Below are 121,896 nucleotides of genomic sequence, written 5' to 3'. Positions count from 1 at the left end.
ATGTTTCACTACATCAGTACTGATGTAGGCTACCAGCGAGTCTTGCAGTTTCTGGTATAAAACCCGAGAGTTAAGCAGTAATGCTGGAGGTTAACCAGCCCTTTATGTCGCGTAGATGCAATAAAATGAACCTATCATTATGTTGTAATTGCGGGGCTTGCGATGTATCATTCCTTGACACGTAGATTCCTCTTCAATTATTTAAGGCCATTCTACTGTGTCCTAGCGGTTTGTTGATTCATTCATTGAATGTACACATGTTAGGCGACTGACAGAAAGATAGTCCTGCTACAAAAGACAATGCCCGCACAATATAAGTATAGGCTATTCACTGGTAAATTTAGCCATGGCGAAGTCTGTACAGAAAAACCGAGATAATGTATACGTTTATTGCATAGTAGTAGACCTAATAGCTGCATTCATAGCATACTGTAAAATATATCCCTATGTGTCTTGACTCCTGAAGAAAAAGAACTAGGCTATAATTTGTGGGAATGTGCTCGGTGGAGAGTGGGCAACGGATGCAATTATGAGAACTATGATTTGAATAATAAAATAGGCGACATTTTGCACAAAAATTGAAAGAAAGAACAAAGAAAACGATTACTGGAGCTCAGAACGTGTTTTGACGGAGGGGAAAACTCAAGAAAGGAAACCAAAGTAGGCAAGCACGTGGCAAGTCGGGGTACACATCTTGAGGCATTGCATTTGAACTACATTACCTTACTGTAGAGTTTCTCACAGATAACGACGTGGTGATCTGCATTCTTAAAACGAGATTAAAATATTCGCCCGCAAAAAGCGATTTTACACGTAGACTAATGTTGTGTTACAAAACGAATTGTCAAAAACAGCCTAGTTATGCGATAGTTTTGTTTAGGATGAAAATAGTACAGTTGGAAATAGCTAACTGTAAGCAACATGGTAAGCAAATAATAGCGTAGATCATTACAGAACATTCCACTAAAAATATAATAATTTAAAGAAAATGCTCATGGTTATTTTACATCAGGCATCTTGGAATTTTTGATTGCAAAAGCCGTCTTTGAGCTGCGGTGGCAGTAGAGAGTCCTTTGAGTGATCCCAGCCCATAGTTTCCAGACACCGATTCGTCACATACAGACCCGCTATAGTTGGGCGGAGGAAGCCTCCTGGCGCACTGCTAAGATCTTTCCACAGACACCAAGCAAACGGGGTCGCAAGAAAGGAGGCGGAATTAAAACGAGAACGAAAGAAGATAAAACAGGAATATTAACCAAGAATAAGTGTATATTGTTTCTCAGTAACTTCGGTTTTTTTTTCGCTGTCTTGGGTAAAACACACCCAAACTGTAAGCCCTAGCCTTATTCGTTAGGGTTTGAGCAGTTTGAGCGTAACTTATGTAGGCTATATTTTTTTTCTTGTTTAATTGTATGTGTAAAACCGGAATGAATGACAAAGACAAAGGTTGATGTGAATTCGCCTACTCATTTTGTCTCGCCTAAGGAAAGGAGACACGGGCACAAAATGGAAAGCGGGAATGGGAGCAGCAATATTGGGCAGACGCAGCCCCAAGAACAACACCAGTTTCAGCAACAGCCGAGTGTCCAGCCACACCAAGTGAACGAGAAGAAGAAAATAAACCGAGCACCCTCGCCCGCACGACCCAAAGACGTCCCTGGTTGGTCCCTAACAAAGATCAGGGGAGGAATTGGCACGCCAACCTTAAGTGTTAAACCTGGAGCCATACACCTGGGGAGCCGGGTGTCTAGGCGCAGCCCGGGCAGTGGGAAAGAAATTAAATCTGAAAAGGGAAAAGTCTCTGGAAAATCCCTGCTATCCGTGGCTGGTTCTCAAAAGAGCAGCGGCAAATCTGCAAAATCCTGTCGGAGAAAGATATCAGATGCCAGCAACGCCTCCGACGACCTGAGCAAAGACTCGGGTTGCGCCCCGGGCAAGCTGTCGCCAACAGACAGTAGCTCAGAGCTCTCCGATTGCGCTTCCGAAGAAAATAAACTTTCCACGGACGCCCTAAGCAGTGACACTGAATCCAGCAGCCGAGGCGGGGGAGCAGAGGGGGAGAGTGCAACCAGGGATCATGGAAATGGGCGATCAGACAGGGGTAGTCGAGGTGATCAGCATGCAAAGACCCCCGTGGATAGGGACAGGATCTCCCTTGGAGTGGACACCGTGGAAGGAAGCGTTTCGCCCGGCGATGAACGGTCTCTTGCCTCCTTTGACAGTCGGATGCCTGTTAGCACATCCCTGGCGTTTTCTGACCTGACGGAGGAGTTCATGGATGGGATGCATGAAGAATTTGTCAGGGAAATTGAAGAACTGAGATCAGAAAACGATTACTTAAAAGTAAGAGCTAAATTGTTCATTTTTAACTAGGTTATAGTTGTGTGGACGTAAATGTTAAAGACATTTTCGTTTCACTTCCTAAGCCTGATCGGCAGCGATAACTATTGTGCTCTCGTCTGCACAAATGGCGCTCGTGTCGGTGATACATATTATCAAGAGTGGCTCCTATTGGCGGGTGGAATTTTAATTGTCTGTTTGTTTAGTTATAATTCTTAACAATAACATAGGCCTAGCCTATTCAGCCTATCTAACAACATTTTATTTATTTATTTATTTATTTATTTATTTATTTATTTATTTATTTCTCTGTAAGGGAGAAGTATTGCAGTTGCCAAGGCAGTAGCCTATCTGATGTGTGAATCTAATTTTCAACACCAGTCCTCCAGGCTGGTCTACTGCTGTTTAAAGTCTGGTTTTGTTGAATATCAAATATTTAGTATTATATTTATTATATTATTATATTATTTAATAGTTACATAGAAGCCTCGCTCAGTGTAGCCTAACTTTTGGTTACACACACTTTGATTTAGGCCTGTTAGGACAGTTTGTTTCCACCTTGAGATTCCCTTGTCGCAGCAACGAACTGCTCGTGTGTGCTGCCGATTACAAGCGCAAGAAAGAGCATTCCTATTTTTACATGGTATTTTTTTAGGGATTACTGAATTTGGAACGCATGTTGCGTGTTGTTAGAAATTGAACTATGGCCCTCGCAAACGGCTTGACTCATTGCACACCAGGCTGTTCTGTATACTAATATACCAATTGTATTGTTCCATAAAGCATTATCACTGATATACCGTATGCCTGAATTATCGCATAATTTAAAATAGGCTGGAGCAGTTGTGTCTCAATTTTATCAAAATATATTTTTTACGTTAATTCTCATACAGGTGAATTAATTTTCAATTGGGGATGCAATTATTTTCAACCGTTTGTGACTGGGCTAAGCTTAATATTTCAAACAAAAACTGAGTTAACATGTACTATTAATAATATATGTATACATGGCTCATGCCATTTTGGTTGTTCAGCAATTTTTTGACCTTCACCACACCTAGCCTATAGCTTTCTAAAATGTGCATAGGCCTACAGTAATTGTTGCCAACTGTAGGGAATCTCGTTTTCATCGTTCAGTAGAGCAAAAAACGACGAATTGTTACGATGAAATGTCATATATATTTAATTCCACTTTAGCGGCAAGAGTTGCCTGAATTGTGCAGCTGTGCATCGTGGCCCCCAGTCCTTTCCAGATGCTGCAGTCGAACGCGCCCACTTTACTCTACACACCATTGTTTATACCAGGCGCACCACGTGATCCGCTCTGCAGTGGATGACCTACATTCTCTCTAGGCTTGTGTGACAGTGCGCGGCAGCTTTCTGAATATTAGTCTGAGATAAAATGGTTATATTTACTCCACACATTCTCACGTCCTTATAAATACTTTATCTAGCTTATTACTACAGCTCCGTAGCAGGGTTTTATAGGGATTTGCAGCAATGCTTAATAAACCCTACTGTTATTACGTAAATGGGAGCGCATGAATGCGGCGGTTGGAGATCGTTTTAATTCACATTATTTTAACATAGGTTTGGATATCGATTGAGTGTGATATGAAAAGACTTTGCCATTTAAATTAATGAAATTATGTTGAAACGCCTGCATACTAAAATAGGCCAAAACGGAAATGACTGTGTCAGCAACATTCAGTTAGATAACATTGTCAATTCAAATGAAATCAACCACTATGAATAAGCCTATTCCACAATCCATCTATTCCACAATCTGTTGTTCTACCGAACAAGCATCCAAACAGTATGACTTTAACATGCAATATTTGTGATCTAGCAAGGCCTTCATAGGTTCAGCAGAAATCTGAATGTATTAATACATTAAGCATTTAATTTTAGAGGCTCATTATCACTTAAGGTAATGAGGTGAGGTAATGAGAGGTTCTTTGATAGATATATTTTAATGTATCTACGCATAAATACAGGTATTTACAGTACTAGGTCTGTCTAATACTTCACTCTACAACATTAGAGCAAGTTACTCATGTCAGGATGGTTGTGCAGCCATCAGTGTACTGTACAGTAAAATGTGATAATGATGACAAGATTGCGATGATGATGACGCAGTAACAGTTGGTGATAGTAATGTGATGATAGTAATAATTTTGTATATAATTCAGATAGTAGACCTAGCGATTTGGTATTGATGATTATGATGATGATGCTGTAATGATTGTGATTATGATTCAGATAGCAAAGATTTTGATGATACATGGTCACAATGATCAGACAGTAATTGTGCTATGGATAGCATAATTCGGGATGCACGATGCGGTTATTCGTGACCAGTTATTTGATAAGGATGTGGTAAAGTTTGACGATGGATGATGATGGATTACTAGCTGCGCCAGCTGACTGCGCTCTGCTCTCGCAGGATGAGATGGAGGAGCTGCGCTCGGAGATGCTGGAGATGCGTGACATGTACCTGGAGGAGGACGTGTACCAGCTGCAGGAGCTGCGGCAGCAGCTGGACCAGGCCAACAAGACGTGCCGCATCCTGCAGTACCGCCTGCGCAAGGCTGAGCGCCGCAGCCTGCGAGTGGCCCAGACCGGCCAGGTGGACGGAGAGCTCATCCGCACACTGGAGCAGGATGTCAAGGTGTGTGTGCGCGTGTGTGTGTGTGTGTGTGTGTGTGTGTGCATACATGGGTGTGTGTGTGTGTGCGTGTGTGTGTGTGACTAAGTGACTTTGAGAGTGGAATGATTGTTGATGCCAGACAGGGTGATTTGAATGTCACTGCTGATCTGCTGGGATTTTCACGCTGAGAAGTCTTTAGAGTTAGCAGAGTGCGAAAAACAAAAAACATCCAGTGAGCAGCAGTTCTACAGGTAAAAACGCATTGTTAATGAGAGGTCAGTGGACACAGGGTAGACTGGTCAAAGCTGACAGTAAGACAAATAAGCATACATTACAACAGTGGCATGCAGAAGAGCATCTCTGAACACACAACGTGTCAAACCTCTTAAGTGGATAGGCTACAGCAGCAGAAGAAGTTCAAAAATAAGTAATAAATACCTAATAAAGTGCTCATTGAGTGTATATACAGCTGTGATTGTCTTGTCTTGTGTGTTTATGTGTTTCTATCACAGTGCACACATATGTAGATGGAGGGGGGTGGGATATTACTTGTTTATAAACTTATGACTCCGCCATTGTGTATGCATATGTTTGTAATGGAGCACACACAGGCTGACTCCTTTGCAATGGTTTCCTCTGGTCAGGAGACAGACTCTGTGTACTGTTTTGCCTGTCTCATGAGTTAAATTAGTGGTTTGCATTTGCTCATTTGCTTTAAATTTAGCTGTAAATAATGTTTACTGGGGCTACTTTGAATGTTTTGAAAGAAGGAAACAGTTTGTGGTTTCAAATTTGAATCTAACTGTCACGGTGAGTGTTACGGTGCCATTTTCCCCCAATTTGCATCACCAAAGGCAGGTCAGTTAAAAGGCAAAGCATGTAATGTGCTAAACCGAGACTCGGATATCTTGCCAGATTCTTCGTAAGTAAGGGGCATTATATCACAGCTGTTTTTTTTATCCATGACCACATAGTGAATGGCAGGAGATCCGTGTGTAAGGCCTTGTTAGCGGGGACATTTTAGCAGTTTTGTTGTGTACAGCATTCCACAGCTCCGGTTACAGGTCATGAATTAGCAAAGTTCTGTCAACTTTTGTGCAGACGGGCACACAATGCAGCCTTTCTCAGGCGTCCATGCACGAGGGGGAGGGTGGGGGGTGATGTCATCTCCCTCAGGCTTGTCCTGCTGTCGCTGCCCCTCAGTTAAATGGCGCAGTTGTAGGGGGAAAGGGAGAAGAAGAAGCTCCTTCTTCAGCAAAGCTAACATTGTGCCTCTTTGTGCGGTGGAGCTGACTCTTTGCAAACCAACTGCATAACTTGAGTTAAAACTCGAGTTTCAGGTCAGACGGTGAGTACAGTAGGCAGTCCTGTGGAAGGTGTAAAAGGGCCTTAAAGTAACGCAGTTAAGCAGCCTGTTACTGCTTGGTAAAATGTCTCCAACACTGGTTAGACTGTTTTGACTCTCCACCCACAGACCCGAGTCAAATTTATACAGGGAGGTTTTTTCTGTTATGGTCAAATACCCCCATGAAGACAAAGGAGAATACACTCACTGAAAAAAAAAAAGTAAAATAAAAAAACTATGAAGCAAAGCCTCAACCAAAATGTTGCAGGATGAAAAACAAGGCAATACTACTTTTTAAACATTTTTAAAGATAGTTTTGTTCATGGTGTGGTATTATTATTTGTTTAACATGCTTTTGTGCTTCATGTATTAGCACTACTTGAAGACTGAGGAACCCTCCTCAGTCTTTGATAGTGTGATTCCCATGACTGCTCTTTGAATCACTCTGTTTATTAGTTCCCATGTCCTGTTCCGTTCTGCTGACCATTTCTCCATTTTTAGGGGTGGGGGAGGGAGAGGGAAGTTTGGATGTTAGTGTGATTTTTTTTTTTCTCTTGGTTCACTTCCTGTGTTTGCTGCTCTGGAGTCTTGAATATGTTCCTCTAAAAACAACAGAATCATATAGTTTTCTTCTCAGATTCAGTTTAGACCAGTCTGCGTTCCCTGACAAACCAAGGAATTGTTTTTCCAAGTTAGTCCAATTGGAGTTTGCCATATATAATTTTGAAGAATGCTTTACAAAAAGGGAATAAATTGGTCCAAGCCATTTTCCATTATGTGTGTGTGTGTGTGTGTGTGTATGTGTGTGGGTGTGAGGTGCAGAGGGCTGCTTATTTTTACCCTTAAGTTTGTTTGCTTGTGGCCATCTCCAGACCATCTGTACTGTTTGTTGGTTTTGATCAGAGAGATTCCACATCCTGTTGAATGTGGGTTTAACCCCTTGCCTGCCTGCGTAGCAGCAGCTGAGTAACCGGATGGTGAGACATCGGGGAAGAGGTATCCCAGCACGGCTCTTTCAATGACAGCTGGGCAGCAGGATCCCGAAATGTGGAGGGGTGGTCTCCAGGTGCCGTGCAGCACACTGGAGTAGTCAGCATACATCTTACTGAGTTACCAGCTGTTCCAAAACATAGCTTGATGGTCAAACCATGTTAAGTATGGAGCTGGTTGATCTTGAGCTGTTTTTTTCAGCAGGGTTCACAACAATAAATTATGATCTGATGACATACCTAGATCATTTGAGGACAAATTATGTTTAAAACAGAATATTTGAGCATTGTACTCAAGCTGAATATCCATACTAGTCCTAATGGTGTATCCACTGTGTGCCATATTTAGCAAATTCAGAAGAGAAATAATCTCATTGATTTACATGCTGAGGTGGTTGCACCTGGTCAGGTTCTATTTGTGTACACAGTAAATTAGAGGTGCTTTCCTCTCCCACGGTTGAGAAGCCGACTGTAATATGCAAATCGGTGGTGATAAAATCTGCAGTTGGGCTGTTAAAACGGCCAGCGGGGAACATGAGGCTGTGAAAACATGGCTGATCAGGAGAGCAGAGAGAGCTGCATCTCACAGTCACAACACACGCACGCACACACAAGCACTGACTCACACTCACGCGTATGTTGTTTGTCAAATGGCACACAGGGTGCTGTCTAAAGGGGGGCAGGTTGAGGGGGGCAGGAACTAGACAAATGTGAAGTTTATTGTACTAGTGACAGCCCCCTTTCACACAGTCTTCAAGCACAGCAACAGCATTCAGATCACTCCCCACTGTTTTCCAGCTCAGAGCTGAGCCCTGCTCACACCTAGAAATGTTGCTCATTTGAAGTAAAAAGCGACACCTTTGGCCCAAAACAAAATGAAACTGAATAGCTTTGGTAAAGGCCAGGGGTGGGGGTGGGGGATGAGAGCGGCCATTCCGCCTGTCAGCCTCTCTGACTACTCACCAACTCTTATTCATTAATAGAGGCTTTTGTTTATTGTAAAGAGCTGCAATTACTATAACACAGTGCTATGCTTTAAGAACATACTCTGGACAACTTCCAAGCCATTAATGGAAGAGGAATATTGATTTTGCAGTGTGGGCTGTCTGCCTGTCTCACACCACGTACAGGGGAGAGAGGGAGGGCTGGCGGTTGGTCCTTTCGACCCCTTTTTGAATCAGAGCAGGGAGAACAGGGATGCGTCTGTGATGCTTTCCCTGGGCCGTTGCACAGAGGGGCATTGTGGGTGGCAGCTGCAGGCTGGCTCTGGTTCAGAGCGAGAATCCCTAGTTTAACGGACGCATAACTGAGCCCTCTGTGCTATCGCTCGACTTCACTTTGAATAGGATCAGCGGTCTCTCTGCTCCGCCCAGCTCCGCACTAAAGATGGCCTCCCACTCGGCTTTGTTTATAATGGAGAGGTGAGGGGGGTGAGAATCAGCAATACAAAGCAGCAATATCTTAATAACAAACCGTAAATCTGATATACAGTATATACTGTATGTGAAGGCTATTATCTGTCCGGCTTTTGCTCTTTGCTGCAAAAAATGCTTTTAAAACACATATTAGATCATGCACAAAGTCAATTGCCATTTCTAAATAATCATTTATTGAAGAGAATGACATTATCAAAGCTGTGCATGATCTTTTTGCTCAAAAATCACAACAAACTCACAAAGGCACATTCTTAACCGTGTAAAAAGCCGGGTTAGCCATTGTACCCGCTCATATCTATGCGTGTCTGCATATGCATCCGGGCTCAAAAAGACCTCATTCCCCTTCTCCTGTCTGTCTGTCCCAGGTGGCGAAAGATGTCTCCATCCGCTTGCACAATGAGCTGGAGTCCGTGGAGAAGAAGAGGTCCCGTCTGGAGCAGGAGAACGAGGACTTACGCCAGAGGCTGCAGGACCTGGAGGTGGCCAAGCAGGTCCTGCAAGCAGAGATGGAAAAGGCCAGAGAGGTATGGCGGGGCAGTGTCATGGCAGGGCCAGGCTGAGGCTCTGTGCTGTGATTGGGCTGTTTGGACTTGGCTTGGCTTCACTGGGTTTAATGCTTGCCTTCACTTGCTTCTGGCTCTGCAGAATATCAACTGGTTTGGCTCAGTGGCAGAAGTGGGCTTGGAAAACTTATTATATGGGATTATATGTCTGGTCTGGTGGGGAAAGGTACAATTTTCGGCACACATCTAGAATTTGCGTGCAGCCAGCGTGGTGCCATACAGGATATGCAGTAAGCCTGTTTAGTGTGTTAAGAATGATCCGCTTTTGAAGTATTTTCATCTTTTAATGGTATTAGACTTTAATAGTGTTGGCACAAATTCGTATTAGAGACACATTACAAGTGAGCATTATAGAACTTCACATTGACTGCCCTGCTACTGCAGGGAAGCCTGTTCTCAGAAAATGAACAGGGTACCCCCTTTCGCACTGGCCCCTTCCATGGTGATGGGCCCGGGATGTACAAAAGAAGCGCTCTATCCTGCTGCCACACTGTGAGCCGCGAGGGCAGATAACAGTGACATTGGCGCGGGGTTTCGCGTGGGGGACGGGCTGGGTGGAGCAGAGCTGGCAGCATGTTGAGAGAGGATTTTTGGCATAGCTGTTGTCTCGTGGTCCAGCAGCCTTCTGTTCTCTCCCTGTGGGCAGCAGAGGAGGAGCCTTCTGCTAGTCAGGAATTTCCCAACTTCATCGTCCGTGTGGAGCACAGTCAAAAATAGAGGCACAATAGAGGGAGAGAGAGAGAGGGAATGAGTGCGTTGTTCTATTTCTGTTATTAGTGTATGCTTTACCAATACGAATGGTATGGTATGGTATGGTATGGTATGGTATGGTATGGTATGAATTTGTGTGGAGAATGCTGGACAGACATACCCGTGGACTAATGATTATGGTGCTGATTATTTGGGCTAGCTCTGCACAGCTGGCAGGGGGATGGTAATGGGCACAGCACAGCTCGGGCGCTTGCTGTGGGCCGATAGCTCAGGAGGTCATCCAGAGCTCAGCAGGGGGTGTTCCTGGCCCCCTGGGGCGCGACCCTGCCTGTCTCACTCCGCTGGGTGCTGACCCTGCCAGCCCTCGCTCTGCGCGTGGCCCTGAGCACACAGGAGGTGTCAGAACTCAACCCGTTGTCTGTTACACCCAGTCATCCCTGCGCGCTAACGCCTCACAAAGAGCAGGGCACGCTGTCCAGTGATCGATGCAGTGTCAATAACCTTGTAGTTCACATGCTTAATGCAATAACACTTTGGTAAAACTGGTAAATTATGTCAATAAAGTGCTGGTACTGTATAACCATGTTTATAAAATCTCTTTATTGTATCAGGGTACAGGTGCAGTCTGACTTTACCATTTTGATTAGATGACCTCTTTGAGCTGTTTTTCATCACCAAATTGCAGTGATTGTTAAACTGCTTAAGAGGGTGAGGGTTAACACTGAACCAGTACAAGCAGCAGGAGATTTCTTTAAGCCTTTCTCCAAACTAGCATACCATGGAAATGGAAACAAAAGGCTGTGGATAATGGAATCTCCCCACCCCAGCCCAGCCCTCTTCCCCGTGTGTCTTGATCAGTATTCCAGCTGTTCCACACCTCTGAAGATAATTAGGCTGACCAGAGTGGTCTGCGGCAACATGTGAAATGGAGACGGATAAGACCGAGCTGGGTCTGCATGGGGGAGGCAGAGGTGAAGGTTGTTTTGGGAGTTGGGGGAGGGGTGGGGACAGGCTGGCTCTAGCTGTCATATGGCTGACCAGGGGAAAGAAGTACAGGGATGGCTCTTTGTTAGAGAAAGTGGAAGGCAGTAACGGCTTGTCTCCAGGGAGATGGGGAGTGTATGTTTGCATGCATGTGCGTGTGTGTGTGTATGTTTATTAGCTGTGATTTACAGGGACACAGGTTCCCTTTTATTCAGTCCTCCTCCTCCACGTGTCAGTCTGTGTAGTGTAGTGCCTCTTTTTAGACTCATAGCTCTTTCATTTCCATATAAGGGGATTGCCATTATTACTTTAAAGTGTCTTGGTATTCATGACTGACAGGAAGTGCTATTTTATTGTTTTTATGGGCAACCTGTCCTTGAGCTGAGAGAGAGAGAAACAGAGGAAGTGTTAGAGAGAAGGAGACAGAGAGAGAGCCTGGAGGTTGTGTTGTTGCTACCACAGTTGTTACCACATAGCAATTATCCTGTTTCATTTACATATTCTAACACATTTCCATATTCCTGTGTGTACGCTTTGGCAATATTAACAAATGTACTTCATGCCAATAAAGCATTTCGAATTTGAATTTGAGAAAGAGAGGGGGGTCTCTCCCATGGCCTGTGGTCTTTTATCAGGTTCTGTCTGCCTGCTGGCTTTTTATGTCTCCAATTACAACAGATGAACCGGAGCTCTGCAGAACTATTTGAGGAAAAAACCTGAGTGGCAGATATAAACAGAAGAGTGGCAGCACCACTGTAATTATCACACCCAGATGGGCAGGTCTATTTATACAGTACTTGCAGTGAATATACAATGAATCTGCACTAATTTGGCCATCGTGTGGTTTTCTTGGAGATTGAACCGATCATAAATGAGTTTGCCTGCATTGTCTCCACACTCCTGTTGTTATGCATTAATCCCGTTAGCCTGATCCCTGATTGGTGTGTCGGAAGCATGCGGTTGCAGTCTCAGTCGGTGTCCTGGAGCTTTGTCTCTACAGTAAAATGTAATCTGGGATTCTGTGCTTAGTAGGACTTGTGGCTAATTGAGTGGCCAGATGGAATTGCCCGCCCAAAATAGGTGCTGTCACCAGAGGGGAGAAACGTCCATGTCCAGAATATCAATCCTTACTGGCAGACTGAGTCCACTTTGACGTCAACCCAGTCCGCCTCCCAATCCCTCTATTAAGTGGCTTGTGTAATGTCTGCCCCAAGGCTCTCATTTGAAAAGTGTCATACACTTTGATTGTCACAAGGTGTACAGACAGCTGTTTGACTCCCCACTGTCCTTTTCATCTTGATATTTTGCCTGCAACACACATGAAATATATGTGTGCTATGGGAAGCTTGGCTTCAAAGCAAATAAATAATCTTTCATTCCTGGCACCCTGCTATCAACAGGTCATAGAAATGCCCACATCAGGCAGTCAGTGTACAGTGCAAACAGTGACACTCTATAGAGGGCACAGGCAGGAATGAAAGCAGAAAAGACAAAGGATCCTGGGCTGGTACATTTGTAGGTCGATACATGCTGCACAAAGAGAGAGGTCCTATGGGAGGCTGGGAGGCTTCTGCAGTACCGCTGTGGGCAGGCAGGCTAGCACGCTAACAGAGAGCGGAGACTCACCGCACTCTCAGCCAGAGAGATGACATACTCTAAAGCTTCTCAACATCAGAGCCATGCTGGAGATTAGTCTTCTATGGGCTACTGATTTACAGAGAAAAATATGTTAATTTGGATAATTATACGACACAACCTAAATTGGTAGTAGAGATGTTGTGAAGTGAAGCGTGGCTTCCTTGGATGCACATAAAAAAACGCCTTTTTGTGATTATAATTATGATTGGGTGATTTGATTATGAAGTTATTGTTCATTTCCTGCTCCAATTATGTGTAGCTATAATAAATGAAAGTATTGAGGCCAATTGTGGAGTTTTTCAAGGTGCCCTTGAAGAGCCCCAGTCCTGGCAGACAATGCAATGAGACAATGCAAGACAAGTGCAACCATGTTATTAACTGATTCTGTCAGGGTAGAATCACACATCTAAAATAATTGTTATAAGACTCCGCATTCCGGCCATCATATTCCTGATCAATTCTCCCATTATGGTTTATTATAGAGCATTAGGGCTAAGCTTTTATGATTGAAACTTTGATTTCTTTATTGTTTGAAAATGATTACTTTGAGGTTCATAAATTCCAGCTTTATGAGTGATGGCAGACGGTAGGACCCCGGGAATGCTTGTAATGCTCCAGGGGGATATTCCCTGGAAGTGGACGCCTGCTGGGAAGGGTTCCCAGAGAGCGGAATATCAAAGCACAGAGGAGGGAAAGAGACAGAGGCAGGACAGACACTGCTTTGTTGTCTGCACCTCATGGTTCCTCTGTGTATCCTATTCTGGTGGTGTACACGTGTGTGTATTTGTGTGCACATAAAAAGCTGAAATCTTATGTGAATATGTGTATGCGTGAGTGTGTGTGTGTGTGTGTGTGTGCGAATGCGTGTGTGCATATGTGTGCATATGTGTGCGTATGTGTGCATGCATGTGTGCGTATGTGTGTGTGTGTGTATGTGTACATGCATGTGTGCATATGTGTGCGTATGTGTGTGCGTGCGTATGTGTGCATGCATGTGTGCGTATGTGTGTGTGTGCGTATGTATACATACATGTGTGCGTATGTGTGCATGTGTGTCTGCATATGTGTGCATGCACGTGTGCGTATATGTGTGTGCATGTGTTTGCAGCAATAGTGAGCCTAGCCTGCATGTTTAAATGTACAGTGCTGTGCAGATCAAGGTGAAGCTGGGACCATTGGTGGAGACAGTATTCTTATTAAAAAGTCAGAACTGATTCAACGTTGGGTTATGACTTATTCTGAGCATATAAAACCTTACCATGATTAATGAATTTCTCTGAGATTATTTATTTTCCTAGAACAGAATACATAAGAGCATTAGTGATAATGGTCCCTTATAGCAATGCTCCAGTCCTGGCGGTTCGAATGCATCGGAAAGGCTCTCTGAGAAATGTCTGCCGTTGTATTTATAATTCATAAGTATCCTCCTGGGGATGGAGCGCCGGCCTGGTCTCCCTCTGCCCAGCCCCTGACACGGGCAGTGACTGTACCGGCCCTTTGCTACGACCCATGACCTGCCTGTGCACTGCTGCAGTGCTGCTACGCTACAGGGGATCAGGTCGGCAGCTTTCCCTGCCGCTGGTTCTCTGGGCTGCTCTGCTGTCTGGCACACATCTTCCCCAGCTTCTGCACCTGTTTGTGGTGTGAAACCTTGTGAACAACATTTGACGCAGCTGGAAGAGAGAGAGAGAGAGAGAGAGAGAGGGATGCACTAGGATGAGTGGAACACCAGACATTGCTGTATATTTTACAGGGAATCGCATCGAATTTCATGCCAGGTTAGTAAATAGTCTTCCTGCCAAAAAGCAATGTATTTGTATTCTTTCAATGGCTTAAACAAATAGCAACGGTGGCTTGTACATGTTTCATGTTGCAAATACCCCGTAGTCCTTCTTAGTCTACAATCAGAAGCCTTAAATTATTTTGTTTTGTTACTTGCGGATGGTCTTGCAGATCTTTTTGCAATTCGCTCATTTTATCAAAGGATTAGTGGACCAGAGGACAGCAAGCAAATGGAAGCTCCATTGGTCTGGAGCCAGTGATACAGACAGAATCATAGGAATGCCTCGTTCAGCTCACCCCATGACCCGCAGATCACTCCATCCCATGCCTCTCATTACGTCCTGTGAGAACCTTCCTCGTATCCCATCATTTACCCACAGCCTCCGACTGGCCACTTCCCTAAGACTAATCCGATTCTTATCTAATAAGAAGGCTTTATGTCTGCATAAAAGACCCCTCTTAGTATAAGATATGTCACCGTGCATCGGGGAGGGAGAGTTTTTTCTTTAACATGATAGTGTTTGCAGTTTTATACTGCTCTGCTGAAACAGACACAAGCCAAGGGTTTGCTGTCTTCGTGATGGATGCATTTTCAGAAGTGTGAAGTGCACTCATGGATAAAGAACACATCTGTACAGTGTTGGGAATTTTTATGTGACTGTATGTGTGTGGAGGGTGGCAGCAGTGTGGGTGCATGTATTAAATCCCAAGGAATTGCAGCATGTTTGTGTGTGTGTGTACGTGTGAGAGAGCGAGAGAGACAGAGAGAGATGGATTCGTGCATTCTCACGTTTTGCGCCTGTGGGTGGTCAATTATCCATTACCATCAGCATACGATTCACACGTTAAAAGAACCTTCACCTCATTTCCTCAACAAAGAGCCCCAAGGTTACATAAGCCCAGTCACACAGCCAGCAGCCATCCATCTCCGCCTTGATGTGACCTAAAGTGAACGGCTGCAGCCATCCTTACGAGCTGGAGAACAAAGGCACTCATGAACAGACATCCGACTTCCTCTATACTCTGTCATAAAGAATAAAGCAGGTCTTTATCAATCTACTGCCTGGAATAGAATCAATTAACCTGGTGAATTACTACTGAGAGTGGCATTACGAGGAGAGTGGGGCTTATTTGATCCATAAACGGATGGTGCTGTCACATGTTGTCAATGACTCATTGATATGAACCAATTACAGCATTTTGCTGGGGAGTAATGCTTTGATCGATTTAACCTAGTCAGTGAAAGACAGCGCGATGTCTTCACACGTTATTGGGACGATGTCCCCTCACTGCACGTTTACCACTTTCCAAAGCCGAAGGAGGACGGCCTAATGAAGGGAACACTTCTTATGTGTGATTCTGTGGCTCGCCTTCAATATTAACTAATCAATATTGACTTCAATATTAACGCTCACATCGTACTAGCATGGTGTACAGTCACATAGCCACTGTCATTTATTTATAAAAAAAAGGTTCCTCTCTGGCATTTGTAGCCTTTTCTTTTCACTGTAACAGCCACTGGCGTGGAAAACGCAGGAGTGTGTGCTATCGATGTGATGTGGAATGACCCACACCGCAGCTGATGAGCAGGGTCACAGTTTAAAATGCACAAGTGAACATGGTGTAACTGGAGCGGGTGAGATGAGACACAGCCACGCGCACTTCCCCATAGCGCTGTAGCTGCGGGTTTGTGCTCAATGCCACTATCCATGTGGAAGAGCTGCAGATGTGCTCCAATCACAGCTGACACGCTTTATGGGGTTAGACGCCTGTCAGCCAGCGACCGGTGCCCCATATAATTCCTATTAGAATGCACGCACCTCTGACCATCCCTCCTCCAAAACACTACAGTTGATTGAAGGGTCTCATTTTCTTCACAGTCACAGTATGTATCTTCACAGTATTCATTTTAATACTTAAATAATGCACATTCTTATAAAAGACAATTGCTGCCTCTAAGAATCACCCACTCCCACTGACTGGACTGGAATTGGCAAGAGTTTCACATCGTTGCCATGAGTTTAGCAGCAGAACTTTGAAACGGATCATTATTCTCTCTGTGCAACCAAGCAGTCTTATTTTAGCAGTTAACTGTAGATAGTATAATGTGACAGTGATGTGCCAAAACAGAGTACAACCAAACAGCAAAATTGACCTGTGGTTATATTCTGGCAATAGCAGACTACGCTAAATATGTATTTCATCAGATGAAAGAATGGGTCAATAATACATTCCCTGCCACCCACATGTGAAAACAGAATTCATTTAAAATATATAAACTAGACAGCTGAAGCACATGCAAAAAGTAGTCCACAGCCGAGCTTTGTAGTAGTGACCTGTGCTCGTATTGATTGTGGTGTTAAACTATCGGCCTACACAAGGGTTTTGTGGGTACTGAACTCACAGTTGCATGCGTATTTGATGAAAAGCTAATACATACTGTACATGATGTATTGAGTCTGGCACAACTCGAAGTATCATAAGCACACCCAGAATTCTCTCCCGTACTAGCCCGTGTAGTACAGCCAATTAAGCTCCCCCATGACTTGTGACCAAGTCATGCAGGACCATTTACATCAAATTGGATGTTACAGATTTTTCTGGAAATACTAGATATTTGTCTCTTTCAGTCATGTGGGATTATGAATGTCCAGTAATTATATGCATGTGTGTGTTTACACATGTCTGTGTGTCTGTGTGCGTTGGTGCTTGACTGCATGTGTGTGCCTGTGTGTGCCTGTGTGCACTTAAAGAGCCCCTCTTTGATATGGTAGGAGCAGTGTAGCATTCAGCTCTGGCCTTTTACTGGCCATTTGGGGGCTCATAAAAGCTCTCTGGGGATAGAGAGCTCTCCAAACTCATTTGAGGCAAAAGAAAGGGGAAATTCGCAGACAGCTGGCACTGAGTGAGTTAGTTTGTAAGCCAATGAATGACTGCATATAAACTCAGTGAGCACTTTATTAGGTAGTTATTAGGCATATTTTTTTAGATGTATTCGTCTTCTGCTGCTGTAGCCTATCCACTTAGAGGTTTGCCATGTTGTGTGTTTAGAGATGCTCTTGTGCATCTGTTGTAATGAGTGGTTATTTGCATTACTGTCACCTTCCTGTCAGCTTCGACCAGTCTGACCTTGCTCATTATCAACGTATTTTTGCCTACAGAACTGCTGCTCACTGGATTTTTTTTTGTTTTCTGCACACTCTAGTGCATGAGATCAGCAGTTTCTGAGATACTCAAAGCACCCTGTCTGGCACCAGTAATTCCACGGTCAAAATCACATAGATCACAGTTCTTCCCCATTCTGACATTTGGACTGAACAACAGCTGAACCTCTTGACTACTTCTGCATGCTTGTATGCATTTATTTGCTGTCACATGATTGGCTGATTCAATATTTGCCTTACTTAGGTCTACCTAATAAATTGCTCAGTGAGTATATGTCTGAATGTGGATGAGTGCATATGTTACTTACTATAGGCAGGCATGTTTTTTTGTGTATGTGAGAGAGAGAGAGAGAGAGAGAGAGAGAGGGAGGAAGGGAGATAAATAGAGACAGAGAGGAAAATAGAACAGCTGAGCTCATGACATTGCAAACTTCCAGCTCATATGTGAAATTTACTTCCACAAAATATAACCCACAACTGCTTTTTTTTTTTTACATCTCAGGGAACACACAGCTTCATGGCCATATTCTGAGATTGAGCCGGTTGCTCTTTTTTGAGCATTTCAGGGTCGTTTCCCTGCTAATGAAGAGGTGAAGCGTGTGGTGTGGGAATGAGAATGTGGTAAGCGTTGGGCACTGGCCTTTGGCGGAACGTCTGTCTGCTTTAACAGCGAGCAGGGCAGACAGCTTAACGAGCATCAAGTGATCGAGATTCTCTAATGAGACCAGGGCATGTGGTCTCTGACTGAGTTTTGCTGAAAGGAAAACCAGGAGAAAGCCCATTGGTTGTTTGCATGTCGGCCTCTCAGATGTTCCCGTTAGTTCATATGCACTCCCTCTGAAGCCTCTTAATCATGACAGGAGCATGGTCCGGGTTTACAAATAGAACGTGGTTCATTAAAACTGAGTCCATTTCCCTCCTCAGGGAGTGCCCCATGCAGAGGCGCCATACACTGCCTCACAAATTGTTGATATGGATTCTGTGGTAGATTGTCTATGTTCTGCTGCAAAATTGGCCTGTGTTATAGGTCTGAGGTCTGATGTACAGCACACACTCAAGAAATATGTTAATAATGAAAATGTATGCATAGCAATACCATCCTGAGATAATAAATCATCATTTAAGAAAGAGGGAAAGATATTTTGGAAAGCAGGCAAATGAAAACCATGTAATTGCTTTGTTTTTGTTGATTGTTTTTGCATTCTGCAAATGTATCCTGTTCCCTTCAGACATCGATTTTGAGACGTGGGTCGGATAACATTTTTTTTGGACTGGCGCTAAAGCAAATTGGAGAGAAACAATGAGCCTCGGGTCAATGAAGAACAAACACGATTTCAGCACATCACAGGAGACAGCAAACAATGAGGCACCACCGCCCTGCGTTTGATCCGTGGCATTGTGCGCAGTGTAAACAGCGACTTCTCCTCGGTGCCCTGCGAAAAACCAGCTCCGTTTGTGTGTGTTAACATGCAGTCGTCCGCTGGAACAGCAGTGTAAAGAGCAACTTTGCCCCCCGTGCCCTGAGAAACCAGCTCCGTTTGTGTGCCGGTAACATGCAGGCATTTGCCGTAACAGCAGTGTAAACAGCGACTTCGCCTCCGTGCCCTGAGAAACCAGCTCCGTTTGTCTGCCGGTAACATGGAGGCGTCTGGTGGAACAGCAGGGTGGGGTGGGGGCGGGCACAGAGCACCTGCATCTTTTCATTGGGCTCTCCCAGCCAAACGCCTTCCTTATCTGGCTCTGTCTCAGCGAATGGGAGCAGTGTTCAGTGCGGAGATGAGCTCTGCCTGTACTAAATAACCTTTGTGGTTTGTATCCTGCACGTCCCTCTCAGAGGTCCCCTGTGGAAACTCCCTGTTCGACGCCGTTATCACATGAATTCACATCAAACTTAACTGTGTGTCTTGGTGTACTTAAGGTAGTAGTACCTCCCCTCCCTTCCTGTGCTCCCACAAAGGCCCAGAGCTTTGTGCTTAATTAAAAAGCATTTCACCGCTCTAATTAATGCCTAAAGCCAGTAATCCAGCAAACCTCCAGTTCACTCCCAAAACCTTGTCCAAAGACATATGTTCTTATTATTAGTGGGCGGGTCCTTTAATTTGGATTTTAATGACCTTGATCTTTTTATAGAAACTGGGACCCTAATGATATCAGGTCTATTCTCAGCCCCTGGAGAGTCCGTGTGAGAGACGCCACAGGCTATGCTGAGAAAGGCAGATGGTCATCACTCAGAGCCAGGCTATAGCAGGAGGCTTGAGGGATCTGTTCAGGCCATGCCGTTGTGTGTGTGCCTGTGTGTGTGTGTGTGCATGTGCATGTATGCAGTTATAAACACATGGAGGCTGCCCATGGCAACAGTTGCCATCGGCTCAGGTGTACTTCAGTGGGGGAGGGGCGTGGAGGGGGAGCGTGTAGGGTTCAGATGTTAGCAAATCAGCAGCCTCCATGGTGGGGACCATGGAAACATGAGATTCCAGTGATGAGTCGATGGTCAGTGAAACCTTCCTCCGTTCCAGCATCGGTTTTTGTCTTTTTTTTTGGTTCTTTGGTTCTGTTCTGTAGATTTTAGCTTGGCTGCTTGGCTTTGGCATGTTTTTGATTCAGAAACACACACACGCACATACACAAGCACACACAAGCCATAGTTTATAATGTAGTGCTGTCACATGTGACATGGCTCATCTACTTCAGAACCATACCTTTTCCGGATGGATATGCAAATAGTCCCATTTTCTAATCACGCTGCTATGCGAACACGAGAGTGGAGTAATTTCTTCCGTCATTTTATCCACTTGGTTTGAAGAGAGGAACTGCCGCACTTCCAGTGAATCTCAAGTGTTCTATTTCCTGTTTTTTTTTTTCCCTTTTTTCCTATTCACCGATTTGTTCCATTTGCTTCCACCGTTCGCAGCCCAGTAACTTAGGACAGAAGTGGTTACCATGGTAACCTATTATGGTCTGCAGTAGCGGCTGTCAGATAATGGGCGACACAGCCTTGCCTGCATCCGAGTCAGACGGCATCTTGAGAATCAATCCATCCTGCTTAAACACCGCTCTCTCTCCGCACTCAACCCCCGCAAGAGTCGCCCCTTTGTCACCACGTCGTCGCTTCTCCTGGCGGTTTTGGCTTCACTGCACCCTGAATGGATAATGATTGTTATTTTATCAGAATCCTTTTACAGTGTCACTCAGTGTTCCCCATGCAGTAATTAGTTAATATCCCAGCATCATTGGACTTGCATTTGGATTAGAAACTGAATATCTTACTGTATGATGTGTTATGCAGAGTGCCTGTTTATCCTGCCGTGGTGGCTGACTGCTGATGGTGAAAATGGAGGGGGTCTCAGAGCCGATCAACCCCTCCCCCCACACACACACACACACACACACACACACATACAGATACACACAATCCCCAAGCTCACTGTTGCACGCACACACACCCAGTGGAGAGCCCCACAGACTGAATTGCCTGTCAGACCAGGCAAGGAACAGTGTGAATCCTCCTGATAACTGATGAGTCCAAACTTCAGCAATTTCTTTTTCTATTAGTTTTCATATAAAGCAGGTTGATAAATGGAGAATATCCCTGTAATGTGCTGTATTTGATAATGAAATAGTTTGAAGTAAACCTGTTTTTCATATTTTACATTCATTATAGGCAAATTTCTCATTTATATCACATTTCTATCCAATTTTGACTTTCTAAGATTCCAGAGTCGTGTCTGTTGTCTTAGTCTATGACAGATTCATTAATAAAAGCGCTAGACTAATTTCTGGGGGTTGTGACCCCATCGGTAGCGCTAGAGACCCACTGCACCATTAATCCCCCATCCAGCGTAGTCAGCACATCTTGCTGCTAGCCTTCCCTCCTCCTCCCTCACATGTGCTGTCTACCTCCCTCCTTCCCCCTTTCTCTCCCATTATAAACTGCAGGGTTTTGTAGAACTAGCATAAAGAGAGTAATAAAACAAAATACAATGATAAACAAAGGCATGCAGAGCTCACATTCACGACACTAATGAACAAAATCAGTTCAATTTGTTTTTCTAATAATCCTGCAACAATACATCCGGGTGGGCGTTTGTGCCTCTGTGAGAGTCTCTCCGTCTCTCGGTCATTCTCTTCTCCCTCCTGTCCAAGCCTCCGGTCCCAACCAGATCCTCTTGAGTCAGGGTGATTATGTCATGCTTTGTGTTTTTAAAAGGCCACCCTGCAAGTTAATGATGTTGCTACACTTAAAAGTACATGGTCTCTCACACACACACACACACACACACACGCACACACCCATGCAAAAAGCAGTTCTCAGGTTGAGTACTTGGCTAATATACTCAGACCCTGCTTCTATGCCTGTCTATAGAATCATACAGGCATTTATACTACCCTGTTTGATGCAGTTTGCATATCTTATTTTACGTAAGCTTGGAAAACGTTATTTAATGGAACAGGGAACTCAAGACATGTGCTTCCAGTGATTAGATATCATTCATATCCTCTGCCCATCATAGTCACCAGATCTCAACCCACTAGAGTGTTGCAGTGATGGTATCTTTTTGTTGGCCAACCCAACAGTTTCTACCACCATGGGTTCCCTCGGCAGACTTCCTATGCTTTTTCCCATAGAGCCAAAAATAAAATCTGTGGTTAACATAAGCTAAAGGGAGTTAGCAACTTACTTTTTAGAAGCGCATAACACCTTCAAAATTCATTGTTGCGATATTAACAGATCTTCTCATAGAACAAAACATGAAACTCTCTTGAGCCTACGTTAACCAGAACTTCTATTTGGGTTTTAGGACTACAAACTGTAGCACTCTATTGAATACCTATGGGAGATTTTGGACTGAGATGTTGGACAGCACTGGCCATCACTCCTCCATAATGAAAACACCAAATGAGGGAATATCTTTTCCATCCCTCCAGTAGAGTTCCAGAGACTTGTAAACTTGTGGAATATGTGCAGCTTGTGGTGGCACAACTCCTTACTGCGACGCTTAATGTTGGTTTTCATTGAATCTGTATTTCTGACATAATGTGGTTTAAGTTTTAATAATCCCTCTAAACATAAAAATTAAAATTAAGAAAAATGAATTGCTTGTTAAAATTCTGGAATGGCAATTATGGTTGCAACAAAAACCAGCTGAGACAGTGGTACCCCAGGACCGAGTTTTAGAACGACAGGCCTATACTTTGGGACACGATTGCTACATTAACTTTGTCGTGAGTTGCATATTCATGTAAGGACATGTTCCTGACGTTGAAACAAGAATAGCAGGATTACTCGTCATCCATAGCCAATTTTGCAATGTCCTAATTTCCTGTTTATAGCTGTATTTTGTAAGCCAAGTCTAGCCGGCAGGCCTGTACTTCTTTGACATGCCTTTCACACAAGAGAACAATCCAAAGTTTATCCAGTGACTGATTTCTTTTTCTATAGCTGAGGCTGATCAAGTATAAAGGTAACACCCTAGAGCTGTAGCTTCAAAGGTATGCTAGGGAATGGGGGAAGGGTAAGGCAACTACAATGGATGGTTAAAAACCGAATTAATCATGCGCTGGAGAATATGACTGCTGAAGGCCTTGATGTAGTTACCTGCATGTGAAGCTTTTCTTGGTTTGACACATCTCAATGTTTAGTCCTTGAAATAGATTCATCTATCTACCAGTGGCCTCACTAAGGACTACGTTCAGTACACTGTTTGAAGTTTAATCGGCAAGTGTGTGCCCGTCCATGTGGCTGAACAGAAGTACATAGCAGCCGGGCAGAGATTGCATCAGCCTGGCTCTGAGACAGAGCTCTGTGGGATAAGCAGGCTGGCAATTTGGGAGAGAGACAATGAATACGTGAGGGGAGGGAACTTGGGAAACAACCTCTGTGTGTCTATGCATGTGTAGATAGTGTATCTGTGTATTTAAGAGTGGTGTCAATTGTGGAAATGGAGAAGTCCTGAAGTCCTCATTTCCTAAAACGAAACAAAAAGGTGTTAGAAAACGAGTCATTTTAAAATCAATACCTCCATTATCAAATCGTACAGTTTCCTTGATTACAGTTGGAAGATAGGACCCAAACAGAAATAGGATGGGAATTGTATTGTACACAGCCTTGTGTACTGTAACGGCATGGCTTTACTCTCAATCTAGTTCTCAATCAGTTGTTTTTCCTGCCAAGTCCACAGAAAATTGCCTCTGGTTGGAAACCATATTCTGCTCTGACCATGTCAGCAGAGGAGGCTCTGGTCTGTTGTTATACTCAATGAACTGTATGTACTGTATCTTTTTCACCCATTTAGACTAGTTGCCATGGAAATGGCTCTGAGAGCTAGGTTATAGTGCGGACTGTCCCATTTTGCAGTATTTGTGTGCTCCCTAATATCCCTAAAGAGGGAGAATCATAAATCACAAGAATATAATGAAATGAAAGCACTCTGGCGGGGGAGGGGGTTTGCTCAGTGTTATAGCACATCTTTCCCTCCATTGTTTGCCTACAGTTGATAGTGTTCTTCCTTTATCTTTGCATTTCAGGGTGGAGGCAATTGCATGTTATGTAACCTTATCGATATTTCTAGAAATATCTGCTCATCCTTGGTGCCAGGTTTGTTGACCTACTGTGGTTATTGCCTTTTCAAATACTACTTCCTCTTTTTTTGATAGAATTCTCTGAAGAAGAGGGGAGCCCGACAGAGTAAACCAGACAAGAAGCTCTCTCCTCAGGTAATATACCCTGGAAGGTTTATTATCGCACTGAAGAACAATGCTGCTGAGCCCCAGTGAATCAATGAAAGAATTGCTTAGGCACTTGTGTGCTCCTCAGCTGTTTCCTGGGATGCTCTGGTATTGATTCAATTTCAACATTGAAGTTTCAACATCCAATTGATTTATTTTATTGCAATAACATGGCAGTGCCAAATGTGTGGTCTGAACCCTCTGGGCTTTTTGGTGAGTAGTTCTTCGAATGAACCACTGCCAACAGACCATATTGGCATCATATTTCATTAGGATTTATGATTAGGAGTCTTTTAAAATTGCATATATTAGAAAATAACCCAAGTGTAGTTTCCCAAGTGAAAACTCTCTTGCTTATTTGCACTGAGAGACAAACAAGCAGCAATTTCAGCAGGTAGCAGATGCCCACTTTACAGATCCACTTTGAAAATCCCCTGTGAAAATCAGTGGAGCACTTAAAATAGTGTGCTGTGATTCCTTCCCCATGCTTCTCACAGCACTGCTGTCATTTCTTCAAAAAAACATTTATTTTCTAGGACTAGACCCAGAACTCTTTATGGTCCCTGCTAAAGAGTTTGGTACAAATTGGCATTGCAGCATAAAAAGTTCAACTTTTCTTTTTTCTTTTTTTTTGCATAGGAACTTTTAATTTTGAGTTAAATTCAGGGCCCGTTCTTCTCATTAGAGAATTGAGAGTCAGGCAGCACGTTCCATATCTGGCCTCTACCTTCCTCTTTCCCCACTCTGCTGCTTTATGTGTTTTTTGGTGTGGTCTGGTTCATCCTCTTGGCTGAATTCCCATCAAAGCCCTAATAACTTCCTCTCTTGCTCATTCCTGCGGCAAAGAAATAATTGCCCAACACTATTAATGTTTTCGTATTAAATGCATTGTTATGCAGAGTTTTATTGCGATTGTGGGATACTGGCCACTGGCAATAGAAATGCCAAAGAAGACCTGGTTTCACAGCAATAGCTCATTCAAGCCCAGAGGATATACTGTTATGATGACATATCATTTAAAACCAGACATCTGGTACTCTGGTATCGAGGCTTCAGTTTTGCTCTCACTTTCACCTGCTTCATAATTATTACAATTCATTATTAAACTGGGCTATGTTAATGCTTTGGCACTGTAAGAACAGTAGGTCTGAAATACATTAATTACAGATGTAAACCAGAGGTTACAAAGCACTCTGCTCAGTATCCAAGCCCTTTAATTAGTATTAGTGTCATTGCTGTAACTCGTATGTCTCTAGACTAGGGTCAGTAATGGCATGTTGATCTCTCTCAGGAGGACAATTCAGACCTGAAATGCCAGCTCCACTTTGCCAAAGAGGAGTCAGCCCTCATGTGCAAGAAGCTGACCAAGATGGCCAAGGACAGCGAGAGCATGCGAGAGGAGCTGGCTAAGTACCGCTCGCTGTACGGAGAAGTGGATGCCTCCCTGTCCGTGGAGGAGGTGGCTGACTCCCCGCACACTCGCGAGGCGGAGGTGAAAGTCCACCTGAAGCTGGTGGAAGAGGAGGCCAACCTGCTGAGCCGGCGGATTGTGGAGCTGGAGGTGGAGAACCGGGGGCTCCGGGCGGAGATGGACGAGATGAAGTGCCAGGAGCTGCCGGGAGGTGCGGGGCCCCTGATGCTGGCCGGGGCGGAGAACATGACGGAGCTCCAGAGGCACCTGCAGTTTGTGGAGGAGGAGGCCGACCTGCTGCGGCGCTCCCTGTTGGAGATGGAGGAGCAGAACAAGCTGCTGATGAATGAGCTGAACCGCTACAAGTCGGAGCAGGACCCCGAGCTGGACTCGGCCGCCCTGTCGGAGGACAGCTGCTCGGTGCTGAGCGAGGCGTCGCAGGAGGAGCTGCTCAACGCCCGGCTGCAGATCAGCGAGCTCAGCGGGAAGGTGAAGAAGCTCCAGTACGAGAACCGCGTGCTGCTCTCCAACCTGCAGCGCTGCGACCTGGCCTCCTACCAGCACTCCCGCCTCGCCATGGAGACGGACGCCGAGGCCGGCGACTCCGCCGAGTGCGTGCCCAGCCAGATCCGCCGCGAGGGGCCCGTGGGGGGCGAGAACGACCTCCTCCACGAGCAGGAGAAGAAGTCTGCAGCCAATGAGGTTAAAGGCGGCCACGCCCACCCGGACTGCACTGCCCAATGCCTGAGGCTGAAGGACTACGAGGCCCTCCTGGCCTTGCGGGATCAAGCGCAGATCATCAACACGGCCATCCAACTGATTACGGCTTCTGACTCCAACTGCCTCTCGTCCTCCCCCTACCGCAAGATCTCTCCCACCTCCTCATCGGCCAACGCTGCAGCAGAGCAAGGCGACCCAGACAAGGGCCCGGACCCTCCCACTGACCTCCCCCTGGTGGAGGCTCTGAACAGCGGGCTGAGTGCCCTGCAGACCCAGCTCCTCTCCTTTGTGGAGAGGGTGGAGGACCTGGGAGGCTCTGGGAGGGAGCAGGTGGAGGGGGCCTCTCCCTTGCCTCTGCTCTCTGAGTCTGGGAACTTTGGGAGCCCCGAGACCTCAGAGCCACAGTCTTGCACTCTAGACCAACAGGACAAAGAATCCACAGCTGACCAGAAGGTATGACCACCCTTAGCTTCTGCATTTGCTTTTTTATTTCCCTTGCAAGCACTTCTCCTTTGCTTTATATACCATTCTAAGGCTGACTAATACTCCCCTCTGCACATAGAAACCTTCCCAAAGAATGAAAGCAGGTAGTTTGCATGCTAATTAAACACAATGGAAGTCGAGTCTCTAATGGAGTGTTCATTTTAACTGTAAAATTCAAGCATTATGTGTTATAGGCAGAACCGTAATACTGCTTAACAGAAATTCCAAAGTATTATTTATCAATTTGTCCAAATTTACATATTGATAAAATGCTAATATGATCAATCATGCTGTTTTTGTTGTATGTTTAATGCAACCTATGAAAATACACTTGTGCAGCAGGACATGTGTAAGCAGTTATGCTATGGGCTACATCAGTAGTATCCGTATCACAGCATTGCAGCAATGGCTACATACACATAGTTTCAAAGGGGGACTCCAGGTGTTTACCAGGAGAGAATACGCCTTCCCAAATTTGGTCCTGGAAACTCCTTCCACCTCCCAACACCCTGCGGAAGCCTGTTCTCATTCTATAATTTAAAATGTATTGTATTTTCACAGATTTTACAGAGCATAGAATTTTCGTAATTGAAATCATAATGCATTTTCCAGAGGGATTGCCAGACAGCACAGTGCATCAGAGATTAGTCCTAAGTTATCTGATAACTCTAATGCTGTGAGCTTATCCAAGTCCTTACAAATGCTTCATATGGGGTCTTTGTGGTGCAGATATCTATTTCTAACTGATGATGTGGCTTTATAGGTCAGGTCAGTGAAAATGGCTGCGTTAGAGATCAATTTACAGCTTATTCCACTCGCTGAATTGCAATTTCATCTGTAATGAAAACCAGCTTACGTAGGTCAATGAAGCAGTGTCTGTGTGCTCATAGGGTTAAGATTATCATTGAAGTTTGGTGTGTGGATGTCATCCAACTGCCCTCTGCCAACAAACCAGCTTGTTAAAAGAGCTGGAATTCTTTGCCACTATATAAGTATTAAAAGCAGTGACAGAATGTGGCTGCCAAGTGACACGCATTGCTGACGCATGTGTTCTTAGTGCAGTGACAGGCTCAGTGGTCTGGATTGCCTTTGCTATGCCAGTGCTCACTATAGTGTGATACGGGAAGGCGCATGATTGGTTATAGTCTCGCTCAGGGAGGCAGGGTTCCAGAAAGCAGGGCTTCCTTTGCCTAATTACTCAGGAGGGACTTTCTCTGGTTGATGAGGTGCCTGCAATCTTATTGCACCATGTATTATGTCCTCTGGTGTAGTAATCACATTGCTCATCTGGTGGATTGCCTTGGACAACATGGGGTACAAACAGCAATGCAAACAATCAAACAAACAGCAGTTGGCTGTTTGTATTTCAGAGGACATGCTAGGGTGCGTGCTTCCAAATTGACAGAGGACATAGGAGCTATGAGGCAAGTGAACAGCTGTAACTGGACTTCAAAATGGAGGGAGGACAGAGGAATGTTCAGTTTTTTTCTTTAAAAAAAAAACAGAGACAGAATGGCACATTGATAGGATCAAGTCAGATTACAAGTGTGGCTATGGTTATCAAAAGTCAGGTATGTGTGGCCTGTGTCCATTCAATGTGTATTTGATAAGGTTTCTGTTTGGGAATCAAAAAACATTTAGACCAGACCAGTGCTTGTGTATCTATTGGTTAGAACACGACTCCATTAGAGGCCCTGCCCCCCACTGCTCACACCCCTCCCTCTCTCTCTCACTGCATGGGCACCATGACCGGTGATTTCTGCACATGTTTCTTCCTCTTCTTTTTCTTCTTCTTCTTCTTCTGTTCTCGTCCTTTTTGATTCTTCTCTCCCCCTCTCCCCCTCTCCCCTCCCCCCTCTCCTCTCCAGCCGGTGCTCTTGCTCTTCATTGTTGTTTTGGTTCTGTTCTCCACACTGTCTCATGCCACTGTGATGAAGCTGTTTTTACTTTACATACTTTTCTTTGTCTTGTGAGTTCTTTCAATGCTTTTACAAAAAACATTTGATTTTTGTGTTTTTGTCTTCTTTTATTTTGGAATCTTTCCCTCCCTTTTTCTTTTCCTGTATCCTTTGTGCTCCCCTCCTCTTCAATCCTCAACCTTCGACCCTTATAACAACCCCCTACAACCACTCCTCTCTTCTTCCTCTTCTCCTGTCTGCTTCCTTCTCTGTCTGTCTGTCTCTTTATCCTTTGTTTTGTTTTCATTAACTTGCCCATGCATGCATGCAGCAGCCCGAATTTAGGGACCAATCAGAGCAGCAGGGCAAAGGTCAAGAAGCATACCTAAACAAGGCAGAGGAGGGCGACAAGGACAGCAACAAGGCCCTGGAAATAAACGGACAGGATGGGAAGGAGACAGACACGGCCGAGGTACAGTGTAGCCTACTTCATACCTCACCCCCTCTCGTTGGGGATAAAATTCTCAAACAAGTCTGAACTGTGATCTGAGATCTGGAACATATTCCTTCCTATCATACCCATTTCAACCGCCGTACATTATGCTCACAAGTGAAAACATGATGACATCACCAGCTGGAGCTAAGGAAGTGTCGTCTGTTTTGTTTGTTCAGCATTTCATTTTTGAGTCTCTGTGACAACGCCGGCTCTAATAGGAAGCCTGCAAAAGCAATGAGGCTCGCATGCAAGGAACACAATAGCACTGCCTCCTGTCACCGGATGTTCCTCTGTTGTTTTTTAATACAAATAATTTAAGGAAAAACTTTGTGGAGCCATGAATTTTAATACTACTCTTATTAATGTTATTAATGTTCTGAACATCAACTCTCTGACAACTCTTGAGTACTGTAATATACTGAAATATCTGGACTTTTTTCATATTTTACTGAAACTGCAACAGTTTGAAAGACTTGTGAAGCCATTGAAAGACAATTCACATTACAGATGCATTTTAAGAGTTTTCACATTACACTGTCTTTAAGGCGGGTAATTTAAAGCTTCTGTGGGTATTGTTGTACAGTACAGCATGTCCCTGAGAGGCACTGTGAATCTACTTTGTGCTCCCCAAATCCAGACATGGCTGGAATCACACTGGACACTTGAAAGATTATTGTGGGTTTCTTTGGTTCTTTGTTTCCGGTGTTCTCCGTCAGTTGGTGACCAGCGATGCTGCCCTGCTGTGGGAGAGAGGCACTCAAGCTGGGTAGTTGCCAGGCAACAGTGTCACATGCTGACTGTGATGCATTAACATTCTCGTCCCCATGCTCTCAGAACTCCAAGCCTGTTGTGTGTGAGCCTGATCAGGAAGCAGATGTTTTGCAACAGCTTTCCAAATAGTTCCATTATGAAGCAAGGAAGGCTGCCATTAGGAAATGGGGAATCCTTTTCAAAGCTTTTTTGGAACATTCCCACACCCAGTCCTATTTCCCAATGCCACTTCTCACAAGAGAAATTCAGTTCAGGAACCGTTCAGAAGGGAAGCACTGGTGGTATTGGCTCTCCATATGGAGCAGAGCTGACAGTACCATGTTAGGTAGCTTATTGTAAACTGAACCTAGCCATCAGTAGTAAGCAGCTTATAAAATCAGCTTATTTTCCTACATGTGTTTACTAGCCATGATTCAATTGCAAGCTCTGTTTATTTTACCCATTGCTACATAAACCCAAGTAGACACAAGTTGGCTATGTTCTTCTTTCTGAAGTTTTTCATTCAGGGAAATCTGAAGAAACACCAACGCAATTCCATCACTGAGCACTGGAAAGCTTAACCTTCATATTACAGTATTCCTCAAAGTGGCATTAAAACTCCAAAACTGCTAGAAGCACTATTCAGCAGATTTTAAAGTTAAATAGCAGCTCTAATTTGATCCCCCCCATGGACTTTTACATTTTGAAACCCTGGGAGTCCTTCATATGCAGATTCTGTCCACCTCCCCAATTTCTTGGGTGCTCATTAGTTGAATCTAAAATGACATTTTCACATTAAAGGGGTTCTTCAAAAGAAATGGGGAAAGAAAAGAAGTGGGAGGTTATTTTTGTTCTACCTCAGTATTAACCTTGCCATGAGAGTCAGATCCAGTGACAGCGGTGCTTGTCTGTCAGTGCAAGGATGGGGATGATAAGAGCATAAGAACAGGGATGATAAGTAGAGCTGGCTGATGGGCGGTGTGTGTAACCCTCTCCACCTCCTCTGTCCAGCTGCCTGAGGAGATCGTGGAGCTGCAGGCCCTCCTGTCTGAGGCCAGGGAGAAGGCACGAGGGGCTCAGGAGCAGCTGTCTCAGGAGAGACAGGCCCATAGAGAGGACTGCCAGAGCTCTTCCCAAAAGCTGATGCAGGTACTACTGCCGTACACTTACTGTACATGCTGGACAGAGGAGGGGAATAGCTCTGCTTTGGTTTAAGTGGACATTGAATAACAAGATAAAGGCAAGGATTTGTGTCATTGGCATAACAAGTACACGCAATAGTTGCATAAGCATATGCAATTACTAACTATTTTGAGATAACTGCACTGCATACATTCCCTCCTGTCTCCCAAGAGGAATGCTAACCTGTCTACATGTGAGAGGCTGTCAAATTCAGAGCCCGTTTTCTCTACTTTGAGGGCTCTTGCTCTCTCTCACTCACCCTCCCCCATCCTCTCTCAGCTGCAGGAGGAGCACCAGAAGGCCCTGGTGAGGAGGGACTTCCAGCTGCAGAGCCTGAGTCTGCAGACCCGGCTGCAGCAGAAGTTCTGGAGCCAGGAGAGGAACCTGATGGTGCAGGAGTCCCAGCAGCTGAAGCAGAGCCTGCTGCTGCTCAGCTTGAAGCTACGCTGGTTCCTGAAGCAGTGGAGGCTGGGCAAGAAGCTGGATGGAGAGGGCAAGGACATCCTGGAGGTACGCTGGGAAAACAGGCCAGGGCAGTACAGATGTACTCACGATGGTTCAGAGATGATTAGTCATTTACTCATTATCTTTACAGCATGACTTTATTCACAGGAATTAGGTACAGGAAATAAGGCTTGTAGTTGAGGAGCTGTTCCATGATAGTCAAGTATGACCTTTGTAATAATGTGCTGAGGATTGAACACCCCCTGTCTTGGTAGTACTCAAATGTCAGCACACGATGTTCACTAGCCCTTAATGCAGACAAATGTCTGGCCTTTATTTCCTCACCCAGTGCAGGTACAGTTTCACACTTTTCCAGAATCCAGTTACCCCTCAGCCACGGATTTACAGTACTTAGTTGGTTTCGAGGAAGAAGATGCTCATGAATGCAGCTAAAATAGTATTTTTGTAAATATGTAAATTTGTAAAAACAGGTCATTTTAATAGACTTTAAATGCAAATTAGCTGGCTGTTCGTCCGTGGCTTATTCATATATAGCAGCATTGATTTTTAAGCTAGAGCATTTTGTCCTTTGAGAGATGGTGGGAGCATAGCTTCTGTCTTTTCTCTGAAAATGCTGGTGACCTCCTTTTCTGCATTTGACTGATGTCATGTGGGTGGTTTCTTGAAAGTTAATAATGTGTGCATGCATCTATATACCTGTCCCATGTGCCTGCTAATTAAATATTTAAACTAATGAATTGTTAAGTAGCCCCTATATCACATGTCCTGAGGTACTTTTCTCAGTGCTCTCTCTCTCTTTTAAACTGGCTATCAGACTTTTTTTTTCAATTATGACTGTGGGGAAATAAATGTAGATTGCATTATTTCCACTCCTGTAGTAAAAAGGAGGCTTGTTAAGACATGCTGTATTATATCAGCCAACATTGTGGCCATGATGCTGGTAAAGTATACGCACCATTTGGGTGAAGCGAAATGTGTATACATTACACAAACCAGAAAACAACAGAATGAAACTGACATGGCTCAGGCAGTGAGAGCAGTCGTCTGGCAGTCGGAGGGTTGCCGGTTCGATCCCCCGCCGGGCTGTGTCGAAGTGTCCCTGAGCAAGACACCTAACCCCCGAATGCTCCTGACGAGCTGGTCGGCGCCTTGCATGGCAGCCAATCGCCGTCGGTGTGTGAGTGTGTGTATGAATGGGTGAATGAGAAGCATCAATTGTACAGCGCTTTGGATAAAGGCGCTATATAAATTCCAACCATTTACCATTTACCATTTACCACAATGGTCTTTCATGACGGGGTCCCCCTCTACTCTACCACACAGGTGACCAGTGTAAAGGACCTCTACCTTCTGCTGGAGGAGGAGGGGCTTGCCACCCACCAAGGGGACAATAAGACTGCCAGTGCAGAAGAACAGTCTCAGAGTCCCATAGCCAAAGAATACTGCTTCCTGGAGAAGACCTACAAGCAGGTACACACAGCAGGCCAATTAATAGCCATTTCTCAAAGTGGTATTTGGGGTCCACTGAAGGTGAAGATCAATGTCTGTAGTTGAGAAGTAAGTGTCTGTGTAAGTGTTTTGTGTGAAAGCTGTGGTTTGTGTAAGCATTCTGACTCATTCACACTATTACAGGGATTCCTCACATTCCATTCCTTCCTTTTTCAGCTTTGGCATTGTTGGTGGCTAAATGATCACAACCAAAAGGCATTCTTTGTGAAGCTGCTCCCCATGTCTCCAGGGTCAAATGGTCAAACTGAAACTTCTCAAACATGTCCATAGGGAATGGCTAAAGCTAACATAACCCCTCCCCCCGTTTCCTGTGTAGAACGATTAAAGCTAACATAACCCCTCCCCCTGTTTCCTATGTAGAACGATTAAAGCAAACTTAACCCCTCCCCCTGTTTCCTGTGTAGAACGATTAAAGCAAACATAACCCCTCCCCCTGTCTCCGCCATTAATCCCACAGACGAGCGGAGTGAGCAGCACCCTGGCGGACCTGAAGGGGGCGCTGCAGGACCTGAGCGCTGAGCTGCGGGACGAGCGGCAGGGCTCGCAGGAGCTCACCCAGCAGTTCGCCCGTGCCAAGGCCTCCTGGGAAGTTGAAAGGACCGAACTCCAAAGTCACATCACACAGGTGGGCTTGCTCTCCCTTTATGTGGTTGCAAGTTTAAACCGTTCCCATTTTCCAAAGTGAAAAGTCCCACCGCTACCATTTGTTCACTACTTCATGAAAGCATGATTTTGTTGATTGCATTGATAGAGTTGTCCATTTTTATTTACAATGCCCATTAAGGCACTAATATTTACAGCGTACAATGCATTGGATACTGCCCTGGCAACTGTGAATGCTCTTTGTGCTTGTCCATTTGTAAATAAATAACATGAATTAAGGTGCTAAAGCTGTGATTCTGTCTTACGAGCTGCCCCATTACATATACAGACCTTAACTCATATGACTATAGACCAGGCGTGCACAACTGCAGTCCTGGAAGTCCGATCTGCGTGCAACCAATATGGCTTCCGACCTTAGTTTTAGTTTTCTGACAATTCTATAAACTATGCTGGGTCACTCTTGTACTTGACCACAGTACAATCTTTACCATACAGTTGCAGTCTGCGGCTGTAGCTGGTGCTCATACAAATGTCAGATCAAGATATGATTTAACTAATTAAGTCATTAAGAGCAGAAGTTGGCACAGAATCCTGAAACGGATCGGCCCTTGTTGTGCACCTCTGCTAAAGACCTTTGCATGCATTCCATGCATGCCTGAGTAATAGCATATAACAGTAAAATCATTAGCATCACCCTAACGCGGCTCATTTTACTCTTGCACTCCCTGCCAGATATTTATCTCAAACAGATATTTAAATTTTTTTATTGTGATTAAAACATGCACTGTTTCACTATCAATAACATATTTTCAGAGAGTTGGATTCACAATATTAATTTCAGTTAAATCAAACATATAATATGCATTAGTGAAAATTAAATGCACATTAAATACTTTTAATCATGACTTTATTCAATTCATATACTTTAATATCACAAAATGGTAGTGTTGATAGCTAACATTCAGTATCCATTTTCACATCTACCATCTATTTCATCCTCTGCCTTCTGCTTGCCAATAAGCTTTCAGTGGACTTCCCAGAATTGCACTTTGACATTGAGGGATGGCTTTAATATCTGCTCCCCTTAGCCACTTTTATAAGTTAGGTAGCAGTAATGGGTTTAATTAGGGGTGGGGTGACAGACTGAATGGAGCTGTTCTCTGTTCAAAGCCAGATAACAGGGCGCAGGAGGTGGGGGCTGGGGGCGGTGTTTTATTTGAACTGTCAGATAGCTCTCTCAAAGGCCAGCGTTAAATGCCCGCCGGTGAGCGGTGCATCAGCAGGGCGCCGCCACAACACAGGGGAAATTTACAGCACCAGACTGGACCGTGCGTCAAACCTTTTCCCTCCTTCCTGACACCCACCTCCCAGCCTTGGTTTTTGTTTCTAAGGCAGGCTTTGTTGTGCCAAGAGAAATAGAGGAGAGAGAGACGGAAAGAGAGAGGAGGGGAAGGGGGTGTTACTCTACTTGCCATTTGATGCTGTTTAGATGTCACTGTTTTGCCCCTATGTCATTTACCTTTTTATTGAAAATCAAGTGTCTGCGAACCTGAGCTTCATTTTGTTCATTGCTGAAATGCACTGACAGCGTATTTGAAAGGGACCTGCAATGAGAGTTACACTGGGGTTATGCACACCTAAATGAGATTAATTTGTCACTGTATAATTCATTGTGGAATCTGTGCCAAAAAGGGGAATTACAATATAGATATGATATACAGAGCTGTCCGGAATATATTCAGTCTGTTGAATACAGGTGGATAACTTCCAGCAAAATATACCAACTTGCTTCATATCACAGCATTTTTAAGCCATTTAACATCTCACATAAGACCTCAGCATAATTTAATATTTTCTACTTTCTGAGATTACGTCTGTCCTTTGTAAAACTTGCCAGTAGAATCTAGCCAGGTCAATGGCGTGTGGGTATATGAGCATATATCCAAAGCACATGGCAGACATGGAAGCAATATCTCTTGACTGTTGGCAGCATCATCTACTTCAATGTGGCATACTGAGAATTGTGCCCCTGTTTTGCAGGATTCAGTGACCAAATGCCATAACACAAATGAGAGTTAGAGTTATGCCTTTTCTGCAGCTACATGAACCCATTTAATGGCTGTAAATTCTGATTAAGTCATTATCTCATTCTACAGAATGCCGTAGTAGGTCATTTGAATGCACTGAAGATGAAAGGCTCAATTGATGTGTTCGCCATTTCGTTTTTACATTGAGCCGCTGAGGACCGAACCCTGCTGTTTAGATACAGTTCTGATGGGCCAACGTGAAGGCAGTCTGTAATAAGAGTGAGCAATCACCCTACTTTGATAAATGCTAATGACCTGATTGCCAGCCAGGGGAGTGGCAGGCGCCGGGGGGGCGGGGGGGGGGGGGGGGGGGGCGCTGAACCATTTACAAGCGTTCCTTGTGTGCCACAGAAACCAGGGAATATTAGTCATCTACAGGCCTCCACTGTGCCAGGCACACCATTTTTTAGTTAGTTTGTTAGTATCAAGCTATTTTCTCTATGTGAAAGTGCCCCTCAGAGTGCATTAGTCTAAAAATCCATTCTAAGTGGGAGTATTAAACACCTGTTTAGAAATTGAAATGGTGTAACTTTGCTGTAACTTCAGGCAAAGATGCCATACAATAGTTAGCAGCAGCTGAAACTGTTACCCTCTGTATCAAAATTAAACTGGTTTCAGAAGTTTTCTTCGTTGTTGCAATGTGCTATTTTCCGATTTCTCAAAACAGATTTAAAAGTGACTGCAAAGGTAATACTTACGGTCTGTAAACAGAATCACACAAAGCCATACAAACATGTCTACACTTCTTAATTGCTATGCCTGACCGCATAATATATAGGCTGTACATGTGAGTCATCTGTCCAGGACACTGGCACTGGGTATGATGTGCCTGCTGTGCTATGTGTTATGCAAACTTCCTATCTGAGTAAGACTCTAGTCTGTGGACTTCAGCTGTTTCCCTGCAACACAAGCTGAATCATACCTCTGACACGGCTGTTTTGTGTGAAGGCCAGAGATAAGCTCTAGCTGAACTGGAGAGAAAATGCAGAAAAGGCAGAAAAATAGCCATAAAACCATGCAGTCCAATGTTACATTATCCATGTATCCGTGGGCGGATGCATGACTGAGATAGTGGCGTGATACATTATATGAACATGTACGTGCCCTTAACCATGCTTTATGACTGGTCCTCTCCTCACCCCAGCTGGAGTACAAGACTGGGAAGGCGGGCACTGGGGTGGCTGGGGAGAAGGAGGCTCTGGACCTGAAGGCGTCGCTGAAGAGGGAGCGCGAGGAGCACCAGCACCTCCTGGCGGAGTCCTACGCCGCCGTCATGGACCTGACCAAACAGCTGCAGATCGGCGAGCGCAACTGGAGCCGTGAAAGGCTGGAACTGCTGGAGCACTTCAACCAGGAGCGCGGGCAGTGGGAGCAGAGGCTGCTGGATGCCCAGAGCAAGGTGAGCCAGGCCAGGGGTCAGGGGTCAGGGGTCAAGGGCTGAGACACTTCTCCATCTGGTCCCCTCCCTCTTCTCTCTTGTGTAATTACTCTTAATACCATTAGCTTTCCCCAGCTGTCCACCTGTCCTGTTCTTCCTCTACCACATGGCTACTTATTCTTCTCACGGTTCAGGCTGGGTTTGTGCCTCTAACTTATCTTAGTTTTGGAAAGGGAATTGTATCTTCCAACAGCATAGCAGGGGACTTGTCACCAGGACAGACTCTGTGGTATCATGACTCTGTAATGTGTGGCTGGTGGTGTAGTCTTCCCTGCAGACTTGGTGACTTCCGGAGTCGGAGCAGGAGGCGACGCTGTGGTGACAGCTGTATTTAGGCTGATCTCTAAGTTGTTGCTGTGGGGGTTTTTCAGCCGGCAGGAAGAGTGCATATCTCCAGAGCATAGCTCTGAATGAGTATGAGCTGGGCTCTCTCTCCAATGAGGCCAGAAATGAGTCAGCGAGTATGTGTCATCTCTACCGGGTCAGAGAGGACAGGAATGTGCATGTTTCCTAAGTTCCCTGTACATATGGCGCACATCTGCCAGCTTGAAATAGCAATATTTTTTGAAATTCACAAAACAGTCCATTTGTCAGGCACATGGTGCTTGAAGATCTCTGAAGCACCCAATGTTTCTCTTTCTTTCAGCTATCTCAACATATACAGTATATGCCTCAAGCTATTGAGGTCTTATCTGCCTTTCATATGAACACATTGGAAAGGTCAGCCAGGCCTTGGCCTGATTTCAGACTCAGCAGACTCCTCACTTCCTGTTGCTCTATGTCACAATCAGCTGTAATCAGGCCTGTTTTCCTGTGCTGGTCCTTGCAAATGGCCTTTCCCAATTTGGCTGGCCTGCTTCTATGCTTGGCCTCAGTTCAATCCCCTTCAAACTGACGCCTGTTCCTGAAAAACAGGAAAGTTTGGGTTCTCTGGCAGTCCTGCCTCTTTCTGGCCTTTAGGTCAGACCCCTGTGCCCCCCCAAACAAACACAAAGATATGCAGTTTACTCCGCTCCAAAAAACCTCAAACAAAATAAAGAGGCCAGGCACAAGAGACACTTCTCAGCCAGAGGTCAACAAGATGGAGGAGATGGACTAGGCTGAGATTGAGCTGGAATGCTTCTTTAGTGCACTGTGAGCATCAGTTATAGTCCAGCCTGTGTTTGCCTCGAAGTGCAGGGAAAACAAAGCTGGTGTTGTCCTGTTCATTACATGGAAACAGCAGCAATTTATGATTCACGTGGTGGGAAAATAAGTTCACCAGTCAGGAACATTGTTTCTGTGTGGCGTCATGCAGGCCTGAAGGCTATGAGCTCAAATGTAAACAGAATTATTATGCAAATGAACCCTTTAGACTCACGTTAAGATCTTTTACAGTCTGTGCACGAGAAATCTCCTGAGAAAGAGAGTCCCTCCAGCGCCGATGCAAACAGAATAAACTTACAGGGGTAAGATACCAGTCCCTAAAAAAGCTCCAAAAAATCTACACTTATTATGAATGTTTAAAATAGAGAATACATTTCTGAATTTCTCATTTGTTTTTTTTCCAGGACCAAATCCATTCCATCCATGGCCGAGATTGACGGTCCTCTGGATGCTTGCCCCTTGTTTCCGGGGCAGGAAGTCGACAGGACCAACGACAAGGCCGCCCAGGGCACGCTCCTCGCGCGCACCGACCTGGGCGAACTCAGCAAGAAGAACTGGAAGTACCTCACCAACGAGATGGCCCTGCTGGAGAAGGGTGACCCCTTCAAGACCTGGGACTGCCCGACCATGAGCAGCAGCTTCCCAGGCCTGGACCTGAGCCAGGAGTGCGCCCAGAGGAGCTACACGGCCCCCGACAAGACCGGCATCCGCATCTACTACAGCCCACCCACCGTGCGGCGCATGGAGAGGCGGCAGCAGAAGGAGCCGGGGTACGCCGCGTGCGTGGAGGCCGGGGGTATGGAGGACCCCCACTCCAGCACCTACGACCGCTGGCTGTGCAAGTTCTCGCAGCAGCACCGGGACCTCCTGGAGAATGGGGCCACCGCGGCCGCCTCGGCCAGCCTGCCCCCGCCCTTCCACGGCCTGGAGATGTCCGGAAACCTCAGCGACGACATGAAGGAGATGACCAACTGCGTGCGGCAGGCCATTCGCTCCAGCTCTCTGGAGAGGAAGTGCAAAGACACGGCCAGCCAGACGGTGGGCGTGTGCAACACCGGCACTCAGACGCCGCAGTTTGTCAGTGTTGGGCTGCAGACGGAAGGGCCCCGAGGAGCCGGCCTGCACGCCAAAGGCTGGGCCCCCCGCGTGTCCTCGCTGACCTCGGCCCGCACCCGGCAGATCTCCACCTCCCTGGAGAAAGTGCACAGCCGCATCGAGAGGCCCTGCTGCTCGCCCAAGTACGGCTCCCCCAAGCTGCAGCGCAGGGTGTCCACCTCGTCCTCCAAGCTGGACGGCTCCAAGGGGAGCAGCCTGTGGAACCTGCACCACCGCGGGCAGAACGGCTCGGCCTGGGCGCGCTCCACCACCACGCGCGACAGCCCGGTGCTCAGCGGCCTGAACGACGGCCTGTCCAGCCTGTTCAGCGTGGTGGAGCACGGGGGCAGCGTGGAGTCGCTCTGGAAGCCCGAAGCCAACGGCAGCCCGTGCGCCGCCAAGCCTGCCGGCAAGCCCAGCGCCGAGCCGGGGACGCACAAGTACGGCATCGTCCAGGAGTTCTTCCGCAATGTCTGCAGCCGGGCGCAGGGCCCGGGGCTGGCCGGCCTGGGGGAGAGGACGCACAAGGACATCGTCAGGGAGGTGGATGAGGTCAAGCCAGAGTGCCCCACCGCTGCCACTGACAATGTCACCAAGATCGTCAACAAGAGGTTCATGAAGCAGAGCAAGGAGGAGCAGGGCCAGACCAGCAAGGACCTCAACACCAGAGACGCGAGCATGAGCACCAGTCCACTGGAGGTGAGTCCCCACCCTCAGCTTCTGACTGCTCTTCCTGCAACACCTTAGTGTTCAGTTCTCAGTGCTTCAGTTTTCAAGACACCTGATTGCAGCAGCAGACACATGACATTAAAACAGAACAAGTTTAAAAAGTACGAAAAACATACCATTCACAAAACTTAGTAGGGCAGTACAGCCGAGAGCTTGATTATATATACATGAAGATATCCCTCTATTCTGCTGATGTAATTAGACTTTAGAGTTGTTTTCTGTCAGAGCACAGTGAACATGTGAATGAACATGTTCCTGCAGGACGCTGCGTGTGACTGCACCGCCCAGTCTCTGACCTCCTGCTTCGCCCGGCCCTCGCGTGCTGCCACCCGCCACTCCCTGGGTCAGTGCCGGCTGCGCCCTCAGGAGCCCCCCTCCGCCACGGAGGAGAAGGGGGAGCCCGTCTACGAGTGACCTCTCTCACTGCCACACTCACAGCTACGGAAACCCCAACTGACCAACAGCACATCCCATGCCAAGGAAGTACAGGACCCCCTGGGATTCCTCCGGGACCACCGCTGGCTACCAGCGGAATGCAACAAACCCCCACTTTCATACAGAACAAAGGAAAACACATTGCAGGGAACGCCTCTTTGTACTGTAAAGTTACTGTATTTGCAGTATCCTAACATTCTAACATGTTGTATACACCTCCTTGTTTCTATAGATTTGCACAGAAAACACCCTTGTCCTTTGTTATTCTGGATCTATAGTATTGTATACGCTATCAGTGTGATGACACTAGAAAACTAGAAGATACTCTTTTATTTGGTGATTAGTTGGTCTCTGTACCACTCTGTGTTGGCTGTCTCTGTCTTCATAAGGATTGGGAGCTGCTCTTGATGAATGAATCATGGCAGTTCAGAGGAGGGCAGCCCAGTTGTGACAGAAGCAGTTCACCGCACAAATCAGAGGATTCATTCTGCTCCCATTCACATCCATTATGCTTTCCTGGAGCTGGTTGAGGGGCAACGTTTTCAAAAGCCGAGCTGTTAACTAGGCCAGCTCGGATTTTCACCCTGCCTACATGTATAGTTTGCCTCTCCAACCGTTACGTTGAACAACTTGCTAATATTGAATTCTTGTCACACGTCAAATGCAACTTATGTTTTACAATTGAAAACTGCCTAAACAAACATTTAATTGTTTTTTTGATAAATGACTTGAGTTGAAACTGTTGTATTTGCAAAGATTGTATGTCTGCATCAGTTTTAGCAGGTGGAAGTCATTCACGTGTCAAAACTGTTTTGAATCCCCTTGAGTTTCAGTTGAGTAGCATACCATACTGATAACATGATCATGTTCCATTTGCTCATGTAGAAGATCCCGCAACAGAAACAATTCCCTGCCAGGATCTAAAACTCACTCTTTATTAAAGCACCAACCAAATTCATTAATAATAATAACAGCAATGGACATTTTCTACTTACCGTGGATTTTTAAACACTTGGCTGGTCCCCATTTGTGTGTGTGCGTATGCGTGCATACAGCCTTTTCTCAGCATTCCAGAATGCACTTGCAGTGTTGTCTGTAAAGGTCATTCCTCCCACCCGCTGTTTCATAACCACATCTTTGGCTGTGCCCTCTTTCCATGCCCTGTTTCTCCCATGGGAACAGCATTCCATGGGGGAGGGAAATATTTTTCCTCAAATAAGAATTCTACCTGGAACCACGTAGCTAATACTGAAAAATATCATCACACATTGTAGCATGAAGTGAAAATAGGTCAGATAGGTAGGACCCCCCCCCCATTTTGGTAAACCTCTGTGTCTTGCAATTCAGACCAGCAGATCTCAAGGGTATTGGTTTCTTTATCATGCCTGTAAGGTCAGGACGGCACACACCAACCTCACATAACTTGAAGACCAAGGCTTTTTCGCTACAAGCAAAGAGGATAAAATACTTTAATACTTTACATCATTACGGACATGTGGTATGACTACATTTATTGACTACTTTTTATTTCTAAATTTTCAAAATGACTGAAACGCTCAAATGTTCTGTTCTTTTGATAACAAGGATTTATTTTTATTTAAATTATTGGTATTTTTTTAAAGATGTATATATCTGTATCTTCAGTCTTGATGGTGCTGGACAAACAGTATACGTTTCATGTTGTAAGTGCTTTTAAATGGCTCAGAAACAGCTTTTCAAAAATGTCAGCTGTTTCAACAATGGCACACAAAAACTTGAGAAACATGGATTGTGGGTCTGGAGTATTTCTTTGCAGATGCCTTAAACATGAGCATATTACAGATGTCAGATGTTCTGTATGTAGGAAGTCTCAATAACTTACACATATTTTCATTTCCTCATGCTAAAGAGATGTCTGATTCAGTTTTTACACCGTAATGACTTATGAGAAAGAAGGGCCAGTGTGAATGAATGGGATGAACAGGGTGCACCTGCCCTACAGCTGCTGTCACTCCCTATGGCTACCTCTCCGATCCTGCACCTTGACAAGTGTACACAGCCTATTGGCTTTTTATTAAGAGGGTCATGTGAGTGCCTTTGTCAAAATTTGTGTTATAGGTTGGAAGTTCCTAATGCAGCCACGCTGGCTGATAGGCTCTGACCGTACTCAAATAGAACAGGACCTGACTCTGAACAGCACAGAATTGACTGCAGGTAGCGTGATCGGAACACTGGGTGTGACACTCATTGAATGTTTTCCCACATATTCCCTGGCATGGTAAAGCGCAGCGAACAAAAGCATGTCTTCAAATGCGTGTAACAGCTTGAAAAGTGTCACATTAATCTTCACACAGTGTAGCAGTTTGTCCTCAAGAAGCAGAAAATTAGCAGGGAACTGCACCTAAAAAGGAATAACTATATGGAAATTTTTATTATTGTTAATATGTATTATTATTATTATTATTATTATTATTATTATACTGGTATTTTAACCAATTTCCACACTTCAGGTAATCATTTTACGTTTTGTTGACTAGGGGACGTTCCACTGGGGCAGCTACTTGTTGGTCAGGTATGGAGTCCCTCCACCATTTTCAGGAACTGCTGCACACCTATCCAATGCCACGCCCAAATCTGCACAACTATACGCTGCAGAGCAACCATCATCACTCATGAAATCCGTCAAAATATTCACTAAACTAAAATATTCAGCTAATGGACACAGTTGAAAAACATACCCTCAATGCAATGCTAATATGGGTGAGCCAGGTTAGGCACAGTGACTTCTGCCTCAGCATGCTATTCACAGTGCTCACTGTTTCACATCAAGGTCAATCTCGGTCGCATACTAGAAGCCATTTGCAGCCGGTCGTTCCATCTCCTGAATCTCAGATAAAGGTCAAGATTTCTGAATCTCACCTGTCAATTAGTTCTTTGGTTCGGTCATACAATTTGATCGTACATTTCTGAGTCTTAGATTTCAGTGAATTTGATCTCTCCGTCTCTTTCTATCCGCTGTGCCTCGCTGCATAATGGGCCCTGAATGAGACTCCTGATGTGGAATGATCTCCCTGGCCCTCCCCCTCACACCCCTCTCACTCTCCAGTGCGGTTTATCTGACCAAGGGCCCCTCACTCCCTCACATCCCATAATCACACCCCCCACATTCCCCCTGCAAAGCATCACAACATGCAGCAATATGTAAATCAACTCTTCTTAGTTCCAACTGTTAATATTTGCTAAATTATTATTATTATTATTGCAAAATTGCCTGTGCATTTGTTTTCTTTTTAATACGTTGAATCTAAACAAGAGAGAAAGAAAAATAGAAAAAAAAAACTCCATAATATTGTAACTTGAAAGAAAAACATTGCATATTATTTATACTCTTTCTATCCTTGCGTAGAAAAAAAGAGGATTTTCAAGCCTTTTTCATTGTTGAAGAGGTAAATGTTCCTTTCCCTAGTTAGACATGAACATTTGTGTAAATAGGAGAGTTTGAGAAGTTAATGAAAGGGAAAATGCAATAGAATTTTGTTTGGATTTTTGTGCTGGGGGAGAGGTCTTTGTGACCATGAGATTTGTCAGCTCAAATATCATTGCTTACTGTTTGTCCTTGTTCAAAAATAAATGTTTGTTGTAAGCAAAGCAGACCTTATGATCTTCTTATGTTTTATTCTGTTAAAGTGTAAGGAAAAAGAACCACAGTGGAGACTCAACAAATTGAATTCCATTCATCACGTCCTTTTATACAACCTACCCTCAAAAACAGCTTTCAAAGGAAAAAAATCCATAAATTTAGCTTTGATTTCCATGTAAAATATTAGGTAGAAATGTGATAATATGACATACCCTGTGCAATAATAGGTGGATCATTTCATGTTTTCAAACATATTATATTTTCTATACTTCCATAAATAAACCAACAATTCTTGCATTAATGGAAAATGGATTTTGAAAGATTCTATGTTCGAAAGAATATCTCAGTAATCCTAGCAGTCACAGATTGCAGAACCATATACCTCTATAAAACAATGATAAATTATGAAATGTAGACAATGTAGTAGCAATTGAAATAAAGTATTATTATTATAATACTAATAATATTGTACCTGAGGCTATTATGACCCTTTTCAAAATAATTCACACTAACAGGGTTTTTATTTTAAGGCTATATAGTAAGTGAAATATAGGTTATTTTGGATGGAAATAAATGAACTATTCATATCCACTTATAATTATTCATAACCATTTTACATTGCAGAGACAAAACTAAATGCATAGCTTAAAACTTTGCATAATTTTCCTTGTGGCTGTTCTGTATTTCTAAAAGCCGAGAAGCAATTAATAACCGCGTCCGTGGGACTTTTTAAAAGAAGGAAATCAGCCTCCCCAAACCCCCCCCCTCTCTCTCCCGCTCTGTCTCTCTTTCTCCCACTCTCTCCCGCTCTGTCTCTCTCTCTCTCTCTCCTGCTCTCTCTTTCTCCCGCTCTCTCTCCCGCTCTGTCTCTCGCTCTCTGTCTCTCTCCTGCTCTCTTTCCTGCTGTCTCTCTCTCCCTCTCTCCCTCTCTCGCTCTCACTCTCTCCAGTCCAGCTGTCTTTTGCTCACACTCCACAGTTGCACTGAGAAATGAAGACATGATGAAACATCAGGGAAAGCATTTGGACAGAGCTGGGGCAGGAAGGAGGGAGGATTAGAGGAGTGAGAGAAGGGAAGAGGGTGTGTATCAGCGTATGGACATCGGATGTTTCCTTCTCAGGGCGTGGGGGTCACAGCAAACGATGATGTCAGAGGGGTAGAGGAGGGGGCGCTGAGGGGGAAGGCTGTCCTTTTGGCTTCACACACTGGGAACATCTGGGATTCTCACTGTGCTGGCTTTTTTCCCTCTTTTTTTGAACCAAAATAAGTTTTTGTTTGAATCCACTACCGGCTGCTGGACAGGAAATGATCTCATCATGGCAACTTTCAAAAAGGGAGAGAACAGAAAACACATCCTGCATAGAGAAATTAGACATTTATTTAAAGTGACAGAAAGCTCATCTGATGTATTATACACACATTCTCTTTCACTTATTTCTACCCTTGTACTGAAGTGTATAGTGCCATTCAGTGAGGAGTCAGAGTGCCAGTATAGACTGCCAATTCTATCTCAGCTGCTGTGTCCTTTTACATAAATGTCCCATGAGACTCCTGGGAATGCTTTTACATACAACAGTAAATTGGTCTAATTGTATATAAATGAGTCTTACATTGTAGCAGATTGACCTCGTAATAGTAGTAATTTGTCCAGTGGGAGATTTTTGATCTTCCAGATGCATGGGAAGAGACAGTGATACATTCCTGGGGAGAGAGAGAGAAAGAGAGGGGAGGGGATTCAGCTCTGGGGTCAGATAAGACAGCGTTTACCTGCCTGGCAACGGTCTGGTAATATGATTCATTATACACCTGAGCCTTCTCTCTGTCCCAGCCAGCTCCTCTTGCATTGCATTGCCACTTTATCAAAGGAGTCTCAGTGCACCCATACCATCAGCCTGTACCTCACACAGTCTGTACCTCACACACCATCAGCCTGTACCTCACACAGTCTGCACCTCACACACCATCAGCCTGCACCTCACACAGCCTGTACCTCACACACCATCAGCCTGTACCTCACACACCCTGCACCTCACACAGTCTATACCTCACACACCATCAGCCTGCACCTCACACAGCCTGTACCTCACACACCATCAGCCTGTACCTCACACACCATCAGCCTGCACCTCACACAGTCTGTACCTCACACACCATCAGCCTGTACCTCACACAGTCTGCACCTCACACACCATCAGCCTGCACCTCACACAGTCTATACCTCACACACCATCAGCCTGCACCTCACACAGCCTGTACCTCACACACCATCAGCCTGTACCTCACACACCATCAGCCTGCACCTCACACACCATCAGCCTGCACCTCACACACCATCAGCCTGCACCTCACAGTCTGTACCTCACACACCATCAGCCTGCACCTCACACACCATCAGCCTGTACCTCACACAGTCTGTACCTCACACACCATCAGCCTGTACCTCACACAGTCTGTACCTCACACACCATCAGCCTGTACCTCACACAGTCTGTACCTTCCACACCATCAGCCTGTACCTCACACAGTCTATACCTCACACACCATCAGCCTGTACCTCACACAGTCTGTACCTCACACACCATCAGCCTGTACCTCACACAGTCTGTACCTCACACACCATCAGCCTGCACCTCACACAGTCTGTACCTCACACACCATCAGCCTGTACCTCACACAGTCTGTACCTCACACACCATCAGCCTGCACCTCACACAGTCTGTACCTCACACACATCAGCCTGCACCTCACACAGCCTGTACCTCACACACCATCAGCCTGTACCTCACACAGTCTGTACCTCACACACATCAGCCTGCACCTCACACAGCCTGTACCTCACACACCATCAGCCTGTACCTCACACAGTCTGTACCTCACACACCATCAGCCTGTACCTCACACAGTCTGTACCTCACACACATCAGCCTGCACCTCACACAGCCTGTACCTTCCACACCATCAGCCTGTACCTCACACACCCTGCACCTCACACAGCCTGTACCTTCCACACCATCAGCCTGTACCTCACACACCCTGCACCTCACACAGTCTATACCTCACACACCATCAGCCTGTACCTCACACAGCCTGTACCTCACACACCATCAGCCTGTACCTCACACAGCCTGTACCTTCCACACCATCAGCCTGAACCTCACACACCCTGTACCTCACACAGCCTGTACCTCACACACCATCAGCCTGTACCTCACACATCCGGCTTCACTCCTCTCATCACGGCTCATCACACTCCCCTGCGTTTATGTTTGGACCAGGCAGCCCAAGGTGAGACTACAGTATGTGCCATACAGTATATGTATGGATTGGTGTCAAAGAGGAATACATTTTGAAAACTAGCAAGTTACATTTCACTGTGAATTAGCATAATCAATTAATTCACAGCAGCACATGCACTGAATCTTTAACTGACAGGCCTGTCCCTGCACACTGACCCGTGACCAGTCCGTCTGTGGTTAACTCCACCCTCAGACAAAAACCACTGTCACTCCCTCATACATCCAGTCATTTGGTTTCTTTTGTTTGGTTTTGTTTTTCCCTCTTTGTTGGGAACACTGCATACAGCCAAACAGTACAGTGAGCTTGTTAAAAACTCCACTGTGAGTTTCACTTACACTATGATGTCCTGACAGTTATGCAGACAGCAATATTTAGCTTATTCACATGGAATTGCCCACAAATCCTATCATGGTGATAACATTACAACTACTACACTACTACTTCAATAACACTAAATTAAATATGTACAATTCTGTATATATAATTCTGAAAATAAGTGTACAGAAGCATATATGTGCATGCATGTGTTATACTTAAATGTAGTACCTACACTCAGTGAGCAATTTATTAGGTTGACCTATATGCCAGCTTGTTAATGAAAATATTTAATCAGCCAATCATATGGCAGCAACTAAATGCATAAAAGCATGCAGATGTGTTTTTCAGACCAAATGACAGAATGGGGAAGAAATGTAATCTAAGTGACTTTGACCATGGAATAATTGTCGGTGCCAGACAGGGTGGTTTGAGTATCTCAGAAACTCTTGATCTACTATTTTCATGCACAACAGTTTGTGGTACCATACATAAATATAAATAGACTACAAAGTACATGCTAGGTAACTGAGGACCTCACATATTTTCACATGAACACTCAAATCTCATTTCCTTCCCAAACTGCTGTGACAGCTGCCTTGTGCAGGAAAATACTCCCTTGCACATTAATTTTGTTCATGTTCCCTGTGCAGAGAGACAGCCTTTTATTTCTTCTGCTTTCATTTTAATATGAAAATTCTACAATATGAAAAACATCAATTACATTCAAATCCCAAAGGAGCATCTATCACCCTGCTCCAAGGCAGCATTCAATCAAGATCACAACCAGGTCTACGTACCCACCCAGAGCCCCACAACACACAAGAGTTTGCATCAGTATTTACTGCTAATTCCCTTTCCTTTATGAAAATACTCAATGCACAAAGTCCCTCAAGCTCTGTGCTTTAAAGCCAGGCAAGGCCCATATGGGTCTACTGTATGTCCATCATATGTGTCCATGCGAGGCTAATCTGAAAACCTCTGGGAATCACTGTCCTGGTCAACCTGCACCATGGGAAAACATCAGTAAATTTTGAATTATTACCTGTCAGAATATATCCACAGGCTCTATCTATCTATGTATCCATCTTATATACTGTACATCTATCTACAGTGTATGTATTGCTGTCCAACTATCAATCCATCAATCTACCAATCCATCAGTTTTTTGTTGGGATTGGTGATTTAACATTGTTCTGTCTTGATTTACTGACTGAAGATAATAGAGCTGAAACTACTACTGCTGAACGGATGCTGTTTGTGTCCCGGTCCAGTCAACCCAATCACTCCAGACTGTATCAGTCTGGCATCAGGAGGGCAGTGCTGCTTTTACACAAAAACAGGATGCAGCCAGTAGGCTCCTTAACTAAAAGTGAAATTAAGTCAACACAGAAATCAAGCTCCATTCTTTTCAAGCTGCACTGAGGTGATCCAGAGATGTTTACTGATGACATTTTAACTGTGCAATCTAAACAAGGAAGGGCAGGTACTTCCCACAGATCCTGCAGTCATGGCAAAGGAACAACCCAGAAATAAAGCAGTGCAGTGTAGCACTCTGTGGGTCTGCTGACCAATCAGAAACCGGTTTTTACCACTTCTCCTTGATTTAAAAGGTCAAATAATATTTGCCCTGGAGTTCTGCATGAACAATTGAAAAGAGTGACTTCAACACCCAAGAATAATAGGTTTTTAAAAACACTTGGAGTTGGCAAAATAAGGCATACATCAATCATCAAAATAAAAGATCTTGGAACCTCAACAAGAGGAAAAAAGGCACAATTCTTAAACACTTAAAAAATACACTTAAATCATTTTTCTGTTGCACGCTGTGCTCAAATACAGAGACAATGTTAACATAGCACTGACGTCAGAGAGAAGAATAACACAGATCTACAGCCTCACTGGCGTTTGACCAAGCATGAGCTTTTCAGGTAGCCGTGGCGATTGAAGCCATCCCATTGGTGTGTAATGATGCACTGTCACTGCCAGAGAGGGCCAGCGCTGCTCAGAGATGAGGAACGCGTACAGGAGGAAGAGGGGCGGACATGGGGGCTCGGTGGGGTGGGGGGGCAGCTGGTCATCATCATTAACAGCACTGACACGCACCCAAGCTGAGTACCAGCAGAACGCTGCAGCAGCAGGGATTATCACAGCACCAGGAATGGGTTTCTCAGATAGAGCAATGGATCCTAATAAAGAGCTGTAAAAAAGCAATTGAAGTGCACTCTTCTTCTAGAAACCCATGCTAGCCTATGCCTTTTCACCTGTACACCAGTAGAGCTAGAGATATAAGAGTCATACACACTCATCACAAAGGAGCCATTGGCCATTGGAATAAACTGAAGTCATTGTCATTGTTTGCAAAAGGTAGACTGTGTCCAGAAAGGGATACATGATCAGCAACAGTGCTTAGGTATGCAATGGCATTCAAGTGATGCTCAGTTGGTATTAATGGGCCTAATGTGTGACAAGAAAACATTCCCCACATTATAATACCACCACCAGCCTGTCTGGTTGTCACAAGGTAGGATGGATATGTTGATTTATGCTAAATTCTGACTCTACCACCTACAAATCAAGATACATCAGACCAGACATATTTTCAATCGTCCAGTTTTGGTATTCATATGGCAAGTGAATTCCTGTTATTAGCTGATAGGAGCAGAACCTGGTGTGGTTCCCTACAATACACATTCAGAGATAATTGGTGCTAGAGCTGGGGTCTTCAGCTGTGGTCCTAGAGGGCAGTAGCTATTCTGGATTTTGTGTTCACCTCAAAATGAATACAGTGCCACAGTGACATGGTGGTGAATGGAAAGCACTGTCACCTCACAGCAAGGTCCTGGGTTTAAATCCCGGGCAGGGCCTTTCTCTGTTGAGTTTGCATGTTCTGCCTGTTTCTCCCAGGTATGCTGGTTTCCTCCCACAGAATATGCTTTGTTTTGGGGATTTGGGGCAGAGCTTTAAAAGTTAGTAATAAAATAATAATATCAACCAGTTTAGACCAAGATGAGGTTAGTTTGTGTAATCATTTACTTAGTTGAAATATTAAGTGGTAAGGTCTATAGCTCTCAGTGACGCTACAGAATGGGAAATAATAGGATCTGAATCATAGCAAGTTCATACAGAAATAGTAGGCAAACACACCTTCAAATCATCAATTATAAACAAAGTAAGCAAAACATATTCAAATTTACCTTTCATCATCTATGCCATGTACAACTCACACACACCATTCCCCAGACAACAATTTAAATTGAGAAAATGAAAATAATGTCATCTTTATGAACTAGATCTAGTGACATTTTGAGCATGTTGCTACTTTATGTGTAATTAATAACCAGTTGAGCTTCACAGTGCGACTGGCAGCTATCCCACAGCTGTGATTTAACGTTAGAGCCCTCTCTGAGGGTCATAAAATGAATAGCATTCGTAAAAGTTTAAAGTACAGGTAATGAAAAAATCCCTGAGAAAGGTGCACTCTCATATGATGACTGGGTAGGAATTTGGTCTCTCCATTTTTTATTTTAACACTGAGCACCAGGCCTTCCTTCTAGAGCATGCCACTTCTAACACTGACCTATTTTCCCCTGGAACAGAAATCTGTTTTTGAGGAAGCTCGCTCCTTTCTTTTTTTTTAGCAGGGACCTCTGGGAAGGATCCACACTTTGAAACCACTGGCAATGCTCCAAGAGCAATCCTTCATATGATGTGATGCTATTGCTTGGCCCCTTCTGCGCTTCTTCTCCTCTGGAGAGTGTGGGGAATGTGTAAACTGCTAAAGGCAGCACATCTTTTATCAAGTACAGCATACTGAAGGGCTGAAACATGCCTCTCTCAGACCTGCGCCAAGCTTTCCTGCTGCCGGTCACATTAAGCTTCATGATGAGCAGGCATGTGCAGTAACTATGAAATGCTAGCAGCTTTAGTAGTAATAATAACGCTGCTTCATTTTATCTATAAACTCTACTTTGACATACATTTAATTATCTGTGAGGGCAATAGAAATGTATATTTTTGTCGGGTTGCACAATTATTTAAGATCTTTTAGTGGGTTCCAAAGGACAAACCTTGAGTTATGTTCAAAATCTGGCTGCATGCAGCAAATTTTCCATGAATTTGTATCCCAAGCTGAATCATAATGTGCTGTTGAATCATAATGTGCTGTGTGCTGAGAAGGCACATTTCCAGGTAGTGTATACGGCTGTCTGAATGTTATCATTCCGATGTGTGTGGCTTTTCCACCTGAAAGATGAAAATAAAAATAAAAATAAAAGAGGCTCACAGCAGAGGCATAGCAAATCATTTGGGTCAGGATTCAAAATTACAAACCAGTGGTTTGTGGTTGATGTTCATGTGTATCTGTGGGATTTCGGGTTGGGGTTCAATCCCAAAATCCTCATCTCAGCCAAGTCTTTCTTAATGGGAATACAATTTGGATGAGCATTTTCTCATTAGAAGCATACTAATGATTACTAGTCCTAAGGAGACTCCTTTACACAGCCTGCATTCACACTATGCAAAGAAAGCACCATGTAGAGAGAGTGTGTTCTGTAGTTTATTCCCTGATTTCTGAAGCTTTTCTAGGTTATGGAGAAGTATTAAATAGTTCAGCACTGCTTGAATCATCTGTGTAGCAAATATGTTCATGCACACTGTATATATGCATATACATACACACTAACTATCTTTATCTGTCCATATATACAGTATATACAAATGTATTGTGAGGCATCTTAAACTGACAGTATGTTGGGTTTATATGTGACATAAACCCATTCTGTATATACATATATATGAAAAAGCCTGTCAGGTGGTACCTATATTTTATTTATTGAGGGGTAAGATATGTTCATATTTAGATTCAGTGGATTAAAACATATTTTAAGAACATGATTAACATTATGTGGCAGCATCTAATCATAATGCTGACATTATAGTATAAGGTAAAATGCACAGCGCTCCATATATAGTTGTGATTGGTGTAAAACAACGGTGCCCCTCAGTAAATACAACAGGAGTTAAAGAGATAAACAGAATGGCTGCCAAGAGGAAACCCACCAGAGGAGAATGTGCCAAGCGTGAGCCTCTGGTAATGTAAACAAATTCTCTATTTAGGCATGTACTCCCTCTCACAGCCCTGAGCTCTCAGCCACAAAGAGCTCCCAGTGAATAGAGGCTCTCTCAGGAAGATGTACACTCATCCACCTACCCAAACACACACACACACACACACACACACACACACATACATCCACCCTCCCATACACACAAACAAATGCACACACACACATACATCCACCCTCCCATACACACAAACAAATGCACACACACACTCATCCAACCCCCCCCCACACACATACACATACACACACACACATACATTCATACTCCTATACCCACCCACACACACACACACACTCCATGCGCACATACATACACACACACGTTACATACACACACCAGAAGAGGAAGTGTATAACTGCACCTCATCAAAGGCAAACTGCCACAGCCAGGAAGCAGAGGGGGATAAGATAACACATTTGAAAGGACGAATTATGGACATGAAATACAGAAGAGGACAGCACCTCTCAAGGCTGAGTACCTCTACAGCTCCACAGAATCTGCTATCACTCCATCCTTATACAGAGGAGGGAACGTACAGATTTCTATTACGTTCACGCTACATGTCTACCCTTTCCTGGCATAATGAAATCTCTCCTTCAATCAGGGTGTCAGTACTTGGAAGTGGGTACACAGCACCTCCTGAACTGCCTCCAGCAACATCCATTTGTATACACGCTGATAACAGCCCACAGTCTCCTCTCCTTCAACATCCCCCACCCTAGCCCCCTTATCAGCACTGCACCACCCTCACATGCACTGGCTATTCACCACCACAGTAACGACTGCATGGAACACCACTTGCTTATTTATAAGATGGAGCATTTCAAGGAAAGGGGACTTCCAGCATTCCTGGAATAAGATTCCTTTAAGTGGAGGGCGGGGTGGACAGGGGCTGTAGGGATGTGATGAGGCAGCTCTTGGAATGCTGGCTCATTGTGGGGATGAGTTGTTTTTTCCTGTTCTTCGGGCTGCTGTGCGTTTCTATGCTATACAGCTCCATCCCTTAGAGCTGATATCTCCCCCCAGCAGACTGTGCATCATGGCTGCTAACAAAAGCCTACAGCCTCCTTGGTTAACCTTGCAGCTCTGCACCCCACCGGCAGCCCCTCTCCTCTCACACCTTCCTGCGGACACGCGTCAGCCTCCCCTGCCTCCCCACCTACCACACACACATGCACACATACTGCACACACAGGAAACATCACACACGACAGGGCTAAGCTCCATTAAGCCAAGAAACGAGGTGTGGAACCTCTTAGCCTTCAGGCGAATAGACCCAGACTTCTTGATTCATCAATCTCTCGTCCTGTCTCCTCTGGGCAGAGTTCACTCTGTTGCTTGCCTTGTCTACAGGGACACAGTCTTTAAAGGCCTGCCTCATCTGGACAGGTAAAGCTCTCCTCATTAGGCTTGACTGCAGAGCTGCACATAGGGTTGACCAAAGCAGACGGGTTTTGTCTTTCTCCCTGGAGCATTACATTTCCAATATGCTAGATAAAAACTATTTTGTGTCTGTCTAATTTAATTGTTGATTGATTGATGAAAGGGTTGATAAGACTTTATTGGTGCGACTATACTGGAGCGATCCAGTTTAATCATGCATGGACTGTAATTTGAGTATGACATCACAGGTTAACCTTTAAATATTTGGCTCAAAGCATTTTGCTTTTCTCCCATCTGGAACTGTCATTTTCATTTTCAACCCTGATAATTTTTCATTTTTTAACAATCTTTCAATTAACACCCCCCCTCCTGTTTCAACAAGCAACACAATTCAGTGTTATTAGTCTGTCATAAATATTAATGATGCAGGGAAATTAGATTTTCTGAATTATTTTCTATCCCAGAGAAATAAAAGTTCTATTACATTTTTATTGTCTGATTAATAAAACGATGAGCCCATCTCTGCTCTGAGAGAGAGGGCAGGGGAGTGGTGTTCTTGATCCAATGACTTTGAGTTTCTGATCAAGTTCATGTGACATACTTAAGCAAATGTTTATTATAAAGAATATCAAATAGAGAAAAAGATCTGAAAATGAAAAGAGCTATACATATTCTTGTTCAGGAATTCTGTTCAGGCCACTGAAGAATATATGAATCCTAATACCTTACTGTTTAATATCAACACAAAAGGAAATAGCACTAGCACATTTAAATAATAAAGTAAATAATTAATCTACGTATAGACACAGAACAGATGATATATGGTTGCAGGTTGAGATTAACTTTAAAAAAAGCATGTTTATTTATTAATTTTATTAATTATGGGATAAGCATTTTATAAATAATTGTCACAATGTACTTCTGAATAAAGCCACAAATCAATGGTATGAATAATGGAAAGCACTGCATATGTGTGCTCAGAATACGCTTGTTCATTTCTGAAAACATTTCACCAAAGCTTGCCAAAGTCCTGCAATGAAGTGTTGAGATGTGTCCCCCTTAACCCACCCCCGCCCCATGAAGTCAGGGCCCCTCTCCATCTGAACACAGTCATTCCCCCAGCTGCACTGGCAGCTCAGCCCCATCAACGAGGAACTGCCAAGCTGTGCACTTTCACCTCAAACAGCAGTCATCTCTCGTCCAAACATTTAGCACTGACTTTCTAACCCTCCCTCCTTGTCACATAAGCAAGGATTTAAAAAACTAAAATAGAATGATCGGCACACAACAAGAACATACCATTTTGATGATAGCATACCATTATTTTATTTATTTTATTTTATTTCGTGTCCAGAATAATGATTGGGAAGGAACATAACTGTGCCGTGGGATGAGAGCCACTTCCTGGGAGATAGCAGGGGAAAGCTGAGGAGCTCAAATGCATATTAAATTCAAGACACAAATCTCTCACCTCACAGCAGGAAGCGGAGTGGAGAAAAATGAGAAGTTACACCACAATGCTCTGATTTTAATCACAGAGGGTTAATTAGGATGTGTGAAACTCTTCAGGGAAGGTGTAAATAAGTAGCTAAATATAGAGAGGCCTGCTCGTACATGCACCAGCATGTACACGTGTGCACACTCCCATGCACACGCTCTCACGCACACACACACACACACACACACACACAAGCAATTTTTATTTGATAAAATGTAATAATAAAAAAATCTTGCTTACAAAATACATGACATGTTTGAAAGAAGCATTGGGCATTGAGAGGAGATCGTCTCTGAGTGATCTTGATCTTGCTCACATGAGATGGCAAATTTCTAGATAAATGCCTTGTATATGCTTTGCTCATAAATCTGCATTTGTAAAGCATATGCATAATAGCTGTGATTAATATTGTTTGTGATATGGCCTTACAGGGTGTGAGTTCTACTGCATTCCTAAGAAAATGTACTGTCATATAAAAAAAAAATGTCCATACTATATTCTCAGAACCTTCATTAAGGATTTAAAATACTATCATGAACGCCATTAAATTAAACAAGTCATGTCTTTCATTTTGAGCCATCACTGAATCACAAATGAATGTTCCAGAAGAACCATGTCATAGATCATGCTCAGCTGAAAGCAGCAGTTTTGGGACTTGTTTCCAATAGTGTGGAATAAATAAATAAATTACACACCAATGTAACCTGCTTGTTGCCATGGAAACAGCCACCAAACGGTTCCCAGGAGTGAGGCTGTGGCAGATTTTTCCCAGCATGCCAAGCTGCCTTCACAAATGTATTAGAAACCCAAGCCAGCGGTTACCATAGGAATGGGAATAAGAGGTAGAGGGGTCATTTGTCTGAGGAGCGAAGGGGTGGGGGTACTGCACTCAGATCATGGGCACTGTGCTTGCTCACATGTTACAGCGTCCGGGTGGAGTCTCACTACAACTTTCACAAGCCACATAGCGCAAAACCAACCTGCACAGCTCACTGCCTGCCAATGTTATTCCCCAAAACATCTGTATCAGGTCACACAGGTCAGGGGGTCAGGGACTGAATTCACCATTTCCAAATGTCCAATGTACGAAAAATGGTGTTTGCTATCATGTTGGAGATGATTAATTATAACCTGTATGACTTTTAATATTATAGGTACATTCCAAGGTGATAGGTAAACCACTGGAGAGAAAACTGTCCCTAGGCAACATGGTAATCAGGGATTCAGAAACTCCAAACGACTACGTTTGAGAGTCGGTAGAAAAAGCATAATTATCAAAGGTAAAATACATTTACCTGAATAATTAAATACAAATCAATCCAGATATATTTATTTAGTCATTATATTATTTAAACATTCATTATATTCAAACTTTATTCTCTTTATTCTCTTCATGAATGCTTTAAAGTAAAGTAAATAAATGGCCTGTAAAATATAATTAGCTTCTTCAATACTTGATTTTGACTTTAAAATATGGGAGAACTATGTGTGGGCACACAGATACTTTATACTGGAGAGTTCTTACTGCATGAATCACACACGCTCTTCAATCAAAGAATTTGTTGTGGAGTACTGGCCTTGTAGAAATCACATACACTCCTCAATTAGGCTATGATTAGGGGGACTGGCCTATTGGCTTCAAGCCCTCTCCATGAAGAACTTGTACAGCATTTTCCCTGGTTCTTTCTCCATATCTGAGCGGTGATTGGCTTATGTGTTGCCAAGGCAAAATAAGATACCCAATCATGAAAAGGGGAGGTAAGCCAGCAGTCCACTCCACAAAAGAAGACAATGGAAATGAAGTTTTGGGGATTTTTTTGGGAAGTATAAAAGAAACTTAAAAAGCTGCATGTCCACTGATCAACAAAGATTATATATATAATGCCTTTGATTTTCTATATATTTTACAATAATGTTAAATTGGGAGTAAAATATTTTTATGTGGGTATAAAATGAATGATACTGTCATCTCACACTAAACTGATATTTCAACATTTAAACATTTTGGGTCAATTTAAACTGCTTGAGGCAATTCTGCGTGCATAAAATCTTAACCATCATATTTTAATTGTGAAACAATATTATTGTAATACATTTTTTGGGAACTTTATGTGTAACATTCTTATTGTCTTCCAAATGACTAGCCCTGGTTAGTGAGCCTAATGTAAATGGAAGTTTGACACCTGTATCGAAAAGTGCCACAAAGAAATCTGAGATAAAAATAAAAATGGTTACATTTTATACAGCTACAGGGGGTAAAGCTAACCCCACACAACAACTGTGTATGCACAGGACTGGATGGGACAGAAAATGAGAAAAATCATACAACATCGAGAGAAAACAAGTTTTTAAGAGACATCAAATGGACCCCAAACATAATATGAAGGTTAAAAGCGGTAAGAGACACATTGTGTATGTGAATTGTGAAGAGAGATCATTTTTGGCTTTCAAAACAAAATGTGAAGGTATACAGCAAAAAAAGAAAATAAATCCCCAAAAGAAAAAATACTTTCCCTGTTATTGCAAGACCTGTCAGTGTGTCAGCGTGTCCGCGAGTGTAGAGAAAGCCCTGGACGAAAGAAACACACCGACGAAAGAAACGTTCAAAGGAGAAAAGAAGGATGAAGACGGAGAAGAGAGCAAGTCCTGGGGCTGAAGGGATAACCATAGGCCAGAGAAGGAGGGGGCATGAGCCACCTCAGCAGCAGGTCAACACACCAACAGCAGCATTCCAGCACAGGAGAGCTGTATTCAGATGCTCTTCCCAGGTCCGGAGGACTACAAACAAGGACCCGGAGGTACAGTCGCTCTCTTTAGCAGAAATGTTTTCCTGTGTAACATTTTTAGATTGTGTGTACGCCTATTACAATGAAGATTACCGTAGACTATTAACATTGATCTGCAAGAGATTATAACAACCCATTTTCCTTGCACACAAACAAACAAATAATTAATGGCAGGACATTCATATAAACAATATATCCTTGATGTGTCCAATGGCTTTACAATGCTTAGGAAGAGTATCTTGCTTAAAGATCACAAACAGATCCGATGCAGATTCACACCTATTAATATGGTCCACAGTTTAATACTGCAATTATTACGCAAGGAATATAACAACAATAAATAATGCAATAAATCACTTTTCTTTTTTGGCATATGCACACATATTTTATTCATTTTTTCTTATACAATTGATTTTTTCACACATTTACATCATCACTGTGTGTGCAGATTGGTACATCAGCGCTCTCCTCAGAAAACATACCCTTTTCAAAAACAGCTCTTCAGCAACAGGCTGGGAAGAAAATGTCAACCTCCCCCCCCCCCACACACACACACACACACACTATAGCCCTGCTGTGCTTGTATCTCCACATCCCCTCTGAAAAGGTAAACTAAATGGCGAACAGTCTGGTTGTTTCCCTGTTTCCAGTGTGACAGCAGCCGTCACTGCATCCAACAGGGGAGTCCATTGACATGGGTCCCAGCAGGCTGACACATCTCTGGGTGAGGAACTGGGCTGATCTGACCGTGGGCTGCCCAGAACACATCACACCAGCTCACTGTCTCACAGCATGCAGGCCTCTGCTCCTTTTGGGACTGTTTTGAGCTTTTTGAGGTTTTTTGGGGGTGGATAGTGTGACCTGCCAGAACACTATTATTATTATAATAATAATAATAATTATTATTATTATTATTATTATTATTATTATTATTGTTATTATTATAATAATAATAATAATAATAGTAATATATAATTGTTATTGCGATTAGTATTACTATTATGATGATTATAATGATGATGATGATGATGATGATTATTATTATTATTATTATTATTATTATTATTATTATTATTATTATTATTATTATTATTACAACCCAGTAACAAAAGTAGTGATGAAAGGGTATCAGGGTGGAATTTCATAGCCTGACTGAGAAGTGGAGCTTTGGTCACTGGAGAGAAGAAAGAATTGGATGACATTAATCCACTGAAGCATGCTTCATATCAGGCAGATACTGTAAAGTCTAAGGAGGAAAGCACTGGAGACTATTTCTACATTTCATAAGGACACTGCAGTGCTCTCAGCCTAAAACTGCATGGCATTGACAGAGTGAATATTCTTATGGACATTATTGTGTTGGAAACTTTCTAATGAGCACAACACATGTAAACAACAGCAAGAACAGCAGCAAAAATAATAAAGCAGTTGAATTTCATTTGAAATAAGTCATATTATGCTGGACCTGACTGCTTCACTGGCATCGTGCTCCTGGGAATTAATACTTCAGCATGACAGATGGTGCAACGCTGCATTTTTGTCAACATTTTGCCTCTTATCGCCAAACTCAGATGTGCAATTGGGGTAAGCACTTTTTCCTGCCCCAACTGTACTGTGAAAATTCCCACACACACACGCACGCACATGCATGTACGTGCACCCACACGCACACACACAGCCATGTGCACGGGTCAGCAACTAGTGAAATTGCTGTGGAAAGCATAAAAATTTATTCATTCTGAGAATCTGAGCTTTTATTGTTAATGCTACACTATTACTCGATAAGACTTCTGTCATTTCCTGTACTTCAATCATTAACTGCAAACATCGTATTCTGGTAGTACATAGTATATCGCATATTTGCTTTTTTTTTCCCATGTGGAACAAATGAATTCATTGTATATTCCAGTTCAGCCAACTCCAGAAATGTGCACTCCTTTGAGCTTGAACTCTTGCAGTGGATACTGAGGGTCAAAGGTAAAAGGTTAAGTGTTCTTGCCACCATAGCCATACGTCAAAGTGTCAGCAGTGTTTACAATCCTTCCATTAAAAGTCCCAGTTGTTATATCTCATTCAAGATTTCATTCAAGAGTAAGGATAACAGGATAGCATAATAATGGACCGAAAGATAGGTTTAGATTAACAAAAGCAGGCAAAGGATATATTGACTAGTCATTGCTGCTGTACTCATATGTAGCCATATGTATAATTTGATAAAGCAACATAATTATACATAATTATATGGCCTCTTTCCATCTCTGAAAGCATATCTAAATATTATACAATAATATTGTATAATTCCTAGCTCTAGCTAGGCGACGTAGATGGACTAGTGGTAGCTGCGTCTATCAATGTGTAAATCAATGAGAGCATGGATCTATGCATGGATCATTAGCTTTGTGTAAAATAATGTACCATTCACAGTTGACTCCCTTCTATCGTTAGCTTTAAATGTTAACACAAACAACGATTCAGCAGCTTTGTCCAGACATCAATTGATCTTGGACGTAGGCCTAAACAATTCATTATATCCACTCCATCCATTCATTGGCCTCTCCATAAATTCAGCCGGAATGACTGGGATTAGGGCAGCTCAATACAGAGCTGTAACTCAGTGCCAATATTGGCTGTGGCTAACTTTCCACAGATGCTGCTGTGATCCCGCTGTCTGCTCATCACTCCGAGTGCAATTCTGCCTCAGTACGTGTCAGCGTGATAAACAAAGGAATAAATAAGATGACAGACACCACATCGCTGTGCTAACTGCTTGTAGGCTGCACAGCGACTGCTGTAAATTCAATGGAAATCACTCCCCCGAGTGCAGCAGACTTGCACTGCAGTTTAAACACAGGGATGCTCAACGGAGCAGATCCTCTTGCACTAGACCCAGTAACTAGGATAGATGCAAAATCATGGTACTGGCCCGCTCAGAACTGCTGGGTGAAATTCCAGGGCCCAGGACAAAATTATGTTATATTATTCTGGGGCCCAAGACAATAATATGTACAAGTCATTGGGCCCCACTCCCCCTTCTCCTGGACCCTGGGGCGTTCCTGCATCCACTGAGGGATGGTAGGCCTCAGTGCCTGTGGTATTAAACTTTTGAGTGACAAGCTGTGTAAAGTATAAACTATCTCTTGCGTTGGCAGTGATCACTACACTAATAAATGGACCACCTGCCAGGAGACAAAATCATTTTGGCAGGTGTGAACACGACAGTCTGAATAGCAACCCATCAGCTTTGCAGGTGGGTAAACATAGCTATTATCATTTTTAATAGTCTGTGCTTTTCTTTCATGTCATGTAAATAATAAATTAGGCAACAGCCTCCCAGGATGCCATGGCTAATCCTCAAAATCAATCTGTAGAAGCGTTACTTTTTATTTTGTTTAAACCTACACATCAGTTGGTCACCAGTAATTGAATGTGGCGTGTTAAAAAAGGAGAGGCAGTCAGTGTGTGAACAGGGAGAGGAGAGAGATAAAGCATTGAGGAGCCGAGCCGATCGTCACCGGCGATCAGTTTCATCAGGCCATAAAATATTTAGCCAGGCGCAGTTTAGGCCCACACGCTAGCCATTCTGATCTGCACAACCTAGGGAGCACAGCATTAAATATTAACCACCCCACAAAGTGCGATTTGCACACGTGAGCACACATCAACCACACAAGCATATGCATATACACATAAACTCTCAGTGTTCACACATACAGCACATGCACATTCACCAATACATATGATCACAGAAACATACAACGTACACATAACATATGCACCTGGTCTTCTAACAGGAACAAAAATGTGTCTTGTTTTGTTGTTCAGTCCTTTGACCTGGTGGTCTCCAGTAGATGTTTCTTACACAGATATGTTTCCATGTAAACATGAACATTTATCAAATTAGGTATCAATTGGCTTTACTGTGTCAATAGAAAACTACACACAGAAGCTATTGCTGCAGTAGTGCAGTGTGAAAATATGTGTCAGCTGGGAGTTTGCTTGATTGAGACAACATACCTATTCACCATACAGGAAACCAAGGGTCAACAGACCAGTCAAAACCTAAAGTTCAAATCCATTTTCTTTTGAGACGTAAGACCAAGAGGCCTCTGTCCATTCCCCTGTGTGAATATGCGCCATCGGGAAAAACACATTAAATAAATTTACATGACATTGTAAATTTGCCTCATTGTCATTGTTTGATTTGAAATACAGTATGATTAGTACAGAGGAAAAACAACCGATTTGACAGAACCGTCCCAATACTTTAGCATTTAGCTGTCCATATTCATTCCAGTACCCCAAAGCTACATAAGGATATGTTGGTTGAATTCAGAACTGTGCAGTGGAGCTACATTAAATGAAGCAGAAAAATCATTCTGACATTGCAGGAGAATACTCTGTAGAAAGAGCTCTTTGTAAAGATGCAAAGCTGTCGTGCTGGAGTTAAGAGGAGGTGTGGTATTTTCAACAGTCCGGTTTTAGAGGTCCTCCCTCTCCTTACAGAATACCCTCTGTTGGGACTTCGTGAGAAGTCCCAGTAATGCAGCTCACTGGCTGGATCACAGCTCTGGAGTGGTGTGAGGAACAGGGCAGGGTGATGGTTGCCAGACTGGGAGTGGCTGAGTTTACATTCAGGCCAGGGACTGTGACGGGCCATAGAAGGTAATAGCAGGAGAACCACTTTGCAGCAGTGTAAAACAGGGTTAAGTCCTGGCTGCTAAATCAACAGAAAGACTAAACCATGAAGGCAGACTCCATTAAAAGGAACAGTTCACAATGAACATTTTTGGATAAAATCCAGACCAGAAACAGAAAATGTTTGCAACATTCTAGCCTGACCTAGTTAGTAGTAAAGTGCAGGATTGTAAAACATAAATACACACTGAAGAGGCAAACCCAACAAGTTCATTTTACCAAGAGAAAGTGCATATGCGCCTTGTACCAAAGAGAGAAGAGAGAGTTTCCAGGCATTGCTGGAACAGTATGAGGTTGATAAAATCATTTTAACACACTGTCCAACATATTACCATTATTACTAGAAGTAGGTCTTTAACTGAAGGGGGGTGGCGGGGAGGGTATATTACAAGATGCTACCCTTTTAAAAGATGATTTAGAGTCCATTGTCATGAAAATAAGTTATTATTTCAAAGTGCCCTTGGCAAGCTATGTTTCAATTGAATAGTTGTGTTGGTCTCACTGATCAAAGGTCCTAATAGGCAAGAATCCTTTTCTCACCTCAAAAGGGAATTCATTGGGATTTAAAGGAATAATGGAGTGATGCTTCTCTTTTTCCAATATCATTCTCACTCCATTTGTTGCACTTGCCTGGTCTCCCTGTCTAGTGCATTAGGTGAATTCAATAGATTTGTGTGAAAGCTGATGGTGTCCCTACAGCAGAAAGTGGAATGATTTGTTACCTGGAGTTTTTCAAGAGGGTGCTCCAGAACCATTATGAGGAGGAAAATCATGCCATGGAGAGAGGGAAAGGGACTATTTTTCATGTCCTTGCTTCTTCATTCTGGAAAGGTTGATGGAAAAAGGGCTGGGTTGGAGAGATATATTATAATGTGACTGATCTCCTCAGCTGACACTAGTGTTACTATGTGTGGCCTTGACCAAACGTTTTGCTATATTTCTCACAGTTTAGTTTGGGTGATCGACACAATGCTTGCTGTATTATGTCTTAACTTTTTAACCCTTAAATTCCTTGATTTTCTTAAATGACAGAGATTAAGTGCTTTTTGCTAAAGGGCACAAACACAGTAGCTTCAAGCTGCAGTTCTCCAAGGGCACAATCACTTTCCACACTCTGCAGAAACAAACTGTTTTCTCATTGATTTTCAAACTGTAGGTGCTTACATACGTATGTAAGAGCTGAAACTGTTGCGCAGACACAAAATGCACACTGAATCAAATCGAAGCAGACATACAGCAAAATGTGTCACCATTAATGACTTTTCAGCAAGAAATAATTTGCCATGTCTACTGCCTTCACCTTCGTAATGAGATTGTCTTTCACCACCATATGCATTGCCGCAAGATGGCCGATTTTTGCTGGGAATTACCCATCCTTGGAAAGGAGAGACGCAGAAATGAGACGTATTGAAGAGGGACATGGATGAGATATTGAAACATCACTCAACTTTGTCTGTTTTTCTACTCCTCTTCCTCCCGAGATATCTTTAATCTTAATACTTTAATCTCTCTTACTACGCGGTGGGACTTTGAAATACAGCCTTCCCGACGCATTCGAACTCTGCACACCATAGAATCACCCATGACCATGGAGCTCCATATAGTTTTCCTGCAGCACTAGTTTTGTTGCCAGTCACCATGAAGGCCATGCAGTGCACCATGGGGAGTGTGGGGGTGGCCTTAAGGAAAACACTGGGCTTAGACCTTGAGACAGTGTTCACTGTGTATGTCTGTATGTGTGAGTAGATACAGCCTGCTCACTTAGCTGGTCTATAAGCAGGCATGCCAATTATAAAACTGTGTGAAAGAGACTATTTGGGCCATTTAAGATGGCTACTGGGTTTCTATTCCTTTGTTCCATGTCACTCCATTTGTTCTAGATGGCTGAACAAACAACTACAGACCCACACATGTGATGGAGGGAATGATTGTGCCACTCAGTGTACTGATTTGTTGATTTGTGGAGCACTCCTGTCCAACACAGGGTGCACCCAGAACATCACCGTGTTTGTTTGTCAGAGAAGAAAGTGATCCCTGGTGGCTCATCTCTGTCACACGGCAATGAGCAGCCAGAATCCCCCCCCCCCCCCAATCTCGTTTTTTAATGCTGGGCTCAGCAGGGGCGGAGAAACTCACCCCGACAACTCGCAGCACGCACCATCCCGTGTTGCCAAGGCAACCCAGAACCAGGCATTCACTGTGCAGAACACAAGGCACAGGAAGAGGAGAGAGAAAGAGAGGGAGCGAGACAGAGAAAGAACATAATGATCACATCAACCAGACGTACAGTAGCCACCTCTAAAGAAGTCATTGACATAAATACGACTAACCTCATTATGTTCTTCTTTCATGTACTTTCAAATCCACTGCAGATAAAAGACGGACTCACCTGCCCATATTCCCAACAGCTTACAATATAACAACAAATCTACTGATAGTAATCAACACTGCCCATGGCCCTGACCATTAACACACAGCAACCTATTTCATTCGATTAAGCTTGTTATCTTCAACAAAGCATTTTACGCCAGCGCCAATTTTCCCTCCGCTGAGTCTGTTTGCAAACACAAAGGAAACTGAACTCAGCTGGCCACCTGCAAAGCTACAGTGCCCCCTGTCTATTCCTCATAATATGGCAGCATTAATTTCATTTGAAAACATTGACACTGGCATAATACTGTGACATGTGTCTGTTTCACCTTGAATGCCGCAGTCATAGTTTTTGAGTGTGATATCACAATGTGCCCACGGAAATTGTAGGACATTTCAAGGCCACCTTGGGTAAAAGTATCGCATCTATACCATACCATGGAGGCACAACAAAGTTTGTGATTTCACCTGTTTCAGATTTGCCCTCATAAGCTTTCTGTGGCAGCTGTGTGTGAGATTGGAAAAGCTCAGAGGGTCTGAAGCTATCCAGATTTTGGTGGCTGGAGGCTGATTGGATTTAAGTCCACCCCTTGAAGGGTCTAGGCAAAGCCCATTACTCTAGGGCTGTCTCTGTAATGCTGAGTGCTGGGCTGAGGGTTAAAGTCATTTCAAATGTTTTAAGTTTGAGCGGGATGGAGATTAAACCCTCCATTCCATTCATCACCACAGTCCATCTGACCACAAGAGAACAGAAACCAGAGAACTATAAAAATATGCATTCACAGCAACAAGGTGTGTACTACTGTGAATGCAAGGAAAAGCATGGAGTGATGGAGCACGTGCACACACACACACATTCACACACACATACACACCACAGCAAAAAAACCCAACACATTTTCCATCCATCGCTCTTTTACACATGACATTAATATGCTAGCATGTATTACAGGCATTCTTCTACACTCACATAAACACAACCTGAGGCTGTCATGGCCTAAATTAATACATTAATGGCTTAATTGGGTTCAATTCCAGTCATCTCCTCATTCCTGAAAAGCTGGAGAGATGAAAGGACCTGTATGCCCTGCTGGGCTGAAGCCCTCCTTACTGTACCCCCCTCAGGACTGGAGCTGAGCCGGCACAGGTGATAATTACAGGGCCAGCGTTAATGCAAAGTGCACACATGAGGATGTGCAGTGCTTCAGTACCAGACAGCACCCCACGTTCAGGGCCACAGATTGATTTTACACGCCGGTGGGTTTCATGACAAAACAACATCGCAGGGGGAAATATTCCAGCATCGCTCTCAGTCTAGAGAATAAAATGGGCATCTTAATCAGTGATGGAAAAAATTATTTGTGCATTTTCTATGACATAAAAAAAAGATGAATTCTAATATAGCGAGCAGTTGTCACAGGCTCTTGCTTTTTTTGTGATAGGACGTTAGAACAGAGGCAGAACACTTAATCTTGCCAGTCTTCTCACTTTGAACTGATGAAAGAATTTACATACAAATTTAATGCAAAATAAAGCGAAGAGCCCTGGAATATGCAGTGATGAGAAATGCATCTGGGCAGTGTTAGAAATGACAGTTGGAGAAATACAGAAGCGCTGCCGTCCAGGTTGGCAGCTAGAGGAATAATATAAATTGAAATCGTCTCAAACGGAGCAGAGTCCTGAGGGCAGATGAAGAGGGACATGGGGGCAGACCAGAGAGGACCAGATCAGAAACCTCTTTGGAACATGTCTCAGGACAGGAACCTCACAGGAATATCTCCAAGTTGATTGTAAACTCGTACTGATCCCAGTAAGGTTGTAGAGAATGTATATAAATGAATGCCATTAGACAGCAGGAACTATACTTTCAGTGTCTATACATTTAATTCCAAGTATAGTAGAAACATGCACACATAGTAGACTATCCAGATAGTGATGTCACCCTCCAAGGCCTGGAACAAGGATGCAAATGTTTTTCTAAGCTTGGGACTGTAGGTTTGTACTGCAGTGAACTATCCATGTGCTGTAGCTAGCAAACCATGATGTTGAAACTTGCAGTGGCATCTGCTCTGTATATATGGTGCCAGAGGAGACTGGCAGGCAGGAGGGGACATGCACTGTGTATTACTGCAGGCAGTAAGAGCAACAGTCTGACTTCACCAAACAACCCTGAAATCACAGCAAAGATTTTCCCGAATTAAGCAGACTACAGAGTACAATCAGAGGTAAATCTGTAGGCAGTAAACAGACGGTGTTTGGCTCGATGTGGAGTGGGAACACCTTCCGGGATCGGAGCAGCCAGACGAGAGTGGACATGCAGCCCCTCCCTGCCTGACCACCTGCTCCTTTTCAGGTGTCCCACGCCCTGCCCCTACTGGCTCTCATAAAGCTGTGGGAGGAGTCTGTCAATCCCCCCAGATGATTAATGAGACCTTCTGGAGCTCAGGCCTGGACCTGGGCAGCATTATAAAGAGGAGCATAAAAAGATCACAAATCAGATGAGATTTTCTTTGGGACCCTTGATCAAAGGGGTTCGTATTACATCCCTTTTCCAAACCACATCAGGAGAACAATGTCTACAAAGCTGCAAAGTCACAAGAACATCCTGCTTTAAATTGCCCATATTTGCAAAACATGTGAATTAAATGTATTTTTAAATTAGGATATGTAATCTGAACCACACTTGATGCAGTGTTATACCCCACTCACAAGGCAACTGGGCTGTGTAAGTATTATACCATGTGTGTACACACGGATTCATGTGATACTTTCAACCAAGATAACATAAGAATTCTCCTCTATTTGGTAATCTCCCACTGCTGTCTTGTATTCCAGACAGATGGTCAATCAGTTACATCTTTAAGTACTGAGAGAATAGAGTGAACTATGTGAAAACATTTAAACTCCTTTCAGTCATCATTTTATATACATTACTTTCCGGTAGTCTGTCTTTAAGATACTCTAATTGAACTGTTAAAACTATTTAATATGATGCACACATTCTGTTTCATTCTCCTTGATAAGCAGATTGAAGGTGGTCTGGGGATTGAGAGAAGTAGAAAAGGAGTTTATTTGCAGCTGCTTTAAAAAGCGATGACACATTATTTACTGGGACAGTACACATTGGAGGTTTCTGTTACTCAACACAGTTGTGCAGAGTGACAGGAAGCGTGATAAAGCTGGTCCTGAAGCAGCATTAAGGTAGCTGTGGGGGCTGTTATTTCACCATTCAGAGGCAGCAGGGAGGCTGAATCACGTGGCAGTTACATGAATTATTTCCAATACCCCTCATTGAAACGGCACCTTCACAGACAGATTACTGTCATGGGGTTTGTCTGCATATTTTTGAGACACATAAGCATTATTATTTAGTTTTATTCTTTTTGCGACGACACTGTATCGCCTTCATTAAAAAATGCATGCATCTATTTTACGTTTTCACATCTAAAAATAAATTTCAGAATAAAATATGATTAAAAACAGCAAAGGCCTTGAAGCACAACTGGGTTTACACACAGGTGGTCCAGTAATTGCTTCTTAATTGCCTTTCTGCCCCAAGCACATTTAAACCACAGCACTCTCCTCTGGGGAGTCTGGGAGAACAGTCTCTAACCCCTCAGCAGTCTAGGCCTTCAGCAGTTTGGTGACCTTGTGATGACACTGTGATGCAGCATGCCCTGCAATAGCCAGAGGACACAGGGATACTCACAGGGAATCTCCTGATAAAATTCCAGACTGGAACAGAGTAGTTTTTCTTGGCACTGATGAGTCCTTCTGTGTGACATAAGCAATCAGGCCTGACTGCTCTATTTGGAATAACATCAGTACTTCCTGGGTTCCCACTTATGCACCAGCCAGAACCAGTCACCTCTGCTGTCTTCAACATTGCCAGCTCGCTCTCACTCATGAAACGATCTAAACCCTGTCAAAATCTGCTGATCACAACAGTTCTGCACTGCTGTGCGCTGATAATCACAGAAGTGTCTGTAAAAGGGAGAGGGAGAGAGCCAGAAGGGACATTCTCTTCAGGGAATTAAAAACAGCACTGGTTTGACAAGTGTAGCACCTTCATTATGTACAGACGTTTGCAAATATGTGTGCTGTACAACCGTTCAGACAGTACAGTTGATGTCCTCCTCTAACCTTTATCCTTTATTCTCATATTCACTCAGCGATCATTTTATTAGGTAGACCTGTACACCGGCTTGTTAATGCAAACATTTAATCAGCCAATCACGTGGCAGCAACTAAATGCATAAAAGCATGCAGACATGGTCAAGAAGTTCAGCTGTTTTTCAGACCAATAATCAGAATGGGGGAGAAATGTGATCCAAGTGACTTGACTGTGGAAAGATTGTTGGTGCCAGACAGGATGGATTGAGTATCTCAGAAATTGATGATCTCCTGGAATTTTCACACACAACAGTCTCTAGAGTTTCCAGTGAATGGTGCAAAAAAACAAAAAACATCCAGTAAGCAGTAGTTATGTGGGCAGAAGCTGACAGAAAGGTAACACTAATGCAAATAACCACGCGTTACAACAGTGGCATGCAGACGAGTCAAGTCAAAAAAAGAGGTGTCAGAAGAGTGTCATATTATTAAAAGGTACAATGTACTGAATGTACCGAATGAGCAAGATTAAGTTCAAGCTATGTATAAACAGTATACAGGAATTGTGGCTAATGCAACAAAGCACCCTTCAGAAGAAAGGCTTTGACATTTCATAATATACAGTATGAACGCATATACAAATTCAATTGCAAAAAAAGATATTATGAAATGTCATACACATTACATGTTTGAAAATATGATATACTACATAATACAAGGGCATGCAGAGTAAATTCAGTTTATAATATATCAGCACCAGCCTTGGTAAAAATGTCCTACTTTAGAAAATGTTGTTACGATTCCTACAGAGTCTGCATGTTGACACAAATGGGAGGGGCTGAAACATCATCTTCTCCTGTGGGAGATGGAGGAGGAGGGACAGAGAGAGAGTTAGAGAGTTAGATGTTCGGGACACAGCAGGAGAGCATGAGTTAATCTTCCGGAAAGAAGAAAGAAGAGAAGGCAGAACTGCAGGTGCTGTGCACAGTACTGGGATTAACCAGGTCACTAGAATTACCCCTAATCCTGCACGTTCAATTCCCCCCCAGCTGCTACGGAGGAGCTCCAGACCTATCCCACCCTTTAGCCACACCACACACACTTCTTCAGGTGAGCAGCAGACATATGCTTTACCATGAGCATCTTAGTAAATCATTATTGGCTTACAGAATAAGCAGATTCTTTTTTTTTTTTTAAAGCAAACAAAAACAGGCGCAGAAGGTGTGTTGCAATTCAGACACAATGTACATATTTAGTAATATAGACTGACTGCTCCAAATTAAATCTCAAATAGGCAAAAGCTCATGTTTGATGGGGTGTTCTGTTTTATTCCTTATAATTGTTCAACACAGAGCACAATCTGGCCTCTTGATCTGTGCAGATTTGTCAGTCAACCAGCTGCTGTCTTGTCTCATGCGTACACACACATGCACGCACTCATGCACACACACACACACACACACACACACACACACACACACACACACACACACACACAATCTAAAGACGCAACAGTAATCAGGGGGAAGAAACCGAAAAGGGTTAGTAGATGTGCTTCCCATGAAATACATCCCCGGGACAGCAGGGAGTGTGCAGGTTTGAGCTGGCAGTATGGTATCCCTGTGTAAAGTATTTTATGAGATTTGCCTGCCTGGCCCATACGCTGGACACCAATGTCTGTGTCTCCCACAGCCTTTGTTTCCATGTGCAAACACATGCTGCACCCCCCAACCGGCCCCCTATCACCCCCCCATCCCACTGTGATTTTCCATCACCCCCAGTATCACAGCATCAGCGTCAGTCCCCCCAGCACCCCAGCCGACTACATATGTTCACCAGGGTCAAGCGCACCCGACAGCTGGCCACACCCCAGGGACACCTAGGCTGTCCCCACAGTTGTCTCCAGGATCCTGCCCTCCTAGATTGAAACCCCAACCCATTCTTTATACCTCTCAGTTAGAGCAGGTGGGTTGGAAGATCAACAGACACCCTGCAGTCTTTCTGGTTGTGGGTGTAATTGTACAGCAAGGCTAAAAATTATCTCAAATGGACATGGCAAAAAAGGTTTGTCTTTCATCGGGCAACTTCTCAGTGTAATCACAGAAAACATTCATAAGCACAATGATGTGAGCGAATGTGACAAAGTCAGCTGACTTTAAATGACCTTAACTCCAGCCCTGAATTTGTCACCTTTGTTATTACACAGGAATGACGCTGCTGAATGTTTACATTTGCAGTGGATGTAGAGAAGACATATTTCTATTTAATATGACACAAACGCTCGCTGCAGGGTTTCTTTCTCCAACTGGTAAAAACATAGCAGCGTAATGTTTATGTTGGGCTCCATCAAAAACACATCACAGCCATCGTAGAGAGAGCTGCACTATTAAATAATGACTATGAAATCACTGCATTTATACTTCCTCTGTTTAGACTAAAGAATGCATATATTTATATCTTCCCCTGCCTGAGGTTAAAGTCAGACATTAGAAGCAGCTTTGCCTCTACAGTGCCATGGACAGCAGCAGTCTGGCTGTGCTGCAGTCTGCTGGAGATATCGAATCGTCTGACCGTGCTTATTCCCTCACCGCCCCTGCAACAAAGGACAGGCTAAAAACGATCACCAATATCAGGACTGAATCAGGGAAGGGGGAGCGAGAGGAAGAGATAGAGACAGAGTGAGATTAAGTGGGCGCAGGGTTTGTGTTTGCTATGGCTAGATAAACAAAGCAGAAAACGTTTATTGAAAGTTAAATATGAACATTTGTAGGCGATTGCATCATACTGCACCATATGTGCTTTACCATGGGGTTTTGCTTTCTTTCTTATTAAAGCGTCTTTGATTTTAAGACAGCTGATCGACTGGGCAGGGTCATCTTTCCCCCCCGGTGGACCAGCCTAAAAGCTCAGTATCTCAAGTTTCATTTCGGGGAAGAAGACAAAGGTACAGAGTTATATTACCGTAATAAACATGCCAGGTATGGATTTTTTTTTTCCTCTCTTCATTTTTTGGGAAATTACAGTATAAAACTGATATCGGACACCAGGTCATGACATGAACACAAATCTCTCTCACTCTCAGCCTGTCGTTATGCATGCCTCATTACTGATTCAAACTCTGGCACCTCCAATAAAACAAAAGGAGGGGAAGGACAGAGGGATATGCATCCTCACAGACACTTGCAAACTTGACATAAAACACAACATCCCCTAAACCCAAACAAGCACCAAACAAGCTGAACATGAAACACAACTTCCCCTAAACCCAAACAAGCACCAAACAAGCTGAACATGAAACACAACTTCCCCTAAACCCAAACAAGCACCAAACAAGCTGAACATAAAACACAACTTCCCCTAAACCCAAACAACATCAGGCAAACTGGATAATAAAATACAGCCTCCCCTAAACCCAAACAAGAATTATTCAGTCTGAACCTTTCTCCAATGCCATTGGACTAAAATCCTGAATGTGAGGGTATTAACAAAAATGGAACACTAGATGAAACAAAAAAATCAACACTACACAGTCCCGTCACAAAAATGGAACACTAGAGAAACAAAAAATCAACATTACACAGTCCCATCACAAAAATGGAACACTAGAGAAACAAAAATCAACACTACACAGTCCCATCACAAAAATGGAACACTAGAGAAAAACATGTATATTTTTCATGAAAAACAAGATCTCCATTTCCTGCATGCATGGCAGTTATGTATACATTTTCTTCAGCAATGGCGCCACCTTGTGGTCTAAGTCAAAGGAGGCTGCACATCCAATCAGTCCTTCATAATTTCTGTGAAATGACAAAACACTCTGCAAACACAAATATTATGAATAAATAATAGCATGTGCTTCCTCCATTGACTTTAATGTTGTAAGAATGCAAACATACTTGAATGAAGATAAAAAGGGAGGTCCAATAAGGAGAAAGAGATGGGAGGTTTATAGCACCACGTTTACATTGTATTTATCATTCATTGTGAGATCTCTAAAATGTTTAAAGGGCATGAATGCAACTGTTACTTGCCACATCAAATTCTGCTTTTCAGTTAGTTAAAAAAATATGTGCAAGGCCTTTGGTTTACATACATAGGGATGTTGGAAACCAAAGCCTGATCCAAAAAACACGGTCTCCTACCACTTCATACATGGTACAGATTAGGTCTCTTAATATCAAACTACTGGCACTTTCAAAAACCTCATTTTCTTTGTCATATTCCATGTAAAAACCAATGGAGCACACTTGCATACATAGTCTGAGTCTGTTCTCACAAAATAAATACAAAATAACTCAGCTGCTGGCTAGCCTTAGGCCAGTACAATCGGAAAGGCTTGCTGATAACATGAGAATTCATACTTTAGTCACTCACAAACAAAAAACATTCATGGCACTGACATTATAAAGAGACCTGCCAGCCACCATTATCCACTATTATCCGCACAGCACGTAGTGAAGTACTCAGATATATCCAATTACATGCCCATAAGGGTGCTGGGGGGATTTCCCTTCATTCTATTAAGTCTATAATGTCTAAAATCAATGTATAGTGGAAATGGACAGGATTATTAAGAGTATTAAAGTAGAAAAATATAGATCAGGTTCACAGTCTGCCACAGGGTACCTAATTATATCATGGTAAAAGAGCTGATAAGACTGAGAGGCCTAGCAATTTTGAGTCCATAATCAACATATTTAAAGGTACAATAGGTCAAATATTTTATGTTAAAATATTGTTACGAAACCATTGTAAAACCCTTCCTTTCATTCATTTATTTCAAGGCTCACTGACATGTTGACTCACCCCTTACCTTTGTTTATAGTCCTTAAATTCGGGTTTCAAACTCTACCAAAACATCGTATAACTGTACAATAATTCAAGCTCATTGGTTGAAAATTGGTTCTAATTGCCACAGCCAATGGCGTTTCAACTTCAGCGCATTCCCAGAGAATTTGCTGCTGCAATTCCTCTCCTGACCGTTAGAAGTCCGAAATTACCAATTGTTCCTTTAATTGAAGTAAACTCACAGAAATTCAAACGGTCAAGTTCAAAATGGCATATAAATCAAAAGGGCAATTATCGAAAATGACAGGACATTTCCAAATGCAGTTCTGTCAACATACTTAATTATAATGATGTTTCCTATGACTACAAGTGAACTATTACAATGATTTATTAAATTATTAAAACATGTCCTGCAGAAACAACTACAAAAATCCTGGTTGGATAAAATGTCTAAAATCCACCTAATTATACAAACATTTTTTTCCCACATTTTTGAGCAAATAGTACAATTTTATACAGGAAGCAAATCATTTTGATTTCCATCCGTCAACCACCCATCATTGACACGTTGTCTGTTCAGAGATTCTCTTCTGCATGCCACTGTTGTAGTGCGTAGTTATTTGCATTACTGTCACCTTCCGGTCAGCTTCAACCAGTCTGGCCCTTCTCCTCTAAACTCTCATTAACAACACATGTTTAGTTGCAGCCACATGATTGGCTGATTGAGTGTTTGCATTAACAAGCTGATGTACAGGTGTACCTAATAAATTGTGTACATCAGTGAGTGTACATCACAAACTTTGGTTAGACAGGTTAACAAGTATGCAACTTACTTGGGGAATCCAGTTTAAGGACCTGGCTGAAGGGCAGGGCTGGCTCCTACCTGGGAAGCAAACCTGCCTGGGGCCTAATGGAGATGGTCAAGTTAGACGAAGAAGGGGAGGTATTTCATGTATTTTACATGCCTGTGCTCGGTTCTACACTTAGATCAAGTTTTCATTTTCAACCACCCAAACAGGGCAACAGGGTGCAATATAAATATAGCGACTGCTTTACTTTTTAATGTTTCGGCATTTTTGGTTCTTTGACAAGATGCAAAAGAAAAGCAAAATACTGCACATATTAAAAGCTAATTCTTCCAAGACCCAACAGAAATAAAATGCCAGCGTGATCAAAAGCAAACCTAAATCGTAGTTGAACGAGACCTTTCTGCAAATTTTAAAGTAAGATTGCTTTTTATTTTCATTTTTTACCGTTTACAAATCATATAAAAAAAGAGGATCGAAAGACTCTTAGCTTGCTACAAGAAGCGTTTACAAGCGGTTATATTTGCCCGAGGAGGAGCTGCAAAGTATTAACTGACAGGGCTGCCAAGCTTTTGCAGAGCCGTTTTCCTTTTTTATTATTTTGAAACTGCATTCAAATAAAATGAAAATCTGAAGAAATGTATCATGTTTAACTTTGTACCATTCAGAAGTCAGGTTCGCTTCTGTTCACTTGATATTCATTGTAAAAGGCTTTTTGACCAGGGGCGCCCACAAAAAACAGGTTTAGTATACAGTAGCTATGATCCTGACATGCTTATGATGTTACCACGGGAATTTCCCAATGGGAATACTCAGTACCGAAATCAACAACTACAAAAACACAAAATGGAGTCTGGATAGTGCGTAGTAAATGAGTGGTTCATACCATATGAAAGCGTCAAATGCTGCTTTTGGAGAAAACCTCTCTTAAACTAAATCTTGTTTCGGAATAAACTACGGTAAATCACAGAAAAAACAGGAACATTCAAATAAGAGGGAATCATTAACATGCAGTTGCACCTACTGCAGATTTTAATTAAAACTTCACAATTCAGTTTCAATTACTGCATTAATTAAATAAAACATTTCCTTTCACAGGTCATGGATTTCTTTAGTAAAATAAATAGACGTAAATGACAAATTAATCACTTCCTCCTTGGTTGATCATTTCAACTTAAATTCCTGGTTGATCATTTTGACAGTGAGGAACTATCAATAATTGCATAAACGATCATATCTAATCTCACTGAACTGACAATGTATAATTCTACAGTAATTAAATGAGGAAGAAAAACTCTATGGTGTTTTTGTTGAACTCTAGGGAACCAGCATCCTCTGATGGACAAGGAGGCAATAGTAGAGTCTAGTGTTGGGAGTTCATTAATTTATTACTGATAAATTAAAAACCTGTGGTAATCCCAAAGGCAGGACCACAGCCCAACAGATGGAACGGCCAACTCTATCAAAATGCCAACATTTGATTGGCTGTGAAACGACTCTAATGTACTGCGACCATTGAAGTCACACAAAAAAAAACTTTGCAAAGACCTGATTTACTCAAATGCCACTCAACTACATAAGAGAACCTGTATGTTCAAATAAAAACAAAATACTGGACATAAACCTAATTCTGACTAATTAAGCTTATATCATTATCAGCTTACATTTACTCTAGTACAGAAAGTAGTAACAAAAATATACTTTCAAATACATTTGTCTAAGAAATACCAACCCGTTTCCTTTGTAGTTATGTTGGAAAATGGACATTTTACCCTTAAATAATTTAGCGATACACGCCTAATAACAAAAAAGGGAAAAAAAACAAGTATGGTCTAGCATAATTCTGATATTACCATCACAGTAGTCAGTAACTCAAGCTACAATGCACAAAACACACAGAAGACCACAGCCAACAGGAGGAGTGAAATGGAAAGGGCAGCAAAAATAATAACACTGCGATGTTAAATGGTACAAAAATGGTAAATGACAGTCACAAACAACCTGAAAACCCCCATGCAGGAAGAAAGGCTTAAAATGGCAAAATCAGGAGCTAAAAAAATAAAAGAAAGGCAGCGATCTCTGTGTTGAATGTATAAAATGTTATTGCATCAGAGGGACATTCTAAGTCAGCTGCATTGTTACTGCAGTGCCCCCCCCCCCTACCCCCACCATGCATTGGCACATCAGCCTGTGAAAGCACGATGACTGTGAAAGTAATCTGACTGGTCATCCTGGTCCCTCACAGCAGACCCCCCCCCCCCCACCCACCCACCCCCATGTTCCAGAACCCTCCATCACACGGCGGTGACGCAGCGGTTCTCGAAGAGCTGCTCGACGACGGAGCTGTCAGCCAGCGTGGACACGTCCCCGAGGTCCCGCTCGCCCCGGGCGATCTGCCGCAGAACGCGACGCATGATCTTCCCTGTGTCCCAGGAGCACATCCACACGTACAGGAGAAATAAAACAAGCCATGTCGGCCTTTTACTTCTTTTAAAACTACAGTTGTGACATTTATAAAATGTATCCAGTTGGACAAAGGCCCAAGCCCTGAATCTTCTAGCTAGCTTAGCTTCTAAGAGTAGTATTGAAGGACTTAAATTACAGATGACTACAACGAATGCTTAAATCTAAAAACATCAACTAAAACGTTACAATTCATTTTTGTAAACAAGGACCTCTGCCAGGTACAGGTATGCAATATTTCTCATTTCCACACTTAAGGGCACAGTTTACTTGCACATAATTATATCCACTTGAAGAGAAACACACATCATAAAAGCCTCTATGGGCAGCAACACAGGTATAAAGTATAATGTAAATAGTGGAATCCTCACCTGATCTGGTTTTGGGCAAGCCAGGGGCATTCTGTATGTAATCCGGAGTGGCAATTGCACCAATCTTCTCTCTCACTGTTGAGGGTGGGAGGCAGCCATCAGTACTTCTCTAAACCTAACTACCTTAAACCTTATGCCATATCATACACACAACCTTCTAAGATTAAGTAGGTCTTTTAATTAAGAGATGGACAATGGTAATGCTAAAACATTATTTACTCAGCGCTCTAGCCATATACATAAGCAATGCATACGATGCAGACCGCTGAAACCCGGCTCCCTCACACGCACCCTGCTTCTTGAGCTCGGTCTCCAGCGCCCCGCTGTAGCCCACCCCGTCCCTGAGGGACACGAAGCAGTACAGGCTCTCCCCCTTCACAGGGTGAGGACAGCCCACGACCGCAGCCTCCGCCACTGCAGTGTGCTCCACCAGGGCCGACTCCACCTCCGCCGTGCTCAACAAGTGCCCTGAGAGAGAGGGAGAGAGGGAGGGAGAGAGGGCGAGAGAGAGAGAGAGAGAGAGAGAGAGGGAGAGGGAGAGAGGGAGAGAGAGAGGGAGAGAGGGAGAGAGAGAGGGAGAGAAGGAGAGAGGGAGAGAGGGAGGGAGAGAGAGAGAGGGAGGGAGGGAGGGAGAGAGAGAGAGAGGGAGAGAGACTGCTCTCAACAATAATCAGAACTGTAATGGAAACTTATACACCACTCAAGCACACACCAGGGAACGCTTTGCTACTGAACTCTGTCAATCAATTATTTTTGGGTCTGGCTAGAGTTGTGATGTTATCATGCGTCATGCATTTAAAACAAATGTGATTACACAGTTATTTATAAAGGCCATTCATGACTTTTCTTTTTTTCTTCTTCCATATTACCGTGAATAAACGAACTGACTGAAACAGAATGATAATCAATGTAGCTGTTGTTATATGCGTGTCTGGGAGCTTGTATTTACGATGTGGCTATTTACGACCATATTCCTAAAGTTAATGGCGCTACTGAAATAGTTACTGAAGGTACAGTGCAGTGCAAAAAATCTTGGGCACCCTACATTTAATTTTATATAAATTTGGTCTTAGATATTTGTTAATTTACAAAAGAGGAAATCTCCAAACATTAATTTAAAAAACAAATACGTTTTTTTTTTTCTTATAAAACTGCAGGATAGTGTACAGAAGATAAATATTTTAAAGGTGAAGAGTGGTCACAACAAATACTGATTTGATTTAGCTTTTAACGCTACACTGCTCTTTATAGTATGTCTTGATATTAAAAACTTTCAATTTATTTATGCTTGAAAAAATCTTTGGTTCATGGATTTGTATTTTTTAATATCTTTTTTTACATGAGCCGAAGACTTTTGCACATTACTGGATGTGCTGTATATTATCACTATGCAACAGTGAGCAGGCCTACAGAGGCCCGATGAGGAGCTCCCCTTGAGAGAGAGAGGTGTGCAGCAGTGCTTACCAGACACATTCAGCATGTCATCTATCCTTCCCGTGATCCAGTAATAACCATCCTTATCCCTCCGGCAACCTGTGAGAGCAGCATCAGAGCTCATAATGGAGTCCTTTACACATCATAAACTCATGCAAATGATAGCACTGCCAATGTCATAGAAGCATAAGCATCAATAAAGCACCCCTGCAAAGAGTCTAAGTTTCAACATTTGAAGATGCATCAGTTAGGAAAACTTTATATATATATATATATATATATATAGATATATATATATATATAAAGCTGGAAAAGGTAGAAAAATGAGTAAGCTATATACGGTTCCAACTTGGCATGTCTAGCTCATATAACTACACATAACTCTCCCTGTAACCAGCAGTGTATAACACCAACAAAGCTTCAAGCACTGTCTGGGCATGATCAGATAGTAAACCAGATTGCCGGTGTGAAATTCAAGGCAAGTCTTTGATAGAGAAGTATCATCTCACCATCGCCTGTAACATAGTATCCAGGGAACTTCTTAAAGTAGGTGGTCTCAAACCTCTCTTGGTTTCCATACACAGTCCTCATGATTCCTGGCCAGGGCTGCTTGAACACCTGAGAAGCAGTGAAAGATTAAAAGGAAGAAATCAGCCTTGAGTGGCTCTGTTGATAATGGTGAACATTAAGCCATGGAGGCTAGATTCAGGCTAAAGCCTGTGCTACATCATGAGCTAAGCCATGCTAGCTTCATCCCACCATGGGTGGCTTGGATTCAAGTAGTAGTGTACTAGTGTGTAGCCCACTGGACCTGTTTCCTAGCAGCAGTCCTTTCAGATACAATAGGACACGACCATGCAATGCATTCTAAGTACTAAATAACGGTTGGATAATGTTGTTATACAGCACTGTACATGCACTGCATAACAAAAGGACAGTACACAAGGCAAATTAAATTAAGTAAAGGTTTCGAAAATGTATATTCTCTTAAGTGGGTTGAGGCATAAACAGAAATGGAGAACATAGGACCAATATGTATATCAGTTGTACTAAATTCACAGTACCAGATAGCCCTCACTTGGTCCTTCCAGCTCCTCTCCAGACTCGTTCAGAATAGCAGGAACAACACCAAAGAAGGGGAATGTCTATCACAGAGAATAGATAAAATCTCAAATTAAGACAAACCCAAAAATCTAGGACACAACTGTATAAGATTTATCCTATTGTCTTTTTTGTTGTTTTAGTGCCTTTGAGTTTGGTGGGCAAGTCAATTTCCCTTTCAAGATGAATAAAGTACATCTCATCTCATTGCACCAAAATGCTTCAGTAAAAATGATGAGCAAACAGACAATGGCTGATTTAATACAAGTGCTGTTGCAGAGATGCATCTTTATGGGTCAACAGTGAGACCAGCATGAGGAAAACCTACAGCTGACCCAGGCTTCATGGGCGTGGCACCTGGCAAGGGCGTCAGAACATGTCCCCCCTGGAGAAGAGGACAGAACAATGGGGGGGGGGGGGGGGGGGGATAGGGAGGGAAGAAGAGGAGAGTCACTACTCACTCTCACACACAGATTAAAAACGCTCTTTTTTCAGACTGCAGTGGCTCTATGATGCACTGTGCTTCAGCTCTGTGAGGGGGCATTCTGTTCCCCATATTGCCCTTCCACTGATATCTGTCCTTATTTGTTGCCAAAATGCACTCAACAGATTATAAATAAAACTTCCTGCAGTGGGAGCTGGACCAGCAGCCTGTGGTGCGTCTCTAAATACAAGGTGCAAGGAGATTTTAAATTTCCAGCGGGCACTCACAGTCTCGGTCTGCCAGAAGGTGTCCACCACAGGGCACCTCTTGTCACCGACCACGTTGAAGTACCACTGCCAGGCCTCGGGATTGATGGGTTCCCCCACGGTGCCAAGCACCTTCAGGGATTTCCGTGTGAATCTGCAGGAGGAAGGGGAACAACATACAACCTCAGCCAAAACACAACACACAACCTCAGCCAAAACACAACACATATCCTCAGCCAAAACACAACACAGAACCTCAGCCAGAACACAACACACAACCTCAGCCAGAACACAACACACAACCTCAGCCAAAACACAATACACAACCTCAGCCAAAACACAATACACAACCTCAGCCAAAACACAACACACAACCTCAGCCAGAACACAACACACAACCTCAGCCAGAACACAACACATATCCTCAGCCAAAACACAATACACAACCTCAGCCAAAACACAATACACAACCTCAGCCAAAACACAACACACAACCTCAGCCAAAACACAACACACAACCTCAGCCAAAACACAACACATATCCTCAGCCAAAACACAACACAGAACCTCAGCCAGAACACAACACACAACCTCAGCCAGAACACAACACACAACCTCAGCCAAAACACAATACACAACCTCAGCCAAAACACAATACACAACCTCAGCCAAAACACAACACACAACCTCAGCCAGAACACAACACACAACCTCAGCCAGAACAAAACACACAACGTCAGCCAAAAAACAACACACATCCTCAGCCAAAACTAAAACCAGTCAGCCCAGTCTGCAAACGTACATTTCCTGGGCAACTGACTGAAAAGATTAGGGGTTACTAACACACCCACACAATGTTTACAGTATTATTGTTTTACGGACATCCCCAATGCCTTGCTGCACTACTCGGATGGACTGTTTTAGGTTCACCATATTTGGACAGTAGCAGTCAATACACTCAATTAAACCCAGTTGTACACACCCTGTTAGGGATCAGGATTGAATAAGTGGGACAGGGACTCACTTGTGGACTGGCTCATTCCCATATTTCATCAGCAGACGAATGGCTGTGGGGGCTGTGTAGAACTTGGTCACCTGATACTTATCCACGATCTCCCACATGCGGCTCATGTCCGGATAGGTAGGCAAACCTTCAAACTGAACAAATGACATGGCTTTTCACTACTGACATTATTATAGTCTACTGCAACAATTGACCCTTTGGTATTGTGCCCCATTTTAGTGCATCTATGGAATAAAAGGCATGTTCTTCTATAACTACGTTATTAATTTGTTGTTTTTCCAACTGAAATATTAACTTTAAGGAATGGTAGTGACGCATCAGTATCAGGGAGTGCAAGTAAGCTCCAAGCACACGCAGGCTTATCATGTAAGAGATTAGCTTTCATGTGCCAACACCTTTTATTTGAGCAGAGGGAGGAAGGTGGAGACAAACAGGGAACAGAAGGAAGGGTGTGAAAATGGCAAAGGCAACAATACTGGACAGAGAAATGGAGGGGCAGCACATGGAGGTAGCGATGGGGGACCTGAGGCAGATAGAGGGGAGGAAAGTCACACTGATAACAACAGGGGGAAAAGTATAGATCAGACGGATCTGACAGAGAGCTGGGGACAGAATTCTAAAGTGAAATAAGACCAAGAAACAAGATGGAAAGTAATATTTGTACAAATTAAAAAAAGATCATTAAAATCATAATTAAAATAGGATTAGAGCGTAGGATGAGGTCAAACAAAACGAGGACAAAAAGGTCCCAGCGGCAACAGAGTGACACGTCTTTCCACATTCTCAGAATAGGGCAGACACACAGTCAGTGTTAGCGTTTCATCTTTTCTTATATTCTATAGTACTGGTCAGATTTCTTTAAGGCAGCCCCCACAATAGACTTCTCTTGTTCAAATCCAATAGGTTTAGTTTTTAATTACATGCACTAATTTAAACTGGATTTTAAACATTTAAAAGGAAAGGGTTTCATTAAAATTATCCTAGAAGAAATTTCAAACAGGAGATCAGTTAGTATAAAAAGACAAGGTGGAAGTTAGTTAGTTCTAGATATTTGCACTTACAATATAAATATTTTTAATTAGTTATTAATTTATGGAACATCTTATACAAACTCACAGAAGAAAACTGTTAACTCAAATATATAATTCCTGACAGCAAACTTTCTTCCTTACCAGCACACTGGTGGCCCCATTGGCCAGGGGCCCATAGGTGATGTAGGAGTGGCCTGTGATCCAGCCAATGTCAGCTGTGCACCAGTACACATCATCAGGCTGGTAGTCGAACACAAACTTGAAGGTGGCGGCAGTGTACAGTAAGTACCCACTGACCGTGTGCAGCACTCCCTGCCAGGGGACAGGGCGGAAGAGCATGTAATGGTGCTGAAGTAACACGAGGAGACTTTACAAAAGTGTTACACGTTAAACCCATAAGCATCTCCTAAGTCAACTGTGAGAGCCCTGTTACCTTGGGCTTGCCTGTGGAACCACTGGTGTAGAGAATGAAGAGGGGGTCTTCAGACTGGCACCATTCGGGCTCACACTCCTCAGAGGCCGTGCTCACCAGCGTGTGCCAGCAGAGGTCCATCTCCGGGTCCCAGGGCACCTGCGTGGAGCACAGTGCTCATCACCTCCCTGAGCAGTCACTCTAAAACTGCAGGACTTAACCTGCCCAATGGCTACAGCTGCCAATATTGGTATTATAGGGTTTCTTTGCGAGAAAGAAACTCAGTGCCACAGCTTATACTACTATCATACTTAATTACTGATTCTGTACAGAAAAGGGGGGCTGTTGACATTATTAATGATGATGATAGTGATGTTAATTCCAACAACATGTTTACTGTACTTCTGTTAAGAAGGAGAGCAGAAGAACACAGAGGCAGAGAAATGTGATTGAATAGAGCCACTCAGATAAACACAATGGATATAGGTCAAATGAAGTTGACCAAATTCATGCCCAACATTTAAAAAAGGCCAAACTTCTTATACATTTTTGGGGGGCTTCATTTTCAAGCTTTTTAAAATAGCCCCTATATTCCACGTCCTCAGAATAGAAATTCAATAATTAACTAAAGAAACCTCGACCCACATGAAAATTGTAGTACAACAGGTCTCGAGAGGACAACAGAAATCACACGAAAACATAGTAGGGCTCTTAGAAGACAGTAGTTTGCCTGTGTAACAAGGGAAGAAATATCAATACAGAAATACAGAAAATATTTGCTCAGACAGAAGCTCAAAGACATTGGAGCTTGGGGAAATCTGTGAAATACCTGAGGTGTAGGGCGGACTTTCTTTACTCTTTCTCTCTGTTTCTCCTGCTAAAGGGTTAATCAAAAGGTTATTTAAAACACAACTGATGATATTATCACACACAACAAAGTGAGGCTTAAATAAAGGATATGAATTTACATTTGCCACTTCAAATATGTTATCAATGCATACCAAAGATTACTAAATACATTTTAAAAAGTCTTGAAATTAAGGGTGCACAGTGGTTACAAGTCAAACAAATTATTTTACGGTGATGACACTTCTTAAATGGTGAACCCCCCAAATATGAAAAGAGACCAGGGCCATACTGAGGCCTCACCTGCAGGCCGGGACAATTGCGCTTCGCTGGGGGAGACTGGCAGTCTGCCGCACAGACAGACTCTTCCTTGGACAAGTGCTTTATCATGATGCACTTCTTTACCAGGAAGTTTCTAGATGTAGGAAAGCAAAAATTCCTCATCTTCACCACTCTTAACATTACGAATAAAGGGTGATGAAAAATTCTGAATTAGTGCAGAACATGTTGTTAAGTGAATGAATACAACATATGCCGAGTGGCATTAATTTTACAACACAACTTATTCTCTACTAGAGGTCATCCAAACTACTGTTTACTAGTGTTTGCATTGTGTGTCCAGGTACTACGTGCTGCCAAGTCCACACTGTACTGTGCAGTAAAGCTGTCGTGTACAGTATGCTCTGAAATTCGAATCCAGAGACACTGCCATACCACGCACGTAACATAATTAATATCGCTCAGTGTAGACTGCACAAGTGCTGGTTGGAGTTTTTCACTCAGTCTAACTATGGAAATGTGAGTAAGATGATTCAGTGAGAGGCATGCGCTATGATTAGCCTGTCGGTGCTCACTTGTCCCTGCATTTTCTCAGCGCCTCATCTGCAATCACTTTCAAGTTGATCAGCTTGTCTCCTCTGTAGAATCCATCTGCAAGGTAGAGGGGACAGTCTAAAATGAATTATCTCTGAAATGGGACTGGATATATGATAATGGCAGAATGCACAGTAATATTCCACTTAAATTACTGAAGTATTTCACAGGGATAGAATATAGCAACTCAAGCTTCTGTACACCAAAATATGATTTTGACAGTACATCATATCAAAACGTGAACCTGTGTTGGCAGAAACTACAGCCAATGAGTTCTGTCAAACACAAGTCCAATAAGCCGAACAGGTCAGAAAACAACACTGTGCAAAACAAGCTCATTAAACCCAAGACTAAAAGGTCAGGGGATAATCCCTTTTAACAGCAAAATAAAACAGGCTTTTCTTACCAGAGGTGATTAGCAAAGAACACTGAGAGTCCAGGATTCTCTCGCAAAGAGATTCTGCTGAAAATCCTGCAAACTAGAGAGAAAAAAAAGAAAAAAAAATGTAACAAAAGAAACTTAACATCTACTCCAGTGGGCTTGAAAGACAGGTCCAAAGCTGCTCCACATAATGGGCACATTTAGTCCCTTGAATGTGTGCATGTGCAAAAACATTCATTTTAATTACAAAAATAGCAAATTTGTTATGACAATTTTTTTTAAATCATGAAGTTACAAGTACCACAGTCTTTACATTCTCACTTACCACAATGGAGTGAACGGCTCCAATGCGTGCGCATGCCAACATGGCTACCACCAGCTCCACGATCATGGGCATATAGATGGAAATGCGGTCGCCCTTCTTCACTCCTGCTTGCACACAGTATACAGATGGAGAACCACCGTCACCATCCATCACTGAGTGCTATTCCTCTCCCCTTAGCCAGACCCACCTGAAGCATATCTCACGGACATCATTCTCAAACCAATAGCACGGTTACTCTGAATGCAGAATGTAAGGAGGTGAGAACTTGTTTTAACTTTAAAAAGCCTGGCCCGGGACACGGGTTGCAAATTAGCCATGGCTAGAAACCTGTATGCATGGCATCTACTTTGTATTTTATATATAAAGCAATGTTGTATGCATTTGTCCCTGTTAAATTAATTAATTAAATAAAGAACCTGTACCTAGGGACTTGAGGACGTTGGAGAATTTGCAGACTTGCTTTAGCAGCTCCCGGTACGTCACGTTCAGCTCATCTCCAGGCTCATTCCCCTCCCTGAGATTCAAATGAACAAAGTGATATTAATGATTAATTAATGCGTTTCAAGAGCATGATAACCTGTTCATTTTGGAAATATATCAACAAGTAACATGCGTTACCATGACCATTAAACTCTTGGGGAACTAAATTATTATTTTGGAAATTAAACTGAAGCCAGTGATTCTCAAAACAAAACACAGTGGGCAGCAATAGCAATAAGATCCGCACAGCCATTGGGCCCTTGAGCAAGGCCCTTAACCCTGCATTGCTCCAGGAGAGGATTGTCTCCTGCTTAGTCTAATGAACTGTACATCGGTCTGGATAAGAGCGTCTGCTAAATGGCATTACTGTAATGTAATGTAACAAACCCCAAGAGTACAGAAAAAGGCAAGCAACATGTCATCAGCATTCAGCCTTCATTTCTTTAAGTCTAAGAAGATAGACTTATAGATAATGAAATGGTCAAAATATTGAACTACATTGCACTTTTAATGAATGTATATGCAATTGGCTATGGCTGCTAAATTCTGCAATAACAATGGGAAACATTTCCTAAATAGCTTAATAGTGAATGTTTAAAACATAGTGCCATTAATCAGATGTGCATGAATGAGTTGATGCATTCTTAATCAGAGACAGAATTGCAGCTCTCCTTTTAAAAACTGCCAGCTCATTTAAAATGACTCTTACATACACGAGAACTCACCAAAAGAAGGCAATTTTGTCCCCAAGTTTCCTCTCGTTAACATTCCTGTCCAAGACGTTGTAACAGATATTGGTAGTGGCCCCTTCCATACACTTGACGTAGATCCTGCCCTTTGTGATGTCAAAGTTGTAGTCCAGGAACTGGCCAGTGCGCTTGGATTTCCAGAAGAAGTCCTTTGCAACTGTTTCCCAAAATTCTGAAGATGCAAAAGGGTTTGTAAGATAAAATAAAAAAAACATTTATTAGTCATAATGGTGTGGACAGCCATAGAAACATCAGCTCTTCCATGTGAAGCAATCAAATCATTATACAAGTAAAAAACCATGAGATGAAGCCCTTGTGGGACTGAACATGGTTAGCAGTTAGGTGGCAGACTTCCCCAGATTACTGTAGGAAGTGTGCTAGCAGGGGGCAGCGTTGAACCAAGAAAAAAGACAATGCTCCCGTGCAGCGACACTGTTGTACTGTAGATAGATGACGTCCTTGAAATCCTTGATAAACTGAAGTTCTTTGCAGATTGTAATAGTGTAATGGTTCCCCTTTGTCCTGGAAATAAAGCGTCCCCCAATTAAAAAATTTTTTTTAAAAACCCCACTAAAATCAAAGTTGAGTTGATCCGTCATGAGACCTGGCACACACTTAAACAACAACCTTTGGTATATTGGTATAGCGAATAGGAAAGAAAAATGGCCCAGCATTTCGCAAGAATGAATGCACTGCTGCAGATTATGTGAGCAGTGTCATATAGGTATTAATTTAAGCTAATAACTGAACAGGCACGAGCTTCATTCGTGCAAAGCTCGTTGGATGTCAAGCAGCTAGCTTGATAATGGTGCATACCTTTACCTTAGATCACCACTAAATTGCAGTCGACCAGACAGCACACGCTGTGCAGCACTTCTCCATTCGAAACATGCATAACACGTAACATTGGACACTCACCTTCTGGATTTTCAATGGATTTATGGTAGAGTTCTTTGTATTTCTCAAACGTTGGAACATGCGCATCTTTAAACAAGTCACTGGCTGCTTGATAAACATCATCTCTGGGGGGTTTATCAGGAATCATTTTTGCACGAATCGAGTTAGTGTTCGCTAGCTAGCGTTAGCTTGTTATCGGTCTTGCACTAACAAAACAAACCCAACTGCCAATAATGTAGAGCTATAGCTGGCTAGCTATATTGATGCTACACTTCCTTCTGTGCAGCGCGCGAGCAACCAAACTAGCATTAGCTAACTTTCTCACTGATAAAAATATATAACTTAGAGCCAGAGCTAGCTTGGCTTATCGCAGTAACATTGACCCTGACTTAGCGAACGCTAATACGCTAGCTAGCCACCGAAGTATAAGTTACTGATTCTTGCAAAATCAAACAGCTAGCTTTGTGGCATAGGGTATATAGATGTTTCAAGGACAATGCTATAGCTACCATTTACAGAACTGTTTTATGACTACAGTTAGCTAAAATAGAGTACTTATTTTGAGTACATCGAGTAAGCTAACTGAGAAAAACGAGATGCACTATATTTACGTGAGACGAGGTCGTTTGCTTTAAACTTGCAACTTCAATTCCAAATTTGAACTTCCGATCTGAAAGTTCGTATGCATGTACATATAGCTAACTGTACCATTAATTGAATGCAATAAGCAGACATCCACCGTTTGTTATCCCACTAAGAGCCTTCAAAAGTCCTTATTAAGGTGTCGATTATCCACTTGCTATGACCCAACGCATGGAGAGGACAAGGTAAAGCGTAATGGGAGGAGGCGCTAGCCTCGTCAAATCATTCATCAGGATAAACGATGACGAATTAAATGTTCCTTAAAGTGATGAGGGTGATATTTGTAGCAATTGTAGCGGTTTTGTAAGCGGAGCACGTCGCTCGAACGCAAGTTCAGTTATTCACCAGCTTCCCGCCAACCTCCTACACGAGGAATATTTTCCCTTCAACACAACAAAGAAATTTTGTTTTGAAGAGGATCACACACACACATAATAAGGACAGTTGGAGTGTGAGATGGTGCAGGGAATGGTACAGTCTGTAGAAAGAACCAGTGGCAGGGGGTGCTGTGGTGCCAGGCTGTGTCACTAACCCCCACAGAGCTCTCACATACATTTGTCTGCTGTACTGTCCTACACTGACCTGAATGCCTGGAGGCATTTTTGTATTTTATTTTTAAGTAGCATATTACTATAAGCAATTGACTACTTTTTACATAAATACTTGATCAGGGCTGTCTGAGATCAGAAGCGAGGAGCCAACCAAAGTCTGCGAAAGAACTGTGGCATGTTCTTGCTTGGAACAACCTCCCTGCTGATTGTCTTATAGAACTGCAGGACAGCGGTGGCTATCTCAGAGAAGTGATGCAGTTTTAAGGCCAAAAAATATTGATTTGATTCAGTTTTTAACTATTCTGCCAAATTACTAAAATAATGTAAAATGTATAGTACGTTTATTTAGGACCTTTCATTGAATTATTTTTGAAAGAATCTTATCTGTACAGAATGATATACAGGACTTTGCCCAGTACTGTATATTGGGTCATTCCATCACTTCCTGTTTAACTAGAGTATATACATAATAAGGTAACAAGCATGCAAAGTCCCTTTGTGAACCATCAGCATGGAAAAAGCCAAAGAACTGTCAATTCAGAAGACACAGAGGGTAATTGACCATCACAAGTCACATAAGGGGTACACAAAAATACATAAACAAATACATACCAGTTAGCAATAATAAAAAGCTGTAAAACTTATGTAATGGTTGCAAACTTGCGAGGAAGTGGAAGTATGTGCAAGTGCAAGTGCATATTATCCCCACAGATGGTAAGGAAGATGGTGAGGGAGGCCATAAGTAACCCAAGGATCGCAGTTTAAAAATTGCAGAAACTGGTTGTGTTTTGGGGTCACAAAGTAAAAGAAAAAAACAAAACAAAAGGGGCACCTCCATACCAGCAAACTCTTTGGAAGGGTGGCACAAAGACAGCTCTTACTGAGCACAATAAACTAAACCAAGCATCTTGAGTTTTCCAAACCTCATTGGAATTTTGCCTGGAAGAGAGTGCTATGGTTAGATGAGGCCAAAATGGAATGTTTTGGCCATACACACCATGAACATGTTTGGCAGCAAAATGGAAGGCATAGGAGAAGCACCTCACCTCAAATATGGCAGCGGGTCATTGATGTCTTGCTGCCAGTGGTCCAGGGGCACTATAAGATCAATTAATTCATCAGTCCTAGGAAACCGGTCCTGTGCACATTTATGGCTGAACAAAGGTTTATTAAAATGCTTTTGATCCTACCACTGAGGGGTAATAAATAAATAAAAGGTATAGTCAAAAACCCTGATAGTGTGGATTTGACAGTTTTTAGTAGCCAAAACAATTTTTTATGCTAGCAGACAGCTATGTACAAAGAAATTCCTCCAAACTTATTGGCCGGTGCTTCATCCTACAGCAAGACAATGACCCCAAACACGTTGGCTATGCAGCAAAAACATTCATCACTGGGTAAAAGTAACCTGATTTAAATCCAATCAAACATGCACTTCATTCGCTGAATACAAAAAAGCCAAAAAAGATTGGTAATGTCAGTGGATCATTGACTTGATGCAGTTACGTCACTTTAGTGTTATTATTTTATTTTTACTTTATTGCATTAATTTACTTGCGTTTAACTGTTAGCTTACTTTTTTACAGCTGAAAATGAGGGACTCAACACATTTCTATAAAATGGTGGAATATACGCACATATTTACTATGAAATAAAACCTGATATCCTTTTGATCTGAAAACTAAATGACTTGAGTATTTAGCAAAAATGAAACTGCTCCCATACTTTTGAAGGGCGCTCTATTTCAGAAAGTGATACTCCAGTCTAAGTCTTCCTCTGTGCTGGTGTTCTCTTGTTCTGTTTAAATGCATCTATTAAAAAAACATTGAAAAGACTTTATCCTACCTTTTCAAGGCTCTCGTTTAGGTTTTAGTCATGGTGATTGCCTGTCAGTAGGGGAGAAATCTGAGGGTAATCACCTCAAATGCCCTCAAAATATAGCCAGCAGTACTGAGAATATTGAAAGTGAATGTGTTGAGCAGTGAACTCAAGTGTTTCACATTGATCCCATCTTCTATAAAAAGGTGGGTTCTGAACTGCTTCAGAATAATTCAGATTTTAATGTTTGACTAGTTTATAACACAGCATCAACTTCTGTAAAATGTGAAAAGGTATACACATGTAAATACTGATTTAAGTACTTTGTACTTTTGTCTCATATTCATATTTTGATCTCAAACCCAAATACCTTAAGTATATAGAAAATATAACACATATCACTCTACTGATCCAATAATCTTGGAGGGAATTTTATGCTGAGGTTCATCAGCTGAGGTTTCCTCTTTGATAATCTCAGTAAGTGTAAGTAATTATATTCTTTATACTAAAACTAAAATGAATTCCCTTTTTTTTCTGTGTGAGTTTGGTCATAAAGCCTACACCTCCCTCCTCCCCCTCTCTGCACCCTTGGTGCTACACGGCTCATCTGTGCTCCTTAATGCCCTTTTGTGTTGGGAGTAGGAATGCAATGTGAGATGCAAATGTGTTCCTTTCACTTCCACAAGAGAGGTAGAGGTCCCTCTCTTTGACCAGGCCTCTTAAATGGTTACATTTGTAAAAAAAAAAAAAAAAAAGTGTTTGTGTATAAATGTAAAAAAGGTACTGAATACAATTGGTTTATTGAAAGACCGCCATATTGGACAATATAGACTGAAGTGGTCTTTTCAATTGGAAAAACCAAACCTGTTATGGTGTTTCTATAAAGTAGGTATTTCTAAGACTGAACACAATCTTTTTAGCAGGGGTCTTTAAGTTATAACCTTTTTTATATTTCAATGATTTTTAAGTATGGTTTATTGTGTGAGGCATTAAGAATATGTCCTTTGAATTGGCCCTGGACCCTAAACTCGCACAATTATCCTTACTTTTTCTTTTTTTGTGGTTCAGTAAATAATTAGCAAAAACTGAACAGAATAAATGTCTTCAAATTTGGTGTAAATGCTAATTTGACTTTTAGCAGATGTTGAGTAGCAAAGACCTTCACAACAGTTTGCTGACACTAGTAGCCCCCTAAGGGTGTTTTCCATCACCTACTAATGTTGAGATGACTGCCCCCCTCTTGGGAAATCATTCGCTTACATATAAATGTCTGTGGTGCATAAATGACATCGGTGATCAAACCATTATCATATTTCAACCAGCACGAAAAATAAATTTTCTCTTTCTTCTGCTAGTTATTTGCTTATCGGACAACCAATACCGTATATTGTTTTTAAAGTTACTTTAATTCCCAAAAATAAATATCAATTCACATAATATATTTCCTTTATACTGTATTTTCCTTGAATTTTCATGAAAATGAGAGAAAGACAGAAATGGATTTGTATCCGAGGCATAGACTACACATATTGGATTAAACATGTGACAGTCTTGAGATGCAAATTCATGGTAACTGCATTACAGGAGCACCCAAGCATGCAATCATCCACTCTTCCACTTTCTACATGACCGGGAAACCTGTGGTTTGTTTTCAATTTTGCATCAGTAGGTGGCAGTAGCGTAGAGATCCCAGACATGACGGGGATAGGCCTATGGGGTCGTAACAAGCATGGTGTAGGCAGAATCAAAAAGATGTGGACCAATTCAAAAAAAAAAAAAAAAAAAGAGTCACATACACACACTTTAAAAAGGATACATAGAAACAAGGTTTGAAAGTGGAATGGCTTGTAGTGGCTTTTTTTCCGGAACATTCTTGCACAGATTTTCATCATCAAGTGTACATTAGTCAGTGACACTGGGGTTGTCCTTGGGGAGTGTGATGAAAAAGTGATGGTCTCTCCTTGACAATAGCTAATGCTTGCCTCCAAATATGGTCTGTCAGCCATTTCCTTCCCAGTATGTTCCTAAAATGGACACCAACATGGCCCACCTCTCTCTCCCAGACAAATAGACTTCTGATGTTAACAGGTTCTATTCATCAAGCAGTCTTGAAAACTGAATTATTGTCCTGGTGGTTATTATGAATAATAAATATAATTATTATGTTTAATAGTGAGAAATTGTATTCTTTCAAAGTGGAGTTACTAGTACCCTCAAACCATGTCTTTTTTATCACAGCTAAATGGTGGACAAGCTATACATTTGTTATAGAAAATTGAATATGCGTTAAGAGAAACAGGGCAAGAATAAACACAAATCTGTAATTCATAATAATGTAGGCGTCTTGGGTGGTCACCCTTGGCTTAAGCCTGGGGCAGGCCTGCTGTCGATGTCTCTGGGTTTGCCACAATTAAGATCACTTTTGATTTAATTTCACCTGTCTCATTCCTAACTGACAGCAAAATGACATCATGGTTCAGATATTTGTGTACTACCAGTATACAGTATGTTCAAAGTAAAGGTAATGTGTGGGATGAATTTAGTTAAACCGTCCCTCTGGACATGGATTTAATGTGGAAAACCAACAGTGTGCTTGAGCCAGTCACTCTGCTCTGACCCCACTCTTCCTGTCTGATCCTTTGTGTCATTTGAGTGCAAGGCTGACACATGCATGTACAGCTGTTCTGCTTTCTGATTGGCCAGACACAGTGTCTATGTGCGCACAGTCAGAGAAAAGGAAGCACTCTCCCTCACAGACACTCAGAACATGCTGTACTGCAGGAATCATCAGCCAGATGATTAACAGCCACAGCTGTGCGAGAGGACCTCCACTCCTCTCCCCACACACACGCTCACATACTGTATGCACTGACACACAGACACGCACACACACAAAAACACACGCATAGAAATCTTTGAATTGAGAGAGAACAGTGGTAGATTAAAATAATCTGGGTGAGAGGTAGAGGAAGTGAAGCAGTTTCTTTCATTATAAATTAATACTGACTCTCCACCCTCAACCTTTTTCAGCAAGTGTGTGAAAGTGAGGTGGCAAATGAAAGGACAATTCTGCAAGTAAGGCTGGTGCTCTATAAAAAGGCACAATGTTAAGATGGACAGTCTGCAGCTTTACCTCATACTCACCAAAACAGAAATTGTGTCACTGTCCAAATGTCGTTATGGACTGAGAGAGAGAGAGAAATTCAGTTTCAAAACAGATGAAGAAACAGATTGAAAAGACAGTAGAGGAAGTTACAGATAAAGAGGAACACGGTAGACAAAAAAGAGCAAGGGTTTGTGTGCAAATTCAAGTAGAAACAGAGACAGACACAGAGTAAAGGCAAGGCCCAGGAGTGGCATGTCATGACAAAAATGGGCAATAGACAATTATGTTGCCAAATTATTCTGTATTTGATGAGCAGTAATGAGGCACAACAAAACAGGACAGAAGTTGATCCATTTCAGACATGACTCCATATTAAGACTCAGATAAAACACAAATGTGTATACTCAGTAGAGGGAGGAGACAGGAGAGCACTAAAAAAATACTATTGAAACACAAAACATGCAGTGCAGATCTAATATTCCAGGATATAGATTTAGGGAAATTGCAGAATAAAATAGTAGATCTTTTTCAGAGACACATAAAACAGCAGCAGCATTAATACTTTGTCTGCAAGTTCATATCATACTTATTTGCTAAATACTGGATATACCAGTCATCCTTAGTTTCCTCCAGAATATCAAAAGTTGGTTTGTCCCTGCATGTTGACAGCAGATGTCACATATAAAACATACAGTAGCTCTATGCACAGTTTTTACAGCTGGCTTCCATGAGCAATTCACTGGCCTGCTAGAGGGGTATCAGTGACTAAAGGGGGGTTTGTGATGATGTCATATCATATGATATGTGAGTTAGATAATACCGTCTTTGTGCCTCCTCTGCAGTACGAGCAGAAAAGGAGGATCACCAAAATGGCAGGGAGGATGTGTGCTACATATTGGAGCCATTGCCAGCAGTGTCCCAATAATTAAACTGTCTGCTCCACACAAATTTTGGGGTCCTGTCCCTGAAAAGCACATCTCCTGGATTTAGGCTCATCTAAACCCTTAATTTACATGAAAGGCTACCCATTGATTAGCTGAATGGCAACGCCCAATCAGACTTTTAACACTGAAAACCCAAAAGGGAGATGAATTAGATTGTGCTGTATCCTGCTCTTTAACATTGGGGAATATTCCATTGACAGCTGTGACCATGTAAATATGGAAACAGCAGAGTGGCCTTGTGAACTTTAAAGGGCAGAGACTGTGAAGGCAAGAGTCATACAATCACTGTATCAATCAAATTAACTATTGTAATATTGTAATATATAAAGTATTAAACAGAAAATATTAGGATATTAGGAATATGTGATGTTTTAAAATTATTATTGTGCATTTAGTTAAATTTCTTTAACTATTATCCATTGTAATTTCACCTGAATATGATTTTCATATGTAATAATAATAATAATAATAATAATAATAATAATAATAATACTATCAAAAGTATATTCTACAATAGGTATATTGCCAATACTGTGCATTACCAAATACTGTAAATTTAGAATTTCTGCCTTTAGTTTTAGTCACTGCTTGCTCTGCTCTCGTTAACGGACAGATGGTCTTTGGACATGCAGTCTGTTCAGTCACATGACCTGCAGGCATTATGAAGTGATTAAGAGTCCAGTCATGTGTTGTGTCATCTTCAAGGAAGGGAGAGCTTCAAGGAATGGTCTCTGACTGAGGCACAGGCTGTCTGAGGGCATGTTTGGACATGCATACCTGCACACACCCAAAACACAGACCCATCATTTAGAGAAATAATAGGAAAATATAAAGCGCACACACAAAACAAGTATAGCAACAATCACATATGCAATCACACTCAAATCAACATCATCACTGTTTCTCTAACCAAACTGCGTTCTTATCCAAACCTTTTTACAAATGTCATACAATTTGACCTTTTAAATCATGAAAAGCAAGTCGAAAAATGTTCATGGCCCATCGTACAGCATCATCTTTTCATTAACCGGTTATTGGGTGTGACGTGAGACCAGGGGAAGACATTCTGCACTGGAGCACAGGCTAGTTTGAACAAAGGGGATGATAGAGGCAAACACACACACGTGCAATCAATGTCCCACTGAAATATCACCCCATGTAGGATTACCAGTTCCCAAGAGAGGAAATGGTTGTGGTTACCACGAGAACCCGGGATGGGGGGTTGGGAAAAATACATTTTCATGGGAGTGGGGTCTTATCTGATGGGTATAGAGCAAGAGTCCGGTCTGACAACCAATATGTGGTTGCTACTTTTACAATTTATAGTCAATACAAACATCTCCCAAAGGTTCCTCAAGAACGTGTGTTAGAACTCACTGAGGTGAGCAGGCCCTAGATCTTTCCACAAACTCACGTGAGGAGATTGAGGAGTGTTGATTTTTGGAGTGATGCATGTGAGTGAATCATAGGAGCAGGTATTATCCATTTTACAGTTGTGGAAGATGGATAATTTTTAGGTTGATTGTATTTGTCTACAGCAAATACTATTCAACTAATAAAAAAATAAGTATAATGACAAAGTATATTTTAACAATGGCAAGAAAACAAAAAATATTTAGACTAGAAAGCAGTGAATATTAGATATTCATGTCAGATTTTTCATTATTGGGTATACTGGTAAACAGCAGACATTAAGACATTAAGTGGCTTTTCATTCTAAGGTTTAATAATGTTCAGTAAAAATATTTTAACATCTTTTGAAAATGTAATTATGAGGCATATATAAAATCAGAAAAGGATAAAAGACGACAACTTCAGATCAGAGTGGGTGTTGGGGAGAAGAATGCAGCCCTGTACAGCCTGTGATATTCTGGTCTCCACTTTCCCTAATGGGACTGAAGCACCAGAGCTTTGTGGATCAGCACAGTTCATCCGGCCAAAAGGGGCTGGTCCCCAGCCAAGCACTGGGGCGGCTTGTTCAAACACCATTCCTTATGCTTTAAAAGACAATCACCTCTAGTGCTCTTTGATCACTTAACACAAGTGAATTATATGAGAATTTATTTCCAGATAGTACCTTTTTTCTGTTTGATTGCATGCATTCGGAGCGTTTAAGGGAAAGCCAGCATTGCAGCCTGGACTCTTTCACTGGCAGCAGTGTCACAGTTAGGAATCTGTTGGCAGCTCAGCTCAAGACTCTGCCATGACAGTCTGAATGGAGCACATGTTTCAGCACACAAACAGCCCCAGTATGGTGCTCTGTGGAGGGCATTAGGGCTGTTCATGATAAATTACGCATGACTATCCTCCCTGGGGAGGCCAGAGATCATCTGTCAGAGAAAACCAGCACTGGTGCTGAAGCCAATGATCACACCCCACCATTGCTAAAAACATGACTGTGGTCATCTTAGCCATTTCCCTTCAACAATACTTTGGAATAACGGGTCAGGACTCTTTTAAGGACTTTGGGGTTCCCCAGTGAACCTGCTGTTGCCAATGCTATCCCAAACGTTGCATTTAGGAGAAGCAGTTATTGGCTGTGCATCGAGATGCATTCAAGAACCACAAGCAGTGGTGGACCATTATTCTGTTTTAGAGGACAAGGATTGTTGGATTGTCTTCATGTCAAATAAATGGATAATGGTACGGACTTAAAATTCAAATCACTTCAAGGGCCATATTAATCCCCTATTGAGCCTCCCATTTCTCAGCACTGCTTGAATTCCTAGGCCTGCTCTCCATTATTAAAATGGCACGAGATGGTTTGCTTTGCACAAAGACTAGAAAACATCTTGACCACTGATCATAATTGCAAATACATCGACTCTGTAGGCTATGCATTATACATAGTTCTTGATCATACATGTATATCAAGAGCTATGACTTCAGTAGATTTGAATTATTCACATCAAGATATATTTCTTTAAAATATTAAGGCCACATTTTAACAATGACCACACACCAAATGTATTGATGCGTGGTTCTTCCTTTTAAACAGTAAAGGTATATTGACAAGACATTGGCAAAAATGCAATATGTTGTGCAAGAATAGTTTAAGTGTAGGAATATAGGGAAATGCCACACAACCAGAAGATGCACAGATCACAGAGACGTATTCAATTCAAAGGTTTCCTTTTTACGCATTTGTGGAACACCAGGAGCTGAAAGCAGAGGCTTCACTCATGGTGTACAGTACATCGTCTGAAACCTTGGTGTACACATCTTCTGGAAGGGAAGCAGACAGCACTTCCTGACCCTCACAAAATGGAAGAAAATAGTCCTGGTCACAGTACCATTAAGAGGAACTTGAAAAGTACTATCAAGACATTTCTGCTGAAAAACTGCACTCAACGGAAAGGAAAAAGATTAAATACAAAAAAAGACTAATACAATGCAAAACAACATGGAAATACCGTTTTATTGTTTGTAAGAATTGGACTTCAGCAAATGTGATTAAAAAAAGAGGGGGGAGGGGGGTGGAGTCAACACCCTGTAGGAAGAGAGCAGTCGAGGTACATGGTCCACAGTGTACAAGAACTTCAGCAAACTGTAAAAAGGCCACAAGAGAAATCTCAGATAGCACCACTGCAGATCTTGGGTACAGCAGAATGTAAATCCTTCCACGGTTTACCTCCTTTAAAAAGAAATAAAAAAATTCTGGGGCAAATTTCCCCACATGAAAGACAAAAATGAGCACATTCTAACAAAATGAGAAAATCCAAGAAAATGAATTTAGAAATACAAAATGGATTTCATTAGACAATATTTTGGAAATCATTCTGCAGTTCTATACCCCAGAATGGTTTCAGCAAGTGCAGAAGAATTGGTAGAAATACCAGGTCACTGGGACAGGTTACAACTATTCATACAGTCCTTAAGTCTATAATTTTCCTTCCAATTTGAAGCTTCAGTAATTTTCTGCTTCAACATGACTAAATACCAAGCTTCCTTTGCATGAAAATATTTGAGCACACCAGCTGGTGCATTAAATTGAAGCTATGCAACCATATCCCTTTCGTACAAAACCCATGCCAGAAACGTGGCATCACAACCATGCATTAGGCCAACAAATTAGAAGCCAATCGGACATATGTTGTCCTCACGGTTTGGCTGCGAAGTCATGACCTTGAAACAAAACGAACAATGCTTGCATGTAAAGGCCCCATTAAGATGACTAACCAAATATTCCATAGTATTCCACAATGTAAGTGGCTTTAATTTTCCCAATCAAATGCATTTCAGGAGCACAGAAATTCCATTCCATTTGGAGCATGATTCCCATAAAAGATTTGCTACAGCTAAATTCTCACCTAAAGGGAACGCCCACCCAACTGATGGAACAGAAATTGGAACCTGCAGTCAATACTATACCTGCACCTCAGCACTGGAAAACAGGAAATACATTTGCAGCTTCAGATCTTGCTCAACAGAGCTGCAGTATTAGAGTATACCCACTTCCACAGCTCAGCAAGTGACATGCACGTGAGTGTACCATATATTTATTTATCTTTGTGCACTGCAATATTGGAAGACAGAGTCTGGGGCAGCATACTCCTCTCCTAAAACATCCATTGTCTTATGCCAGTTTCTCTAGACATCTTTATTTCAGAGCAGCAAAAATGATAAGAGCTCAGTTACAATACTTCAACTGCATCACAAACAATTGCCAAAAAGAGAACATCCAGAAACAGTCACATCTATGCATTAGGTGGAAACTTACCAGATAAACAAAATTTATTAAAAATAAGGCAATTTAGTTGGGTATAAACTCTGTCTTTTTTCAACATAAAATGGCAGTTGTACCTAAGGGAATATGTGTAAATTGGGTAGTTTAACCTGTCAAAGCAGAGAAAACACATGCAAAAGGTAAATAGAAAGGGGAATTTACATGTGTAGGACTCTGCTAAAAGCAAGTACCCTCTTGGGAACTTTAATCACATTCTCCACAGAAAAAGACTTACATTTGCAACCATTTTGACATAGTTAAATCACTTATGCCCAACTAACTTGCTTCACAGGCACACTAAGGGCAAGTCAAACATTTGATCAATCAGCCAACTACCAATTAGAATGGAAAAGCCAAAACATTGCAATTCAGAATTTAATGGGTGGAAGGTCTGAGTTGATCCAAGCCCAAGACTACTAGACTAGAGCTGTAGGCACAAAATCTAAGCACACCCCTGAAAAAGACCGAATGCTGTCAGCCCAATGTAGTCCTCACTGTCTTTTCAGTAGTTCTGATGTTTTTGCACCAATACAGCATCAGACCCAGATATACTGTTACGTGACAATATGGAGGTGGAATAACTGCTCTTGGATTATCATGGCAAGTGTTTGGCAAGGCTAACTTCATCATTTGGGTTAAGCCACAGTCCTGGCAGCCCAGAAGTAGTTAATGAAAGCAGAAAGATCTCATCGTATCTACACTGACGTACACGGTGGCTCACCGAAAGAAGAGGATTGACAATATCCAAATCGCCCTCAGATCAGTTTTTGCTCCAGAAGTAAAAAAACAAACAAAATTATATATTACCAAGGTAATAACTATCATTGTCTTTAAAAACCTGTAACAACATGGGCATATTTAGAAATTATTAGCGAAGACCAATACGTTTAGAAAGTGAGTTTCTCTTTGCAGTATAAAAAAAAAACTACACAAGTGAACAGATGAGACAGTACATGGATAAAGGAACTATTATTTTTTTTTTTTTTAAAGACAGAGGTGTGCAGGTGCCAGAAATCTCACTCTACTTCCCTGGAGAGAAGACAGACAACGCTGTAGATGAATCTTACAAAAGCTTCTTCAGCCTCAGCCAAGAGAGAAGCTCCCAGCAAAACTGAAGCCGAACGTTACAGACGGCGGAGAAGCTGGAGCCCAGAGACGGGCCCCCAGCAGCAGGGCTGGGTTTGCTCAGGTCAGCACACAGGGGCGGGACTCCAGTGGAGATCATAGCTGTGTTTTCGGGGGGGTGGGGGGGGAGGGGGTTTGCAGATGAAACGATGTGATATAAAGTTCATTTGGAACCAAATGCATAACATAATCTGGCAGGTGGGGATGGGGCACATTGGGTACAGATGATATTAAAGTTGCATCCAGTCTTAGAATTCCTCTTGGTCCTCTGACTCAGCATCCGGTATGACAAAACCCTCCTGTAGAAAGGGGAGACGCATCATCAGTAACCACGAAAGAAGGTCAAACGAAAGGGAATGGTAAAAATGACTCCAACACTTGTGACATACCATTTTACAACAGTGCCTTTTCACGGCCAGTTCAAGGCAAGTGAATGCACTGCAGCTTACATGACAAGCTCACACAGACCATGAATTAATCAATTATATTGCAAAGGCTTCTTTAATTGGTTGAACTGGACTACCAATTCAAGCAGACTGGCCTTGTATGGGGCAAATAAAAATGTCCTTCACCCTAACGTGAATACAGTAAGTGTAAAAAAGTGTGCCCTGAACTCACGTCTGTGGCATACAGTATATCCACAATCCTCTGCAGTGTGGGGTCCCCTTCACCCTCCTTCTCTTGGCAGATGAGTTCAATGTTCCGCAGTTTGCCAAAGTAAAAATCCCTCTCCTTCTCCATGTCCTGAATCGTTGCTTTCAGTATATTCACCTGGCAAAAGAGAGACACACGTGACCAACACTACCTTTTAAAGTATTGCTAATTTCCATTTCCTCCCGTGTCACAGACCTCCTGAGCGAGCTCTGCCCGCTCCTCGTCCCCGCCTCCTGTCCCTGGTCTCCGCACCGAACCGGGCGCCGTCTTAGGTGCAGGCTTGGCCACGGCGGCTGACCGCTGGGGTGCTGCGGTGCCAAGAAGCAAGGGAAAAAACACCAAGTGACAATCAGTTATACAACACAAAACCCATACGCCAGAGACTGCCTGGTCCGACCCCTTTCAGATCAGGCTCCAGACTGCACCAGTGCACCATTTAAGGGGGGGGGTGCTTCTCAGGGACATTTCCTCAACTGGAATCTTCCAGAATCAAACAATCCTAGCGTGTAATTAAGTGTGCACATCTCTCCCACATACAGCCCCCACAGTGGCAAGTTAAAGATCTGAAGAAATCAAGGAGGAGAGAAGTTTGGTGCAACACAGAAAGAAAAGACATGACTAAGATGCACGAACAATAATCCCCCAGGATGTGCTGAATGAGACGTGCTCTCTATTAGGAGTAAATAAAATGAACATAATCAAGGACAAAGTTCTCACTAAGTTTCAAAGGTCAGAGCAATTGCACTACAGGAGATCACCAATATGGAGTCAAAATATCTGAACCCTACTAAGGGCATTAGAAAGGGGCACATTTTGTAAATGGTAATATTGGGAGGGGGGGGGGGGGGGGGAATTTTAAATGAGAACACTGGCTTGATGGTGCTCTGTGCGCACTGAACCACAGACCCCCATGTGCTATTCAAACACTGTACCGATTGCTGCAGCTGGTTTTGCGATCTTTTTAGGAGACACAGCGGCATCTGTAACAAATGTATCTGCATTAATAAGCTGGGGATTCATCAGTAAACGGTAAGACATCGATCGATTGCCCCACATGCATAGCCAGACCCCAAAAAAGGAGTAACCGAGTACTCTGGTGTCCTCAAGTGCAGCCCATGGGTATTCAAAGAGAACCACAATTCTTAACTCGAGCAAACTGTATTTTATTATTCATTTTATATACAATTAAAAGCCCAGTCATAATGCAGGTGCTCCAGACACACAACCTGTGGCCACAGCAGTAAGGAGCCCAAAGGTCACTGTGCTGGAGCCACTCCTTTCCTGCTTATCACTAGCAGAGTAGGCACCTGGAACGCAGAATGCTAACGGCATCATCAGAAAGGACGAGAGAAAAGCTGCAGTAAGAGCTGTGCATGAGCATCCCATCACTGCTAGAGTGGCATGGGTGACAGCGGAGGAACAGTGTTTCAACACGGGAGCCATTTCATATCTACACACAGCCTGGTGTTAAACGTGCATGCAGAGATGCAGCTCAGGCTTCTGCAGTCCTGTAGTACGGCCAAACGGAGTCAAGAATTTGCGCACCGTGGTGCTATTGAGGTACCGTCGATTTTTTAAGATGACAACGCAAGTTTCTCAATGGCTGCCATTCCATTAGCAGATCGATTGCATACCGTTTTAAGAAAAGAAAAAAAACTTGTAACATGACTCCAATAAACTGTCTGACACTACTATTTACGGAAAGGCAGAGGTTTTTGAACAGTATTTCTGGTAATACTGTATATACTGAAAACGACAATTAGAAAAAAACAAGTAAGGAGTATACTGAAAACTGTAACTTTCACATTACTTCCTATAGTATTACAAATTAAATTCACTAGTTTCAGCATGCCATTATTATTTTCTGATGCACACAAAGCCCAGAAGCACGGAGTGTGTTCCCGTGCCCTGTCTCACCAGTGTTGAGGATCTTCTTGGGCTTGTTGAGGGCGGACATGGAGGGGTTGGGGAGGGGTGCAGTCTCCTGGCCCTGACGAGCCTCCACCGGGTCGTACTCCTTCCCATCATAGTTGGCGTCAAAGAATTTCTTGAACCACTGCACAAACTCAAAGTTGTCCTGGAACTTGCCTTTTATCAATTTATCCACAGGGATAATCTAGACAGAATGGGAAGAGTGAGAGGGGAAGCAGAAACAGAGGGGGACATGGTAAATACTAGGGAAGCAGAGCAAAACAGAAAAAGGAGCTGAACACAAGCCACCATTAAACAAACTGACCGTAAAGAATGTAATGGTATGACAAGCATTGCTTTAACAAGCATCTTTTAAGCAAAATATATACAAGAACATACAAAAACATACAAGCACTCACGTAATCAAGCTCGGCAATGAGATCAAATTACAAATAGAGTGCATAAAGTGTGTCTGAAGCCAAGCTGACCTCTTTACCAACAGAGTGGCCATTGGCAGGAGACACTTGCGCTTGCTCAGCTGCAAACGCAATTAACATGCTACACCACTGGACAACACTGAAATAATTGGGGCTTTAAAGCAAAGACACAAACTTCAGTGTAATCCTGAAGTGAATCATGATTACAGTCGTTAAAGCATTCAGGTTTTACATGCAGCATTGTGAAATGCACCAGCTAGAGAGATTTATATTAAATAAAGCTTAAATGATCTCCTAATAAAGACAGGAATTTAGAATAAACCGATGGGGTTTATTCTAAAAACTTCAGAGACTGAAACATTAAACATGACTAAATGCATCTGAAAAAAATAACACTGAAGTGTAAAAATATTAGCACCAACTTTGTCAACATTCATCCGCTTGAAGCCAGCTTGTAATAATTTAAAGTTGTGAATGAATTCATGCTCTAGTTTGGGACCAAATTTGACTTTCTTCAAAGGTACACTGCCGGGGAACAGCATGTCCATGAACTGGCAGTATGCCGCACCTTAGGAAGACAAAAGAACAATCATCTAGTATCCACAAACCATCCGTTCTTTAGTATATACCAAAAGCATTGTTCCACAGGGACTACTGTGAAACACACCAAAGCATTTGACATGAAAAAAGGAACTGGAAACCAGAACTGTCGGGTATAGTGCAGACAACAACTCTGCTTCCGGTAAAATCAAGCGAAACTGGACAGACTTCAAGATCTAAGAGCTTATCTACACACATTGATTAAACCAGGTTTTGCCTCAACATCAGAAGAATACAAACATCAATATAGTAAGGGTGCACCGCATTTTATGCATCTATTCATGAAAATTAATATCAGGGCTCTCACCTGAGCATAGAAGCTCAATCTTGGTGAGGTTGATCTGTAAAGATTCATTTATCCAAGCGAGCATGTCATGGCGACTCAAATTGTCGCTAGTCACTGAGGTTGAATAGACGTTCACAGCCATCTTCTGAAAACAAGAACAAGACAGACAATGACATATTTGGGGTACATCCAATTACTGGACCATTTCACATTGGCCTACATCACCATCATTCTCAAAACATAAAGCCAAACTAATGTTTGTTGGCATACAAACAATTCGTGAAGATGATCTTATCTTGTTAGAAGCCAATCTAAACTATACATTCAATTTTATCTTTTAACTCAAATATTAAATATAGAGGGATAGTTGTCATCCTAACAGGCTCTCATTGTGATAACATGACCATTACGTGATAAGAAAATCAATCTACAAAAATAAAGACTTGAGCAAAGGATACGCCTACCTCTGCACCATTTTCTAATTATATATTAATATAATATTCACTGAATTTAGCAAACTTATGCATGATGGTCGATGATGTAACCGATGCTTTTCCATTTCCAGTTTATAACATTCAAAACTGCCAACCCCTATCAAATCAAACTATTTGCCTTCTGCATTTGCATGCCGGTTAATTATGGTTACATTTTCTTAATGTTACCCAACAACTTGTGTTGGCTTAACCCTGCAAATTTGATCAGGTGCACTGCATGATGTCAGCTTTTTAAGTAGCACAGATTTCAAACATCCAAGTAGATAGCTATCCAAAAGTAACCATTTTCAGCATGGTCACCCAGAGCCACCCAACCTTTTGGAAACCAAATTCTCCACCTTAGTTATGCATGGATGAAATGCTATGTAACATTAAAGGTAGTGTTGTTAGCTAGCTTGCTTAAGTCCATTCAATATATAAAGGCCTCAGCTTAAGATACATTTGCCCCTTTCCTGATTTCCTCTATTATTGCATATTTGCCACACTGAATAGTTTCAGATCTTTAGAAAAAAAAAAAATTATTTGAGAAAAGGAACCAGAGCAAACATTTTTTTTATAATTTCATGAAAAGGTTATCACCCATGTGAAAAAGTAATTGCGTCCTTAAACTTAACTGGTTGCACCACCTTTAGCAGCAAAACCCACAACCAAACACTTCCTATAATTTTAGATCAGTCTTTCGTGTTGCTGTGGAGGAATTTTAGCCCACTCTTCTTTGCAGAACAGCTTGCATTCAGACAAATTGGTAGGTTTTGCGCATGAAAAGCTTGTTTTAGGTTCTGGGTTTGGGTTTAAGTCGGGACTCTGACTAGGTCAGTCCAAAACTTTATTTTTTGTTCTTTTCAGCCACTGATGTGGACTTGCTGGATCATCGTCTTGCTGCATAATACATACACTTCACCTTTGGCTCACAGGCAGATTTAAAGTGCCTTGCCATAGTTTCAACATCTGTGGTCACAAAATACCAGAGTTCCTTTTAAAATGAAACCATTAGTGGAGCACGAGCTTCTATTTTCCTTACATAATCTAGTGGTAACCTATTTTGGAGAAAGAAGACCTAGAGGCAGCCAACAACCTTGCTCATTTGTACCAGTTAGTCACAGACTGCAGGTGTATCCTAAAGATTTTACTGATCCAGTACAGGAGTGATCAGCCCTCCAGGACTGGAGTTGTGCACCGCTGGTTTAAATTCAACAGGGCTGGCTGCAATCAAGCCTGACTGTGTTCAATCAGCCAAATGTATCAATTAAATTTGGTTAATTGGTAGATTTAGTAACGAAGGGGGAAAATTACTTTCACATGAGTGATTTGAGTATTTGATAACTTTTTCATTAAACGAAATTCTTTTTTAAATGTGTTTTGCATTTACTCCGTTTCCATTCGTCTAATATTACATTTTGTCTAAAGATGTGAAACCATTCAGGCTGATAAATATGCCATAATATACAACGCACTGTAACGTTGCGTGAGCAACCCAAGTTAGCAATTCCAAGTTAACCAGCTAGCCTAGTTAGGATGAAGCAGCCAACAAGCTACAGTGAACCAGAATGCTGGTTGACGTTTAAGTAACAATTCCGAAGAATGATCACGTTAAACTATAGCTAGCTAACTATAATGCTGGCGAATATGGTCAAATAAAATCGCACGCAAGCAGCTAACGTGAAGTAAACGTTACGCATTTCCTTTGAGATGACAGTCAGCTAAACTTGCTAACGTTAGCAAGCGTGCGAACAGTCCCACCCACAGCTCATAAAATTTAGAAAATCAAGCGCTTGCCATTCGTTTAAAAATGTAATTAGCCGGGAGGTTACTGACACTGTACCGGACCGGTAGCTAGCTACTTGTCCTGACCCTGAACAATTTGTACGCTATGATGCTGGCTAAATAATAACGCTAGTTATATTTCTAAGGGGATATGAGCATATGGGGCCTATTTCCATCTAACGTTAGCTAGCTAGCTATAAGCCATTCGCAAGCAATTCATTGGTTATGCATAGGCTAGCGACCATTTGTTAGTTAGCCATCTGCTAGTTAGATGTCTTTGCCACAGTAAACACATTCGGAAATTAGTGGATTTAAACGATTTCTACATTTAAAGTTTATGGGAGCGCCACCTTAACAAGTATTACTTGGCTAACGAGTCGTAATAATATAGCTAACTTAACCATTCGATAGCAAGTAAGCACCAATGGCTCTGCTGTCCGCCATTCAATTCAACTGCTTTTACCCTACCCTTCGTCACCCTTTCCCTCAATACTGTAAGTTTAAATACTTACCTTGTTTAAAATCAATTCCCTGTCTTAGAAGCAGATGATGAATCAAATCAGAGTAAAATGTCTAGCTATTACATACACACGCTGCTATTTGTCGCTTCAGACTTTCTCTTATGCTACTCCCGTCTGCCGGCGGTAAATTCCGTTCTAAGCTTCGGCGTTTGTTCTCTTAGCAAATGACGTCACGACGTAACGGTTGAACGCAGGGTTTATGTGTGCCCTGCCGCAAAGAGCGACGTTGGGCGAGGCACTTCATTGTAGCCGGATCCCAGTTGCTTATTAGACATTTGCATTGTCATACTGGCGATCGGCTTCTCGCCCCAGTCTCATTGGATAAGAGCTGCTTTATATAGCTTTTTATGAAATGTGATTGAATTGTATTTTATTTTGCTCTCTTTTTTTTGAAAAATAATGAATTCAAACCAGGAAACTAACAGCCATACAATTTCAATGTGACATAAATGGTCAGAAGAACCTACAAAATCTACTTGTGTACTACTCTATAAGTGTATTCCACTGAGGATAATTTGGATTTTGGATTACTGTTCTACATTGTAGGCATTGTTTTGTTGAATGGATAATCCAGGATTGAGGGAAATACCAACCCAGAGTAGGTATATGACAGTTTTCAGCATTAGAGTGAGGAATGCTGTCATAATGGTGAATTTTGACTGTTTACTAAAGGTGTATTGCTTGCACGCCACTTCCTCATAATAATTGAAATGTTTTAGAAAACTTCATTTAAAAAAAATCAGTATTCAGAAATAGTGCTTCACTCAATTTCATTGTTTTGTCTTTTATGGCATTTTCCTGAACACAGCTGATTCATACTGTTAAATGAATAAACAAAATTTTTGGGCAGTACCATACAATATTTGTATCAGTACAGTTGGTTGAAGTAATTGGAAATGAACAACCCTAAAGCATAAAGTTATACTGAGTCTGATGATGGAAAGGACACAAGATTTTACAGTCAGAGAATTAGGATGATACCGGTTTTGACAAATTTGGGATTGGGGTAAAGGGGTAATGTTGGGGTAATAATCCCAAATCTAGCTCCTATATGTTGCTCCTATATTCTTGTGCTTATACCAGGTTTACATCACAGAAATGATTTGCATGCCAATACAGAGGCTAAGTATAAATTGTAAATAAATAAAATGTACACTATATGGCCAAAGGTATGTGCACACCTGACCATGACACCTATATGAACTTGTTGGACATCCCATTCCAAAGCCATGGGCATTAATATGGAGTCCCCCCACAACAGCTGTGCAGATCTTATTGTGGCTACACCAGGTATCAAACCACAAACCTTGCAGGTCCCAGTCATGTACCTTAACCATGCTGATGCTTGGTGATGTGAGGCTTGCATGCAGCTGCTTGGCTATGGAAACCCATGTCATGAAACTCCTGACACACGGTTCTTGTGCTGATGTTGCTTCCAGAGGCAGTGTGGAGCTCAGTAGTGAGTGATGGAACAGATAAGCAAGTCTTATGCACCACAGGCTTCAGCACTCAGCGGCCCCACTCTGTGACTTTGCATGGTCTACCACTTCGTGGCTGAGCTGTTGTTGCCCCTAGACGCTTCCACTTCACAATAATAGCAACTAATTGCAATCACAACTTAAAGTTGACCGGGGGCAGAAATTTCATGAACTGACTTGTAGCCAAGGTGGCATCCTATGACAGTGCCACGTTTAAAGTCCCCGAGCTCTTCAGTACAACCCATTCCACTGCCAATGTTTGTCTATGTAGATTTCATAGCTATGTGCCGGATTTTATGTACCTGTTAGCAATGGGTGTGGCTGAAACACCTGAACTCAATAATTCGTTTCAAGTTTCAGCCTTTCACAATGGAATAACTTGTTTCTATATGTTGTTATTAAATACCTTAATAGTGGACTGATGAAGGTATTTATGCAAACACATCAAGCTGTACAGTAATGGGCATTTAGACATTCAATGGTTGCCATGAAATTGTATGGTTGTGACAATATATAGCTCTGTGGAATCAAGTAAGGATTGTAGGCTACAAATAAATCATTTAAAATATTTGTGACTTCGGAAATAACATCAGAACACAACAGACTAATATCTTTGGAATGCGTTGCATATCTGCCAAAAAAGTCCCCACAATCAAAAGTGAAATTAATTTTATTTATGTCAACCTTCAAATGATGAATGAAATGCAAGCACAAGAGTGTAAAACATAATTATATAGCACCATATGAAATCCTGAAAAATGTATTACAGATTGAGGTATTGTATAAAAGACCCATGCAATGTTGATCCCTCTTCTGCATTTAGTTTATGTAGCACCAGGATAATGACAATTGATTAGAATTAGCAGGGGACATTCCCCCCTGGAGCAATGCAGGGTTATGGGCCTTGCTCAAGGGCCTAACAGTTGTGCGGATCTTATCGTGGCCACCCCGGGGCTTGAACCACCAACCATCCAGGTTCCAGTCAAGTACCTTAGCCACTAGGCCCTGATCGATCATATGATAACAGTTTCTATCTTTGCCACCTACAGTGGGGTGCACAAATCTTGGCACCCCTGGTTTAAATGTCTGTATGTAATCAAAAGCAAACCTGAACTCTATGTGGTACAAAGTTAAACACGAGACCTTTTGCATGCCCTGTGCAAAAGTTTGGGAACCCTTTTGTATTATTCTTTGTTACTTTTTAAAAAGATGATTACTAAGGCCCAGACCCTCAAAATCAACCAGGAAGTACTTCCAGGAAAGACGGATGAAGGTTTTGGAATGGCCACCACAGTCCCAGACTTGAATATTATTGAAAATCTGTGGAGAGATCTCAAACATGCCCTATATGCAAGGCTCTGCCAGTAAGAATGGGGGAAAATTCCAAAAGCGAGAACTGAAAGACTGCTGGCTACAGGAAGCGTTTACAAGCTGTTATAGTAGCCAGAGGAGGAGTTACAAAGTACTAACTGATAGGGATCCCAAACTTTTGCTCAGGGCCTTTTTTCCATTTAAAATTTGAAGAAATATTTCATGTTTAAAATTGTACCATTTAGAAGTCAGGTTCACGTCTGTTCACTTAGATATTAATTGTAAAAGGCTTTTCAACCAGGGGTGCCCAGATTTTTGCACACTACGGTATGCAGAATTTGTTAACTTGACGTATGGTTAATCATTTGCCAATTCTTGGTCCATTTAAAAAATAAATTATGAATTTCTTTACATTAATATTTTATGATTATACTGATAAAGTAACTTGGATATAAATTGTTTGGCAGATGATCATGTAGCGCAAATTTGGGTTAGATAATGTTCCAACTCTCTATAGGGTCAGATACAGTACTTAAGGGTTAAAAGCATGTCAGCAGGCTACATTCTCAAAGAGGTATCTTTTCATAAATAATACAGAGCCACATTACTCCAAAAGCAAGATTCAATTTGGTCTTCCAACTTTTTTCATGACAGGCCTTTTCTTTACAATCATTTTCTTTCAATGGGCATACTTCTTTGTGGCATACTAAATTTAAATTGTATTTACTTGTGCATAAAATGTTTAATGGTTATGTAATAAATGACTTCACATTTCCCATACAACCTAAACCAGGAAAAGCACCATAGTAATAATATTACTGCGACACTGCAGTGATACATAACAAGGACATGCACTTGTAACCTTTACGTTTAGTAAAACTAGAACTGTATTCTGGTGATTAATATGAATGCATTAAAATACATGCAAGTGTTTGGTTCCTTTCTCAAGTCAAGCTAAAATGAGTAATTAGTTAAAAACATTAAAAAGCCAGCTAAAAAATAAGCTACACGTTATGGCAAATAAAACACTAATAATACTAAGGGAACAATTTAGCTTGCAAGCTCACATTCTACACAATGCTCAACATCAGAATGTTAGATTACATTATAATTACAATTTTAAATACCAGTAAAAAGTGGAAAATACAGCCACTGCGGCAGTTACAGAATAGCAATGAGGTAGGCAGTGGGAGGGCAAGAGGGCTCCAGTCCTATGGAGAGAATGCAATTCTGATACTTCTGAAGAATGACATAAAGTGGCAGTGCCATGGTGGATGTTATAAGTTATGTGAGTCCTATAACAGATGTAAAAATCACAGATTATCAATAAAACTTAAAAAATCAATTCTTCTCTTAAAAGGGGTACAAAAGATATTCAAGCAAACCAAGTATATAAAGGCAAGTGAACAAAATCTTTTTAAAATCCAATTCATCAATTTGTTCATTTCACTGCAGTAAAAGGTAGGGGGTCTTGTTCCTCTGTGCACACCCCCCTTTTAGCCCTTCCCCCACCTGCCTTTCTGTTGCCAGGCAACAAGGCCTGATAGGAAGGGGGTAGGGGGCCAGAAGCCTATTCACAGGCGAAGTAATCTTTCAGGGGTGCAAAGAGGTGCCTTATCACAGGAACACTCCAAGAGCGGCCCAGTACCTTCTGACGCTGGGCCCGGTTCATGTTGTTTACGTCAGTATAATGCTTTGGAAAGCCAAAGATCCTAGAATGGATAAAACCAAATGAAGAGAACATTCAATGTACATTCTTACAGATAATTGTATGACTGATTAAATTTCATGTCATTCATCCATTTTTGTACTGTGTTTAGAATAGTCTTTTTTTTTTTAATAACAAACAAAACATTTCAAGTTACTCCTCAAGTTTGTCCTCAAGGACAAATTACAACACTGCTAAAGATTATATTGAGGCTATACACATGTGAATTTTAATAATATAACATAAATATCAGTTTTTGAATCATGCATCACTGAATCACTTCTTTCCTTGAGCACAGCAGTCCGAATTTACGTGTCACAGGAAAGTGTTCTAACAGAAATTAATATCAAATGCAATTTTTGTTACTGAAAGTGTTTTCACTTTAAACAACAACCCAATGATTGCCCCTACACCAGCCACTGCTAAAGCCAGTAAGTTTAAGCCTTTAATGTGCACTGCAGGGCTATCACCTCTTTCCTCAAGGGTGCTGCTACAAACACAGTCACCCCTCAAATACCACACAAGCAACAGAAAGTAGTGTAAATACTCTAATGAGAAAATAATATGGAAAAATGTCAATGTAAATATGTTACTTTTCCAGCTCTGTGATCCACAGCATATCATCTTTCCCATCCATGGTGACAGGACAAACCTCAGTCTTCCCCTGCTTGAGGGAGTTTGATTGTGTTGTGATGGTACGCACTTTGGTAAGCTGCACAAAAAGACACAGGGAGGAAACAGATGCAAAACAGACTGATTATAAGTTTTCCATTTGTCCTGTTTGAAAAGCAAGAGGAAAAAAGCATGCATGAACCATGGCTGGCAGCAAAATTAACATTTTTTAAATCCCCTGAGCGCAATGATTTTTTATTGTGATTGAAAACAGAATTTCTGCAAGCAGAAATGTCTGCAGCGTGTTAATTCCGAGTATTTGTCCTAAGTGCAACAGCAGTTTCCCTCTGTACAGTATTATGTAAATGATGGGATAGGTGGTGCATCGCTGGACAGAAATATTGATAGGAGATGGTAATTCAGCAGTAGTGATTCTCTCTACCTTGGCCTGCCGTCCAGTTTCAAGGCACTGCTGGAGGTCAACCTTGTCACTCAAAGAGGCAATGATGGGCCTGTGTAAGAGACACATTAACACACTTCCCTTAACCAATGAGAAATATTTCAGTGTGATAGGTGCTTAATTTTGGTAGAAAAAGCTAATATTACCCAGACTATTTTACAGAAAACATTGCAGAATAAATATAAAGCTTAAATTATAATGTTACATGAAAACAGACACAATGGTTTCTAACGGGCAATCTTAGGCCCTATACTATGGTATAGTGCTGTCTTACTACACAATGCAGAATAAATTGTTAAAAAAGGTGAAAAGGTAACAACAGACTGGGTAAAGAAGGTGAATAATAGTAGATAATTTAATATGAAATGTGCTGTGGTATCCCATAGTAAATTTAATAAAAACGATTAAGATTTTTCATCCTTTAGGAGGCTTTTGGCCTGCAGTAGTTAACCATGTATAACAGGCAGACCTACCTGTCCATTCCTGGCAAGTTGCCCCAGAAGTAGCGTGCTCTGTGGGCAGGGCTCACTTTCACAGCATCGATCAGAATGGGGTTACACTGGACACGGCACACAGGGGAAAGATGTCAGGACATCACCAGCTGTCCTTCTTTTCACATTGCTTACTCGTTTCATTCATTTGTTCCTTGTTTACTCTCTGAGGTTTGGTGGAAATGATGAAAAAGGAGATCTCCAATATTTTCAGTGCAGTGACACAAACATGCCAAACAATCATAGGATTTATTGAAACCTATAGAATTTATGTTCTCTATGTTCAGATTTCTAGAATGGACATTTTCCATTCCAAAGCATTGTATATTAAGCCAATAAGCAGTGAGGGGGCACACACTATTTAGCCAGATTAATGATTGCCCCTTCATGATGAATCTTTCTAAATTTTAAATGCTGAATGTATCATAACCATTCAGTGTCAAAAACATAATTAGTACAATGCTGGTGTATTTTGAAATTGTACTGTATCAGTCACACAATTGTTATGATCATGATTACCATGACTACAGTAACCCCTTCCAAAGGGAAAGCTTCCATTCATAATGACTACCTTACTAGTACAAATGGTAATAAATACGGAATTCACATTGTACATTGAATAAAAACTTTTATTGGCAAACCCTTACCTCAAGGAAGCGGCATATGTCTTCTTTGTCTCTGTTGCACATGGCCACCACATTCTCAAAGAGCCAGAAGAAAGGCCGGTTGTCGTCATCTTTGGGCTTCAATATGTTCAACAGCCGATAGTATTCAAAGAAGAGCCTGCCTGTGCCCTCTGTCACAAAGAGACATATTGATATTGATATGCCACAGCTACCACCAATTATGGGTCCCCTGCAGGCCCACTAGCCATAGACAGGACTGGCATGGTTAGCGGTTCCCTCCCATAGCGTGGGCCCGTCCTGGCACAAACACTAAGAACAGTGCCATAACAGAATGAGCCACCCAGCAGCCCTCATCCATCAAGCTTTTAGGAGGATTAAAATCTCCAGGACAATTCCTCACACAAGGAAAAAGCAAGCCATAAACAATTCATCATAAAAAAATCAATGCCCATAAGCTTTTATCCCTCCTATAGTAAGCAATATGTGACACTTTGGATTAATTCAGGCCACATACTTTCTTTTCCAAGTGCTATCCTGCCCTCTAGTGGTACAGTTCTGCAGAACATTCATGTACAGTTCTGAGAGTCAAGACTGAAGTCAAACCTTATACACTGTCTGTATTATTAGTTTCAGAGGGGGGAGACATGAAAGCTTCATACCAAAAAGACCTTTCCGAGCAGGATTTACAATGGACAGGTCATTACAGGGGCTTCCACCAATCAGAAGATCAAACGGACCCCATTCAGCAATCTGGAAACACAGGCAGAACAGCAAAAAATTAATTTAGGAGCACCCTATGGGCCCTGGTTAAAGTCTAGCTCTCATTAAACAAATCATATAACATTTTGAGGACAAATATGGCTTTGGAACACACTTTGTGGGAAATTTCTTTTTTTACTTCAGGTGTTATCTAAATGGTCAAGGGACATGGCACTCACACAAACATTCAACGAAATCAACCTAATATATAAATAAATAGAGATACAAAGAGACCTTTAATGGCCTTTGAACAGCACGCTAAACCAGAGATCCCTCCACAGGTAAAATTTGAATCATCATCCTGCTACTGCTAAAATGGAAAAAGTGTGACACACATACATGTTTCTTGGTTATGGTACGCGCATCATTCACGTGCACGATTCTGCCTTCATGATTGATCTTTCCCACCGTGATGGAGTCTTCACAGATCTCTGAAGCTACATATAGGTCCACCTTGAATCCCAGGTCCTTCAACACCAAATATCCTGTTGGAGAAAGAAAATGTAGGCTCACAGCACCTCCACAGCAGATATATATACACTAATCACCCGCAGTAGTGCACCAGCGAGAAGAACTTCAGAACCACAATCTTTTATTGTGTGTTATCTTTAAAGTAGTAAAGATAAATCTACTGACAATACAAATGTGAAAATATATGTACTGAAAAAAAGTTATTGAATGATGAATGTTGCCATATTTGATCTGTAAAATATTGCTGGGATGGAGTGTTTTATGAATGTGTGTAAATAAAGAATAAAAAGCTGAAGAAAATGCTGACCTGTGGCTATTCCGTCAAAGAGGGAGAGGACCTTAATAGGGCGTCGCTGCTTGGCAGAGACAGATGGATAAACTCGATGAGGGTCCTGCATGGGAAGGCAGAGTCAGTCACGTATTCATACTGAATGAGTGACAACAAGGCACAATTATGGAATTAATATCTATAAACATATAAACAAACTTTGTTTGTTCTTTTAACATCAACCAATGAAGTTCCTACACTTATCGACTCAAATAGCAATTTGCTTTCTGATGCTGGTGGTAATAAACATTATGGGCACGAGTTCACTGGAACATTTGAGTCAAAGACCCATGGTGCCCAACTTCCCAGTTATAAGACATGAAACTCTCCATGTTAAAGCCTGAGAGGGCTGCACAGGGATAGCAGAAGTTCATCACTAGAGGGGGCAATATCAAGACCAAGCGATTTGAGTTGCCAAAAGGTCCCCTCATAACGATAAAAACCTTGAGCTTCCAGGAAAAGAAAACAGAGGATGCTCACAAACTCCATCCCGCTGTTGTTGGCAAAGAAGGCCTGCACACGAACGCTCCAGTCCAAGCGGCTTTTGAGCACGCCGTAGCGCTGGGAGGGGATGCAGAGATAGCAGCTCCACGGGTCCACCTCCATCAGCTGCTCAAAGGTGCCCGCGCCCACCAGGATATTCAGGCAGTCCACGCAGAAAGAGCTGGGGAAAACAAGGAGGTTTGTGTCAATGATACAATGAGAATCAGTCCATTTCTAAAAGTAAAAAGATTCAACTGCTTTTCCTCGAATATTAGAGTGCAGCAGCCTCCCCTGGGTGCAGAGCACAGCTGTGATCCTCACCGACAGCAGTTGGAGTTGCCACAGAGGACAACCTCCAGTCCAGCACAACACACGGTGCAGTACGACTGGTATCCATCCTCATCATAGCGGTACAGCGTCTCAGTGAAGTTAGCCTAACAAATGCAGAAGCAGAGAATTTAGACTGGGGACATTGCAATGAGTTTGACATGCAGATTCCCTCTATACTGTAAAATATCTGTAGAACATGCCAGCTCCTAATCACTTACTCTATACAGCTCCTAGTTCCAGTACTCTTATCTCAGAACTACTATAATTCCCTTCTTGCCAGTCTGCCTTCCTGTGACAGTAAACCCTGGGTAAATGACTGGGACACGCAAGGTCGGTGGTTCTAATCCCGGTGCAGCCACAATAGGATCCGCACAGCCGTTGGGCCCTTTAGCAAGGCCCTTAACCCTGCACTGCTCCAGGGGAGGATTGTCTCCTGCTTAGTCTAATCAACTGTACGTCACTCTGGATAAGAGTGTCTGCCAAATGCCAATAATGTAATGTAATGTAATGTTGGGAATACAGAATGTACCCAAATGGCATGTCTACAACCTTCCCAAGTGCGGTCATGGCACTTGTTCTTGCAACACTACCCATGTAACTCAGGGGCATGCATTTCTATCTTAAATTGCAATTTGTTCTGGATAAGATGAGTAATCAAATTAAACAGTGTTCTCTAAAAGAAAAGACAATACCGATTTCCCATGTGATAACAGATCCACACATCCATTGCCATACCTTGCATTTTATGCATAAACTCCCTTCAAATAGTGGGTGAAAGATTTCAATCTCAGTTGTTCCACACGACAAGCAGAAATCTAACAGGGAGAAAGAACATGCAAAGTTCAAGACTGAATAACAATAGTGTTATAAGTTTGGCCTTTTGAGAAGTAATGAAAACTAAATAAATTGTAAGAGAAATACTTCTCACCATTAATGCTTTCTCTATTCTTCAAAACTTGGCAAACCATGTGTTCTGAGAAATTAATGGGGGAGAAATATGTCATCAGTAACAGTAATAATAAGCAAAGATTGCTAACCAAATGCAAACCACACGTCACAGAGTGAGAGCCAAACCTCTGCCATTGCGCCGCTCCTGGATAGTCATACTGCTGTAGTCTTTGTTCTTGCAGGTTTGCTTCAGTTTTTTGAGTGGCGGTTCAGTCGTCTCTGCCTGCTCATTGACCAGCTCCTGCTTCCCATCAACAGTCTCTTGGTTTTTATTGGCAGAGTCTTGCTTTTTGTTGAATGACTCCTGCTTCCCACTGAAAGACAACTTCTTACCGGAAGAACCTTGTTTTGTGTGGGGAGACTCTTGCTTCCCATTTAAAGACAACTTCTTACTGGAGGAATCTTGTTTTGTAAGGGGAGACTTTTGCTTCCCATTGAAAGACAACTTCTTACTGGAGGAATCTTGTTTTGTAAGGGGAGACTCTTGCTTCCCATTGGTAGTACACAGCTTCTGGTCAGCAGCCTCTTTCCTTGTGCAAGTCGACTCTTGCTTTTTGAGGCCAGACTCGTCCCTTTTGAGGCCAGACTCTTGCTTTTTGAGGACAGGACTGAGATTGCTGATACTTTCTAGGAGGAAACAAGGCAAATGTATATTGAAAAGTATTCCAACAATAAAACTTCAACCCTGTGCATCAGGAAAATGCCTTAATCCAACACTGGCCAAAGTAGATCAAAGAACACTGATTGTATACATTTTTAAAGTTATCATTATGTGCTTATACACAGTGCAGTCTGAAAGTATTTGTAGTGACAGACATTTTGTGGCTCTTGACTCTAATACAATGAATTCAAAATGAAACAACAAATATGACATTAAAGTACAGACTGACAGCTACTGGATATGGATGTTTGCAACCATATCCAGTGATCTATGTAGGAATTGCAACCCTTTATATAGTGCTGTGAAAAAGTATTTGCCCCCTTCCTGATTTCCTTGATTACATATTTGTCAAACTGAATGGTTTCAATTCATTCGGTCCAACAAAAACTAAGCCTCTTTGCCATGTCTGCATGCGGAGGCTTATGGAGTTTTATGGAGCATGCTATCAAAATGAATGAGTAGTTGTACCTAATAAAAGTGTCAACAGTGTGTGCATAAATTACTTACTCTAAAACAGATCAATTTGATAGAGGCGGTCAAGTCTTACAGTGTAGTAATTATTTTGTTTCCCTATTTACCAGCATCAGTCTGTAATGGAGGTCTGAATGCCTCTGGTCCAGTGGGTTTGAAACCGCCAAAAGCCCAGTCCAGCATCAACTTCAGATGCGCCTCCTTCTCCGCCGACTGCCCTGCTGGAAATGTTTTTCCACACCTTTCAGCAGCCAACTGCGAGAGCACAGAACCAGCTCACAGTTTAGCAGAGCTCACCCACATACAGCAGCTCACTCAAACACAGGGCGCGCTCACTCAAACACAGAATGCCATGTAGCATTCCACAGATGCCTTGAAAGTCACCTCAGATGAAAACATCAGCCAAATGAATAGGCGGCTCAATGAAATATTAACGTTCTGCATTGGGATACACCATCAGTTTCAGAGATAGATAGTAATAGCTTGGTGAAGAGGCTGGGGAAATGTAGAAGTTTCACCTTCAAGCATCGGAAAATGGCCTCCTTATAGATGGGCAGCTTTGCAAAGGAGTCAGCACAGAAACACTTGGCAAAAGCATCAAGGCTCTGGAGCCCTTCTACATGGGTCTGAAATCAGGTTAAAAAAAATATATATAGAACAACATTAAGTTCAGGCAAGGCTTTCTAAACGGTCGCAAAAACAGAGGCAGACAAATTTGTAAACTGTATGGTTCTGCACCATGCACCAAGACAACCTCCCTGCACCTCACCTGTGAGAACAATCCGTCTCCAAACCACTGCACCATGCGCATGCCCGTGGGGGGCTGCTTGGGTCTCCAGCCAACCACCTGGGCAGGCCACACTGAGAATCCTTCAACCTGCCCCCACACCAGCTCCCCAAAATTAAAACCTTTGCCATCCTGCAGAAAGAGACAAAACGGATGGAACACCGAGGTCCTAACCACATTTTACATGCGTTTAACAATTAGAGTTTTAGGTTTATTTCTTGGATTCTTCATTTTTTAAAATAATTAGTAATATTTTGAGTGACTTATCAATTTGGCACCCAACATGGCGTTAAGCATATCGAATTCCAACCCCAATTAGGAATGGCCGATCACCCGACTGAGTGCAGACATCCATGGTTCTCCTCTGAAACATATGGTGTCACCAGCTGCTCCTTTTCACACTGTAGCTTACAGCTAAGCTTGCATAGAGCAGATTCGGAGCCAGATTTTCAGATATGGTTTAGACTGCCATCTACGGGCGCCCAACTGACCAACAGGGGTCATTCGAAGGTGGAACCCTATTCCCAGTGTTTCCCAGCCTTTTTGCCTTTTGTTACACTTTCCAAACTTACATGGTACAGCACTCTCAAAATTTAGGCAACCTACTGACATTGAACACTAGGCCTAAATGTTCTTTCTGGGTTTTAATTAAGCGATATGCATTTTGGCTTCTGTGAATGGTATTTGTTCACTTTTTTTATGCATTAGAATTTTTATTCAAATGATTTTTCACATGGCACACCTGTCCTTGCCAGAAGGAACACCAGAATTCCAAAAAAACGAAGCTAAAGAACTTTCCTTTCCTGAGCGAGGCGCATTGCGCAGTCCCACTGTGTGTTTGCAGTTTTGATCCAGCCACGGCACCGTCTAAGCTGTGATTTCTCTCTATCCATTTCCCTCTGAATAAAGAAACTAATACAAAACAAGGGCAGACTGACAGAAGCCCTGATTATAAAAGTATTACCAGGTATGGGGAAGTCTTCCTATGTGCGTTGTTAGGAGTTGATGTGTTATTACTGTTCTGCTTCACCTGAAAACAAACAAACGAAATGAGTAATGAAATACAGAATTTAAGAGATTAATCTTGAGCCTGTCTTATCGGATACCAGTGAGAAAACACAGGTCATGAGCTGTTCCTGGCCCCAAGTCAGATAAAGCAGGTTGGTCCTTTCACACCAACAGGAAACACTGGTTTTGCCCAGGTCATTGCTTCATTGTAAAAGGGGTGTGAGAAATGAACGAAGAAACCATAAAAAGGTTTAAAAAAAAAACAAAAAAAAAACACACTTTATCAGGGATATCAAAATAAACTTTTAAGATTTAAGTTCTTGGAGCCAAACTGGACTGAACAGTTCCATTTGTTACCATGGGAAGAACACTTTTGTTGTATCTCCAACAAGTGGATATATCAGTCCATTTCACTCAAAAGAAACATAGACAAAGATGTTAGAAACTCCATATAAATGTCCAGGAAACAAAACACCCTTAGTCAATTTCAACTTCCATTACACATATTGGGCATCATTTCTCCATATAAATATCAGTACTAATTCATAGATGGCACATCCTAGCACCATGTAAAACCACTAGACAAGTGCAGTGTAAACTACCATCATATAAACATTTTGGTTAGTTTTTTTTGTTTTTTTTATTGCTTGACAAAATAGGACACAAAATATTTACTCCTTGTAAATAACCAGAACCTTTTTTCTGTCAACATGCTTCACACAAGTGGCTCATGCC

General features: G+C 42.4%; 4 protein-coding genes across 8 annotated transcripts in view; 1 reads left to right on the top strand and 3 right to left on the bottom strand.

The window, feature by feature from the left end:
* The first annotated feature begins 1,147 nt into the window (after nucleotides 1–1,147).
* Nucleotides 1,148–44,407, top strand: mtcl2 (microtubule crosslinking factor 2). 3 transcript variants are annotated; one of them, XM_061257997.1, is made up of 14 exons: nucleotides 1,148–2,343; nucleotides 4,787–5,011; nucleotides 9,126–9,284; nucleotides 24,257–24,316; nucleotides 25,620–26,912; nucleotides 29,175–29,312; nucleotides 31,098–31,235; nucleotides 31,548–31,778; nucleotides 33,057–33,203; nucleotides 33,700–33,867; nucleotides 37,077–37,331; nucleotides 38,748–38,818; nucleotides 38,921–40,310; nucleotides 40,602–44,407. In XM_061257997.1, the coding sequence occupies exons 1-14, from the start codon at nucleotides 1,432–1,434 to the stop codon at nucleotides 40,752–40,754; spliced, it is 5,340 nt and encodes a 1,779-aa protein (XP_061113981.1). In that variant the 5' UTR covers nucleotides 1,148–1,431; the 3' UTR covers nucleotides 40,755–44,407. The 3 variants fall into 3 exon arrangements, with proteins under 3 accessions (XP_061113981.1, XP_061113980.1, XP_061113982.1); XM_061257996.1 differs by having other exon boundaries at nucleotides 29,172–29,312; XM_061257998.1 differs by lacking the exon at nucleotides 29,175–29,312.
* A 33,443-nt stretch (nucleotides 44,408–77,850) lies between these two features.
* On the bottom strand, nucleotides 77,851–89,460 carry acss2 (acyl-CoA synthetase short chain family member 2). The gene is made up of 19 exons (XM_061257227.1): nucleotides 88,672–89,460; nucleotides 87,730–87,925; nucleotides 86,947–87,038; nucleotides 86,525–86,628; nucleotides 86,224–86,296; nucleotides 85,799–85,874; nucleotides 85,248–85,359; nucleotides 84,928–84,975; nucleotides 84,120–84,257; nucleotides 83,828–83,998; nucleotides 82,656–82,789; nucleotides 81,653–81,785; nucleotides 81,270–81,326; nucleotides 80,905–80,985; nucleotides 80,350–80,458; nucleotides 79,871–79,939; nucleotides 78,698–78,874; nucleotides 78,407–78,481; nucleotides 77,851–77,994 (listed from the first exon to the last, which is right to left on the bottom strand). Exons 1-19 carry the CDS (start codon nucleotides 88,796–88,798, stop codon nucleotides 77,867–77,869), a joined length of 2,100 nt encoding a protein of 699 aa, XP_061113211.1. The 5' UTR covers nucleotides 88,799–89,460; the 3' UTR covers nucleotides 77,851–77,866.
* A 9,651-nt stretch (nucleotides 89,461–99,111) lies between these two features.
* LOC133138863 (microtubule-associated protein RP/EB family member 1-like) lies at nucleotides 99,112–108,411 on the bottom strand. 3 transcript variants are annotated; one of them, XM_061257977.1, is made up of 8 exons: nucleotides 108,221–108,411; nucleotides 105,472–105,592; nucleotides 104,987–105,132; nucleotides 104,134–104,332; nucleotides 103,149–103,196; nucleotides 102,412–102,524; nucleotides 102,181–102,333; nucleotides 99,112–101,861 (listed from the first exon to the last, which is right to left on the bottom strand). In XM_061257977.1, the coding sequence occupies exons 2-8, from the start codon at nucleotides 105,590–105,592 to the stop codon at nucleotides 101,811–101,813; spliced, it is 831 nt and encodes a 276-aa protein (XP_061113961.1). In that variant the 5' UTR covers nucleotides 108,221–108,411; the 3' UTR covers nucleotides 99,112–101,810. The 3 variants fall into 3 exon arrangements, with proteins under 3 accessions (XP_061113961.1, XP_061113960.1, XP_061113962.1); XM_061257976.1 differs by having other exon boundaries at nucleotides 105,472–105,595; nucleotides 108,221–108,410; XM_061257978.1 differs by lacking the exon at nucleotides 103,149–103,196 and having other exon boundaries at nucleotides 105,472–105,595; nucleotides 108,221–108,410.
* Nucleotides 108,412–110,476: 2,065 nt separating this feature from the next.
* Nucleotides 110,477–121,896, bottom strand: part of LOC133139515 (uncharacterized) — a 17,764-nt gene continuing 6,344 nt past the window's right edge. The window contains exons 7-23 of the mRNA XM_061259091.1: nucleotides 121,118–121,183; nucleotides 120,136–120,285; nucleotides 119,885–119,992; nucleotides 119,474–119,621; nucleotides 118,361–118,861; nucleotides 118,215–118,259; nucleotides 118,022–118,101; nucleotides 117,278–117,390; nucleotides 116,954–117,137; nucleotides 116,453–116,537; nucleotides 116,014–116,159; nucleotides 115,575–115,665; nucleotides 114,937–115,085; nucleotides 114,272–114,357; nucleotides 113,781–113,850; nucleotides 113,320–113,438; nucleotides 110,477–112,730 (exon numbers count right to left, since the gene is read on the bottom strand). Of these exons, the coding sequence (XP_061115075.1) occupies nucleotides 112,589–112,730; nucleotides 113,320–113,438; nucleotides 113,781–113,850; nucleotides 114,272–114,357; nucleotides 114,937–115,085; nucleotides 115,575–115,665; nucleotides 116,014–116,159; nucleotides 116,453–116,537; nucleotides 116,954–117,137; nucleotides 117,278–117,390; nucleotides 118,022–118,101; nucleotides 118,215–118,259; nucleotides 118,361–118,861; nucleotides 119,474–119,621; nucleotides 119,885–119,992; nucleotides 120,136–120,285; nucleotides 121,118–121,183 (2,283 nt within the window). The 3' untranslated portion in view covers nucleotides 110,477–112,588. The remainder of the gene's footprint in view (nucleotides 112,731–113,319; nucleotides 113,439–113,780; nucleotides 113,851–114,271; nucleotides 114,358–114,936; nucleotides 115,086–115,574; nucleotides 115,666–116,013; nucleotides 116,160–116,452; nucleotides 116,538–116,953; nucleotides 117,138–117,277; nucleotides 117,391–118,021; nucleotides 118,102–118,214; nucleotides 118,260–118,360; nucleotides 118,862–119,473; nucleotides 119,622–119,884; nucleotides 119,993–120,135; nucleotides 120,286–121,117; nucleotides 121,184–121,896) is intronic.

Source organism: Conger conger, chromosome 10 (genome assembly GCF_963514075.1).
Source record: "Conger conger chromosome 10, fConCon1.1, whole genome shotgun sequence".
Classification (NCBI taxonomy): Eukaryota; Metazoa; Chordata; class Actinopteri; order Anguilliformes; family Congridae; genus Conger; species Conger conger.
This window is presented reverse-complemented; position numbering and strand designations above follow the sequence as displayed.

Coding starts and splice junctions, on each gene's coding strand:
- mtcl2 (XM_061257996.1), top strand. CDS start 1,432: ATGACAAAGACAAAGGTTGATGTGAATTCGCCTACTCATTTTGTCTCG. Junction 26,913..29,171: donor AATCCACAGCTGACCAGAAG/GTATGACCACCC, acceptor GCATGCATGCAG/CAGCCCGAATTTAGGGACCA. Junction 31,236..31,547: donor CTTCCCAAAAGCTGATGCAG/GTACTACTGCCG, acceptor ATCCTCTCTCAG/CTGCAGGAGGAGCACCAGAA.
- acss2 (XM_061257227.1), bottom strand. CDS start 88,798: ATGATTCCTGATAAACCCCCCAGAGATGATGTTTATCAAGCAGCCAGT. Junction 83,999..84,119: donor GTTCCACAGGCAAGCCCAAG/GTAACAGGGCTC, acceptor GTCCCCTGGCAG/GGAGTGCTGCACACGGTCAG. Junction 80,459..80,904: donor GACCAAGTGAGGGCTATCTG/GTACTGTGAATT, acceptor ACTGCTTCTCAG/GTGTTCAAGCAGCCCTGGCC.
- LOC133138863 (XM_061257977.1), bottom strand. CDS start 105,592: ATGGCTGTGAACGTCTATTCAACCTCAGTGACTAGCGACAATTTGAGT. Junction 102,525..103,148: donor AAAACCAGCTGCAGCAATCG/GTACAGTGTTTG, acceptor TTGGCACCGCAG/CACCCCAGCGGTCAGCCGCC. Junction 101,862..102,180: donor ATATACTGTATGCCACAGAC/GTGAGTTCAGGG, acceptor CCCTTTCTACAG/GAGGGTTTTGTCATACCGGA.